This window comes from Lepidochelys olivacea (assembly GCF_965140295.1).
Source record: "Lepidochelys olivacea isolate rLepOli2 genome assembly, chromosome: 12".
Lineage (NCBI taxonomy): Eukaryota > Metazoa > Chordata > Testudines > Cheloniidae > Lepidochelys > Lepidochelys olivacea.
Window position 1 is genome coordinate 10,807,262 of NC_140422.1, and position 113,626 is coordinate 10,920,887.

Consider the following 113,626-nt stretch of genomic DNA (forward strand, 5'->3'; position numbering starts at 1 on the left):
ATTTTAAAGGTTTCAGAGTAACAGCCGTGTTAGTCTGTATTCGCAAAAAGAAAAGGAGTACTTGTGGCACCTTAGAGACTAACCAATTTATTTGAGCATGAGCTTTCATGAGCTACAGCTCACTTCATCCGAGCTCACGAAAGCTCATGCTCAAATAAATTGGTTAGTCTCTAAGGTGCCACAAGTACTCCTTTTCTTTTTGTTAATTTTAAAGTTCCTGTGGTGATTTGCATGGTCTGATTCAGCTACCTATCCACAAGATGGTCATGGCAGCTTCTTGTCCACACAGATGCACAGTGCTTTGCAACTGAGTACACCAGGGCTAATGCCATGGTGTTTGCAGCACCAAGGAAGTTGATCCCCCAGCTTGTTCTGACGAACTTGAAGAATGTTGGTATGAGTCTCTGATTTAGAGGCTTCTTTTTGAGTCATGAAAGTCAGTATGTGGTCAAGAATGATACCAGGATATGTTGGCTTTGGGTCATAATGTGAAATTACTCCAGAAAACTGTACAGTTAGAGTGTTTTCTGTGATTCTGTTGTCAAGGTGGAAAGTAGAGACTACCAATTTTGCCCAAATTTAATCTTAGTTGCTACTTTTGGAAGTACACCTCCATGATCTTAAGGTCAGATGTAAGGGACACTTCAAGTTCTTTAAAGCTACAGGCCTGAGATCATCAGCAGATCATCAGCATATGCAAACTTCTGTGCCATTGTTTCGGGCATATCACTAGTGTAGACACTGAAGAGTGTCGGAGCAAGTACAGAAGAAGTTGGTAGCCCACTTATTCAAAGGGTATGTGTTGATGGTTTGACCTCTGAGGTATATGCACATCCTTTGGCTGCTAAGCATGGTGTTCAGCAACCTGAGAATCTGAACACGGGGGATATATACTCCAGACTGGCCAGTTTCAGTACCACATCATCCTTCCAGACTGTGTCATATGCTGCTGACAGATCGACTAAAGCAATTCTGATCTTGAGTTTTCATTGGAATCCAGCCTCAGTGTATGTAGTGAGGGCCAGGACCTGGTCACTGCAACTTCTGTGGAGGCAAAAACCACCTTGCTCCTTGGGTATACTGGCATCCCCAGTAGGCCTGATTTGGTTCAGAATCATATGTTCCATCATCATGTTGGTGGTGCTCAAGAGGGAGACTGGCCTATAACTGGAATGGTGATCTGCAGGTTTTCCAGGCTTTAGAAGTGCAATGACCTTGGCTTCTCTCCACACACGGGGATTGCTCCAATCTCCAGCATGTTGGTGAAAAGCTACATCATCCATTTCCATGCCAGTGGACCAAGTTTATATAGGAACTCAGGATAGGCGAATACAGACTAACATGGCTGCTACTCTGAAACCTGTCAGGATAGATACTATCTCTTCCTGCTGCTTTTCCCATTTTCATGGCTGCAGTGATCTCATTAGCGGTGAATGGCCCAGACCACTGGGACAATGAAGCGCATGTGGATATCAGCTGTTGGAGGGATCTGCTGCTGGATTTGTCTGTGATACTGTTTGTCCATTTGCTGTTTTGATGTCTGTAAAAGTTTATCAGCGATGGCATCTCAGCGGGTTCCAGGCATGCCTTCTCAAGAGTGTGAAGGTTTTTATTTTTTTTATTTATTTTTTTTTACTTAAGAGCACTACTTGGGCCTACCTTGTAAATATTGAAAAATAAACCAGAGTGAAGCATTAAAAAACCTCTGGAGTAGGAGAGGGAGAAACACTGGGGCCAGTGAGGCAAAGGAGGTGCCTTGGCATAAGGCAAAGAGATTAGAGGGAAGTCTTAAATCTACAGCTTATTTTAATGGATAAAATCCCAAAATGTGCATCTAAGGCATTTGAAATATATGTATCCTATGCAATTTAGAGCTTTGTACTTGGCATAAATGTAGCATGTTTCATTATCCTGGGCCAATATTTCCAGCAGACATGCCTTCAACCACGCTAAATATATTTTGCTTTAACCAGATCCCTTGGGATATATACAGTACTGCTGACTGTCAGTGGCTGTAGGCTGTGTAGCTGCTGCAGTTCTGTATAATTGTATCCTTGTATATTTCAAATCAGTCAATGCAAATCTCATTTGAATCATGTACAAAGTTTTCTGTATTAATCAACATCTCATTGTTCTCATCAAAAAGCAGCCCAAACAGAATGTCAGAGCTAGCTCAGTTTGACAAATGTGCACTCTGTGAATCTTAAAATTCATTCCTCATAATATGAGCTCTCAGTAAAATGTCTCGACTTCCTGCTTCTAATGATAATCTTTGACACACCATCATTTAATTGTCCCTTCTATAAAAACTGAAACATGTATCTACAGCTGTGATTTTCCCCATTAAATTCTGTAGGGATGTAAAAGTAAAAAGCTATGGCCAAATCTACTCTCAGATACTGGGCATGCATAAGCCCAAACCTACAGTAATAATTTTTTATTGAAAGGAAAATAGGACCTGAGGTGCTGGCTGTTGTTCAACTGAGATTAACGTCAGAAGCTTAGTTGTGTGTTCATTGCAACACATTTAAACAAGTAAAATAGCCCCAGATACTACACAGATTCACTTGAAATCTGGTTTGTCTCAGGGGCTTGGCAAGGATGCTGATATTAACACCTTAGAAATGCCTATATATTAATAAAAAGAAAAGGAGGACTTGGGGCACCTTAGAGACTAACCAATTTATTTGAGCATAAGCTTTCGTGAGCTACAGCTCACTTCATCGGATGCATTCAGTGGAAAATCTATAAATTAATGATTGTCTTTCAATGACTGTATACAATTCTATCAGTTTGTAAGTAAAAATGTGTTTTATAACTGCCAGCAGGCTCTGTGCCACCCTCTCATGGTGGGCTCTGAATGTCATGCTAGCTTTTTTTGTTTGCATGTTATTACCCGTAATAAAGATTGTGCAGGATAAACTTTGCCATTGATTATACCTCTTTGTCTAAGCATTTAGACAGGGCTCATCAGAACATCTTACAACATTAATTTACTGAACTTTCCAAGAGGCTCTGTGGTGTTTGTGTAACCCATTGTTTTGAATTGAATCCCCCTTGCATGGGTGAAATTGAGGGAAAATATTGGCCCTGCAATAGGAAGTTCAGGCCCAAACTACTGCTCATCGAACCTAATGAGACACCCGGTGATGTAAAATGAGAGTTGGATCCATGCCCTTACTTATTCAGTTTGTAGATGATGCAGGAGCCAATGTAGAATCCTGCTCCTTCAGATCATGACTTCACAGAAGAAGCAGATCTGTGAAGGAGGAAGTGTGTACCTTTACAGTCACTCTTCTGACCATGTTTGTGCTTTAAATTTCAGTTTGGATAAGGGGAATGAGCAAAATTTCAGGCAAATTATTTGTCCCAATCAATTTTCCTGCAGAGCTGTGTGCTACTCACTGACTTCATGGGAGTTTTCTAACATGTAAAATCTGCAAGATCAGGTCGTTTAAGATCTGCTTCTGCTAATCTGACCTGCATGTGACTCCTGCTGTAATCAATGGGTATTGTGTGTTTGAGAACTGCAGACTTTTTCTCCTCCTTTGAAAAAACAGGAAAACAAAGGTGTCTGCAGGTCCTTTCCTTTGTTATCATTCCTGCTTTCTCTGTCCCATCAGTTCTCAGACCCATATAGATTAAAATAACATCAAGGCTGCTTCTCGCTGCTGGTAATGGGTCCTAAGATGAGTGGGCAGGTAACCTACAATTTTCTTGTTCACCCTTTTGGTGTGATGAGAGACAATGGGTGATGTTCTCTCAGGTAAATGGAATGACACCACTGTAGACAAACTGAGCATCTGGTCCCACAGATGGATCCTGCCCATTTCTGACAACCCTTTTTACTAGCTATGTAATTTCCACTTGTATCATTCATAAGTAAGGATTAGTATTTTCAGTGAAGAAAAGAAATTAAGATGAACAATAAATTGCATTAGCCAGTATAACAGTAAGTCCAGTTCCTTTCCTCTACGCTCAGTCTGTTATTAGATCCCTAATAGCCTGGTTTGAAATTCCAGTTCCCTTTCAATCTAGATACTGCAAAACAAAGTTGTTATGGACAAGTAAGCTCTTATCTTTACTTATGGACCAGCCTCTGACCAGTAAACAAAGCCATTGACTTTAGACAAAAGTAATATCTCACTCTCAAATTTGCAGTTTCCTAGAGGCAAATTCTCTCTTCAGAGATGCATGTGTAATTCCCCTTCAACAAGAAAATGGTAGTTGTGGGCTTAAGTGTGAAAGCAGAAGTTTTCCCTACCTGAATGAAGCAGTTGCACTGAAATTCTATGAATGGAAATCATGCAGTCTGGTTCTTCAAAGCCCTGCATTTTCTAAGGCAGCCCAGATGCCTCTGGTTGGTATCTGAAGAAGGGAAATAATTCCCAGCCAGGTTATGACCCAAGAACCTCTTAATGGCAACTGGCAAGAGAGTGCAGAGAGGTTACAGGGATCCTTTGGGTCTCATATTTTCATTTACCAAAGAATGCCATGTGAGATCTTACATGAAAGCTGGTGTCACACTGGTCATCAATATCATTATGAAATTAATGTACAGATACTATGTGACAAGTTACTTATAAAATATGTTCTTAAAAGTGTGCAGGCGGGGGGCGGGGCGGGGCAGGGCAGGGCTTGGTCACCAGCAAAGGTGAAAAACAGTTTTTCAGTCAAACGAGATGTTTATCCTTGCATCTGTTTACATGTAAATTGACTATTGCCTCATGCACAATGGGCTTTTTATCAGCAGTTTGAACTGAATGCAAAAGATTGCAAGAACTTTAGAAAGGTACTAACAGGAGAAATAAAGCAGGGAAAAGAACCTTATCTTGAGGTCTATATCAAAGATATGCTTGACTATATTTGGAGGGCAGAGAAGATACTCAGGTCCCCTTCACTGAGGAAGTAAAGAGACATCAACTAGGCTTCATGAAAAAGGGGTCTTAACCAGGTGTGGTTGAAAACATGGGAGGGAACTTTTGGGCAAGATAAACTTTAGATAAGAGGTTAACCTGGGAAAGCATTTTATGATTTTGTTGTTACATGTAATTTCCAATATTCTTACCCCTTACCACTTGAATCTCTCATCTTTAATAATAAACATATTCTTCTGTTTGCTGTAAATATATGTAAATGCCACCTTAAAGACTAACCAATTTATTTGAGCATAAGCTTTCCTGAGCTACAGCTCACTTCATCGGATGCATACTGTGGAAACTGCAGAAGACATTATATACACAGAGATCTTGAAACAATGCCTCCTCCCATCCCACTCTCCTGCTGGTAATAGCTTATCTAAAGTGATCACTCTCCTTACAATGTGTATGATAATCAAGTTGGGCCATTTCCAGCACAAATCCAGGTTTTCTCACCCTCCTTCCCCCCCCCCCCCCACAAACTCACTCTCCTGCTGGTAATAGCCCATCCAAAGTGACCACTCTCTTTACAATGTGTATGATAATCAAGGTGGGCCATTTCCAGCACAATCCAGGTTTTCTCACTCCTCCTTCCAAAAACCACACACACAAACTCACTCTCCTGCTGGTAATAGCTCATCCAAAGTGACCACTCTCCCTACAATGTGCATGATAATCAAGATGGGCCATTTTCTTTTGGCGAATACAGACTAACACGGCTGTTACTCTGAAACCTATATGTAAATGTTGTGTGTCAAGCAAAGTGGTGCTCTTGAGCCGAAGCGTACAAGGTGGTCTGTGTACTGTTCCTTTGGGAACAGCAGGCCTGATAATACTGTGAGTGTTCTGTGGATAAGGGGGCTGTACGATGCAGGGAATGCTCTGAGGGCTGGGTGGTGGGGTGTGCCTGTTGCTACCTGTACAGAGAGTGAGGCTTGCAGAGGCCTGGAAGGCAGTGCTTCTGCTGCCAGAGGAGAGGCTGTTAGTTGCAGAGACCACAGCAGGCACAGCCAGAACTACATCACACTAATGGCAGGGGGTGGGGTACTCCTGGGGAGCATTACACAGACCCAATTCCTCTGCAGAAGAAAGGGGAGAGGAGAAGGAAGCTCCTTGTCTGACTCTCCCTTCTGGCTACATGGGATGCCACAGATATTAAAGCTTGTCCTGCAATACCCCTCACTTTGTCACCAGGAGTCGAGTCACTACAATCCCTGTTGTTTTTTCTAGGACAGCACAGTTGTGTGGAACACCTCAAGCCTAATGATATTAAATGGAAGCCACACAATAGAAAAATGTGAACTTGAATAGAACAGTCACTTCTGATCATCTTCCTACTTTTCTGTAATATTCTGCTTTTGTGCCCTAGAGATTACCCTTTCTTCCTCCTTTCAAACTTCTGGGGCTAATCCAGCATCCAATGAAACATGATTATAGTTCTAATAACTACTTTAATTTTGTGTGAGACATGATTCAACCTCAAATTGAAGGGCTAGGGAAGAAAATTCTCCATTAGGCCAGGTATCCCATAATTGACAACTTTGGGATGCTTGCACTTTCGTGTGGAGCAGTTGATACCTGCCACTGTCATACACAGGATACTGGCTATATGGAACACTGTCACTGGCCTGATCTGAGGTGGTAATACCTGAGTTTCTAAAATCTACAGTAGGAGTGGATTTTCAGAAGTGCTCAGACTAACTGCTCCCAATGAAGTTGCTGGTAAAACTCCCATTGACTTCAACAGGGTCAATGAAAATCCCACTCTAAATATTCTAGATATTTTAAAATTATTGAGAAAATACATTTATCTGGCCAGAACTAGGGAAGTGAGAAGATGCTTCACAGCAAAACAAATGAAATGCCCCAAACCAAACACAGATACACTTCTGTTGTTTGTTAACACTGTGAAAAGATATAAATAAAATTTAGATGATAGAAAACTGTTTCCTTTCTCAGAAGCCTGTCTGATCACTGCTAGGGGGTGCAATTGTTCTGGCTTTCCCCAGAGGTGGCCCATCAATACATTTATTAAGTGAACTGAGAAACCTTCATCCCTCCTGGCAGCAGTCGCCATGGATCCTTAAACCCAGCTAATTAAAAGTAGAATAGTTATTCAGCTCTTGTGAACAAAGAGTTCTCCCTCTTGTTTGTCTCCCATTTCTGCTCACTACCAGTATCTTTTGACAAGCTGGACATTGCTCTGTTAATAATGTAAAATCCTGTTCCAGAAGGCAGGATGAGGTTAAAAAAACACCAAAAGGTTGGGTTCCTCTAAGATCAAGGCAGCAACGCTTTTACAGATCCAGACTAACATGGCTACCTCTCTGATCTAAGATCAGGAAATCTCTAAAATAGACCTTCTTCCGCTCTTCCTGCCCTAAGACTAGTGTTTCCCATGGGCTCCTGTGTAGCCTGAGAACTCTTTTGCTGTCTAATGGCAGGAACTAAAAAGTGCATTATTACAGAAAACTTAAATGGGCAATGAGTTTACAGAGTCAGATTCCTGACTGAGGAAGTCTTTTTAGCCCTAAATCTAAAATCAGGTTGGATTGAGCCAATAGAGAAAAGTCAACCATATAATCTCTTCCCCATTCTTTTCTGGTGACTTTATGAATTTTAAAGGATTTTAACCATTAATTTAACAACAATAAAAGAAGATCAAACCCTTATAAGGTCAAAGATAATTTCCCAAAAGAAGTGTGAATGCTTAAGTAGGGTGTTAATAGAGAGGCCTTATCATAGAATTTTCAATCTCGAAGCCATTAGAGGAACACTATCAGTTAAAAATAAAAGTTCTCTAATACTTAAGTGAAAGATTAGGAAAAAAGAAGTTTTCTCTGTTTTGTTTGTTTGCTGACAGCACTTCTGGCAGTCAGTTTCCCTGTTTCCCCCATATAGTGAGTTTCTCAATTCTCTATTTGCTTGTGTGGGTCTTTCAGACTGCAAAATGGGAGAGGAAATATAAAAACATGAATGTGAAACCACCACAAATGACAGAAAAATATGGGGACAGGTCTAGTACAAAAAAAACTTTTTAAAATTTAAAATACACCAGATTTTAAATCAACAGTGGTCCTTTAATTAGCTCACTGCTGATAATCTGATTGAAATTCGGGATTAGAAGCAGAGTTTGGGTACAGAACCACCACTGTTTTCCTATCAGACACAATTTTAGGATTGCAAACTCTTGCAATTTTATCACCAGTCTTGCAATATTTGGTATTTTCTAAAGCCATGAGTCATGCGATTACGTGAGAATCTCAGCTTTCCTTTTAAAAGAAGTTTTTATCCCCAGCTGCAAAACTTTGAAAGACTCAAGCCCAGAAGGCAAATACAAAGAATCCACAATTTTAAAAAAAACCCAACTCATTATTTGTAAGATAATCATCTCTGTTTGTGGCCTGACTCATAATTTTTGAACATTTGAATGTAGGCAATACTGCTGCACTGTTCAGATTCAGCCATATTTACCAGTTCAGCACTAAAAGTGTTCCTGATACAGAATTTGGAGGAAAGAATACTGAGCAGCTCCATGGCTGTCCAGCAACATCCTCCCCAGCTATTGCCAATAACCCTTGCAAATTAAGGACCCCCTTTCTCCCCCCAGTTAAAGTCCTGGGGAGTAGGACCAATGATACTCCCACTGGCTGTAGCACTCTCTGCCTCCCTGGAGCTCAGCTGGGTCTGTTTAGCTTTTGCCTCCTGCTGATAGGTTCCATTTGGGGAGGGTTGGGCCGCAGGCATGGTTTTATCACTGGTTTGGCCCTACAGTAGAGCTCCAGGGGGACACAACAGTAGTAGAGTCTGTTCTCCACAGCAAGAGGAGTTCTGTTCCCTATTTAGACAGGGAAGCTGTGAGACTTGCAAGCAAACCGGCTTAGCTTGCTTGTCTCCTGCTTTCCCCAAACCACCCCCCTTAGGTTCTAGGGCAATTACTCTACTGATCTGAAAAATCAGCCCAATAGAAGGGTTATTCTTGTCCTGTCTGTCCCAGGAGCCTCTATTTAGCAGAGAAGACTAATTCCTTTCCCTCTCTTTGACTGTCTCAGGTCTAGCTGCAGGAAAAGGAAAAATGTTAAGTTTCTGAGGTGCCTGGGCCTGCTGTAGGGGTGCCCCTTCTCCCCATTGGACTGCCAGGCCGAGGCTTCCCCTGGCTATAACCATACCCCTGGATGTCTTTTCTGCAGGAAACAGAGAGTCTGTAATGCAATATAGCAAGGCGGTGAACAGGTGCTCTTTGACCCTGTCAGTGGGCATTGGGGTGAAGGGGGTGCTCTGGCAGAGCAGAGGGGAAGACATTGCTTCTAAGTGTTCCCCTGCTTTAAGTGGTTTATCTGGCTTTGTTGTGCTTTGCTGGGGTAATGGGCCCCTTTGCCTCTCTCCTGAAAAGGGGATGGAGAAGGGAAAAGGCCCATCTTCATCAGTCCTGCCATAGTTGAGTCACTTTGCCTGCTGCCCTATGGCTTTGACTTCTCCTTGTCTCCCCACCTCTGCCCTGACCCCTTTTACTGCCCCTTCCCTTCTCCTGCCAAAACCCTGCTTGTCTCCCTTTAGACCCTTTTCTTTCCACTCTGCTCCCACTTTAGCATTGCTGAATGGCATCCCCACTCCCAACCTGGCATGGCTGCGTGGGGTCCCTCAAGTCCCTTCCCCTCTCCCTATTGCTCTCAATCTCTCTCTGCTTAGTGCAATTCCTCCCACAGCCCTCTTGCAGAATGGAGTCCCCCCCCAAATCCTCCACCCCCTATTACTGAGTGGAGGGCCCCCCTCCAAATTCCCCTTTCGCTTCCCTCTATTACTGGGTTGAGTCCTGTCCCAAAGTTCACTCCTCCTCCTCTTTCACCCACCTCGCAGAGTGGAATCCCCCCAAATCCCTGCTACCCCTCACAGTATGGAGCCCCCAAATCCCCTCCCCCTCCCAGTCACAGCGTGGAGCCCCCCAAATCCCCTCCTCCCCCTCACACAGTGGAGTCCCCCCTCACAGCAAGGAGCCCCCCCCAAATCCCCTCCTCCCCCTCACACAGTGGAGTCCCCCCTCACAGCAAGGAGCCCCCCCAATCCCCTCCTCCCCCTCACACAGTGGAGTCCCCCCTCACAGCAAGGAGCCCCCCCAATCCCCTCCTCCCCCTCACACAGTGGAGTCCCCCCTCACAGCAAGGAGCCCCCCCCAATCCCCTCCTCCCCCTCACACAGTGGAGTCCCCCCTCCCAGCATGGAGCCCCCCCAATCCCCGCCCCCTCGCCGTCGCAGAGTGGAGACCCCTGAAGCGGTGGCGGGCCCGGGCTGCCGAGAGGAAGTGACCGCACGGGGCTGGAATGCGCCGCTGGCTGGGGAGCGCGTCCCGCCCGGCTGGCAGCGACCCGCGGCGCCGGAGCTGCGAGCGGGGCCCCGGCGAGATGCCGCACTTCACCGTGGTGCCGGTGGCGGACCAGGCGCGCGGGGACTACGACAGCCTGGAAGGGCTGAGCTGGGTGGACTACAGCGAGCCGGGCGGGGCGCGGGGCCCCGCCGACCCCTACGACACCGCCAGCTCCGAGGGTGAGTGGGGCGAAGTTCCCCCAACTTCCCCGGCCGGCCGGCCTCGCTCCTCCCGGCGCAGCAAGGGACGGGGCGCGGGCTGGGGCGTCTCATAGAATATCAGGGTTGGAAGGGAGCTCAGGAGGTCATCTAGTCCCACCGCCTGCTCAAAGCGGGGCCAATCCCCAGGTTTTGCCCCAGACCCCTAAATGGCCCCCTCCAGGATTGAACTCACAACCCTGGGTTTAGCAGGCCACTGCTCAAACCACTGAGCTATCCCACTCCCCTGCGCTGTATCTGGATAGAGGTCCAGAGCTCCCCCCCTGCCAGTGCCAATATGAATGGAGGGGACTGTTGTCAGGATGAGCACCGTGTCCCGGGGACAGGCGATTCCTGTCCCCGGCAGACAGAGGGTGGTGTCGCCTTAGAGGAGAGGCTGTGCGCCTGCAAAGCCTAGCTGCTGGCCTGGGACCATGTCTAGTTACATCAGCTGACGCTGGACGCTCCAATTCTCCTGTCCTGGTATTGAGAGAGTGAAACAGTTAAAAACCCCAACCCCTCACGACTCACCTCCACTAGCCAGCGGGTGGCCTGTTAGCAGCTCTTTAAAATCTCGTTTCCTCTCTTTAAAAGAGAAGTGAATGGGACTGCTCCTGTTACAGTGTGTATGGTAACACCCATTGTTTCATGTTCTCTGCATATATAAAAACTCCCCACTGTATTTTCCACTACATGCATCCGGATGAAGTGAGCTGTAGCTCACGAAAGCTTATGCTCAAATAAATTGGTTAGTCTCTACGGTGCCACAAGTCCTCCTTTTCTTCCTGTGAGTAAAGTTACTCATTGCTTGAGTGTGGGCAGGATCATTGTCTGCTCTCTTTCAGTCTTCCTGCTGTGCCTATTATAATAGGACCCTGATTAGGCATTGGGCCTTTTGGCCACTATAGTAACACAAAATATTTTAAGGAAGCTAAGACAACAGTAAAAGAGTCATACAGTAATGGAAATGGTTCACAGATTTGTACATGCTTATTTATTGTTGCTAACTAAAAAGTTATGTGGATGGAATATTTGAATCTGGATTTTCAAATCTTTCCTTACCACTGTTGGCAAATCTGTCTGTAATAGTGAGGCTTGTGATGTTATACGACATTGTAAAGATTTACTGGGTGAAAACTCTTGCCTAGGAACAGTGACTAAACATTCTAGCCTTTTGTATGTAGCCTAAGGATGCAATAAAAAAAAACTAGGAGGAGTCTGGTGGCACCTTAAAGACTAGCAGATTTATTTGGACATAAGCTTTCGTGGGTAAAAACCCCACTTCTTCAGATGCATGGAGTCAATGCAATGTTAGTACAGAATGTGAAGATCAATTCAGATGTCACATTTTTGTCTTTAAACTGACTGGTGATGAAAGTTATTTTTGTTCTGTTTTCTTAGACATGACCTGATGTAATTGTGTAATGGGCTATTATCTAGAAGTGGTTTTTAAAATTAAATAATATGCTGTGGCTTACCACGAAATAGTAGTTATGGCTAGCCTGTCTGTGTTGCACTGACATTCAGCGAGAGAGAAGAAATAATTTTAGTTACAGTGGTTTTTCTCTGACGCAAAAAGACTGTATGGCCCTGCAATTAAAAAGCTAATCCGTCCTTCTGCTCCTGGCCCCATTCCTTCCCCCTCAAAACAACTTTTGCTCTCAGTCACTTGTTGTTACTTTTTGTTTTGAAAATTAAGTTTCTTAATGAGGGAGATTGTAGAATTTATTTTATGGCCTAATCCTGCACATGGAAGGATTTTTCATGATTTGTGATGGGAGTGTTAAAAGCTGACATGAGTAACTATTTAAGTGCTCTCAACTAAATAAACTCACGATAGAAACTATAGCTAAATAATCTAATCTCATGTTACTGTTAGCTTTTCCTATTGTGGTTATGTACTCTCATTCCTTTGGTCTGACAGCTATTTTTTAATGTAAAATCAGTGCTTAAATAATGTAGCAAATACTCTGTGCATTGTCTCTGGGCTACTTTTACAGTTGCTTCTGTTAGGCATGCTTCTGTTAGGCATAACTGCATCTTATTAACAGTTAATTTAGTTAAAGAAGGCCATCTCTTAAGGAGGAGGGGCCTACCCTGGGGGCTGATGGTGGGGAAATAGAATTTTAATTAGGCTACTGTTAACTGGTTGCTGATGTCACTGTTTAGCCTTTGTGGATGTTTCACTGTGACTTTTAAAAGGAAATGGAATTTAAAAGATCCAGGGTGCATGACCAAAGTGGCTACAACAACCCTGCAAGCAACAATGGAATTTTAGACAGGCAAAACAAATAATAATCTAGCTCTATAAGTGATCAAAACAGTGAGGCTCCAGATGCAAGTGACCTTTGCATTCCAGTGTGCCAGACCAGGGTGTGTTGTAATATCTGTGCACACTTCTGAGATGCTTAATTAGTGTGCCATTGTAAAATGCCTTCAGAAGTAAAAATTCTTTCACAAGTATAGCAGGGGGATCTCCATTCAAAAACTTGTTTCTCTTGTTGAACAGCTTGCTAGACAGGTGGGTCGGTGTCTGCTGGACTAGTTCTTAATCCTGAAAACCTTCACTACTAAAGGCCCTATGTGCTTTTTAGGGATTATCCTTCTCCCGCAAAAATATATTTAAGGAATTAACCCATAAAATGTATTAGTCCTTTAGGCCTTGTCTTCACTGGGCAAAAAAGTGTGTTCTTACCTCATGTTAATGTGTGGTAACTGACATGAGGTAAAATCCAAGTGAAGACCAGGCAGTTTGTAGTTTTAGCATGAGTTAGTCTATGGGGTAGTGGAGCCTTGCTTGTACCTTCTCCACAGGATGGAGCAATTGATCACTTCCTGCGTCCATGTTGGGGCTGAGTAGGAATAACCTCTAGGACTACTAGGAGTTACTACTCCATTTGGGTAGTGAAGGGAAGAGAGCCCAGGCTTTTGGCTGTGTCCATCTTGCTGCACTTAGCCACTGCTGACGTCCTGAAGGCAACTTCATTTCCCATTTGAAAAAAACCCCAGCTGTCTGTCCTGCATACTGGCAGGCTGATGCATTGTGGCCCTGGGTGTGTTGCTTTTTAGACTGTTACACAAAAATGTGCCAAAAGGGCTACAGCTGACTTACATATACTCTGAAGCTGACAAATGTCTGGCGAAGGTTCTGTGTTAATATGTGTTGTGCTTCAGCAATATTTTTTTGTTTTGTTTTTAGCTGTAACGTTTTCCATTTCTGTATCCCCCTTATAGTATTTATATGGGCTGGGTCACATCAGCAGGGCATAAAGATGATGAATGGCCTTGCTACCTCTACTGACATGCTAGCGCCTTTCCTCCGGACCCACAGCTTGGAGGCTTGAGGAAGGGGGAAAGGCTTCACTTCCCATCTCCCAGTGATCTCCAACCTTGTAGTTAGGGCCTGGGAAGTAAAGACCCACTTACTACTACTGTTTTCTGGGCCCAGCGAAGGGAAACTCCAGGTCTGGGGAGAAGTCACCTAGCCCTTTTTGCTCCTGCTGGGTTCCATCCTCTTGTGGTTGCGCAGAAGAGACAACAACTCCCTTTGTCTCTTCTCTGCTTCCAAGTGCCTCCCTCCAGCTTAATGTAGAGGTGTAGGGGAGCATCCAGTGGATGGGGAGTGCCAAGTAACAAGGCACATGCTGAGTGAGGGAAGCTCCCGTGAAAGGCTGGCAGTTCCAGCAGGAAACCTGTGAAAGGGAGCTGATTGGAACTGAGGGGAGAATTGGGCCCACAAGGAATGTTCCAGGGTGTTCCGTGGCAGTTGTGAGTATGGATTGTGAGTAGGATGCTAACAGTTGGTGGGAGCCGTGATGCCAGATAGGATGTTATACTTTTGTGTAACTGGAATGCGTCACTTTACAATTTTAGTTGGTGATTGTCCCCAAAGTGTGTGTGTTGTTATATGGGCAATCCATGAATATGTGGAGGGGTTGTCTGGCAATAAGTGTGCTGGCACGTTGTCCATTTCCTCTATGTGGCCCAGTGGAATGATCCCTGCCACCAGGGCTAGAGTGGTGAAAACTAAGTACAGTTATTTTTGTGAACCTCTTGCTTTGGCAGCTTGCTTGTAAGAGCCATATTTAAATGCTGCTCCAGGTAGCTCAGTTTGACTGATCACGTGGATGGCCTAAAATGCAAGTTATGGTATGACGTTATCAGGGTAATGCTGACTCTCAACTATAGTAATATTGAAATAACGGAGAAAAAACACTGGCTTTGGCTTTCAGAATATTCCTTGAACACCTGTCTCATGCTATAATACAGCTGTGAGACTTCGTGAGTCTGGGAGAACTTAATTTGATACCTTCCCTCCCTCAGTCCCTGTCTGTTTGCTTCATGGGGTTTTTTTGCTTTTGAATGTTTTATTTTGTTTTTTATGGGATGTGTTGCCATCTTATGGTGGTATAGCATTTCAACATTACAATTTCTTGGCAACACTAGTTATAAGCAAATAAACAAAGTGCAACACAAGTAATGCATTTTAACAAAAATATTTAACACGTGATTATTTAATCCTAACAATTGGTTAAATACTCACTTGTAAATAAAATAAATCCCTCTCACTGTTTGTGACTAACCATGACACCTTCCTTCATTTGGAGGAGGGATGTAAATGTGTGAGCCCTGCTTTGTGTGTCAGCAAGAGTAAGAATGCACACTTGGTATCCTTTCAACATTTGAGATAAAGCTGGTGGCTTGGTAGGGGGCTCATTTAAAAAGGGGCAAAGAAATGGTTTGAAAGATGATAAAACTTCTATTTTAAAGCTGATCTTTCATAAAGATTATTACTCTTCCCAGTCCTCAGAAGGCTGAGCTGTTCACCTCTGTGACGTGCTTGACTTCTGCCAACACAAGTCTGACAACTTCAGATATGTGCTCTGTAGGAAGCTGTTTATCTTTCAGTGATGTGTGTGGAATCAAGACTAATAAGCTTTGTGTCGCTGACCTAGTTTGGGCAGTGACCAACTCTGGTTTTGCCAATGCACTTTCATGCTTATTTGCCAGTTGTATTACAGCTTTTGTTGAATCCATGGAACTCAATGAAACAGTCCTGTAACCAGCCTGGAGCCCTCTCCTCCAGAGATGGCAGGCCAGTAGTAATCTTACATGTTGTATTAATGTGTGGGCTGGTTGGTTTTTTTGTAGTAATAGGTTATGGTGGCCTGATACAATACAAAGAACTTTGTTGCAAGCTGTTTTTTTTTTAATGGTTGGGGGAACGGGAGGGTGAAATGATGATACCAAGACCATATATTTTCACTTTTATCTTTCCCCCAAACAGGTATTTTTTAAATATCTGATGACAATATTTGCTTTTAAATATAGGTTAAATTATTGAAGTAACAGCTCTTAAAACTTGGAACGCAGCTCATGTAAAATGTGTATGAAATTCTTATAGTGTATGTAGCATTTTTTTCATTCCAGAAGATTCCAAAGACTTGACCCTTTGGCGAAGTCTGGAGACAGGGGAAAAATTGGCCTTTGTAATAAAACTAGACATCTTAACTAGTGTGTACCCACAGAGTCTTTCTTATATACATACATAAAAGAGCATGACTGAAATTCAGGTATTTTAGGGGCTGAGAGTAGCAGCCATATGGATAAACAGAGTCCAGTCCCCACACAAATGTGGTTTTTGGCTAAATGAAGAGGCAACCCTATTTTTACACACTTACTCTTGTCATTCTTCATGTTACTCGAAAAATATAGAATGAAGCCAAACAGGAGGGCGTTGGGGAAGATTCTAGGAAGCAGCTCTACAGGGAAGCAGAGTGAAATAACTTTGGAATGTGGAGCACAGTGTTACTTCTAGTAATGGTGGAGCTGACTCCTATGTGATTTCTTTACCACTGTCCAGAGATAAATGCTACTGGGCCTTTGTCTAAATTTACCTACTTTTCAGAGATAAAGGGCTGAATAACTCTGCCAAGGAAATCACTTCAACTCACTTTCTTGGTGTCTCCATTTGTTAAGTGGGGATAATGATGCCATGTAAGGTGCTTTAAAAGTCTCAGATGACAAATATAATGTGAGTTCTACGAAATGTTTATTATGTAAACCCTTGGATCAAAGAAGTTGAGATATTTCCAACCTGATGCTTTGATCTGGCTCACCTCCTCCAGCTACAAATACAATATGAATGTGATGCAGAGCCACGCTGTGTTTAGGTGCCAGAGTGATAAATACTGTAGAACCACCTTGTAAACATCCATCCAGGATATAAAATAACTTGTAATGGAAACTGAGAGTCTGAGACTAGATTGTATGCGGTTGAACTAAAAATCTCTCTGCTCTTTATGAAGTCAAGTGTATGGTCCGGCTTATGGGCAGATGGCAGTTACTATAGCAATGGTACCAAACTCAGGATGCAACATTCAGGTGCATAGGTCTACAGACTTATGCTGATAAAGATAGGATTGTGATATGTGGAAAATGGAAAGACTGGAGAAGGGCTTCAGGACTTACCCAAAAATTGAACACAACTGAATATAGTGGAGGAGAAGGCGTATTCGTTCTTCTTCTGGTTCAGACAATCTCAAATAAATTGGTTAGTCTCTAAGGTGCCACAAGTACTCCTTTTCTTTTTTCTGAACGCAAAGATACTGCCCTGAGATTCTCATGGGAACCCCATGTAGGGTTGCCCCAGAAGACTTGTCAGGTTTCTGAAGCTTTTCAGTAGTTTGCACTTTGTCATGCTTACTCTCTCTATATAGCTGCTTACTTTAAAAAAACCATGCCCTGTTTAGCCTGTTTTATACGCCTCTCACATATGGCTTCTGATTTCTGTGGCGCAGTAGCTGAGGCAGCTGCAGCTGTGGTACACTGAAGGACTCCCTTTGCCGGCTGCCAGCAGAATCCTTAGCTAAATTTAGAAGAACCTGTGCCTTTTTCTGGATTCTCTGGAATTTAAGTAATTTGGAAGTATCTAGGAAAGATTGTTCTGATGCGTCAACATTAGTTAAAAACAACCCTCTCATATGTCTGTCGGGGTGTGTGCAGTGTAAAACAAAAACTTCACTGCTCAATGTTTATAACTGTGATTAGAAAGCTTAGCAAGGATATGTAGAGAAATGGATTTTCTAGTTGATTTTTATCCACAAATGACGACTGTCAGTGATTTGCTGACTAATGAATGTTTCAAACAAGAGAGGTCAGACTCAGAGAGGTTCTTTAAATGCTGAAGCAGTGGGAAATTTACATCAAACAGAATACTTGTTCAGGGATCCTAACTCAGCTACTGGTATCCCCAACTTGTCTTTTCCCACTTAATCTCTGCTTCATATAAAACTTTATTCTGTCTTCCCTCTCTCCCCCAGCTTGCCAGTGTTTGGCTTCATTAAAAGTAAACAGTAGCATCCTTTCTCCTTTTCCCCACTCCAACAACTACGTTTCATGATTATGGTTTTATTGATCTTTTAAAACTTGGCTTTCACATGAAGCCCCATGCTAAGTGGAGATTAAGACACTTTGCAGCCCTATTGGCCAGCAAATGCAGCCAGGCATAAACACCATTCACTCAAGTTTTAAAAAAAAACCCTACTGCTCATTATTTTCTTTTTTAGTGTGTGTAACGGAATGGGGGACACTCAGTGTCACAGAGAGATAAAGACACTTTGTGGTAAGTTCTTTTTAAATATAAAACTCCAGGAACAAGCTAAAAACTTAAATTTATCTTGACAAAGTCATTCAATGTAGCTTTCCCAAATTTAATAAGCAGATTTTTTTTTGTAATGCAGTAAAGCAAATACCACTGTTTCTGTTAGTGCAACAGACTTATTTGATCAATGGGTTTTTTTTTTTTTGTATTTCTGTTTGATTTGGCTGGCAACATCTTTATTTCTTAATTGTTCCTCTTTAATAGTGAGCTGAACATGAATAGTGATGGATACAATTTGTTTGTTCTCTGTCTTCCTTATGACAGACTAGTGAAAGGTATCAATGCTATTGTTGTATTATAGTTTTCCCCTCTTGTTATTCCTCAGGAAACATGTATTTTGCCATGTATGTAGAGAACTGTGTACAATTAGTTCTGCCAGCTGTGGTAGACATTATTTGAGTGTTTATGGCATATTAAGAGAGACAGGATGGGTGAGGTAATATCCTTTATCGGACCAACTTCTGAGGGTGACAGTGACAAGCTTTTGAGCTATACAGAGCTCTTCTTTAGGTCTGCTTATGGTATATGCAGTCAAGTAAATTCTTCCAGAACTAATGCTTTTGAAGCAGGTAGCAAGACAGAATGCTGTATGTGAGTATTCTAAGTCTTGTAACTTAATTAATTTGTGAATGTCTTTTCTCCGTCCTCTTTTTAATGTGTAGTAGTTTTCTAATGTTCAATTAAAACACTATGGCTCAGTTTCAGACAAGAATGTATTTTAACCTTCTAGATTGCAGTGTCAAGTTTTCTCTATGAAATAACTTGCCTTTGCAAATATTTACAGTGTAGAGGTCTTGGTGTATGAGGCTTTTCTTTAGCTATCAGATTAACTGTAGGAAGCAAAAAAAAAATCCTCTCAATTGATGTCTTAATTTATAATTTCTAAATTCTACATCCCTAACTCCTTAAGAGTATGGACTTGTCCTCAGTATAAAAAAAAATTGGGGAAACTTTTTAAAGATATTCCCATGACTGTTACAACATCACCTGTAAATTGCCTATCATAATCTTATTTCTGTATGTTTTCTGGTTAATAAATTTTTTCATTATAATTTAAGCACTACTGGTAACTGTTGAGGACTAGATTCAATGACCCTGTTGAAGAGAATAAGGAATCTTCATAGTAGTCCAAACAGCCATATTTGCTTATTCTACAAATGCTTTATTGGCTGTATAGAGGAGTCCTCAAGTGATTTTTGTATGCAAAATAGCAGCAACACTACAAAGGCATCATGCTATGGGGAGGGGTTTGTTCTACAGAATATCATAAGTAAGGGAATCTCTTGCCAGGTGTGTGAAACTGCTTCCAGTCACTAGCCCATTTACATGAATCTATCAGACTACACTTTATAAATGTATGTAAAATATGTTAAATTGGGCATAAGATTTTTTTTTGGTATAGTTTTTATCTTGCATACTTCAGAATCTTTTATACGTGTGCTAATCTTTCTGCCTCACAATTAATCCCAGTTGTTATGGAACAAAATCACAAAAGACCAACAGCAGGAACAACAAAAGCTTCAGTTTCTTAGAGATGGGCTGCTCTTTAACATCCACGTTCCAAACTTTGCACTTTGCGGTAGTCGCTCAGATGGACTGTGGTTTTGGCTCCTTTCAAGCCAATTACCAAAAGAGAAGTCTACAGCATTTAGAGCTCGGATACACTAGAGAGTTTACAGCGGCGCAGCTGCACTGCTGCAAACTGTCTGATATAGCCGCTCTAAGAGAGCTCTCTCCACTCCAGCCCCTGTGAGCGGCAGAAGCTATGTTGGTGGGAGAAGCTCTCCCATCCACATAGCACTGTCTAAACTGGACTGATGATGTCATTCACCCCCCTGAGCAACATGATTTATGCCGATAAAAGCTGTTGTGTAGACATAGCCCTAGCTCTTTGCTGCAGTGTTGTTGCTAATGGTAGGTGTACCTTGGGGAAAAAATGTTGTTATATAATGCATTTCTCCTCCTCCATGCATGAAACGATGATTCTGTAGATCCTACAGAGTGAATATGTATTACTTTAAGTATTTCTGCTCCCAGTCTGTTCACAGACTTTGTTCTTTAGCAGGTTTGGTACATGTTAGTGGAGTTTGTGGATACTACTGTCACAGTTCAGGGCAACTGCACCTGTATTTCCCCTCATTGGTTCATCAAGGCCACTCGATTTCAGCTCCCCAGCTGTTGGCTTTCTTGGGTGGAGACCTCGTCTTACTCCCTTCTGACTGAGGTACTTCCTGGCTGCACAGTTCCCTGCCTTTACTGTGTTATTCTCTGCAGAGACAGGCTGCTTACTTTCTTTTCAGAGATGGTTAACAGGTGTAAGTGCTCCAGTTATAAGTTAGCACACAGTTCTTTCTGTGCAAACCTCTTTTATTCTTAAGATAAAAGCACTACAAAGCTACATGCATGTTAATCAGCTTACTAGACACCATCTCAGCATAGGCTCTGGAAGGAGCAATCCTTCAGCACCCTAGCTACAGGGTTTCCTTTGTAGTCAAAAGTTCATCACAGCTTCAGCTCAGAACTAGCACCCAGTCTATGGGGCCTCCGTAGACCCAGGCTTTCCAACCCTACTCTAAGGATTGGGGCGCTCCGTGGACCAGGGATAATGTCCATTGCTAGGTCAGGAAGAAGGAAATGAGCCAATTTAAAACCAGGCTATTTATCCAAAAATCCTTTTAGGCTCTTGGTCACTGGAGAATCCAGTTTGAACTGTCTTGCTCTCTGGAGGGGGGGTGTGTGTGTGTGTTCGTGCGTGCACACTGATAACAGAGGAACTATATTAGCATCCCCCTCCTCCTAGAGAAGGGACTTATAATTCCACAATAACACGTACAGTTTTAATACAACGGACCCCCTGATTCAATAAGGTTTAACTTTATTGAATTAAGTTCATTCAGGATGTTGCAGGAGACTGTTACACCTACTGCTTATCAATATAATTCTGTAAGCGGCAGAATGATAATCTGTTCTCTTGTGGACTTCAAGTTATCTACCTTGATCTCCTTACTGGAAGTTTGTCTTTATATTTTTTGTGTACTGATCTATATTTGTAGGGTTTTTTTTTAGTAACTGCCACCTAATTCAGTGGATTCTGGCCCCTGCTGTGTGGTAGTGGTTTAACTTTTGTAATCATGACCAGTGTGGGGCTTGGAAGTACCAACCGACCTTTTCCCTGCACCCCTGTTTGTCAGTATATGCCTTCCTTGAAGGACAGCTGCCTAGAACAGTGTGAGGAATCCATTTCCATGGAAATATATGGCACTACAAAATGTCATGATGAGTTTCAGATGATCTTTTAATCATTGTTCCGCTCTGTATGCCCACAGGCATATATTTGCTTGGCCGGCAGAGTGGAAAATTAAGTGGTAGCAGCCTTAAGAGCGAAAGGCTAAATTATTAGTTTTTGCATGGATGTATGGGAAAGGATTTTCTTTTTGATACCACTTGCAGGATTCTGAGGTCTTTGCTTGACTTAAAAGCTATTGCTACAGTTGCATTTGTCTCCAGCTTGTTCCAAAGTTGCTTTGATTGATAACCATGCTAAGTTGTACACACACCTCAAGGCTCATTACTGCATGATGTCTAAACCAGTGCTGAGCATTTGTCACCATTGTCACACTAATATACTATTATGTACTATTATAGGAATGAGGAGAAATAGTGTTGTAGGTATTTGACAAATGCTGAATTTTTACCAGTGATCGCTGTACTAAGATGGACATGACAAGAAGGATGGTCTGGTGATTAGGGCACTAATTTCAGACTCCAGAGTCCTTGCTCTACCACAGTTGTGCTGCGCTATGCAAGGTCCGTGCTACCACCAAAAGAGATGGTGGAGACCAAAAAGCAGTGTGTGGAATTTTAAAAAGGTGTGGAAATTATGGGATGTGGAAAGCATTATGGGATGGAGAAAGTGGAGTGGTGGGAACTTGATCATAGCTCTCAGAAATCCCTGGGCGAACCACTGGTATCTCACAAAGCACTGCAAAAATGTCCCACAAGGCATTGAGCCGGATGGCAGTGTGGTTCACACAGGGATACCTTCCCCTGATGCATTGCATTTTACGTCGATGCAAGCACTCATGGTGAGTAAGTGCAGTGTCGGTGCAAGCACCCAAGTATGCACATGCCGAAGTGATATACAAAGGTCAGCAGCTGAACACAGACGTAACTCGCATTGACAGAACTTTGTGTTGTTGACGTGGCCTCAGATGTTAACACAGCTTATCAACATGTGTTTAAAATATAACTTTTTTCCCAGTGAAGACAGGGCCCTTGGATTTCAGTGCCTCATCTCTGAAATGGGGATAATAGAGCTTTTCTAACACTTAAGAGGTATTGAAGATAAATCCGTTAGAAAAAGATAGAATCCAGATGTCTCAGTCTTATGGTTTCATACTGCTGCCCATCACCATAGTATCAGAGCAGCTTCAATGTAAATTCAGTAGTCACAGTGAAGTGGATTTTACGGCGTCTCCATCACTTCTGTTATTTTAAGGGGGGAAAGAAATCTCGGCTGGGGGTGGGGGCAGGCTTAGAGTTTGTATTTTGGGTCTTATTCCTTTTTTTCTTTTGGTGTGGGTTGATTGGGTAAGAGGGGGTGTCAGTGGTGAGTGCCCATTCTTATGGCGGAAAGGATTTTTTGAAGATGATAGTTTTGCAGTGTTTCCTAAACACTCTGGATTTGCCTGATCTCCTCTAGAAATTTGTTCTATAGTTGAGTCCCCTCCATCGAGAATGCTTTGTTCCCAGATCTCACATACTTTGTCCTGGTGATGTGCATTGTCCCAGAGGAGTGCAGCTGTTGTGTTGGTTCACAGATCAAAATTTGGTCTTCAGTATAACTGGGGCTCGATCCATTAATTGCTTTGAAAACTAGGACTGAAGTTGACTGGGAGAGATTCAATAGCAGTGCGGGCCATGTAAATACCTCTGATAAATAGATGAAGCAGATATGTGTTTAAATAATACAGTATATTCGTTCTACTGACGACTTTAGCTTCTCTTTTATCACAGATGAAAGAGGTCACACTTTCCCCCTACAAACCAGCTGCCACTCTCCATCTTTTTGAGATCCCTACTTACAGCCCAGTGCTTTTTCTTATTCATTTTTTATTAAGCAGTGTATGAGAAGTTACTCCTGTGTATGAGAAGTTACTTAGGGCATCAGATGTTGTCCGAAAAAATATATCTTTAGGGGAGTCAGACCATTGTAATTTTGCCTCTCATCTCCATTTCAAAGACAAAATGCCATTATTACATGCCATTTGAAGTAGTTTATTTTGCTGAGCTACGGTAACTTTCCGAGAAGGCAGACTTGTTGAGGCTTGCTATTGCATACTTTAAATTGCTGATTGCAGTAAGAAACAAATTTTATACCTAGGAGCCACACACTTTTATAACAGCCCCACCTTGTGCTGAGAGCCTGTCGGTGCTTCCAAGCTAAACAGCCTTGAACTTGGGCAGTGTATGCAAAGACCATCTCCACAGAAACTCAGGGTGTTGCCCAGGTAATCAGTGGATCATTATTAAACCAGACCTCAAGATATGCAGTCTACCTTTTGTCTTTCATAAGGCACTCCACAAGCCCTGTCAAATTCCAGTCTGGTAATTCTGTCTTTCAAATGCCTTCTTCGGCTTCTAGTCTATTAACTTTTTGGCCTAGATTGTCACTTATCTCATGCGGCGCCTCATGGTCTCGGACACCATTCGATGGTCCAGGGACATCTATATCGAGCACATCACCGGCCACCGACAGTACCAGGAGGAGTGAGCCGGTACGACACTGTGCACACACTGTGGGAAAGAGACTGAGAGGCCTTCCCCATCGGACCGTATGAACTGGAACCGTAAGCCCGCTGAACATTAAACCCCACCAAATGAGGGTAGACCCATCCCCACCCCCATATTCACTCACTATACCCAGCATACCGAACGTAGCTGTTGTGTGGATAACTTACCCCATATCTCGATGTCTGTACTCTGACCGGTTAAACTTTTCACCCAGTCGGGGAATTTGCAGATTATTATGTGATCCTTGCTCCACCAGCTCCTAAATCGAATTTTGCACCCCTTGATAATCTGTACCTTATCCCCTGACGACCAGAAACTCCTATGCTTGAACTCTGTACCGTTCCTTATTTCAACATTACCTCTAATAAAATTATTAAATCTGTTCTTATCAGTTTAATATCTGATACGTCCTCTATCTGAGGACTATATATTAAATGGATTTTTGAAACAGGGAGATGGAATAGGAGCTTGCTCCATCCACTCCACGCATCGACCTGGTATTGCAGTACCTCCAGGAACGGTGCACCTCCCCCCTGGGGAGACTATTGTGGTTGAAAAACAGACTCAGTTGAACTCTGCCCTTTAAACCCGTCTTCACAACAGTTTTATTCTCAAGCATTCAGTCTCTTGGCTTATTTATCAAAATTTCTGTTGTAATTTTGTGAGTCCAGAGAGGTGAGGTGTTACTAGAGAATTATTTAAATTGCTGTGTGCTAAATAGCTGCTGTTTAACTCCAGCTGTGGCCTTCATTTAAAATGGTGTGTGAAATCATCTCTGTATAGCTTGTATATAAGTTTAAATTTGAAAAGAACTTTGGGATGAATACTGCTCCCGTGACAAAAAGCCCAATTATAAAGTTATGCTACCCGAGCCACAAGCATCCATTGCCAAAGGGCTGCAGCTTTTTGTTGAGAACCAGGCGCTCCTCTGAAGATGGAAGAGCTGGCAAGGACCTAAAATGACCAGCCTGGTGGTAGAAACCTCAGCATTTAAACAGGTACTTTATGCAGAGAGAGAAAGCTAATAGTAATAAATCATGGGTGAGCATCAGTTGGAGCAGTATCCATTCCACTTGTCTTCTGTAAGGCTCATATATTTAGCAGTCAGTCTGGTAGCTTAATTAAAAAAAAAAAACTTCCCTTGATGGTCCTGGCTGGATGAATCTTATTCAAAACAAATTATTATTAATTTATCCTGTGGTGGGGATGCTTCCCTGGTGGTTTATGTGGAATGGTTTAGGATTAGAGCCACTATGTAAATGTGAACTGTTATTTGAGTGCTTAAGACTGCACAGAGAATTTATAATCTGAACTTGGTGAGCTGGACCTGCTTCCTGTAGTGCATATGAAATATGGTGTTCTTCCCTCAGAACATCTTTGCTAATTATGGAGTGCTCCCTGCAGTTTCCCGTTAGCTTGGCTGGCTACAGTGAACAATCTCTTCTAGATGTTAATTGGCACAAAATGTAACAAGGATTAGCTAAAACAATGTTTTCCGCTTTGGAGGAATAGTAGTGAGCAGCTACTCCATTGTCCAATTTATATAACTGGATTGCGAATCTGAGGTTACTGATGGGTTGTTTTTTTCTTTTGGTCATATAAAAGGGAAAATACAGACAGCTTGGGGAAAGACTGAAACAATTTTATTAAAAAAATTCCAATATCTCAGTCTACTATGATGGAAAATACATTTTTCTGATTGGAAATAATAGGACTGGAAGGGACCTCAAGAGGTCACCTAGTCCAGGCCCCTGCACTCATGGCAGGACTAATTATGTAGACCAGGGTGGACAAACTTTTTGGCCCGAGGGCCACATATGGGTGGAGAAATTGTATGCAGGGCCCTGAATGTAGGGCTGGGCAGCGGGTTGGGGTGCAGGAGGAAGTGTGAGGTGTGGGAGGGGGTATGGTATGCGGGAAGGGCTCAGGGCAAGGGGTTAGGGTGCAGGAGGGGGCTCAGGGCAGGGGGTTGTGGTGCAGGAGAGGGTGCAGGGTGCGGCAGGGGGCTCAGGGCAGGGGGTTGGGGTGCAGAAGGGGTGTGGCAGGGAGCTCAAGGCAGGGGGGTAAGGGCTCAGGGCAGGGGATTGGAGTGCAGGGTGCCGGAGAGGTTCTGCATCTGGGCTTCAGCCTGGCACTGCTTACCTCGAGCGGCTCCAGGGTGGCAGTGGCGCACAGCGGAGCTAAGGCAGGTTCCCTGCCTGCCCTGGCCCCGCGCTGCTCCTGGAAGTGGCCAGCATGTCTGGAAGTGGCTCCTGGGGGTGGGGTGGGGTGAGGGAGGCAGCTTTGCTGCGCACTGCCCTTGCCTGTGGGTACCACCCCCAAAGCTCCCATTGGCCGCGGTTCCCCGTTCGCGACAACTGGGAGCTGCGGGGGACGGTGCCTGCACATGAGGGCAGCGCATGGAGCTCTCTGCCTCCCCCTCCCTCAGGGGCTGCAGCGACGTGGTGCTGACCGCTTCTGGGAGCGGCGCGGGGCCAGGGCAGGCAGGGAGTCTGCCTTAGACCCACTATGCCATGGGGCTGGCAATCCCGTGGGCCGGGTTGAAAGCCCTGATGGGCCGGATCTGGCCCGCGGGCCATAGTTTGCCCTCCCTTGATTTAGACCACTTCTGATAGATGTTTGTGTAACCTGCTCTTAAAAATCTCCAGTGATGGAGATTCCACAACCCCAGTAGGCAATTTATTCCAGTGCTTAACCACCCTGACAGGAAATTTTTCCTAATATCCAACCTAAACCTCCTTTGCTGCAATTTAAGCCCATTGCTTCTTGTCCTATCCTCAGAGGTTAAAAAAAAACCAATTTTTCTTCCTCCTCCTTGTAACAACCTTTTACATACTTGAAAACTGTTATCATGTCCCCTCTCAGTCTTCTCTTTTCCAGACTAAACAAACCCAATTTTTTTCAATCTTCCCTCAGAGGTCATGTTTTCTGGACCTTTAATCATTTTTGTTTCCTTCATTCCCTATCTGTTAAATATTTCTACCTTCAGCTTCTAGGCACTGGATATTATAAACTACTCTGCTGAACCATCCCCGAAAAATAGGGGAATATAATACATTGGGGCATAACTGATAGTGCTAATGACTTCAGGGCCATCCATATTACAAGGTGCAAGGCTGGAGAGGAAAACCTGTGACTCAAGTGTGGGGAGGGATTTATGTGATGAAACAGAGCTGGTATTTAAAACTTACCTCTTCCTTATGCATACTGACTAAAGCTTGAATTATGCATAGGCACTGTTTCTCTCATTTAAGGCTTGAATTTTGTCTTGTCTTTAATGGTTCTCCACTAGGATTTCCCAGGAAAAGAGACTTCTCCAATATTTGTAAGGTCACGATGAACTCCAGAGTTCATTTTTGCCACAGGAAGATGGTAGGCAATGTGTCTTCTGACTATAAGTAGCTTGGAATTTTAGCAACAGCATTTTCAGTATGTTAGTGACATTTATATAGTTCGTCTCCGTTGAAAGGATTATAGTTTCAGGAATATATCAATGTCTGCTTAGTCTTCCTGTGAGAAAGCATATTGCTTTATGAACCAAATCAATTCTGTGCAGTGCAGCAGCCAGTGTGTCCCTGGAAATAGTGAACAGTTCCTTTGGAAGTACAGTATTACTTGTTTTAGTTGTTCTGGTCCTTCAGGGCTGCCTAAAAAAGCATGTGCTGACTAAATGTCATCTGAAGAATAGAGAAGAATGATCAACCAAATTACAGAAAATGGCAAAGAATTACTGCTAAGGGGTAAGTATAGCATGTGATATTAATACGATGAAGGGGTGCAGTGCTCTGAAGGCATCGGTGTGGCTTATTTATGAGGAGTAAAATAGAGAGACTTGTTGAATCACTAATCGCAAACATTTCAATGGCTAAATCACTTGAGTTGTGCAGTTCTCGTTGTTGCTATGGCTGTGAGGGTATTATCACAGTCTTTCAAAATACTGGGAAAGGTGGATTCTGTGATTTCATAGGGCTGGTGTTATACCTGCATGCTAAACAAACCGTAAAAAAAAAATCTTAAGGAATATTTAACTGGAAATTGCAGTTTATATATTTCAAAAGATATTAGTGGCTCATTTTTAAACAGTATTTCATTTGTAAATTTCTGGTTTGCTTGTACTAAATCCTTTTCAGATGCAAAAGCTGTGTTATTGGCCATAAATTATTCTTACATGTTTTATATGCAGTGTCATGTGCAATTGAGCTGTTCTTAATCAACCTTTCTTTTGCCGGGTAACATCCATTAAGTACAAAGTCTTGGTTATAGTGGTAACCCAGCACTGGGATGGATAACGTTATATTGTAGGCTAAAAGATGTGGTGAACAATTTTGTCTGTTTAAAATATCTATAAATGTTAATAGCTTGTTTTTCCTACTGGGCTTTAAGCTGTTGTGGTTCATGGAGACACATCTGTGATAATGATGTACAAGAGTAAATGTATCTGTAACCTCTGGAATTCAATTCTGTGTTTAAAGTACAATGTGATTCCTTTTGCATGCTTAAAAGCAGCCCAGGTAGAGATCAGAGATCCCAGGCCGAAGTCTACCCTATCCTATACCCTGTACAGCTGCCCTTGGTGCATGGGGTATAATCCAGGACAGATTTGGCTTTTCCCGGTGACCATGTCTTAAAATAGAGGATAAACCTGGAGTAGCAGTCAACAATTCCACAACCGCTCCTCCCTCAACCTTCTCCTTCAGTGAAATGGGTTCTGAAGTCCAGGATGGTGAGCTGTTGCTGAACTCAGAATGGCTTCTTTTCCCCCCTGCAGTCACTTCACTGTCAGTACTTATCTTAGTATGTATATCAAATAAAGTTGTATTCTATAAAATAAAGTCCCATTTTTATTTCCTGCTGTTCACAATTTGAGATGTGTTTAACGTAATGATTTTAAAAAATAAAGCATTAAACCGTTTATTCCCTTTAGTATGCTAGACTTCAACAGGAGTCTTTGATCTGTGGAGCCTACAGAGATGAATCACCAAAAGGTTGATTGCTTTAAGATGTAACAATTTATATTTTTCAATTCTGAAAAAATATAAACAGGTTAAAAATCTAATCGTATAGCCATGGTAACTGTTTTTACATTTTTAAAGAAAAATGCCTCTGACAATTTAATTATTGATCAAAATACAGTTGAAGCAAAAATAAATCAATATTCCTCATCAGATTTGTGATGTAAGCTGTTTATAGAGATAGTGTAAATGTGTTATAGACAGAAACTTGCATTATGTAAAACATTTTAATGCAAACACTATTCACTGTTGACTAGAGAGAACCAACCGTGTTTTTCTAATAGATTCTAAATTCTATTCTCTTATAGTTTAGTCACCTTGGAAGCTTATTTAAATAATTGGATTATGATTTCTTTTGCCTTTTAAAGCAGTTTAAAGCCAATAACTTCAAAAATAAATATAATGTGATTTTCAGTTGTGCAGTTTACATTTGGAAATCTCTGAAGAAAATAGAACAATTGCTAGTTGAATAGTTTGCCATGGAATTTTACCAAGGCTTTGGGAAATATCTTTATTCAGTAGAAGTCCTCATGCTATTCTCTGTAGTAATGGAACCAGAAGAAGTTTGGTAAACAAGAGCAAACAGTTAAAGGACAGTTCCAATTCCAGTTATACCTTACAGTACCACGATGTGTGACTATTGTAAGTATATTCTTCAAATAGAGTAGGTCATCACACTTTGAATCTGTGAATTACTGTGTTTCTTTACGTAGGCATGAGGTTAGCATAACATTGAGGTGCACTGGTATTTTTAAACAATAGGCTTGAATAGTTTTGTAGTGTCAAAATATTCCACAGTATGATGTCCAAGATTTTTGGCATACATACTGGCAAAGATTCAGGGTCAGATTCTGCTATCTTAATAGTATTAAGCAGTACTGTACTCATCAAGTAGCTCCTCTGAAATCAGTGAAGCTGTTTGTTGAGCACATACTACTTCCTGTGAGTATGGGAGCAGAATCTGGTCTGCGGATAAAGATTTTTGGGAGAGTGTCTGTATCTTCCTTCATGTCTGCAAAGTGCCTGATACAGGACTGAGGCTAAAATAATCATAAATACCAAGATCCTCTGGTAACTGGAGGGGGACAGAGAAGATGGAGATAATAAGTTCTATGCCTTTATCCTTTTACTTTTAAACCAAACTTGGAAAAAAATCAAGTAAAGATCAGCAATATTTTTTTGAGATGGGTAGGAGGAAACCATAACTGCCTGTTAAAGCTAACTTGCTGAACTCTGTTTGTGACTCTGAACACTGCTTTAATTTTTGCATCTGAACAATATCTAACTGGATTGCATTTGTTTGATCCCTATCTCTTTTATAAATGTGTATAGGAGGGTATAAGGTGGAGTCCAGTATCTTTTTCTGTATTTCTCAGACAAAATAGATTTTTAAAAATTCATTTACACACTATCACTTCAAACAAAGCTTTTGGAGAGTTTTGTAGTTTTCTCAAAAACAAATAGCAAGTTGGGAGTTTGCTACTAAGTTTCCACTTTGTATCAGAAAATACAGAATTCTGGAGATTAGATCACCCAACCAAAATTAACTCTTTTGCCAAGGGTTTGCTATTCCAATCTTAAATTTGCAGGCAATGTACTTGTACCTCTGCAGGCAGAATATTGAAACCACAAAGATTTGGTTTTATAATTGCTTTCACACATGTATATGTTTGAGTCTAAGTGATACTCCTGTCTAGGTTTGTATATGTAGACACTCCAGCTCTGTGTCTAATGACTAGTACAAGGGATCTCAAACTTCATTGCACTGTGACTCCCCTCTGACAAAAAAAATTACTACAGGACTACACAAGGGGAGACCGAAGCCTGGGCCCGCCCAAGCCCAGGCACCCTGGGTGGGGGGGCCAAACCAAAGCCTGAGCCCTGCTGCCCAAGGCAAGGACGCCAAGGCCAAAGCCCAAGGGCTTCAGCCCCAGGCAGGGGGCCTGTAACCTGAGCCCTTAACCCAGGGCTGGAGCCATTGGGCTTGGGCTTTGGCCCTGGGCGATGGGGCTCAAGCTTTGGCCTCAGACCCCGGCAAGTCTAACGCCAGCCCTGGCGACCCCATTAAAACGTGGTGGCGACCCACTTTGGGGTCCTGACCCACAGTTTGAGAGCCTCTGGACTAGTATAACTAGTATAACTCCGAACAGTAGAGCATGCTGGTCCCTGGTGTGCAGTCTGTCTTATGAAGGTGTCTTTCAGCAGACAGTGCATGTTTGTAATGGGGTACTCACAAGCAAAGCATGATCACAAATAAGGCATTTGGTTTTGTGTTTCTGGAGAGATAAATTTGTATTTGATGGATGGATAGACTACCACCGAATTTCTGACCGTCTAGTAAGTTGTCTCCTTGACAATCAGCAAGACCTAAATACAAAGATTGTTAAAACTTTATACAAGAGAGCCTCTTGTGTTGCAAAAATGTCATTATCTCCAAAACTCTTCAGTTTACTCCAAACTTTTAAAATTAATTCTACTCTGGACTAAGACAGGGTATGTGAAATTTGAGGTAGAATTGTTGGGCAGGAGAAGGTTAAAACAAGGACTAAAATTGGTGGAAGTTAGCTTCTAAATCGTCCCTTCTTACTGAAACTAGAGGTAGCTATTGCTGCTGGCTAGGACCAATGTGTCACATGCTCCTAGCTGACAGCTGTCAGTCACTAGTGCAGACATGAGTTCCCCATCTTGTGCCTGGAATCTACATATGCAGTCATCTCACATTGTAGACTGTAGGAAGTTGCCTTATCAGGTGAGTCTGGAAGGGACTCCCTGTAATTATGACATTAGAAGCTTTGCTGAGCTTGTCTTAGCCTGAGAAGCGTGTGTCTGGACATGTCTACACTACAGAGCCTTTGCTGGTATGTCTATGCCAGCAGAGGCCCTGAATGAAGATGCTGCAGAAGCTGACAGGAGTAGTTCTGCCAGCATAGGTACTCAACCTCCACAAATGACATTAGCTAAGATGACAGAAGTACTCTGTTGTGAGCACAGCTGTGTCTGCACCGGGGGTATGGCTGTGTCAGATAGGATACTCTCGTATAGGAGTTTGTGACACCCAGGGACCCCTTGATGCCAATTGGCAGAGAGCACAGGGAGTGTATAGAGTTTTACAGGGATCCCCTGGCTCACATATTTGCATAGTAGTTCACCAAAGGGTGAGGTCTGTACTGAGAGCCAGTAGCCCACTGGTTGTCATAATTGTGATGTGTATGTAAGGCTAATATTTAAGAAGCTATGTATATATACTGCAAACTCTGTTCTTAAGTAGGGCAGATCACCGGTGCCTTGGACTGATTCCTTTCAGGCAGGGGGTAACAGATGCTTATTTCCCTGTCTAGTCATTGTGTATTGTCAACTTCACAGTGGTGGTCTTATTTGCATATTGAGCCTGATGCTTATCAAAAGGTTGTGAAACTGACAAAAGAGGGAGGCCGGAGGGGGAAAAAAACAAAACAAAAACAATCAGCAACAGGTGTCCAGTTGGACAAAGGACTGTGCTGATATATCTGAGGGTACCAACAGACATCCTGCATCTTCCACTGACAGGGCGACTTGTCTCATGAACAGAAGATCACAGACAAGCCTGGCTTTAAAATGCTGAAAGGACTTTCGGTGAGCATTATTCTGTAAGATGGGGAAGCATCTAGTTAAGTAAGTCTAGGTTCTAGAATGCGTGTTATGATTTTATTTTATATGTAACCATTTATTTCCAGTATTTTTACTTGCATCCCTATACTTAGTGAAGATGAGTAAAAAATTATTTAACAATGAACATCTCTAAGCACTGTGTGTTAAATGAAATGGTGATCCGAGGTGTAACTGGTAAGCTGGCACATACTGCTCCTTTGGGATCAGCGGATCTGTGAATAACTGTGAGTGTTCAGTGGACCAGGAGCTGGACACTCCAGGGAGATGCTCGTGGGTAGGAGTGTGCTTATCGCTAACCTGTAGAAAGAGAGTGGGCCTGCTCAGGCCTAGAGGGGAGTATTTGTGTTGTCTGTGGACAGTGGAGTTGGGGAGCTGATCCCCTGGCAGGCACAGCAAGGCTTCCTCATGCTAAGGACAGGTGGCACTGAGGTGCCTCTCAGTCATGGGTACCCTGGGAAGCGTGATAGAGTGATTTCCCCCTCCCCCTTCTAACTGACATAGCTATGCTCGCAAAACTTTGTAGTTTGGAGAGAGCCTGACAATGTCGGTTCCTTTTGATGGGAATTGGGTGAGTGCCTGGGTCAGCTGGTCATGTCCAAATCATAGGACTTTTTAGGGACTTACACAGGCCGAAATTGGCAAACCTCTGCACAGAGCCTTCCATAACAAACTGTTATCACCTAATATATCTACCTAAGACTGAACACTTGCTCATACCCTTAGCAAAAAAAAAAAAAAAAGTACCATGTGGCGATGCCTGTCCTAATGCTAAGATATATTTCATGCTTCAGAATGTCAGCTGATCACATGTGGGGCTGAGAAAAGAATTTCTCCTAACCCCTTTCCTATCCCACATGTACAGAGGACTTTTTTTGTTTTTTTGTTTAATGTATTAGGTATTTCCCATTAACAGAGGCAAGGTAGTGGACTAATGCTCTATTCCGGTATGGCAAATACTGTGAAAATTACTTTGCATTGTACATTAGAAAATTACGCTACAAATGTGTTTGATTCTTGTTTTATAAAGGAAATGGGGTCAGTTTACATGGTCTTACTCAGGGCATTGGAAGCAAGCAAAAACCAGATAAAATGAGATCATTTTGGTGTTGTGGTTTAGAACACATCTAAAATGTGCAGATTGCTCAGGAAGAGTTGTTGTGCGGAAAGTGATTTTGGTCCACTGATGTATCTAATAGAGCAATTCAGTACTCCCAGTGAGAGTATAACAAATACATCAAACTGCCTCTCTGCAGCAGCCAAATCTAACTATTGATGGAGGTTAAAATAGGATGTCCTTGCAATGATCTTGACTGTAAACCTCTAAGCTTTTGGTTACTATTGGGGAAGTCTGCAGTATTTGAGAAGGGACAGAAGTGGGACCAAAAGTGTGGCTAACCATTGAACGAGTGGAAGAATACAGTTCAGAAGCCCATTTATAATTTACACGATCAGTAATTCGTGACTTCTGCATGCTCTTTCAAGCGGATGGAGCAAATGCTGTATACAAGAAGAAGAAAGTGATCCAGATGTGGTTTTGCTTTACCCTTATAATTTTGCAGAAGGTGGGCATCACGTGCTATTTCTGGCTGATTGTACTAGTTATTTCTGAAGATGTCGTAAGTGTAGCCACCCCTAAACGCTAATACTGCAATGAAACATAAATTTTCAGCCCATTAATGATACACTAATCATGTGAGCAGGGTCCAGGGAGAAGTAGGGGAATGGTTTTTCCACTTTTGTTTGGAGAAACCCTGGTTGGGGTAAGAGTGTTGGAAAAGTGATGAGAGGCCCGAAGGACTAAAGAGGGCAAAAGAGTTTGTCACTTGTTGGGTTCATACTTAATCTAATTTACATAAAAGCAAAAGGATCAATCACATGACTTTTATAGAGAAAAAGTGCACAGGCATTTCTACAGAAAGCATTAGAAATATTCCCAGAGATATTAAAAATGAACCCATATCCCATTCAGCAGATATTTCTGACAGTAGCATGTTGCAGCTACAAGAGAAACACAAAATCTAACTGTTTGTTGCAGAGGAGGGTTTCCTGAGGCTTCAAGCAGCAAAGGTACAGTTTAAGAAATGACCCACTAGCTCATTTTTAAAACTTCCAATCTACCAGAGCAACCCTAGAAGATAAATAATCAAGACAATTTAAGTACTGCATGAGACAAAGCTATAATAACTGTCTGAGAGAAAAATAGCCTCTTACAGCGTGGTCCAAAATTTTGAGGAACTAGGTGGGGCAGTATTTTTATTACAATTATCATTCACCACTGCAGACTGTCTGAAAACTGGTTTAAATAACAAGTGCAGTGAGTGGGTGGTTCTTTGAGTTTAGTCTCCAGTAGACACTTTCCTCTGTTTAAAAAGTCAAGAAACATCTCATGTCAGCTTCACACTCTGTTGCCAAACCGAGTGTTCTTATGGAATCTTGGGATATTTTGTCTTCTCGTAAAGCTAAGCTCCTGGAGAGGTGTGATTATGTGAGAATCTTTCACATTTTTAAAAAATGAACATTTCTAGTCCTCTAGGTGGTGGTAGAAATCTTGTAAATGTAGATCCTTGGAAGCTCAAAACCCAGAGGCAAATAAAACTGATTTTGAAGCCAGAGATTTTAAACAATCTCATACCATTTTTACAGGCATGATCCATGAGTTTTGAATGGTTGGGGTTTGCAATAATGTAGTCCGCTCAGGAGAGCCTAGTGAAAGGAGTCCAGAAGCTGTTACTGATTAAGATTTCAGTACATTGGCAGAACCATAAAAAGGAACATGCACAGCTCCTGGGCTTGCTTCAAAATCACTATAATTAAACTAGCCCATTTAAAAGATGATTTGGGGAACTTGTAATGCTAACAAATTACAGAAAACCTACCTGGCATTACCATCTCCATTTAGGAGAACTCTAAGATGACTTATTCAACCATTCTGACTTAAATTATTACATTCTCCCTGCTCCCTTCAGGTGGTAATTTACTTGTGGTTTTGATTATGTACATCTTAGAAATTAGGAGGCCCTGTTAAATGGGCTAGCTCCATTGACTATGCCAAGTTCTTGGGTTCTGAGAACCCTGGAGTCTCGAAACACAAGTTCCAATTTAATGAACTTCTGACAACTAATAGTTAAAGTACAGCTTTGAATTTATGCCTCTGGAGAACAGGCTATACTTCAGTTACGTCAGAACTAAATTATTTTACCTCCAGAAATCTGGGGGCTTCAGAGACCCTAGCCCTTTACCGTTTTTATCCAAAGCCTGTTTAAACTCATGCAGGCTCCATAGTCATCACAGTCTGAATCTTTTGCACTTTGGGTGGCAGCAAGCAGGGTGCTGCTCCTTCATGGATACCTACCAGTTAAAATGTTGCCATTCAAACCATTCTAAACAGAGAATACTTGCTTTGTTTTTAAAACACTTCAAATGATCGAGCCCTGTAGCCAAGTAACCATGTAAAACCACTGTGGTGTGGGGCCCTAAGTAAATAGTTCAATATAGAGGGATGGGAATCTAGTTTTGTAGCCTGCATTCTCCACCCCAAAATGAACTGCAACCTTTCAATGAAAAAAGAAAAGTTACTACCAGCAGGAGAAACTCACCTTACCTGATCACCCTGGTGACAGTCTGTACGGTAACACCCATTGTTTCATGCTCTCTGTGCGTATAAATCTCCCCACTGTATTTTCCACTGCATGCATCCGATGAAGTGAGCTGTAGCTCACGAAAGCTTACGCTCAAATAAATTGGTTAGTCTCTAAGGTGCCACAAGTCCTCCTGTTCTTTTTGCGGATACAGACTAACACGGCTGCTCCTCTGGAACCCACCTTTTCAGAAATGCTAGTTAATGATCTCTGCAGGACTTGGGATATAATGGTAATAGATGTGTTGTTAATGTAGGGTCTCTTTACTTGAAGAGTTCCAAAAAGTCTTATGTACTATGTGTGGATTGTAGACAGCTCTGGTAGTATTGCGTCTTAAAGTTGCTCAACACTTCTCATAAATCCCTGTGTTCAGTTGTTTATATCTCTGCCAAATTTCAACAATTTGGACTGAAATTTTCCAGGCTGAGTGACTGCCTCAGTTGGGATTTTTCTGAAAGTTTCAGACAAAACAGTTGAGCTGTTTGTGAGAATGAGGCTAGTGACAAAATGTTGTGCCCATATTAAAAAGTTCAGATGACATTTTCTTTGAAAAGCCTCTAGTGCCCCCAAAGCTTTAGAGCAGGGATTTGAACTTGGTGTGTGTGTGTGTGTGTGTGTGACTTTTGTGCCATGAATGTGTCTTGTGCTAGCTCCTTGAAAATCTGCCCAATTTTTTTTTTAAACCTTTAGAAAAATTTTTTTTTTTACACATGCTCAGATTTTACACCTGCACTTCTTAGATTTTTAGCAGCCGCATTCCCTGAAGATTCCGTCTGCACTGGGCATACCTTGAGCTAAACAGGACTTTCCCTGCAATTGAGCTGTTGCAGGCTCTGCTGGATCTGGGAACCTGAACTGACAGCAGAGAGGCTTTCTCCTGTGCTCTCAACCTGAATGCAAAGGAGACAAGTTAGATCGAAGGTGGGTGGGAGTAGATTGGAATGGAAACTGTGGCTGGAGGATGGTAGGTTAGGAGAGGGAATATTGGATGGGGAGTGGAGATGCGGGGACGTGGGAGGGAAGACAGCTCTGACTAGAAGTTGGGGTAGAAAGGGAGAACTGGGACTGGCTGGGTAAAGAGTGGGATAAGGAGCTGAGGATGACGGGAGATTAGGACTGGGAGCCAGTGTGGACATGTTTATGTTTCAACTGAAGGCCAGAGTTGTGGGGAGAGATGGATAGTATGAGGAGTTGGGAGTGATGGTGATGAAATTAGAAATAGCTGGGCAAGGGGACTGTGATAAGAAGCCACAGTACGGAAGAGATGGGACTGGGACAGGCACAGGTTGGAGGGCTCAAGGCAGAAGGTGGTCATGGAGGTGTGGAATGGGCAGAAGAATTTGTGTCTACTAGAGCACACTCCCCTCCAGATCCTGGAATGGAACTCAAGATTCCTGCGAGCAAATCTGTGAAACTAGCTGGCAAAGTTTATCAACTTTTAGTGCTGGTCCACATAGAGAATGGCAACATACTACTGCTACCAGTAACTCCATTAGTTCAAGTGGCAGAGGTCTGTGTGCTGGATCTGAAGGTTCAAGTCTTCCTGATGATATGTGTCTGTTGATGTGATGGCACCTGTTGAAGTCTAAACTTAATTCCAGCAGAAAAGGGCCACCCAATCCGTTGTTTTTGGTGGATAAAACAAACTGCTTTGCCTATATCTGAATATCTTTTTGCTAGTTGTTTAGCTTTTACTAACCAAAACAAGTGGACACACAATGTGTCTCTACTTTCCAGCAAACCAGCTGTGCTTTTTTCCAAACTCTTCCCCTGATGAGAATGGTGCTGAAATAACAAGATATGAACGGATTCTTTTCACTATAACAATTATCCAACTAAACATGTTGAATGTTTAAATACACTTGAAAGCATGTGATGCTGCACACAGATAGGAGCCTTCTGTTTAGCTTGCCAACTACTTATCCAATTGGGTGTAATTTTGTGAGACACGTCCAGGTTTCATAATATCAAAACAGATACCTTCACTTATGTAGTGCTAATTCAACAGAGGCTAACCCAGTTGATTTAAATTGGTTTAACCATAGTTGAATTAGTTGTAAGATGTAATTTTGAAGAAATGTTTTCAACTTCTCAATCTTCTGCTTTTTCTTACAAATTCAACATACAATTCCGTCTTTTAGCTTGTAGGGATATGTTCCTGTTAAGATGGTCTTTGATATTCTTTCACTTTCTTTGGTAATTTAGTTTTTTGAAATTAGTGACTACAATATCTTTTAGGTTATATTTGTTTTCTTTTTGGGATATGAACCTGTAAACACCTGTGCCTTGTGTATTGGACCTGGGAAACGCAGGGAATGCAATTCAGAGTGCTAAAGAAAAGATGTGAATTTAAGAAATGCTGGTCATCTACAGCTCCAATGGTAGTTGCAGATGCTGAGAATTTCTGAAAACCTGAACCATTGCTCAGTTGTGCAGAATATCACATCATTTTATGCTGCACTGCACTTAAGAAGTTTTAATACTGAAACTATTTTAAAACTTTCTTTAGGTCCTCTGTGCTATGCTAAATTTTCTTTCACATTGTACTGTATATAAAAACTATGAATTATTTGTTTGTACATTATCCAAATGTGCTAGATGCTAGTTTAGACTCTTAAGAAGAGTCTTTATCCCCCAAAGCCTGTAATTTTATATGAACAAAAACAACATGATGGGGAAGGGTTTAGTGCAGTGATGGGCAACCTGTGGCCCATCAGGGTAATCCACTAGTGGGCCGCGAGACAATTTGTTTACATTGACCATCTGCAGGCATGGCTGCCCGCAGCTCCTAGTGGTCGCGGTTCGCTGTTCCCAGCCAATGAGAGCTGTGGGAAGTGGCGGCCAGCATGTTTCTGCGGCCTGAGCCACTTCCCGCAGCTCCCATTGGCCAGGAACAGCGAACTGCGGCCACTGGGAGCTGCAGGTGGCTGTGCCTGTGGACAGTCAATGTAAACAAACTGTCCCACGGCCTGCTAGTGGATTACCCTGATGGGCCACAGGTTGCTCACCACTGGTTTAGTGCAACTGAGAAAGTGCATATTTACTTACAGAATTTAGAGTTTGCAATAAAATAGAAGGAAAATACTCTTTAGTTGATGTGGTATTATCTTAACTAGCCTGCAACAATTCTTACTAAATATTTTTTGAATCAGGCCGATTAGATCTATCTGATTTGTTTACTTATTGCTTAAAGAGAAAATTGTGTTACAAATCAGCAATAATCTCTAACTGTGAGTGATCTCAGGAACTGTCTTTTCTGACAGGTTTCAGAGTAACAGCCGTGTTAGTCTGTATTCGCAAAAAGAAAAGGAGTACTTGTGGCACCTTAGAGACTAACCAATTTATTTGAGCATAAGCTTTCGTGAGCTACAGCTCACTTCATCGGAAGCATCCGATGAAGTGAGCTGTAGCTCACGAAAGCTTATGCTCAAATAAATTGGTTAGTCTCTAAGGTGCCACAAGTACTCCTTTTCTTTTTGTCTTTTCTGATTAATCATAATACTCTACTAAAAAACGTAAAAAGGAAACTGTCAAGGTTATTAGGCCCAAGACATCATCTTGGCAGTAGTCCTACCTGTAAACTTCCCCTTGAGGCAGTTTTGTGTTACTCCTTGTCTTTTAAAAAAAAGATTACTTTCAACTCTGAAAGCAATATCAATGATGGTTTCAGTTTCTCTGTGTCATAGTAAATCAAACAACTAACACAGTTATGCCATTTTAAAATTATATGCTGAACAAAAACTGGGATTTTAAAAATTGAATAGAACAGCTGTTGTATAGAGCAATCTTCCTTGGGGAGTTGAGATGCTCCTCAGATTTTACCTCCATTCCAAACTTACCAAAAACTACTTCTTTATTCTCTCTGCAGGTCATGGCAACCATAAAGAAAACAGTCCTTTTCTCAACAGTTCTGAAGCTGGCAAGGGAAGCGATTATTATGATCGAAACTTGGCCTTGTTTGAGGTAAACTTTAATTTTGCTTTCCAGACCACTGGGCATGAGCATCCTTGACCTTGAGTTATGGAGAATAGGAGATGAGGTCTTTCTCTCTCTCCTGTGGAGGGAGGGGATGGAGTCTTCCAAAGCTACAACTGGCAGGTAGATGCCTAATTCCCATCTAAAGTCAAGCAGTCAGACACCTACATGCCATTCATACCTTTTAAAAATCTTTTTAAAGTGTTGAGTGGCCTTTGGTAGGTCAGGCCCGTTAACATACACTTATAATGCCACTGTCCCAGGCAGTGTCTGTGGGCGGTTGTTCGGCCGGTGATGTGTGGAGTAGAGAGCAGCTGGCATCCCAGGTACCATGCACTCACGTGTAACTGTCTCTATCTCAGCCTCTCAGCTGTCAGGACCTAGTGCCAGAAGGCTGAAGATTGGGAACATGGGTTCCAGAGATTGGGAACAAGGAATGACAGGAGCTACTGATTAGGGAAGGGTGGGAAAAAATAGCATGTTTGGGCTCTGATGCCCAGGAGGCTCTAAAGAGCCCAGAAGATCAGGTTCAATACAGCAGCACCACACTGACCCAGTCTACCAGCATCTGCCATTATTCGCTTTTGCCAGCTAGCTGGATGGTGGCTTCTCCGATGCCCAACTCCTTTTCTTGGCAGTGTATGATAGTGTGCCTCTTCACCCTTTAGCAAGTTTGACATGCTGAGAGTATGTTCTGAGGTTCACGCAGAATGGAGGAGGAGTAACTTCATACCAGTACCACTTTTTTGTCTGCAGATTAGTTGCTCTGGCTTGGTTTTTTTTGTTTTTGTTTTTGTTTTGCATGGCTGGGTTAGCAGGGCATTGATTTACATGGTGAAAGCCATATTTTTATAATGGAAAGCTCTATAAATGAAGGCCAAAATTAAGTGCCAAAAGTTGGTTATTTAGGAGTCCTAATTTTCAGTGGTCCTGAGTACCTCCAGTTCCTATCAACTCCAATTATAAGTGTGGCTGTTCAGTGCCTCTGAATCAGGCTACACAGGTGGCTAACTTTAGGCAGTCATCTTTGAGTGTGTGTGTGTATTTTGTTTAAAGAGGTAATTCCAGGGCCCTAATATAATTGTAAGAACCCATTAATCTTCCCATTTGCTTCCAGTTTTCTCCTGTCACTGCATGTTGTTTGTGCCACTCCCATAGAATCCAAAGAAGCAAGAACCCTCGACTTTTTCTTGAAGGGAGAATTCTCAGCCCTCCATCCAGATGCTTCAGTTCATGAGAAAGCATGTTCCAAGCTTTCTTAAGCACTCGCTTTCCCAACAGGCCATTTAGATTAGCTGCTGCTGAGCAGCTGCTCCATCAGGTCACAAAAGCTCCATTTTAGCACACCCTGTTTCCACAGTGACAACCCATCATGTAGAGGCTTGTGCTAAGGAAGTCTAGTGCCAGTAAGATAGAACCAGTCACAATGCCTGCCTCCAATTCCTGCCACTCTCGCTCTGAGCAGAACCTTCACTGAGACTTCATGCTAGTTCATGGACAGATAACAGATGTTTGCTTCTCTCAAAGGCATGTCTTCCAGGAAAGATATCATAATCTGCCTGAGGCTGGAGTTTTGCTTTTGAGCAGAATCAGGTGTGTTGTGGATGGCTGTGTTAGAACGAAGGGACTTGGTATATTTGCAGGGCCTGTGGGTCTATGTGGCTGGTAAATTATGATTGCTGAGATTGGTGTTGGTGAGAATGTTGGCTTCACTGGTGACTTCCCTAATTTTTAGTTATTGCGCTTGAGAAAGGGTAGGGTAGGCGCTTGAGAAAATTTAAACCTGACAGGCATGCTCTGCGTGTGGGGCAGGCACAAGGGAAGGCGCAGAACAGAAAGTTCAGAACAACAGAACTATTTTAAGGATCTTTAGGAGATAATGCAGGAAAGAATACGGAGCGAAGGCAGAGAAGAGAAGCTGTAAGAGTAATCAGAGCACTCTCTAAACACTTTGCAAAAGATCCCAGCTGGTATAAAAATGAGACAAGTGGCTCACTCCTGCCATACTGCTCCAGAAGACAGGATGAAGCTGCAATACGGGAATGTGCCTGCTTGCCGCTCCTCGAGCGCATTGGTGCAAAGTACCAACACATGGGCTTTCCCCACCCTCAAAGACAAGCACAGGGTAAGAGGGATCCTGCTGGATGTGGGGAATTTAGGGAGAGGGGATCGCGAGAACCTTCATACAGTCAAACAAAACATACCGATTTTGGGAGGCTTATCTAACCTCAAACCTCTCGGAGGCCCTGGATTAGGATATTGATATTAAATCTACCAGAATGTGCCCATAACACTGCAATAGCTGGGACTCTGGGTACCAGATCTCTGGTTTATTTGAAGAATTGTCCCTGAAAATGTTTTTTTAATGTTAACCCAAGATATGCATATTAGCCAACTGTAAATCATTCACTTTCCTGCAATCATGGAGTTCAGAGCTCTTTTTTTCTAAGACAGCTTTCAAAACCCAAATGTCCTCTAGCCAGATCAGACAAAATTAATATTTCATTTATTCTACTGCAGCCTCTTTCAGTGAGTTTATCACCAGCTCCAGCCCTGCCAAGAAGGTATATATCCACCCCTTCTTTCTGACTGCTTTGGCTTACATAAGTTGTTTTCCTCCACAGGAGGAACTGGATATACGACCAAAGGTATCTTCTCTACTTGGTAAGTTGGTCAACTACACAAATCTCACTCAGGGAGCCAAAGAACATGAGGAGGCAGAAAGTGCTGAAGGTTCAAAGAGGAAAGTTTCAAAAGTAAGTAGAACTTCTCTCAATGGCCAGCTTGTAACTGAGATTGCTTGTGTGTGCAGTTGGAGAGTTCTGAAATTCCTTGTGCTTCGTCACCATTTCTGAATACGGATCTAATCCTCTTCCCCCCACCCCTGCCATGGAAGCCATGACATGACATTGCTTCATTGGCAGCAGAACTGGGCCCCAAATGAACACAGTGAGTTGCTTGTAATTTCTTGTTTCTAGACTGAAGCTGTTTTCCTCAGAAAATCAGAGGTGAAGTAATGCTTAAGCAATCTAGCCACTCCAGTGCACTTGGATAGTCTTAGTATGTATTATTCTCAGGAAGTTTGATTAAGTAGGTCACAATGTCACAAAAATCATGCATTTAAGTCTTACAACCTGTTTCTGCCACGATTATTCACCTTAAATAGAAACATAGTCTGTGAGTTGTCACACTGATTTCAAAACCATTTTTAGAGGCAGAAGTGTGTGTGTTTAGGCTTCCTGTTTGAGCCCCATTTCTAATAACACTCTAGCAGGTGAGATTTAGTGGCCTGATCTGAGGGTGCTGTGCACCAGCAGCTCCCTTTATTTTTTGTAGGGGCTGCAGTTGTCCAGTGTCTCTGAAAATGAAGCCATATGCCTCAACAGGGTACTAAAAATCAACACATTAAGGCTAAACTTCCTATTTAAAGGTCTTGCTGCTTTGCTTGCTGGTTTTCAAGCAAAGGTTCAGCAAAAGGTTTTCAAGTAAACTGCTGTGAAACTTGAACAGTGCAGATTTATTGTCATCCTGTGTTGCCATATATACAGAAGTCTTGACCCACTGAAACAAGACAGAGGCAAAAAGAAAAGGAGTACTTGTGGCACCTTAGAGACTAAGCTTATGCTCAAATAAATTGGTTAGTCTCCAAGGTGCCACAAGTACTCCTTTTCTTTTTGCGAATACAGACTAACACGGCTGTTACTCTGAAAGACAAAGGCAGTAACACTGAAGATTGCCAATTCACTTTCAAAGGGAATGCACATTAATCCATGCCAAAAGTCTGATTCCAGCACCCTCACTCCACATGTAGTCCCTTCTGATTTCAACAGAGTCACCAAACCCAACAGGTGTTAAAAACATTAGTTTACTCTAATCTGGGACCACAGGTATTAAAATGTCTCAATTTTGTGGTTATTATGGTATCGCTAAAGGACAGAGTTAGGTTATTTCGGTGTCTGTGCATTTTAATACCTTAACATATATGGATTCCCTTTTAGGCATAACTTTAACTAATATATATATAAGTTAAGGTTATGCCTAAAAGGGAATATATATCAGTTTGTTTGTCTGGACATAATACTAAAATCAAGCATGAGCTGTTGTCTTTTCCTGTGAATTTATTGGATTGCCTAATTTCAACTGATTATTCAGTCTGTTCTTCCTAAAAAATTGGGAGAAATTACTCTAATAAAGAATGTAGGGAAATAGGGTAGGGTAAATCCTTAACTTTTTGAAATGACACCTTTTTTGGCCATTGTTAGTGTTATTTAAAGATGGTTTATGATTAAATGACACCTCACACTGGTATTCTACACTGGCCATCTGGAAGCTAGCCATTTATTTTCCCTTTGGAAAAGACTTCAGAGAATTTGGTAGCTGGTTCCAGCCTCAATGGGGAAGAGATTAGGCAATGATAGGAAGCCGAGAAGGTATTATTAGTCCCTAGCAGAGTAATTCATGGTGGTGTCAAATATTCTGTATTTAGATACTGCATATATAGTGTAACCCACTTAGGCTTGGTCTACACTACCACTTTATGTCAGTATAACTACGTCACTTGGGGTGTGGAAAATCCCCTGAAGGATGTAGTTATACTGACCTAACCGCTGGTGTAGACGGCACTATGTGACGGGAGGGCTTCTCCCGTTGATGTAGCTACCGCCTCTTAGTGAGGTGTAGTACCTATGCTGATGGGAGAAGGTCTTCTGTCCACACAGGTAGTGACTTTGCTAAGTGCTCCAGCGGCGCAGCTGCTGTGCAGTAAGTGTAGACAAGCCCTTAAAGTGAACTTGTGTATAGTGAAACTCCATCTGGGCGATAACAATAAGGGTATGGCTACACTGGAAACTTCAAAGCGCTCCCGCGGCAGCGCTTCAAAGTGCGAGTGTGCGAGCGCCGGGAGGGAAACTCTCCCAGCGCTCCTGGCAATCCACCTCCACGAGGGGATTAGCTCCCAGCGCTCGGAGCCTGTCTACACTAGCGCTTTAAAGTGCTCTGACTTGCTGAGCTCGGGGTGATTTTTCGTAAGTGTAGCCAAGCCCTAAGTCTCAGTTGTCCCATTTTAAGCTATACTGTTGTGGTTTGTGGTCCTGCCATGGTAGAATTTGACATGGTTAAAGCACATTTTGTTCTCATTGTATGGGTAGGAGTGAACTTTTTGAAAACAAACAAACAAAAAAAACCACTGTTCCTGCATTAGCCTCTGGCGCATCTGTTTTCACAGTGTTAAATTTTTGTATTGTAATCTCTGGGTAACTCAAATCTTTTGAAAACATTACCCTGAACTAGTGTTTCAGTACACGGTGTATGCTGGAACTCCAGTTAGTGAATTTCTGCCTAGAGTGTCTGTCTTTTGTGAAGGACACTACAGTAAAGGTCCCACTGTGTGTAATCTAAATTAATTGTAGTTGGCATGGGGGGAGGAATTCAAATAACATTAAAGCTGTGAGGATGTCAGATGTCATTTGGAATTTAAAACTAGGGAGTTGAATACAGACATGAAATTCTAATTCAAGTCACCAAAAAGGAATGCAAAATCATGGGCAGAGACAATGGAGGTCCCCTGCATTGAGAGAGCCTCCAGAAACTGTGGAAATGGGATTTTCCTACAGGCTTCCGGTTTTTATTTTAAAAAGTTTCTAGTTCTCCTTTTGAAGTGTAAATACTGACACAAGGAAACAGTAGCACCGAGGCATGAAATCCCCACTTATCTTGATTGGGAGTTAAATTTTGACACTCTGCTATTAAATATTAGCATTGTTAACTGATTTGTTGCTGGATGATACACCAGATACATCCAGCAAATGTACTTACCTAGTACGGCTGAAAGTAAGTTGCATGTGTTGACATGTCAGTCATTTGAATTATGCAATGTTGTAGCTATGTTAGTCCCAGGATATTAGAGAGAGAACTTATTTTTCCAATAAAAGATATTATCTCACCCACCCTGTCTCTTCAGTCATTTGAATTGACATTCCATAGGGAAATGCTGGAACAGGAATATGAGCTTTCTTTTGGTTTGGACTTTGTGAATCTCTGTTGCCTAGCTCCTTAAAATCTCAATATGTGTTGTTAGATGCATGTTGCAGGTGTGAATTTTTAATGGTCTGGCTTTTCCACCTCCTCATCTAATATGCCTAAATTGATCATTGGATGTGCCATGCCAAGCTGCATGAATAATGTAGTCTTTTCTGTAAATAAAAATTATATCTCCACAAACTGCCAACAGAGGACAAATCTCTCAGTGAATTCTGCTTCCTGCTATGCTTGTCGGTATCAACCGGTTTAACCAGAGCCATATTAGCACAGGCAGACTCTCCTTTCCAAAATCACTGCCACTTAAAATCAAAAAACCCACTTGTATGCAAATGCAAAGTATTAAAGACCTGTGAATGGCAGACATGGAAAGATAATCGTATGCTTAAGCTGCTAGATTATGTGGTGCTTTCGGCTTTGAAGACAATTTTGCGTCCTGCTGGTCTTACTGAAATTACAAGATTGAAGGAAACCTGAAAATTTTTCACAAACACTTGCAGTGTGGAAAATACAGTATATGGAATTTCTGTCCAGAAAAAAGAAAAGAAAATCCCCTATAGAAAACCTGCTCAGTTGTGAAAGTGTCAAGAACAGACAAACTTAAATGGAGTATGGCTCACTGTAACTATTTCACCTTGCTTCAGTATTGCCATAAGTTTTTCGTATTCAGTGTTACGTTGTTTTGTAGCTCCTCGCTTTGTGCGCTTGTCTACACTTACATTTTGTCGCGCTCTACCTTGCTGGCTCGGGGGTGTGAAAAAATCACCCTCCTGAGCACAGCAAGTCTGAGCGCTTTAAAGCGCTAGTGTAGACAGGCTCCGAGCTCTGGGAGCTGGCCTCCCAGCGCTCGGAGCTCATCCCCTCGTGGCAGTGCTTTGAAGTTTCCAGTGTAGACATACCCTGTGTTAAGATACATTATCAATTACCCTCTCTCTGTTTAAGAGGGCAGCAGGGGTTTTGTTTTGCTTTTTAGGTTAGTATGAATACTGTCTGTAGTAAAGTACTGACACAGTTATGACACAGTTATGGTGCTTCAAACACCAGGTTAGACAAACATCTGTCAGGGATGGTCTGGATAATACTTAGTCCTGCCGTGAGTGCAGGGGACTGGACTAGAAGACCCCTCGAGATCCCTTCCAGACCGATGATTCATGAATAATAAAACTCCTACTTCCCATATTGGAGATCAAATGAACTACTTCAGCTTCTACATTGTAACTGGGCAGTTCAGCTTTATGCAAATGTCTGTTATGGCTTTTGGGGCTGCTCTGTGGCATCATCAGTTACTTATATTGCGTGGCTGGTAATGGCAGTTGTCAATTTCTTTGGGCCCTGCAGCCAGTTGTTTGGAAAACCAATCAGGCTAGCACAAGGGGAGTGGTGTCCTTTAACTCAAATCAATAACTTGCGTCAGTTACGTGTTTGAAGCTGATCAAAGTGGATACCACACATGTGGAAGCATGGGCTGCCTGGCTGAAAACAGATAATTTTCATAGAAGATATGAGGGTTTTTTTTACCATTTGCCGATTGTCAGTATGTCTGCTTGAAATATCTTATTAGCTCCGTGCAAACTTTAGAGTAGTATTTCAATTTTCCCTTTTGGTACTGACAAGTCTGTTTTTGGTATAATATTGCCCTTGCTATTTCTGATTGCCTTCTATTGACTAGTTTCAGAGTAACAGCCGTGTTAGTCTGTATTCGCAAAAAGAAAAGGAGTACTTGTGGCACCTTAGAGACTAACCAATTTATTTGAGCATGAGCTTTCGTGAGCTACAGCTCACTTCATCGGATGCACATCCGATGAAGTGAGCTGTAGCTCACGAAAGCTCATGCTCAAATAAATTGGTTAGTCTCTAAGGTGCCACAAGTACTCCTTTTCTTTTTGCTTCTATTGACTAGTTTCATATAACCGTTTACAATAGTGGCATCTGCTGATATAAGAGGATGTAGAAAAGGGCTCAGTCACTGCAAATCACTGATAGAAATGTTTTGCTGGTGCAAGCTGTTCTCCTGCTTCATGTCTTTGTTTGCGGCATTTTTATTTGGGTACAGAAACCAACAACCCAGTGACGACTTATGTCTGAGGTGCACTTAGTAATGCTGTGATTTGGGCATCTCTTAAGCTGTACTGCTTTGCCATTCTCAAAGTATACAATAAATGCACAATGTTTTCCCTTTACGACTGAGATTGTAACTTGGTGTAGCAGAGGCTGCAGAGGGAGGGGGAAGAGGAACCAGAGCAAGAGAGTTGAGATGCCAATCAGAGAAGAGGAGGTGGAAGTAGGAAATTGCCAGTCAGGGGGAAAGGGGTGGCCCAAGCTACTGTAAAGCACACAAACAATGCGGGGTGAAGGTGTTGGGACCAGGGAGGAGTGCAGTACTGAGCCTCAATTTGATTGTGTTAGTGCTCTGAATGAATGGGGAGGGGGAGATAGTCAAGTAAACCAAAGGCAATTTTACTCACTGTTCTGTCATTGTGAAGTTTAATTTTCTAGCCAAAGGAGAGTAGACTGCGTTGCAGCTTTGAGCTCTGCAAATTTAATGGCAGCTGCTACAAGTTATCTTTTTTTATAGTATTGCAACCCCAAGCGTTGAAAAATTGTGACCCAGGCACTCCAGAACATGAGATTTTCTAAAACGATAATTTTTTGGTCGTTATTTGCTGGGCTACAAGAAAAACACCTCAAAGGCTGGGAGTTGACAACGCTGTTAGGGGTGATTTGGACTGAAAGCTTCAATATGGACTGAAAGCTTCAACATGCTCTGTTAAAACCTTGCAGTTGTAAACTTAGCTCCTGCTGCCACAGCCAGGCAGTCTAGTTTGCAAATCAATCCTTGAGTTATACACTACATTTCAAACATGTTCAAATGCAAATTATATGCACACAGATTTGGTTGAAGTTTTAAAAACCTTGAACAATATCAAGCACCTCATACCATCCTGGTTTCTGGAGGGGAAAAAGGAGTGAGTATTTAAAACAAAAGCCAGAATTAGCAGAGGAAATGATGCAGGCCTTGGGGCAAGTAAACAAAAGTAGTATGCTAGGGAATTAGTACAGTGAAAATTCTCGGAAAGTTAGATCTCTTGGTTTCATGTCAAAGACTAAATGTTTTGTGTAATTTACATACAGCATGACAACCTTTCTGGTCATTCTAATTAGATGCTTTCTAAGACATTTCTCTTGTTAGTGAGCGTAAGACCTTTAAAATAAAGTATCTGAATAGACATACATTTTTTTATCCAGATTGTCAGACTGAGTGGGGATACTAAAATGTGAGTGTAATGTACCAGATTGTGCTTCAGAGCATGCAAGGGCAGTTAATTTCAAATCAGAGACATTAGTATGGTATCTGGAAGTCTTTGGATCTTTGCACATTCAGTCCAATGAATAGAGACCACCTTACATAGCACCCTCCTAGATTTAATATCTACACAATTTAAGATAAAACAGTAAAGGAAGGAAGCGTCTAAGAATATTCTCATAATTTTTTTTCCGAGAGCCTTGTAACAAATAATTTGAACAGCTCTTCCAATGAGTGTTCAGCTTTTTTGAAATTTGAATTAGGGCACTTCTAATTAGGATGTCTGTACACAAGCACAGCTTCCATTAGCATCATGGGACAATGATCTCTTGCTTCTTCATACACACTAAGGAAAAGCCAAAACATATTTTCATAGTGGGCCACATTGATTCTGTTAGTGCTGTAGTACAATAACTATTTGCTACACAAATGATAGCTTTTTTGTCTGATGGACCTGGGTGCAGCAAAGTAACAGTTATTGACTGCATCATTAATCAGCCACATTCTGGCAGCCTAATAGAACAGAACAAGTAGCTACCCCTTCCCACTCCCTCCCACCCCCTGCTCCAAACAGTCCACACAAATTGCAATGGCTAAAAAATTACTTGGGTTGGCTTGAGTTACAGAAGGAGCTCAAAATAAACATCACAAAATCCAGTCTAAGACTCTTTAGACTTGGTCTCTCCCCCTCCTGCCTCCCAAATGTCTCCTTGAGAATTGCTCAGCCCATGCTCTAAGGCCTGGTCTTCGCTAGAAGTGTGGAGCTACCTCACATTAGCAACGTGATGCAAAATCCTATTGAAAACAAGGCAGTTGGTAGTTTCAGTGTTTGGGGAGGGGTGGGGGCAGCGTGCAGAGCTGCCTAGCCGCACCTCTGCCTAGGAGCAGCAGAGACATGTTGCCGCTTGCAGGAAGCTGCCTGAGGTGAGCAGCGCCCGGATCTGGCACCTTGAAACCCCCCCTGTGCCCCAGTTCCCTGCCCCAAGCCCTCTCCTACAGCCAAACTCCCTCCCGGAGCCCACGCCCCGCACTCGCTCCTGCACTCCGAATCCCTCATGGCCATTCCTCCGCCTAGGAGCAGTAGGAACATGTCACCACTTTTGGGGAGTCACGCGGAGCCAGGTAGGGAGCCTGCCGGCCCCGAGCCAACCGGACTATAAACTGGACTTTCAATGAAGATCAGAAATGGCGGTTTATAGAGCTTTCCGGTTGGTAAAGTGCTGGATAACACAGCTTTTACTGTACAAAGAGAAATTTAAAGATATGGAAAATGTATGGCACATTTCTCAAAGCTGTTTCCAAATCTTTTGGTAGTTGTAACTGGAAACACACTGAACTTGTTGGGATAAACCTGTTCTTTACTTAGATTGTAAGTTTCTTGGACAGGGGCTGGGTTCTTGTTCTGTGTTGTGGACAGCATCTAACGCAACAGAGTCCAGCACCTTGCTCGTAGGTACTACCTCAGTACTAATAATAAATAATATAAATATGTTCAGTTGGTAACTGCTGGAGAGGCGGGGCTGAAATGAAGAGTTAGCATCCTGGTCCAAATTTTTTTGCCAGTCAACCAATGGTTTTGGTTTAAACAATTCTCTTGAGGTTTTTTGGAAGCACAGCACTGTAACATTTGTGCATCTTTTTATTATAATCTGCCACAACATGATGTCATTTAAATAGCTGAAATCTATTTTCCTCTTCTGTGTTCTAAACCCTTATTTTGAGTTACTCAGCGAATGAAAGTTGATGTATGTGTTTATTTTCAGTCACCCAGCATGGGCACCCTGATGGGCGTGTACCTTCCATGTATGCAGAATATCTTTGGGGTTATTCTCTTCCTTCGCTTGACATGGATGGTAGGAACAGCAGGAGTTCTACAGTCCTTCCTGATAGTCTTAATCTGCTGCTGTTGTGTGAGTACATGATCAAATTAAGACACTTCTCATACCACGTGTGCACCTCTTGCAAAGCTTTTACTATGCCCGTCTAAGGGGGTTTACTATACATGTGTGTAGGATTAAGACCAGGACTACACCAGAAACATTTTGTAGCAAAGCAATGTCAATTAGGAGTGTGATATTTTTTGGGTGGGTGTGGGAGGGGATGGTAAACATTACTATAATGGTAAAAGTCCTAATGTAGATGCAGTTTTAATGGTGAACAAGTGTTTTTGCCAGTGTAGCTTAGGCTATGTCTACACTAGACTTCTGCTGGTATAGCTCTGTTGGTCAGGATGCGAAGAGGTCTGTGGCTGGCAGAATCTCCAGCTGTATCAGTGAGTCGGTGCTTTACAGATATGTTTATTTTGCTTGTGGGGGTGGGAGACTTACAAAGTGCAGCTTTGCTGGTATACCTGTGTCCACAGTAGGAACTCTTTGCCAGTATAGCATATTGGCACTCCTATGATGGTAAAGCACTTCAGATGCAGCCTTATTTCACTCAGGGAAATGGTGTAACCTCTATCAGCAAAAGTACTTTTTTGCTGGTATAAGCTGCGACTAAACTAGGAGGTTTGCTGGGATAGCTATGCCAGCAAACCTGTTCTTGTGTAGGCCAGGCCTAAGTTCGTTGGGTAGTGAAGAGTGGTGAAGGAAGCCCTGCCATGATCTATGGGAGAATCTACCCTGCAGTGCTAATATAAATTGTTCAGATTGCATGTGCAGTCTAAGCAGTTACGCAGCCATGCTCTTGCAGGAGGGGTTTGGAAATTCAGATCCCGCAATACCGTCCAAGTAAATGTGACAGTAAATGTGTGAAGTCTTACAGAGCTCTTCTCCTTGGCTGTTGTTCAGCTCTTTGGCACATCTGTTACGCTGTACGTGCAAGCCATGCTCATCTCCCACATGAAAGGCTGAAGAGTTGTGAAATCATTGAGTTTTCTGCATTGAGAAAATGACCTTTGGAGGGTGTGACATACCAGGGTACAATACACACTAATGAGCAGCTGTGTTCTGCAACCCTAGCCTGCAAACTTCGGTGCCTTACAATGCTTTGGTTGAAACAGTTCCCACCTGGGCCACTCACAAACAGCCGTTCAGCATGCAAGCCACACCCTGTGTGTCTGTGTGTAACTGCAGCTGGACAGCTACATTGGGTTACACGCCAGCTCTCACCAGCCTGGGTTATACTTCCGGGTGACCCCAACACACCCCCAGTCTTAGATTTCCCCCCCCCAGAATTGTATGTCCTGTACTTCCCAGCCCTGTTCTGGGCAGTACAAATTATATAGTGTGTGTTATTTCTTTAATAGAAAGAATATGCACACAACTTGCCACCCCAAATGGAGTTTCCCAGACACTTAAATTTAAACACACCGGATTAGGTAAAACAACAAAAGAGCCACAAAGAGAGAGATTTAAAGAACAAGTAGTGGGGCATAAAAGTCAGAAATGGTTATAAGAAAATAAAGTTAAAATGCTACTAGTGCCTAACTTGTCAAATTATATTAGAGTCAAGCAAAGTTTCTCACCATATGCTTTCAGCTCTCTTATTGACCAAATCCCCTAGGCCAGGACCGCTTCTCCCAGAATCCAGTGAATGCTTTCTTTGTTGCTTCAGGGTGTATGTGTGTGTGCGCGCACATGCATGTGCACGCTTGTACGTTGGGGTGTTTGTCCCTCCTTTTTATAGTTTCAGTCCCCCTCTTGAAAAACATTTCCAGCTGTGTACTAGGAGACAAAAAGTCTGTAGGAAAGGAGTTCCCTGCTGCTTTTCCCTCACTTATTTGAGCTTCCTTTGTTTCCCTTCCTGCTTGATGACTCTGTTTACTGCTTAAATGCAAATTAATCAGAGCATACATTCGTTTGTTTAAGATACACCTGTTTGCCAACCTCAGTTTGGTCCATCTGGTAATAACACCATACAATAGAATCTTATAACTTCAGTGTTGCCACACATATTTTATCAGAACAATACTGATCAACACATTGAGTTTTCAAATGATAACTTACAAGGCATACTTTGTACAAAGATTATTACAGTAGATACTCCTGGGGGAATTCTGCGCCACTGTGCGTGCGCAGAATTCATGTCGCCCGCAGATTTGTTTGCTTCCCTGCAGAAAAATGACTTTTTGACAGGGATGCAAAGGGAAGCTGCAAAAGCAGTTGCACACCACTGCCTAGCTGCACAGGTACATCGTTTCAGGCACCCAGAGCAGCCAGCGGAGAGGTAAATCACTGCAGGGCTGGGGACACCCCAGCCAGTGGCTCCTACTCTGCGCCGGGATCAGCTGCTAGTCCCGGCTAGGCTGGAGGAAGGGGAGGATGAGATTTCCTCTTCCTCTGCAAAGAGTGGCCCCAGAAACCTCCCCCAGCTCCAGGAAGCTCAGCATCCTCCCCTGCTTCCAGCCCCCATCACTCCTTAGCTGTGGGGGGAGGGGTCACTGTACGGGGAGCTGCTCCCCCATCCGTCCAACCCCCGTGCATCTGGACCTCCCATACCCAGACACCCCCACGAAGTCTCACCCCATATACCCGGAACCCCCCAGCCCTCCATACCAAACCCCACCCCACTGAACCTCAACCCCTGCATCTGGAGCCCCCCTGCCTCCGGACCCACACCACTGCACCCAGACCACCCCCCACTGAGCTCCCTGCACTCAAACCTCCACCCTGACGAGCCTCATCCCACTGTACCACCCTGATCCCCCATATCAAGACCCCCATGCCACGGATCCCCAAATAGCTGCACCCAGATCCCCACCTCACCAAGTCCCATTCCCCCAGCACCCAGACCTCCCTGCTGAGACCCCCACACCCAGACCCCTCCCCTGAGCCCCAACATCCTTCACCTGGAAGCCCCTGCAGAGTCCCATTGCCCTTGCACCTGGAATCTTCCTGCAACAAACCTCTGTGCATCTAGATCCACCCCACATAGACCCCCTACTGAGCTGCCTGCACCCAGATTGTCCCATACAGAATCCTCTCACCCCACACCTGGATCCCCCCACACAGAGCCCGTGTCCCAGATGATCTCCCACCTTCATAGAACCAGTGGCCTGTGCCGCCCATGCCATGCTGGAGTCTCTGAATTTATTAATTAAGAAATAAAACTTGCAGAATTTTAAAATGCACGCAGAATATTTAATTTTTTGGTGCAGAATGCCCTCAGGAGTAAGTAGTGTAAATGGTGTGAATACAGGGGTACGTTCTGTCTCTGTGGGGTAGAACAGAATGCTGTAAATTCATACTTAAGCATGACAACTTTTTCTGTTTTGCTTATTTTACTGTACAGGGAAAGAATTGTATTTTTGAGACTGTTACTTATGTAAATATATCCATTGTCTTGTTCTCCACAGACTATGCTGACAGCCATATCAATGAGTGCAATAGCAACAAATGGTGTTGTTCCAGGTAATTGTAATTAGCAAATTCCTCACTTCAGTCAGAATAGCGTATCTGTAATCCATTTTGACTCACATTTCCTGTCTGTAAGTACAACTGTAAACATGTGCAAATCTGTATGCTAACTAGAAGATTGTGGTTTAATAAATGTAGATTTTTTGTTGCTTTCCGTTGAAATTAGATGAGAAGGCAAACTAATATCCTGACATGTCAAGTGAAGAACTGTATGGTACCTTCTCCAGAATTGCCAACCCCAAGTGTTAAAATATCATGAGCCAGGTGCCTCCCCGAACCCATCAGATTGGCTTAAAAATCATGAGATTTTTTTTTTTTAAAAGTACCTGTTTTTTTTCTTTCTTACCGAAAAGGTATGGGTGGGTCACATTTTCAAACTTTGATCTGCTACCATAAGGGCTAATAACTATTTTAAACAAAAGCTGAGATTCTCCCCATATCACATGTCTCCCAGATTCAGGTTTTTGAGTAACACAGTGACTTGCTAAAATCATGAGTTGGCAACACAGCTTCTCACCTATTTGAGAAACATGTCCTGTACTAACCACGAGGAGTACTTGTGTACTCCAGAGCACTTCAACCTCCCTGGACACACAATAACAGACCTAAAAGTGGCAATTCTTCAACAAAAAAAACTTCAAAAACAACAAGAAACTGCAGAAATGGAATTAATTTGCAAACTGGACACCATCAAATTAGGCCTGAATAAAGACTGGGAGTGGATGGGTCACTACAAGAACTAAAAACTGATTTCCCCATGCTAATTTTCCCCCTACTGTTACTCACACCTTCTTGTTAACTGTTTGAAATGGGCCTGATTACCAAAACAAAAGTGATTTTTCCTCTTGCTGATAATAGCCCACTTTAATTGAATTGTCTTGTTAGAACTGGTAGGGCAACTCCCATCTTTTCATGTACTACGTATATATATCTTCCTACTATATTTTCCACTCCATGCATCTGATGAAGTTGGTCTTAGCCCACGAAAATTTATGCCCAAATAAATTTGTTAGTCTCTTAGGTGCCACAAGTGCTCCTCGTTGTTTTAGCTGATACAGACTAACATGGCTACAACTCTGAAACATGTTCTGTACTGACATATATATCATTGCTATGGTCTCACTGCTATTTTTCTAAGGTTTTTTTGCTTCAGATCCCATCAAGTTGAACTTCACAGCAGATTGAGGGACGATTATTATTTAATGAGGAAGAAAAGTAGTTTAGTGTATACAAAAGGTGAAATCCAGGAATTTAAAATGTAGCTCACTCTTCAGAATGGTGATACTAGCTAACCTTTCATTGGACACTAAACAGATTTGCACTATGTGTAACTTAGCTCATCTGTGTTGTAGCCCGTTGTTAGGGTTCCTTCCTCACTCTGAACTCTAGGGTACAGATGTGGGGACCTGCATGAAAACCTTCTAAGCTTACTTTTACCAGCTTAGGTTAAAACTTCCCCAAGGTACAGATTAATTTTACCCTTTGCCCTTGGATTTCCACTGCCACCACCAAACTTTATCTGGGTTCCTGAAAAAATGGAGTTTGGACACGTCTTTCCCCCCAAAATCCTCCCAACCCTTGCACCCCACTTCCTGGGGAAGGTATGGTAAAAAACCTCACCAATTTGCATAGGTGACCACAGACCCAAACCCTTGGATCTTAGAACAATGAAAAAGCATTCAGTTTCCTTACAAGAAGACTTTTAATAGAAGTAAAAAGAAAAGAATCACCTCTGTAAAATCAGGATGGTGAATACCTTACAGGGTAATTAGATTCAAAACATAGAGAATCCCTCTAGGCAAAACCTTAAGTTACAAAAAAGACACACAGACAGGAATATTCATTCTATTCAGCACAGCTATTTTCTCAGCCATTTAAAGAAATCATAATCTAACACATACCTAGCTAGATTACTTACTAAGTTCTAAGACTCCATTCCTGTTCTGTCTCTGGCAAAAGCATCAGACAGACAGACACAGACCCTTTGTTTTTCTCCCTCCTCCCAGCTTTTGAAAGTATCTTGTCTCCTCATTGGTCATTTTGGTCAGGTGCCAGCGAGGTTACCTTTAGCTTCTTAACCCTTTACAGGTGAGAGGATTTTTCCACTGGCCAGGAGGGATTTTAAAGGGGTTTACCCTTCCCTTTATATTTATGACACCCTTCATTTACCCAGTTTATCTGTCCATATGACTGTTTCTCTTATCTGAAGAGGGTGAAAATATTATTTGTTTTTGAGTCTAACAAATTTGAAAAGAATGGGAAATTGCAAAATAGAATAAGATTAAATACCATAAGCACGCTCAGGATTTCGGTCACTGCAAATTACTCGCACCCACCTGTGCAGTTGTCCCCAACTGTAAAAGATTTAAAACTTTAATCTCTTGAAGCGTTAGTTGACAGAAACTATTAAATACATTTCTGAGGAGGAAACCTGGATTGAGCCAAGATACAAGACTTGATTTAATATCCTGTATTTCTGCTGAATGCTGCCTAGGCAAATGAGAGCTATCTTTGTGTAGTTTGCTATTGTGTAAACAAAGTTATTTCTGGTAAAGATCTGAAAAAAGCTAGATATGCAATTTATTACTTTGTATGAGTGTTCTGGATTTTTTAAAATGTGAAGTTTGTGATAGAAAAATATTCTGGAAAATACCACCTCCCTTTCCTGTCTTGTAGCTGGTGGCTCCTATTTCATGATCTCAAGATCCTTAGGTCCAGAGTTTGGTGGAGCTGTGGGACTGTGCTTTTACTTGGGAACAACGTTTGCAGGAGCTATGTACATACTTGGTGCCATTGAGATTTTATTGGTGAGTAGTAATGCTTATGTGGCAATTCACATGTAGATACTACTGCAGAATTCCTGCCTTATAGGGATAGAGTTATTCTCATTTTGAAGGGGCATAGAGGATGATGGCTTACATTTTCAAAAGTGATTATTGGGTGCCACTTTTATTCTTTTCTAGGGGCCTGACTTTCAGAAAGTGCAGTGTCCATCCTCTGGAAGCCAGGGCCCTTGAAGGTGTCTCATTTTGGGTATCAAAAAACAGAGACTCCCCAAAATCACTATTCACTTTTGAAAATGTAGGTTGAAGTGTGACTCATTCCAAGCCACCCAGTGAGTCAGTGACATAGCTAAGGTTAGTTAATTGTATTATGGAAGTAAAACTACAAAACTGCCCATATCGATTGACTATTCTACAAAGTGAAGAATCCTAGCTCAATGTATTTTGCAAATAGAGAATTGATTTACATGGAAATAAATTTTCGGGGTATGTAATGCTTATTTAAAATTGAAACATGCAATAAGTGGAAGTATATTTGAAACTCTTGTTGTCTTACTGCAGCCTTTAGTTAACTTTTTGTTTTCTATTTCAGACATACATTGCACCACAAGCAGCAATTTTTCATTCCACTGGTGCCCATGATACATCAAGTGCTACGCTGAACAACATGAGAGTTTATGGAACCATATTCCTCACCTTTATGGCTGTGGTAGTTTTTGTAGGAGTGAAATATGTTAACAAATTTGCTTCTCTCTTCTTGGCCTGTGTAATAATATCCATATTGTCCATTTATGCTGGAGCTATCAAGTCCATCTTCGATCCCCCTGCATTTCCGTAAGTAATCTTGCTGGCTGGGTATGTCAACCTGCAAGTCAGAAATATCTTTGGTTGCCATTTGGAAGCCCTGATTCAATGGAAGTTATACTAAAGTTACCCAGCAAATATGGCAGCACTTATGTGCTATAAAAATTATTTACTTTAGGAATGATAAATTTTATGTTGCAGTGAGCATAGTTCGATAAACCCATGAAACAAAGCTCCTTAGCCTAAAATAAACACACCGTTAACCTTTACCATCTTCAGCCAGTTCCACTAGGATAGTGTCTTCTGCACAGGTAGAGGAAGATGGATGGATGTTGACACTTTTTAACCTGTTCCCCCACATACAGAAACAGAGAAGCAGATACTCAAGATACAACATAAACTTTCCTCACATGGCATCAGTTCATTTTATGTTGCAAAGTTGCTTTAGTTCTGAGCCAGAGTACAGTTGACTTAGTCTTTTGTGTTGTAAGTTCAATGCAGGCTTACACTGTACCAGGGAATGCACAGCACCGGCAATGGTAGCAGGGGATTATGCCGTGCAGTTAGGGTAGCTTAATCAGACAAATTTTTCACTTGACAAAAGTAGTGTCATGCTAAATGAGTAGCCACAACCCTCTACTGGCCCCCACTTTGCATGTAGAGCCCAGTCTGCACCATTGCAGTGAAGAGTGGGAGTTTTACCATTGACTTCAAAGGAAGTGGATAAAAAACAAAAAACAAACTCACATACAAATGATCAGGAATAAATTAAAAATACAGTGTTTCTCTCTCCCTGCGGCTTTCTCTTATTTAGCGAATGCTTCCCTCTGCTTGTCTACTCATGCTGGCACTTATGTGGGGCTGGAAAGGATCTTGAGTCAAGAGGCAGGACCATCCCCTGACAGATTTTTTCCAATCTATTATTAAATACCTTCAGTTAGGGGATACCACAATCTTCTTTAGAAGCCTCTTCCAGAACTAAACTATCTTTATAGTTAGAAAATTTCTCCTAACATTTACCTAAATCTTCCTTGTTGGAAACTATTACTTTTTGTCCTACTGTCAATGGACATGGAGAATAATTAATGAAAGTCCTCTTTATAACAGCCCATATCATATTTGAAGACTGTTATCAGGTATCCACCCAAGCCTTCTTTTCCCGAGATTAAACATGGCCATTTTAAAAATCCTTGTCTAATAGATCATGCTTTCTAAACCTTTTATCATTTTTGTTGCTCTTCTCTGGACTCTCTCCAATTTGTTCACATCTTTCCTAAAGTATGGCACCCAAAACTGGACACGGTACCTCAACTGAAATTTCACCGGTGCCAAGTAGAGTGGGACAGTTACCTCCGTGTCTTACATATGACACTCCTGTTAATATGCCCCAGAATTATATTAGCCTTTTTAGAAACTGTATTGGATTGTTGGTCATATTAAATTTGTGATCCACCAGTCCTTTTCAGCAGTACTATTGCCTAGCCAGTTATTCCCCCTTTTGTACTCGTGTATTTGATTTTTCTTTGCTAGGTATAGTACTTCACACTTCTCTTTATTGAATTTCAACTTGTTGATTTCAGACCAATTCTCCAGTTTGTTAAGGTCATTCTGAATTCTAGTCCTGTCCTCCAAAGTGCTTGCAACCCTTTCTAGCTTGGTGTCATCTGCAAATTTTATAAGCATACTTTCCACTCTGTTGTTCTAGTAATTAATGAATATATTGAATAGTACTTGATCCAGGACGAACCCCTGTGGGACCCTATTGTATACACACTCCCCATTTTTCCCCCCTGCCAGTTTGACAGTGAACCATTGGTAACTACTCTAAGTACGGTCTTTCAGTCACTCATGCATAAAAGTAGAGCAAAAATGTTGGCTAATATCTTTTTTATCATGGATTACAGCCACAATGAAACTTCCTGAATTTCTCTTCTCTCCACTCCCGACAAACCAGCTGGAGAAACGTAGTAGTGACCTGATATTCACACTGGTGATCTAGGCTTGGTCAGACTGTACCTCATATGGCCCCATTAGTTTAGTATCTGAGCACTTCACAGTCTTTCATGTATTTATCCTTTGAGCACCCCAGTGACATAGGGAAGTGCTATTGTCCCCATTTTATAGAGAACTGAGGGGGAGAGAGAGAGAGACTAAGAGACTTGCCCAAGGACACAAAGGAAGTCTGTGGCAGAGGAGGAAATTGACCCCCTGGTCTCACAAATCCAAGGCTTGTGCCTTATAATTCTTTCCCTCCATCTGTTCTGCATCCCCCTCATGGGGGAAGGGGCAGTAGGTGGCACATACCTTTCAGATGCTGCTGATCTTCAGAACTGCCAGCCCTACTTGTAGGCAAATATCCCGAGCTGCAGCCTGGAAGTGGGACACTGAGGGGCAATGGAGAGAGAAATAAATATATTTTCATTTTGAATATTAAAACAAAACAACATCAACATATACACTCCTGGTTCTGCTGCCCAGGAGAGTCTCAAATCTGGAACATGTTGTTGGGGAGGAGAACCACTTTAAAATCGCAGTGTATGGAAAGGAAAAAGCTACACTTTCCAAGTAACATCTGATGTGAGTAACCATCTTTGCTTAGTATGTGGTTCTAAATGACTCTCTCATTCCCCTTCCAGGATTTGCATGCTCGGCAACAGGACCCTGACGAGAGATCATTTTGATGTTTGTGCCAAAACAACAATTGTGGGCAATATGACTGTGGCCACCAAGCTCTGGGAACTCTTCTGCCATAGTTCTAACTTAACAACTGATAATTGTGATGAATATTTTCTGCTCAGCAATGTTACGGAGATAGCAGGTATTCCTGGAGCTGCAAGTGGCATTTTAAAAGGTATGATACAAAACACGGTTGGATCAAAGGATATCCTCTTGTTAAGAGGCATGTATAGCCGTTGAGGTGGATTGAGCTGTTCTATGCTTGTAGAGAAAAAGCACCAAAGAAATGTAATTACAGTTAAGAAAACCCTTTTGAAGAAAACTGTTAGAATACTGTAAAGAGTAGATGGTGTTAATCACTTTTCTAGATAAGAGGCTTACTTTCAGTTCTACTAAATTGACTGACTGAGACTGATATTTGCAATAGAAACTCAACAATAGTAATATTGTAGGGCGAATTAACCTGGGCATACTATATAACTCTTCAAAACCAGGCTAAAATGTCTGGGTTGGAGAGCAGTGGTAGGATATTACGTATTCAGATTTATAACATAGTAGATTCTAGCTGGAAGAAGCATAGAAGTGTGTGCATGAGCGTGATTTATGTGTCCTTGCTCTCTACAAACCTACTGCAAAGCTACAGTATATAATACTACAAAATGCTCACTCTAAACAAGAATTAAAGGGAAAGTTTGCTGTGTGCAGGTGATGTCTATATGTTCATAAAGTTCCTATTTAACAAGGAAAATTAGCAGACATACTCACTGCTTATTCCATGCATTGTCGAAGCATTAGTTAAATGCAAATCCATGCAGTGTCATAATACTTCCACTTCCTAAAAAATAAAATAACTTCCATCCAGATATCTGGTCCGGGTTACCTAGGTTTCTTCAGTTATGTACACTCTTTCATTTAATATGCCTAATTTATGGGACAATGCTAAACTTATGTTGCTTTGGTTAGAGCAAGTCTATTTAAGTGGTATGTTAGAATGATATGACATCAGTTTGTTAACTTTATAGAATCAAAAAATAAATGTTGCATAAACCTTTCTAGGCAGTTGGTTTGTGTGGTGATAATCCAAACATGTTCATTGCTCTTGTAAAAAGTTTGCATGAAAATTCGATGGAAACGTTTTCTGTTTTGGACGTTTTGTGTGTCTAGATTTGTAACTGTAGTAACCCACTATGTTTCACTCCAGCCTGTTATTGCTTTGAGTAGATAATTAAGAGTTCAGTAAGTTAGGTTTGGGTTAACCTGTATTTACTGCTCTCTTTTTGTGGTGGTAACTCCCCTTTCCTGCCCTCCTCCCGCCCCCCCCAGATAATCTGTGGAGCAATTATATGGAGAAAGGAGAGATACTGGAAAAAGCTGATCATCCATCAGTTGATGTACCAGGGCTGAAAAGCAACCTTCACCTTTATGTGTTTGCGGATATAGCCACTTCCTTCACAGTACTAGTTGGCATCTTCTTCCCTTCAGTGACTGGTGAATACTGGGAAAGGGTTTTGTGCGATTTTTAATTAACTTTCTTTGATCTCTTGTGGTGTTTCCAGAAACATTTTCTTAAACTGAAATCTATGTTTAGGTATCATGGCTGGTTCAAACAGATCAGGAGACCTCAAAGATGCACAAAAATCTATTCCTGTTGGAACAATTCTGGCGATTGTCACCACGTCACTCGTCTGTATCCTTTAAAAGTAGAATGGAATTCTAGCACATTGTGACTCAATTGAACTTTTATTATTATTTGTGTTCCTGGTTCATTGCACTGTTTTCAGTTGATTATAAATACTCCTATGATTATCATATGTCAGTGAAAGAACATAAACACTGGTTCAATTGAGAGCATGTAACTTCCTCCCCTTTCTATCTCTTTGCTTTCTAGCTGCTGTTATTTGCTCCTTTAATAAAGCTGACTAGCAGTCAGTGGTATCTTGGGCTGGCAGAATGCAGAGATCCATTACCATTGCCAGCTGGTAAGATGGGGAAGAACCTTAAATGCAGGAAATTCTAGATCACAGTACCTTTTTAAACAAATAGGTTTTTAATTTTGAGTAAAGGGAGGGCAATGTGTGCTGTCTAATAATTTGTAAGCAAATGTCTGTGTAAAAGGGCACATAAGGATCATCAAAGTAGCCAGAGATGGCAAGATATAGTAGCAAGGTTGTTGAATAAGAAATGGAATTGGGGTGGGGACGGAAAGTTGGAATAAAAGGAATCAGTGTAGACCAGACAACTCTAAAATTAGCTGCTGATATTCTGCTAATAAGCTCTTCTGAAAACTAAATGTGAACCAGGATGGCACATGAACTGTAGCTTGCAAGTGTCTTCTGGCACATCTGCCAAGCTGCAGATCAGGGGATTGTCAAAGGGACAATGTACTCCATGTCATACTCCTGCTGTCTTCCAGAGAGCTCCCATATGGCACTTCCGGAGTGGACCTTTTTGTTCCAGAAGTTGTTGTTTGTATGTTGATGTAACGGGACAGTCTGGTGACCGGCTGGCTTAGTGGTCAGGCAGTGGCCTTACAGTTTCTGGCGGCGTAGTCATTCAGAGGGCGTCCCGGCCAAATTGTATGCAGCAGGCCTCAATCCCTCCTTAGTTCTGTTTTTACAAGGGACCATGCAGGCATGGTAGGGCGACCCAGGCCCACTCCACCTGGTCCCCATCCAGGACCCTTGGGGTTTGTCAAAGTGTCTAGATCAGTAATTGATCTACTCCAAGTTACACTTTCGCTGGGTCACATCCTACCAGACTGGAGCTCTTCTGTTTGGGGCATGGTTGCTGGCTTACGCTTCCCTTGGTCTGTTAATGTCCTGTTCAAAGCAGTCTCCTTTAGGGCTTTCAGCTCCCACTGGGGAGTTTTGAAGTGGAAAACTGATTTTATTAAAAACATTAACCATGTCTCTTTAATCCAGTCTTTCTTAAATTTGAATTTTGGAACAACAATTTAATCATATTTGTCTCTTAACTATTAAAGATACATATGTACGTTGGGTGATATTAACAACTCACTGCCCCGCATACCTCAAGTGATCATGATATCTGACTATATAGAGGATACCACTGTATCATAATCATTTGCACAGGGGCAAACATAGAGCTTTAAGGATGTTCAATATAATTGCATTGATTTATCATGTCTAAATAAAATTACCTTCCTTAATGTACTCTGTACTCAAGATTTCAGCAGTGTATTACTATTTGGAGCCTGCATAGAGGGTGTTGTTCTTAGAGATAAGTAAGTAAGATGAAAATATTTTACCTATCACATGGTAGGGGAGGTTGCGCCCTGGCTTTGGCCAATGAATCTTTTAGTCTTTGCCTTCATCTTCACACCTGACTAGAGCTGTCTCTTAGGCATATCTGCATTCAAAATGTAAAGAATACTTTGGACGAATGGGTTCTGCACTTCCCTCTGCTTTGTGTGACTGCTCCCTCCAATCTCTAGCAGTGTAGGGTCTTCAGAAGAACATTTTACCCATTTTGCCTTGCATCACGTGTTGCCTTTTGAGTTCCAAGAGGTACTAGGTTCAAAGATCAATTTCTTGCCATTACAGTTGACTTCCTAGAAAATCAAAAACCCACTGATGTTATCTGAACACTGAACTTCATCTTTGCTCCCTTGTTCTCCCTCTCTGCCTCCTTACTAGACCTGGTGAAATTTTTCCTTGCAAATAAATTATCTGATGAATTCAGCCCTTTTTCCTCCTGAGAAACTAATTTTTGATTCCTCCAAATGTATTGACTATTTGTGAGAATTTGTCTAATAGTTAGGTTTCAGAGTAGCAGCCATGTTAATCTGTATCTGCGAAAAGAACAGGAGTACTTGTGGCACCTTAGAGACTAACAAATTTATTTGAGCATAAGCTTTCGTGGGCTACAGCCCACTTCATCAGATGCATAGAATGGAACATATAGTAAGACAATATATATACACACACATACAGAGAACATGGTGGCTGACCTTTGTGACTTTGTCTTCACCCACAACAATTTCACATTTGGGGACAATATATACCTTCAAGTCAGCGGCACTGCTATGGGTACCCGCATGGCCCCACAGTATGCCAACATTTTTATGGTTGACTTAGAACAACGGTTCCTTAGTTCTCATCCTCTAATGCCCCTACTCTACTTGCGCTACATTGATGACATCTTCATCATCTGGACCCATGGAAAAGAAGCCCTTGAAGAATTCCACCATGATTTCAACAATTTCCATCCCACCATCAACCTCAGCCTAGACCAATCCACACAAGCAGTCCATTTCCTGGAAACTACTGTGCTAATAAGCAACGGTCACATAAACACCACCCTCTACCGGAAACCTACTGACCACTATACCTACTTACATGCCTCCAGCTTCCATCCAGGACACACCACATGATTCATTGTCTACAGACAAGCTCTAAGATACAACTGCATTTGCTTCAACCCCTCAGACAGAGACAAACACCTATAAGATCTCTATCAAGCGTTCTTACAACTACAATACCCACCTGCTGAAGTGAAGAAACAGATTGACAGAGCCAGAAGAGTACCCAGAAGTCACCTACTACAGGATAGGCCCAACAAAGAAAATAACAGAACATCACTAGCTGTCACCTTCAGCCCCAAACTAAAACCTCTCCAGCGCATCATCAAAGATCTACAACCTATCTTGAAAAATGATCCCTCACTCTCACAGATGTTAGGAGACAGACCAGTCCTTGCTTACAGACAGACCCCCAACCTGAAGCAAATACTCTCCAGCAACCACACACCATACAACAAAAACACTAACCCAGGAACCTATCCTTGCAACAAAGCCCGTTGCCAACTGTGTCCACATATCTATTCAGGGGACACCATCATAGGACCTAATCACATTAGCCACGCCATCAGGGGCTCGTTCACCTGCACATCTACCAATGTGATATATGCCATCATGTGCCAGCAATACCCCTCTGCCATGTACATTGGCCAAACTGGACAGTCTCTATGCAAAAGAATAAATGGACACAAATCTGACATCAGGAATCATAACATTCAAAAACCAGTAGGAGAAAACTTCAACCTCTCTGGCCACTCAGTAACAGATTTAAAGGTGGCAGTTTTGCAACAGAAAAGCTTCAAAAACAGACTCCAACGAGAAACCGCTGAGCTTGAATTAATATACAAACTAGATACCATTACGTGGATCCATAACGTGGATTTGAATAGAGGTTGGGAGTGGCTGGGTCATTACACATATTGAATCTATTTCCCCACGTTAAGTATCCTCACACCTTCTTGCCAACTGTCCAAATGGGCCATCTTGATTATCACTACAAAAGTGTTTTTCTCCTGCTGATAATAGCTCATCTTAATTAATTAGCCTCTTACTCCACTTTTTCATGTTCTCTGTATATATAGATGTGTATACTTATTATATGTTCCATTCTATGCATCTGATGAAGTGGGCTGTAGCCCACGAAAGCTTATGCTCAAATAAATTTGTAAGTCTCTAAGGGGCCACAAGTACTCCTGTTCTTTCTAATAGTATAGACAATCTTGGGCCAATGTGATCTTAGCAGATAGTTGTTAAAATTAATAGTTTGCTCTCTGTTACTCGTGGGGAGTGTGGGCACAAGTTGGAGGATAATGTTTTTTATGCTTTGATTGAATGGCTGAAACTTTTTAATCCAGAATGACTGCTCATTAAGATAGTGCATGATCATGTCTGCTCATATGTGGTCTTGCTCACATACGGGTATTTATACGGCTGTTTCTCTTAAATGCTTGTGACCAAAATTCTGCTTGTGAATTAAGAATAAAAAGGGGACATGAACATGGTCAAATCCAAGCAGCCATTTATAATTAGGAAAATGTTGCCATGTTTGATGATTATGTTTCTTACCCTTAGGTTCTTAACCCTGTAAATCGAGTAATGATAGTTATCCTAATGCTGGAATCTGCACACAGCATTTCTGAAAGCTCCCACGAGGATCATCTGTCAGGGGACAAGCAGGGAACTGCTTGTTCATAAAGTTTGGCATGAGGCTATGATCTGGTTGGAAAGGTCTAACGTCACTGAAGCTTTTTGTATGAGTCTGATATTGGGGATTGTACAACCAGTGTCCGTACTTAATGGTGGTTATTGCATGCTAAAAGACTTAGGGCAGAAAAACGTAGGTGTCACTGGTTGTTTAAATAAACAGGAGAGCTCGGTTTCAATGTAATAAGGATGGCTTCTCAGCAGATGAACAGAAACGAGTGCTTGGTTAACAAGGCAGTAGAAGTGTTATCAATAACTTAAAGACAGAAGCGACTTTTCAGATTGTTGTCCTTGGAAAATGGGTGCAACCTTCTTTCCAGTAGTGGTTATCTTGTAGGGGATCGCTTGGGCTACTGATTCAGATTTTTTCCTATATTGCAGTTTTCTGTTCAAGAAGTTGCTGGAAATTTTTGTTAAATAAAATCTAACCTACTTCTTGTTGGCTTACATTTGGATAAGACAGACTCTGTCCAAGTGAAATATAGGACTGGCTAACCTTTCTTTATCCTACAGGTATGGTGATGCGGTGAACAAGAACTTAGTGGTGGGCACACTTTCTTGGCCCTCACCATGGGTCATTGTGATAGGCTCATTCTTCTCTACCTGCGGAGCAGGCTTACAGAGCCTCACTGGAGCCCCACGGCTACTGCAAGCTATAGCCAAGGACAACATTATTCCTTTCCTATGGGTTTGTAAATATTAAAGAACATTCATTGTGCTGTACGCAGCATACACGAACCCCATGACCTAGCCAGTGGGGTAAGGTTATTTTCCTTGAGACTGGCAGAAGGAAATTGGAATATGTAGATGTATTTGGCAGATATCAGAAACCTGATTGCCAAGTTGCAGGATGGTTATACAGAAATCAGGCCACTAAGCTTCAAGTTCCCAGTCCCTGTTCTCAAGCCTACCAGCCCCACTACTAACCCTGCCTACATTTTGATCTAGTGCTAGGAGGGGTGGGTCTGCTGAGAATCCTCCAGCCCCTCTCGCTATGAGATATTTGGACCTTGAGAGTCAGTGGTCATCTCTCACCCTTCTTCAGTGTTGCTCCTAGAGTAGGGCCTCAGTCAGGTTTCATGCATTGGAGCAGGAGCCATATCTTCACTTCTTAGTTGCTGTCTACTGGTTGCAGACCACTATTGCCTCTTCTCTGACTAGCTTCTTGCTTAATCTTGTTAAAAGCAGGGGAAGGTTCTTCCTAGAAAGGGGAAGAAAGGGAGATCGGACAAGGATTCCCCACTCTAAAACTAGATTTTTCGCACACTGCCCCTTTTCAAAGTGAGGGTCTGTGCTTAAAATAAAAAAAAGGCAGGTGTGCGTTGAAGGGAGGATTTAGATGAGTATTTTTTGTATCATTAAGGAGTCTGACATCAAACTCAATGGAGTAGGGATTGGGTTTAGCGGCTAGCTGGACTTCTGTCCTTGTCCTTCAGTGAAAGATATGAAAATCCCCCGCTGCATGCTATCTTTGAAGTGGGAAATAGATTCTGTTTTAGACTGTTACTGAACATATTTGTAAGCAGTGTCAAGTTAAGCTATGAGTCAAGTGTGATAGTACAAATAAATAATGTTCCTTTTCTTTTTTTTTGTTTAGGTTTTCGGTCATGGGAAAGCAAATGGTGAACCAACATGGGCGCTTCTGCTAACAGCATTAATTGCTGAACTCGGAATTCTTATAGCTTCCCTTGACATGGTGGCTCCAATTCTCTCTATGTAAGGAACAGAGTCACTGTTACAAGATTAACAGAAGTCACTGTGAATTCTGTTAATGTGATTACCTTTTAGAACCTCAATTTTAGATAAATACAATAGGTACTGGAACAGAAGTTCCATTTATTTAAGGACTACAAATGACCTGACATCCATCTTAATTAACATGTCAATTGTCATGCCTCTGAAATATATCATGAGTGAACATTTTTTCTGACAAAGCTGGATTGGGCCTCCCTTTAGAAAACCGTATCATGTTTGGTGCTCAGCAACTGGACAGAAGGAATGTGATTAGATTCATTCGTAAAGAGTCTCTAACCTTTACACCTAATTAGTATTAACAGTTTAGGCCTGTCTTTAGTAACAAATTGGAGGTATAGCCTCTTGTGGCAAAACAGATATTGGTTTTGGTGTTATGTGAGTGACATTCAGACCTTTCCATTTTTACAGTTTGTGTCAAAAACTAACGTGTGCTAAATTGTTCCTTCTCTACAGGTTTTTCTTGATGTGTTACCTCTTTGTCAATCTGGCATGTGCAGTACAAACACTTTTAAGAACTCCAAATTGGCGGCCCCGATTTAAATACTATCATTGGTAAGCAAATGACTCAGTGTAGACTTTGGTCTACTCTAGTCCGTATTCTGTGGTCTACTGAAGGGATTTGGAAGACTGTTGTTAACCCTTCATATGAGGTGAAGAGCTTCCTAATAGAGGGGATGTTAGTATGTGTTTCTGCTGCTGATCACGGGCATGGAGTGTTTCTGTAGGTGGCTTTTGCAGCTAGTCTTGAAGGCACCTCGTTACTGAAATTGTGTCTTGGGCCACCTTTGGGTGGCTGAGAAGATGGAAAGATTCTGCAGTGCCCTGGGGCTGTCAGGAGGGACTTGGTTAAGGCTGCTGGATTTCTTCTATCCATCTGGTAGTAGTCAGGGATGCAGGAAGAAACTCCTCTGTTTAGTGTGGACCAGAATTGTGGTGATTAATGTAGTAATAGCATCATCCCCACAATACAGTATATTACAGCAGTGGTGATGGGAGTTATTGGTTGCTTTTTATTGCCATCTCTTCAGGAGAGAGGATACAGAAGGTGAAAAACTTTAAGGGGGAAAGCAATTAAAATAACCAGTGGGTTTGTAGCAGATACTTCAAGATTTTAGCTCTTTTTCCCCAGGTACTTGCTAATACCTATTTTTTCCCCTCCCAGGGCTTTATCATTTTTAGGCATGAGTATTTGTCTTGCGTTGATGTTCATTTCATCCTGGTATTATGCTCTGGTGGCTATGCTCATTGCAGGCATGATTTACAAGTACATTGAATATCAAGGGTAAGTATTTTCAGAAAGAGCAGGGTAAGAGGAGACTTGGACTTACTTACCCTTTATTGGTTCGGCACATGAATGGGTATTGCCTTGTGTCTATGGTATTCATTTTCTACATGGGAGTATTTTTCCAACTGCTTTGCGGTGATGATTCCAAAAAGAATTTATTAGATCAGGATGTAAGCATCTTGGGTAAGCATCTGCAAGATGTTTCTTGAAATCTGTGTGATAGCGGGAACTGGAGGTCTATTTTGGGCATCTAGTTCCCTGCTCCACTTTACCCTCTTTGACCTTTGACTACTTCTAGCCAAGGAGACCTGAATGCAGCCCTCTCTAGAGCCATTCCACGTGGCTCATAAATTGGTCACGTGGTAAAGGTTTTTAGAGAGTCTTGGGGAGATAACCAGCACCCAAACTCAGCCTTGCTTGGGATGCATTAGATTACTATTCTCAGTCTCTTAGACTGGTAGTTTGGCCGCATAACTTCATCTTCACAAATCAGATGGTGAAGCACATGGTGTGGTTCATGCATGATGATGTTCCAAGGAAATCTCAACCACAGACAGGAGTGATTTATAATTTGCAAAGTACTCCATTTAGGAAAGAGCAATCAGTTTCACACATACAAAATGGGAAACGACTGCCTAGGAAGGAGTACTGTGGAAAGGGATCTGGGGGACATAATGGATCACAAGCTAAATGAGAGTCAACAGGGTAACGCTGTTGCAAAAAAAGCAAACATCATTCTGGGAGGTATTAGCAGTATTGTAAGCAAGACACGAGAAGTAATTCTTCCGCTCTACTCCGTGCTGATTAGGCCTCAACTGGAGTATTGTGTCCAGTTCTGGGCGCCACATTTCAGGAAAGATGTGGACAAATTGGAGAAAGTCCAGAGAAGAGCAACAAAAATGATTAAAGGTCTAGAAAACATGACCTATGAGGGAAGATTGAAAAAATTGCTTTTGTTTAGTCTGAAGAAGAGAAGACTGAGAGGGGACATGATAACAGTTTTCAAGTACATAAAAAGTTGTTACAAGGAGGAGGGAGAAAAATTGTTCTTCTTAACCTTTGAGGATAGGACAAGAAGCAATAGGCTTAAATTGCAGCAAGGGCGGTTTAGGTTGGACATTAGGAAAAACTTCCTGTCAGAGTGGTTAACCACTGGAATAAATTGCCTAGGGAGGTTGTGGAATGAATCTCCATCATTGAGGATTTTTAAGAGCAGGTTGGACAAACACCTATCAGGGATGGTCTAGATAATACTTAGTCCTGCCTTAAGTGCAGGGGACTGGACTAGATGACCTCTTGAAGTCCCTTCCAGTTCTATGATTCTCTACCTGATGTGTTTGCTTGAAATACATCTTGCAGTTCATCCCTGTGAGTACATTAGGTTGTGAAGCACATCCGTAAATTTGTTGTAAAGTAATTATGACTTCCATGCAAGAGCAAGGAAGATAAACACTGCTGAAATAATACTACCTAGCTCATATATACCGCTTTTCATCAGCAGATCTCAAATCATGTATTCACTAAAATATGTGATTTCTTTGCAGTGCAGAGAAGGAATGGGGCGATGGTATTCGGGGTCTGTCACTCAGTGCTGCCAGATATGCCTTGCTAAGACTGGAAGAAGGTCCTCCCCACACCAAGAACTGGAGGTAGGCATTTTGGATGTGCAAAATGCAGATTTTGCTGAGCTTCAGGTTGCATGTGCAGGGTTCAAAACAATGCCCACAATTTACATGTAAGTAATCTAGCTTGACACTGGACAGGAGCTTTGCTATCTTAAAATACAAAAGAAGTTTAAGAACTCAGTCTTTTAATGGGAATCAAAGCACGTGAGTAAGTCCCGCACACTTAGTGTGAAATGCATGCAGCCCATGTAAGATATTCCATGCTACATTAACTACACTGGGGGTGCCCGGCAGAGACAGAGCAGCAGCCTGTCTTGTCTGGGATGTGGATGGTGTCTCGATTCAGGCCCAGTGTAGGCTAGTTCAGAAAGTGGAGTTGGGGAATGACACACAAGACGTGCGATTCCAGGGATGCAGTGGCCTAATATCCTGCAGTAGTGGCACAGAGGTTGCTGATGTGGCTCCATCTTTAAAACTGGAATAGTGGCCAAGGATTTCTCCCTCTAGCCTCTGCACTTCTGCTGCATGAAGCCAGATTACATGGGCAACATGCATTTTGCTCTGAGAGAGCTGAGTTCTACGTGCAGCTGCTGGAAAATAGTAAGGCTTAGGGGGCTGAGAAATCCTCATTAACTGAAAGGTAAGCTTGTACTGTTCCATGACTTTCACCTCTGAAGTGCATAGCTCAATCTAGCTTCTGTTATGTTGCTAACTAGCACTGCTGTATAGGGATATTGAGCACTCCTCCAGCTATTGAGAGGAGTAGAAGTCTACCTTAAATAATACAAACAAAATCCTATACATCATGATATTCCGTTACTCATAGCTGAATGTTGGGAAAGAAAATCCAAATGTTGATGGGTTTCAGAGTAGCAGCCGTATTAGTCTGTATTCGCAAAAAGAAAAGGAGTACTTGTAGCACCTTAGAGACTAACCAATTTATTTGAGCACAAGCTTTCTTTATGCATCAGATGAAGCGAGCTGTAGCTCACGAAAGCTTATGCTCAAATAAATTGGTTAGTCTCTAAGGTGCCACAAGTACTCCTTTTCTTTTTGCAAATGTTGATGATGTCAGACTGAAGTTGCATGTATCTCACATGTCAGAAGAAAGTAAAATTCATTTGTCTATTTGGAATGTAATCTTAATCCCACGTGTTTGGTACATAATATCCATATAGACCTAGAAGGTAGCGTTATTGCATAAATGAAGTATGCAATATATTTTGTGTTGGGCAGATTCTTGAAAATCAGTTTCTGTAAGTAAAATGCTAATGCAGACCACTCAGACTAGTAAAATTCTTTCTTCAAAACCACATGGAAGAAGACTCTCCAGACAGTATTCCAAATTTGCTTTGTCTAAAGAAATAAAATATCAAGTAGTGCACTTCTGGGCATATGGTACAGAGACAGTACTTCACTGTTGTGGGTATCAGTGTTAATGATAAAGCATAATTAAGATAATTAGTGAGGCAAACATTTTTTAAAAAGTTTTATAAGAATAACCCAGACTGCTTTTTCTTTTCCTCTAGGCCTCAATTGCTGGTGCTTCTGAAATTAGATGAAGATTTGCACGTGAAGTATCCGAGGCTGTTAACATTTGCTTCTCAGCTGAAAGCTGGCAAAGGTTTGACTATCATAGGGACAGTGATCCAAGGGAATTTCCTGGAGAGTTATGGAGAGGCCCAAGCTGCTGAACAGGTGCGTGCTTTAAATATTGACATATAATAATGATTTTACACAATTGTAGTGAATTTTTATTAAATTTTGTGGAAACTAAAGCAGGCCCCAGTAAAACAAAGCTCTTAAACACAAGCGTACTGTATGCCTGTTGCCCAAAGTGCTTAAAGACATGCCTAAGTGCAGTCATGGCTGCTGCATTATGTTCTAGATCTTATGTGTATACATCTCTAACTCATTTAACAGGACACATTGTCACCAAACTGAGAGAACTAATGTTTCATGATGTTGACTGATTCACGTAAAGGATGATGTGTTCTGTAATTTTCTGAACATCACAGTAGCTATTCTGAACCCATCACATTTGCTGTATTTTGCTTATTCGATGTAGTGGTAGAAGACTTATAAAGTCCTTTTCACCCTTCCTAATGCTTAATCATTTACATCTGCGTAGAAACAGCATACCGTGACATTCCCAGCACCCCTGCCCCCCCAGCAGCTCTTGAAGAGGTGGGAGACAGTACTTTAAAAATGGAAAGCTAATTCATATATCTCTGGGATAATATCTTTGCTAAGGATGAAATTATTGTTCTCTTTATATCTTGCAGCCTTGTTATAATGGCTTATAGCATATGAAGCCTTATACTACATATGATTCTCCTGTCCTTCATTACTCAAAATAGGGTAGTAAACTTTTGCCCCTGATGAGTATATGTAGATTACAGTATGAACATGCATAAGAAGTATAATCAGTTGATATAGAGGACCTGAGTTCATTTTAATGGAGAACTTTTTTCCCTTGCCTATCTTCCAGACTATTAAGAACATGATTGAAATTGAGAAAGTGAAAGGATTTTGTCAAGTAGTTGTAGCCACCAAGGTTCGAGAAGGAATTGCCCACTTGATACAGTCCTGTGGACTAGGTGGCATGAAACACAACACTGTGGTTTTGGGATGGCCGTATGGCTGGAGACAAAGTGAAGATGCAAGAGCCTGGAAAACATTTATTGGTTAGTTGTGATATGTCATGTGGTTAGACACACAGAACCAAGTTCTGTGTACTACTCTACACACACTATACTTTTGATTGAACAGATTTATTCTGCAAGTTCCGCATCACTTTCCCACTATTTGCATGAATATTAACAAAAAAAGTAAAATGTAAAATAATGGCACTCATTGACAGGTATATGTGTCTATAGGCCATTTCAAATGGTTTTTAATAAACACTATAATTTTTTCAATTAAAAAGCCTTTACAGTTGCACAGTTACACAAAAGGAGTAAATACATATATTTAATGTGAGCAGCGATTTTATAGGTAAGTGGCACTTGCTCACTGAATAGCCTTTTCCACTATCATTTTCTCTTACAGTACCATAGAAAAGTGACTGTTTGCTTTCTTCCCCTTCCCCACAGACACTGTGCGTTGTACAACTGCTGCCCATCTGGCTCTGTTGGTGCCCAAAAACGTGTCTTTCTATCCCAGCAACCATGAGCGTTACAACGAAGGCAACATTGATGTGTGGTGGATTGTGCATGATGGAGGCATGTTGATGTTGCTTCCTTTTCTACTGAAACAGCATAAAGTAAGGATGAAAAGAGCTAGAGAACAAATTTGTCTGCCAACTGCTTTGTATGCATCAGTGTATGGTGTGGAACAGTGAGCCAAGAATAAGTGAAGATCCTCATACTGTTCTCTCAATAAGTTTTTTCTTGTATTATATATTTATAAAAAATGTTTTTTGACTCACATGTACATTCTGCTCATGTACAATGCATTCTTGTATTAGCAGAATGTATATTTCCTATGTGATCATAGCAGGAATGGTCATACAAACACACAAATCTTTACCTTTAAAAAAAATGAAAGGTACTACATTGAAAAGGCAGAGTTCCTGGAGCTGTGTTTGAGACTTGCTCAGTCTTCTGTTGATAGCTATGTAAATTTAATAAGATGTGTATCATAAAGGACTCAGCAGACTGCTTATGGATACCATGTTCACAAGGGGGTTGGACTAGATGACCTTCTGGGGTCCCTTCCAACCCTGATATTCTAAGGGCTATAGGACCTAACGAGTGTCTTAATTTTAGACATTAGATGTATTTCATTGCAATATAATTGGATTATATGCATGCAAAAGAGGAACACTGTCAAGTTATGAAGCAAGTGTTAATTCGGAAGATGGTGTACTATTTAAGCAAAGAAAGAATTCATTTGTATTAAGTGGGTGTAGTACCAGAAATTAAACTGAATTTAACAAAGTCAATATGATCATGAAGATGAGGGACCACAGTAGTGTTGGTAGTACAGCTGGTTGAGAAATGACCCCAAATTATGAAAACTATAGTCTTCTTCATCAAATTTGATTATTTTGAGAAATTTTGAGCACTCAGAGTGTGGTGGTTATTAAAGACAAAGAGGAGGAACCTAGGTCTCCTTAAGTGAAAGGAGTCCACTAACCTCTCTGTCATGAGGAGAGACGGTTAAAATAAGGAGATTGAAAAGGTCTTTAAATAGTACAGTATCTTTTAAAAATAAGACAGTATTTATGCGCATTGTGTCCAAAATGTTGTGATTTTAAAATACACTGACCTTGGTTTTTTTGGTGACTTTTTCCCAGTTTGTCCTCTGCAGGTAACTTGCTGGCTCCTACATTATGGCTTTAGGCTGGATGGGAAGATATTAGGCCTGCTGGAGCCACTTCAGCTTTGGCCAGTGGGGTCACTTGATGTGGCCAGGACACTTATCAGCCAATGTAATGGCTATGATTGGTTTTGTCGTGACAAGAATACAAGAAAAAAATTAATCTCACAACCCTTGGCATATAATATATCAGTGTTAAGTTTAGTTTCTTTTAAAGTTTAAAAGAATATAAAGATCATAAAACACCCCGGAAGAATGAAATATTTCAAGATTTTGTGGCAGTCTCACCAGCAGCAGACCAGAGTGAATGAATAATGTTTTATTGAGGTAGCCCCTCCCCCCTCAAAAAAACAAACAAAAAAACAGGTCATGGGTTTTGTCAAGGGAAACATAGCAGTGAAAAACCTACCTGGGATTTTTCTTATGTTGTAGTTCATAGGACCATTGGGCTGGCCTCATATGGCTTTTCTTTGTTATCTTTAAGCCAAAAGAGAGGCTGGATACAAATTTAGGGCCTGCCTTGCATTAATGGCTCATTAACCCTGTTTGTTAAAGTCATGCTTGATAATCATCTCAGTTTGTCAACACAATGCATCAGCAGTGCTCCTAAACTATGCTTGATTGCTCTGATGGGAAAGTCAATAGTATGGATGTGTTTAAAAAAAAAATCCACAGAGCCCAGTACAGTAACTCTGCTGAAAAACAAGGATGCTATATTTATTACAGTTCTGTTTTGTGTAGAAAAGAAGTTGCTGGTTCACATGTTTTGAGAACTTGTATTTTCCCCCATAGGTCTGGAGAAAGTGTAAAATGAGAATTTTCACAGTAGCTCAGATGGATGACAACAGCATTCAGATGAAGAAGGACCTGGCTACTTTCCTTTATCACCTACGAATAGAGGCAGAGGTGGAAGTTGTAGAAATGGTAAGGGATTGATTCTATTTCTCCTTAAGGTTTGAATGCTAGTAAATTATTTGATTACAAAGAAGAATATTTTTCTTATTTCTGCAGCAAAACAGTGATATTTCAGCTTATACCTATGAGCGGACCCTAATGATGGAGCAGAGATCTCAGATGCTGAGGCAAATGAGACTGACCAAAACAGAAAGGGAAAGGGAGGTATGTCATTCACTATAGAAAAAGCTAAGGTGGATGAATCCAAGCGCTGTTCCTAGCACCATTTCATATCCTTCATATAGCATAGTAAAACTTCCATGAATTAATACAGACATCTCCCACATCTTGAAGAAAACGAACATTCAGTGTAGCCTTTTCAGTTGCTATGTCTGAAAACTAGGTTTATTCCTATTGGTTAACATCTTGCCATGGAGCCATGCTAGAAATGCTTTGTCCTAGGAAAGAATGCATGGCGGTCACGTAACCTGTAAAAAGCCTTTTGTGCATTTCCCTGTATGATTATGTGGTGTCCAGTTAGTTCAGAATGTAAGTCTCAGGAGGTTTCTTGAAAGTCTCAAGAGTTTCCGGTACATGCGATATCCTGGGTTTGTCCCATTTCATGACACGTCCTGTTTTGCTAGTGTGGGTTTATGTCGTGTCTTGGATTCTGGTAGAACTAGGCAACTAGTTCACTTGGCCACCAAAGCTGTTCAATTTGTATCATCCTGTTCCATCTGAGCAGAACAGTTTTCATCAGCTTGGGGTCAGTCTGGGCTGCCAGGTTCCATACTACCTTACGATGTCAAGTTCTCTCTTTCTCTGTATAGAGACACCCCAACTGGTCCAAATTTTGGTTGACTCATATTCACCATAACCCTCTTTGCTCTTTGTGTTAGTGAACTGCTCTGGCTCCTCTCCTGAACACAGGTGAAGAGTACAATGAAATGAGAGCTATTTAATTGGTGAAAGGGATCCAGAAAAGATAAAATTAACCTGTGAAAGTAGAACTCAGCTTGCCATTTAAACACTTCTCAGGCCCAGCTGGTAAAGGACAGACACTCTATAATACGGCTGGAAAGCCTGTACTCGGATGAAGAAGATGAGGGGGAGACAGTACCTGATAAAATTCAGATGACATGGACAAAAGAGAAATGTGACTCTGAAAAACGGAACCGGAACACTGCAGTGGAAAACTTCAGAGAACTGATCAGTATTAAACCGTGAGTCTCATTGGGGCCGATATCTCAGACCACTTTGGGTTAAAGTCCGGTTGTGCTGCTGTCCACTGTATGCCATCCCTAATGACAAAACAACTTGACTTCCTTTTAAAACAAAAATGATTTAGTACTGCTCAGGTCTCTCTTGCATTTAAACATTAGAGACTTTAATAGTGGAAAGTCAGCAGAGTTAGTCACCCTAAGATTAAAGGTGGGATGTGGCTATGAATACTAAAAAGTATCCCCAAAGTTTTAGAATTGGCCCTTAAGTTGTGGCTTCTTATAATACGGAAGAATTGTCTGTAATCCCTTCTGTAATATGTGTGTATCTGAACCATCCAGAACTAGTTTATTGGCAGATGATCATATCACTTACTGCTAAGTAACTCAGTGAGAATTCCTGAGTGTTTGAAATTCCTATTCATTGGTATAGGTAATTCTAGTATATTTTACTGTTAAAAAGCCATAGAAATTCTGTGTTTGTGTTTAAATTTAAACTGATGTACTCTTACCTCCCTTTCATGCTTTCAGAGAGTGGGAAAACCTGTAAGTTTTTTTGCTAATTGTTTAAAAATGCTTTTCTGTGGATGGGAATGAGAAGATCAAGAATTCTCCCTAGATGAAAAGGAATGACATTATTAGCCTACATGTGATGCTGTACAATGGGCCTGATCCCGCATGCTTGAAGTTGAGGGGAAACTTGCCATTGTCTTTAAAGGGTGCAAGATTGGGTCCTTAATTCTTAGGGCGATAGGTATCTTAGAAATAGCATAAAGCAAAGTCTGCAAGAGTTACTCTGTCTAACCAGGACTGACTCAGGGAAAAACAACTTCAGGTTTGAGCATTTAATTGTGTTTTCAAGAATGGCATACCGCCGTGTGGGTGATCAAAGGGTGTGTGTTATTGTTGGGACACAATATCAGATGGTGGGAAATCCAAAGTTCAGCCTGTCGTACAGGACAGAAATTCAGGACAGTGCTGACTTGAACTTCTCTAGCTCTTTGTAGTTTTGTCACAAGCTTAAATATGATATGCAAAAGACACGGTCAAAGTGCTTTTACCATCGTTTGAATGTTTTTACTCTCCATTGTTTGCAATAGCTTGCATAGCAGCTTGAAATGAGATTCTTTTCAAGTCCAGTTCTGTCTACACGTGCCCCCAATCCTGTCCCCAAAGGAACATCAGGTCCACCAGGGCTTCCTGCACAACGGGGCACAAATGGGGATTGTAGCAGGCTGTGCTGGTCTGGAAGAACTGCAGCTCATTGGATCCTCCAGTCCTTTATACCCCAACTGCTGAGAGGACACGAAGGTCATAGGCTGCAGCAGCAGGCTCTGGGCTGGCTCAGTAACTTGTGGGAGTGGTGCGATTCCTCTTTCTTGCCTTTCCCCTCCCAACCTCTCACAGATTGTTAGTGCCCAGCTGGGGAGAGTAGTTGTCCCTAAGGGTACATCAACACAGGAGTAAAAGCCCTGCGGCATGGCTGTGACTGGACTGGGTCAGCTGACTTGGGCTTGCAGGGGTTGGGCTGCGGGGCTAAAAATTGCTCTATAGATGTTCGGGCTTGGGCTGGAGCCCAAGCTCTGGGTCCCTCCACCCTTGCAGGGTCCCAGAACTAGGGCTCCAACCCCAGCCCAAATGTCTACACATCAATTAGAGGGAAAGGTGTCAACACAATCAGAAGCTGTACATCCTCAGACCAAACTCTCATTGGCTGCTCATATAACAGAGGAATCACACTGTTCATTGTCTCTCCTGGAGGCTGGGTGAACCATTCCTTATATGCCTACACCACAATTAATGGCATTTTCTCAGCTCTCTGGATAGATGCCAGTTTTAAGGGTCACCTTGAAATTTTATTTTTGTCTCTTTGGATCTCTTCCAAATACAAAAATAACAATTCCTTCGTCATCTCCCATTGTTGTAGTACAATGATGTCCTACCTCCCTTGTCGGTGACGTTTCTGTTTCTGACATGGAAGAGGCAGAGGCTGTGCTCACTTTTTCAATAAAACCTGCGCCCATAGCATGACATCACAAGGAAAGTATTCCAAATGGGGCAAGTTGAACCCTGTTGTAAATCTTGCCCCTAAATAGTTCTCTGCAGCAGCACTGTCTCTTGGTAAGGTGGTGTAAATGAGTCATCTCAGTGTATCTGCCACTTCCTGAATGTTTTGGGAAGTTTATTCCTTTACGAAATGTCAATGAACATGCAGCCCCATAAATCATCACAAGACAAAAGCTAAAATTAAACTGACTTCAAAAACAAAAAAGCCTCCAGAAAAGAAATGAGTTCAGTAAGGCCTGTTACCATAATTTGTAGCATGTAAAATGGGTTCTTATCTAACCCCTTTCCCTAAAATATCTGGTTTTGACTGAAAAGCATCAATAGTAATAAAGAAATCATTATCCAAGTTGCAAAGGATAATTGATTTTTCCTTTAGGTCTGCATCTGTCTGTCTGTCTTTTGTTTTGTTCTCCCTTTTTAGCCCTTATTAACCACAGTAGTAGTTAATTTCGTATTGGAAGGAGACATCTTCTGCCTAAAAATGACTCCCTGACTCTCCAGTTCTTATTCAGCATGGATTGGTTTGATGTGATCATATTTTCAGTGTAATAAAGCCTGGACGCTTTTTGTGAGGATATGAGTGTTTTGCAGCTCAAAAAACACAGGTGCACTTCTTAGAAATGTGGGCTGGTGTTGCTGTCACCCTATTCTGGAGTTATCTGTGAGACATGGAAGTCTCAGAGTTGAGGATTTTTTCTGTACTTTAGTGTGTTGAGTGGGGGATTTTTGGTCAGCGTGATCTGGGCTATTGTTTTGCAATGTGCCCTGAGAAAGAGGCCGCATGTAGTTATGCTACCCAAGGACCAGAAGTAAACTCTGCCAGGCTTACACTCAGCACAATGTACCACACCTGCGCTGCTGGCTTTGCTGATTGGCGCATTGGCAGGAGCAGAGACATCTGTGCAAGGGAGCAGTAATGGCTCTGTAGAGCCTGCTTTCCTTTCTGCACTGATACTCAAGTCATGGGTGGCCCATGCAAGTGAGGAAGGGGGCGGTGCCTTATTCCCCTTGGGCGGATGCATAGGGCTAGTGATTTATCCCTTGCTGTAGGAGCATAAGGCCCTGCTTGAAAGCCCTGCTGGTTTGGTGGAATGCTCCTTACGTTGTTACAAGTCGTTGACTGTGACACTCACTTCAAGAATTCTAGCTCAACTCTAATCTGAGGTCACAGTGGATGACCGTGGTATTTTCCACTTTTAATAGTCAATAACCATCCACTCCAGCCCATGTCTTACTCAGTTTGGGCCTGATCCCAAGCCCCTTGAAGTCAATGAGACTCCTACCATTGCCATCAATGAGTAAGTAGATGAGGCCCTCAGTGCAATAGAGTTTATATTTGTATTGGTGATCTTAAGGTGAATTTCTTATCTCATGCAATCTGGCAATAGCTGCTTAGGAGAGACCAAGGACAGCAGTGGAATGGGAAATAAGTTAAATGATGCCTTCAGAACACAGATCACAAAAACTAGTGGAATAGTATTAACTCCAAACATGTAGAGGTACAAATAACTCTGTACCTTTAAAATAAAATCTGGAAAAAATGTGCATGTTTGATTAGGTGACATTTTAAATAGCATTTTGTAGATATGATCATTATAAGGTATTTTTCTAGTGATTTTTTTTCCAGTTCAGTTTTACAGTTTTTTTCTAATAGTAAACATGTGATTCTTCAACAGGAACCAGTCAAATGTCAGAAGAATGCACACTGCAGTGAAGTTAAATGAAGTAATTGTAAATAGATCTCATGATGCCAGACTTGTTCTTCTCAACATGCCTGGCCCTCCAAAGAACATAGATGGTGATGAAAACTGTATCCTTTGAAGGAAAGCCAAGGCGATACTCAAAATATGCATCTCTCTATCTAACCAGGTTTTATACTTTGCCTATCAAAGATATTTATTTAAACCGAAATAAGTGTAACTTAGTGTTCTATTTGTGTATGAAAGTAGTAAATCATGGTTGTTGAGATACAGTAAATACTTTTAAGGGAAAGTCACGTCTGCTCTTGCCACTCTCCTGTTTTGTACCCAGGATGCTTTGCTAACGTCACCTGTCATAGGGCCTGACCTGTCTTGTCTACACTCCTTTATTAGTTTCATTTTCTCTGATGGGCTTGCCTTCATAAGCTTTGTCAACGGTAAGGAAATTCAGTAGCAGGAGTTTTGCCTCCTGCAGAATAAGGCTAAACAATCTGACATTACTTCACGTGGAAATGATGTTTTGCTCTTTCAAGGAATAGTAGCTACCTTTTTCTTATTGTACGCTGAAGCAGTTACTAAGAATGAATTCCTTTACACAAAAATCAAGAAGGAGAGTGGGGGAAAAGGGTTAACGCTTCCTGAATGGATTCTAAAGAGGCATTTAGTATAATTAAACTAACAAATGATCTACTTCTGACATGGTAACTTCAAATCTATCATCTGTTTGGCCCTAGGTTTGTAATTTCATAACAACTGAAATCTAGCCAGTCTGTGAATCTGTAGGGGTGAGTAAAAGTATGTCTTCACTAGCAATGTTAAAGCGTTGCTTTAACGTGTCTGTGTAGTTGAGGCACCAGCATTGGGAGAGAGCTCTATAAAAACCCTACCCCCACCAGGGGAGTAGCTACCGGCAGTAGGAGCGCAGCTCCCAGCACTGGTGCACTGTCTACACTACCACTTTACAGTGCTGAAACTTGCAGTGCTCAGGGGGTGTTTTTTCACACCCCTGAGTGAGAAAGTTGCAGTGCTGTAAAGTGGCAGTGAAGACAAGGCGTAAGATGCACTTCCAGGGAGGTTCACATTTTCAGAGAGGTTGAGAGCGTGTTCCTAGGAGCCAGTATGGACATCCTCCCTAGGAAGTGGCTTGGGTAATATATGACGTTTTGTGGCTTCAGGTATGTTGCTAAAGCAGGGAAAATGTTGAGTTTTTGTGAGACACTAAAATAGCTTCCTATTGCTCACAGCTTAAGGAATAGATGCAGCTTGGTAGAAATTTCTCGGTAGTATACTGTCTGTGAATCAGCTGTCCCTCTGCTTTCCCTAGCTCCCCCTACAGTTTGGCTTAGATTAAAATCTCATGGTGGACAACTGTCCACTCCTGCCCTGTTATAGACCCAGTTTGAAGGGAGCAGTGTTTGAAAAACATTTAGAATGTGGATGAAACATGACTCAAAATATGGCTGAGGCATCCCATACATCTTGTGCTTGATGCTATATTGGTCCACAAAGACAACGCAGATCTGTCAGATTCAGTCAAATTGCAATAAATTAATTTACTGCTAAAATGTAATTTGGCCTTTCATTTGGTTTCAAAGCATAAACATTTACAAAGTATATTGAGCCATGAATATGGAATGTTTATATCAATATAAGAAACTTAAACTCTACAACTCTACTAGTTCTTTAAAAAGTTTGCCCATACTATTGAGAAGAACTCAATCTCCCAAGGTTGCAGCTGACATACAAATAAATTTATTTTTAAGAAATCTAGGAGGATTGTTTGAAGAAATTGCTCAAGATTTTTAGTTGCACTCAATGTATTAGGCTTATTGCTATTGTATTACTGTTCAGTAAAAAGGACACTAGTGACTCAGTGTCTACATTTAAGTTATAAAATATCTTTTGTCCTTGACTTCACTGATACAGATATGGAATTCCTGGAAGTTTTGACAGAGGGCTTGGAGAGAGTATTACTTGTTAGAGGAGGTGGTCGTGAAGTCATCACCATTTACTCTTGATTTAATATGGCTTTCTGCCCCATCGCACATTTACCTTCTTGATGACAAAGGACATTCCAGTTGTAAATGGAGAAGAAAATAGGTTCTCTCTCTCCTCCTTCCCTCAAACAAACACAGACTTTCCATCATCCACCCAGTCTCCTGAATGACTACTAGACTTTTCTCACCAACCTTTACACTATGCCGTAGATCTTAGTACTGATTCCATTGGTTTTCTGTCAAGTGACACTCCAGTTGCTACATACATATCTTTTGTATTGCAGTACTACACCATCCAACTGGCAACACAAGTGAATCATGAATCTACAATATTATTCGGCTTCTGCTTTGATACTCTGGCATTTGTGAATGTAGTTTTAACACTAAACCTATTTTTAGAAAACAGTGCTAACATGCAGTGTTTTTAGAAACTGTGTATAAAGTTAGGGCTCGAAAGTCAGTTACTGTAACAAGATTTTAAAAGCTTTTATATTTGTTTATGGGGATAGGACTACATTATATAGCAGCTAGTTTCTTTTGAAGTTCAGCTATAATGCATTTTCTAAACAAAACACGAAGTTGTAAGAACTGACTGACAAAGCTACAGTTTTGTGGGTTCGTTTCCAGAACTACAGTTCGAGTATTGGATAAGAATTTATACTTTAATACATTTATAGATTTAAATAAATTATGTTGATATAGTTGATTATGTATGTAGATTGCTACAAACAGTGTGTAGCTTCTGAGACTTCTGGAGGAGGCAGGTCCCTATTTATTTTTATATTTATTTGTTAGAAACATTGGAAACACAGATGCAAATAGTCTAGGAGTTTCACAGAGAGGTTTCTTAAATCAATTTCAAACCATCAGCGGATTGAAGAGAAGTCCTGTGCAGTTCTTCTCCATTTTAAATTCCTCCGGCCCATCATTGTATGATTCTGAGTATACTGAGAATCCAGTACATGGAAATAGAGGTGCTGCATTGCACACAGCGATGGATTGCACCTGCACAAGGGCAGGAGCTGCTTTTTTGTAGGCTTGTCTTTTACCAAGCCCATTAAATTATACTTACTGTACAGAAGGATCATATTTTTTCAATAAAATGTTGCATACACTTAATTATTAAACAATGTGGAGTTCTATATGCTGTATGCACACCCCACTCTCTCTATTGTATGGAATTGGGATTGTTCAACTACAGCTGTATAGACTGCTAACTGTTAAAGGAACATAAGAACTGACACCCCAGCCAAAGTCTTGTCTGACATTGCCTGGTATATATTACCCCATAATAGATAACTGTGCGCTAACATATTTATGGGAGGAACAGGAGGGACTTTCTCTTCACCTTAACTGTTAGTGGTTGGCATATACTGAAGCATTAGGGTTGATACACTTGATACATTTTTTAATTCTGTCTAGGATAGCAGTTGATATAATCATATAAATGTTTTGATTTCTAGTAGCAGTGAGTTCCACAGACTGATGATACATTGTATTAAACACTTACTAGTTTCCAAATGTGTGACCCTCTAACTTCTTTCCTTCCCCTCTTCTTCTGTTGTAGAAAGATAATGTGCCACTTCACATTATGCAAATATTTCTTTGACTTGGTCATAATGACACCGAGGTGTTTTTACTGGATGGTTACAATTAATGCTGTACAAAAGTATCCTTTAGTGAAATAGCAGGGGCTGTGATTTTTTTTTTTAATTAGGAGATGCTGATCTCTATCCCTGTGTATATTGGGGTTGCCATGGTGTGGAGCACAGTGAGAATTGTATAACCTGGGGTGGATAGAGATGTCTTACCCAGTGTGGGCACAGAGGTATCCTTATGGAATTATATCAAATATTCTGGTTGTCTGATCTCCTCTTCCTGTTGCAAGCACTCCTGCTCTTTCCACTTCTGTCAGTGTATCCCGGATGTAATCGGTGTGTGTATGCCAGAACTCTGGCAAAACAATCCAGCATGTCAAGTCACTGACGGGTGGGTACTACATTGAACCGCTCTTCACATTTCCATGTTTGTTCTCTCCCCCTTCTCAACCCTCCAAGGAGCAATGTCCACTAAGACAATTCACACCCTAGTCTAAGGAAGTGCTCCCTTTCAGGAAAAGGACACGGGTCCCTCCCAGTGAAATATGTCTGGGGTGGGATGGAGTTTTGAAGAGTACTGGCACAATTAAGGACGCTGGGGCTTGCTCTGTACTGGAGAACTGATTTTTTGCTTAAACGGCTAACTCTACTGGAGCCCAGGCTCTGGCAGCATGAATCATTTTTACTCTTTGTTTTAGAACAAGTTGAAAAGGTAGAGCATGTGAAGTGCACAGTAACGTTTGTAAAGCAATCCTCCCATGAATGATGTTGTGGAAGAGCAAAGCATCCCCCCCCCCCAAAAAAAAAGAAAAAAAAGAAAAAAGACTTCTAAGGAATATACAGACAGCAAACACAAAATTGGGTCTGGTCATTGCTATTTAGTAAATGTTATGGATAATTGAGAACCATTACTATAGGGGGTTCAAAAGTGTTTACTCTAATTTTTTTTAGTCCCGCCTCCCCAAATCTCTCAGCCTCTCCTATTGGATGTAAGGGGGGGGGGGGCAGAAGTCCAGTGCAAACTTGTGGGAGAGATGGAGTGGAACAGGCAGAACAGGAAAACATTCAAAGCAAAAAGGTATAATCTAGTTGAATCATCTTTGCTGCTGCTTGTTGAGGAACTGAATGGGTATTTCCATTCCCTTCCTAAGCTACCCAGATTTCTCTTTCAAGCAGAAAGCTTGCACTTATTCATGTTTCTCCTGTGTGTTGTGTTTTAACTTTAATGTAATGGGTTCACATCAGATCATGTTTACAAGACCATCAGTAATGGGGGAGATGCACAAAACTTGTTCACACTGGCAATGATCCAGTTTATAACAAGCTGACAAACATTTAGCATAAGTCTGGGGCTAAGACTAAGCTCACAGGTGAAATTTCTTCTTTGGGCAAACTATTGTTTATCAAAAATGTAAATATTATAGGCCGAGATGGCATTTTAAATTGCAAATGGCAATCTTTACTGTCACTTGAAAGAAAAGATACCAATATTTGCACGTCCTCCCCCTGCCTGGGACAAGAGAGATGTTAATGCACTACAAGCATCAGAATCTCTGCTGTCACTCGTAGACACCATTTTTTACGAAACTCACAATGGAGCAGTATTTTCCTTGAAGACCACTGTGGGACTCTGCTATTGAAACTTAGCTTTTATAGTGGGAGAGATGCTGCAAAACTGTTGAAGTTTAGACACTCAAATCCACAAGAGGGAACTAGAGTGCCAGTCATTTGGGAGTTTTGTTCACTTGAAGAAACAGGCAGTTTTTCAGATTGTTTATAAACCACTGCTGAGGCTCCATTCTTATTGAATTTTTCATGTTATTTACTGTAGGTACCTGGCATGTAATTAATTAGATAAAGAAACAAAACTCCCACTCATTCAGACAAAAATAAATCAAGTTCCCCATTTCCCCATGCATCATCCTAACAATATTTGTTTGTTTAGGAGTGCCTTGTGGTGTGCTCTGAAGGTCGACAGATTAAAATTACTCTGGAGCAATTATACCCTCATCATTTAGCCACTGTTTTATTGGAAGATACTGCCAAGGCTAAGATGCTTGGTTAAATTCAGAGCTGTACTTTCAAACCAGGGGAGTGGTTGGTTTTCTGTATTCAACAAGCACAGCTCTTGCTGAAGGCATAACAATCTCCAAGACAATCCTCTTGTAAAAACTGGGCACAAACTTACAGCAGGCCTAGGAAGTAGCTAAGAAGATGTCATTCAAAGCTCAGTAATTTTAGAGGAAACAATGCCGGCTGCCTTACTCCAAATACCAGGTGCCCCCCTACAGTGAGTTTTGGTCATGGCAGGCCCCAGCAGTTGTTACAACACAACATGGCAGGTGACAGGCCTGAAGACAATCTCTCCCTATAGCCTCTCACATCGCAGGCTCCAGCCTCTAACAGAGGGGTGGGCAAACTTTTCAGCCTGAGGGCCACATCAGGGTTCCAAAACTGTATGGAGGGCCGGGTAGGGAAGGCTGTGCCGCTCCAAACCCTAACCCTATCCACCCTGTCACACTTCCTGCCCCTTGATTGCCCCCCCTCAGAACTCCCGACCCCCCCACTCCTTGTCCCCTGATCGCCCCCTCCTGGGACCCCAGCTCCCTGACTGCCCTGACCCCATCCACACCCAGGCCCCCCGGGCTCCCAACCCTATCCATCCCCCCCACCCCCCAGCCCCTTTTGGAATGCGGCCCTGCAACATGGGCAGAGGACGCAGGAGGAGCAGGGGCAGGCGGAGAGAAACGACGGTTTCCCCTTCAAAGTGCCGCTTCTCTCCGGCCGGTTGTGTGGCCGCCCAGTGCTCCTCCTGAGCCCCCTGCCCGCGTTTGCCGCGCTCCCACCACCGGCACCGCCCATCTGCTCCCCTGGGGCTGCAGGCAAGCCTCCCTCCCTGCTCTCCCCTGCCCCCGCCGTGCAGCCCCCTCCCTCACTGGTGGCGCGGCAAGCTGAGGCTGCGGGGAAGGGTGGACAGAGGGGGCGGGACGGGGACTAGCCTCCTGGCCAGGAGCTCAAGGGCTGGGCAGGACAGTCCCACGGGCCGGATGTGGCCCATGGGCCGTAGTTTGCCCACCTCTGCTCCAACAACTGGGGTGTTGTGTTCCATTTGCTCAACACAAAGTGCAAAGAGAGCTGGCCCATTTACTTTTGGGGTTAGGCTGTTCTCTGACATCATCCATTTCGTGCCTCCCTTTTTTTGTAGGACAGATGGAAGTCAAAGTCTGGCACACCCTGGAAGCAATGGGTCAGAGGGTAGCAGCCAAGGGTGGGTCCCACCGTTATCATTAATCTGGCGGTATTGCAACAAATGGTATTGCATAGTCATATTAGTGCTGCAAGCTGTCCATCCCATTGCCGGTGGAATGATGGCATGTTAACAACTTGGTCAAGTATGTGGCTTAAATATAGTTAGGAGGGCATGTTGAGCAAGTACGCTAGGGAGCCCCTGACATTTTATATGGTAGAGATTTGATTAATTGGAATAGGATGGGCAAACTGATGCTCTGGGAGCTTAGATCAATTCCTTCATGTTGCAGAGTCTAGAGGCTTAGATAAAAATCCAGACTTCATGCAGGAAATCTCACAAAACCATGCCCCCTCATAACATTTCTTGCTTTTCAGCTGGGCCAACTGGGCTTCAGGAATGGGCTCTCTCAGTATCCACCTTTAGGTATTTCTTTTCAGTGTCAGCCACCAGCAGACACTACACCCAGGAGTGTGGAAATGAAAAACTTTAAATAAATAAAGGTTTGAACACCCAAAAGTAGCTTTGCATGAGGATGTCTTGATGTGTATATTCTCAGCTGGTTTGCCTACTTATAAGTTATTTTTGTATGACTGAGAACAGAAATGGGCCATCATCTGGCAGGACTTCAAAATGCTGTTGGATGACTGCCTTAAGGCAGGCTACAGATCAACTTTTCCCTGAAGGTTTGACAGACAGCATCAGAATATACTGCTCGGTCGCAAGAACTATTGGGCCTGGAAACAGTTATACAAACGTTAATTTAAAGACTTAATGAGAATAATAAGTGACTTAAATGTAGCACTTTGCAAAAATGACACAGCCCTCTTTATGTAACTGAATACGCAGGGTATCTGTCAAATGTCTCCTTATTTGAAACAATTTTCTGAATTTATAACAAAAGCATGCTCTGCTTTCAGTTTCATATTTTACTAGTTAAACCCTCAATTTGGTTCTCAGATGGAAAACAGCAGTTACCAGAGCTCAAAAAAAGGGGGGGGGGGGAAAGGGCAGAGAAACATTAAAGAGCTAAATAAAATATGTAACTACACTGCCTCATAATAAGCTGGCAATATTCAAGGCTGAATGTATTTTTCCATGGGTCCCTTTCATCTGCTTTCACCTGAGAATCCACATAAGCATTTCCCATAATAAAATGCTTTGTGGGCCAGGCTGCTTTTCTCTTTCAAGGACAAGCACAATGTACTTCCTCAGAGGCCAGATGTACCAGGGGTAAAGCATGGCCCTGTTTATTGTCTGGAGACTTTAAACCAGCACAACTCTTGTCTTGCCAGAATGGCTTAACCACTACCTTTCATAAAAGGTGTGTTAGGTGCTGTTCCATTCATTACCATTCTTGACAACTTGTCTGCATTAATGTAGGTCATTTCCCAACGTAAAGGAGTGGACAGCTGAGCTAGCAAACCAAAATGAATATTTAAAATACAAATCAAATGAGCACTTTCTTCTACCCTTCCTTTGTCCTATTCCCTATGGTATGTTGCTGCAATTCGATCTTCATATTTACCTTAATTGTTAGCTCAACTTTCAGAAAGTTTATGAAGTGTCACAATAACCTGTAACGGTAAATGTTGATGGGAAAAGGTGCAAAGGAGAGACTGACTGAATTAGTCTAAATAGAAAAGCCTACTGATGTAATTCAAGGAATGTGTCATGCCTGGTAAACAAGAGGGAGTGTGGGACTGGAAATCAATGCATCAAAATCGATGTATCAGAAATTAGGCTTAATTAGTGGATAAAATAATGAGAGGATGGACTGTTCTGCCCATCTCTTCCTTTGGGGGTCCTTAAAATACTTGAAAATCAGGGGGAGAAGCATGAGTGCAACAATTACTGAGTGAAAGAAGCTGGGATCCATTGTAACACTGCTGGATCTTTGTCATCGGATCCTGAGAGCTGTTCTAGCCGGGCCAGAAAGAGGGACCCAGATGATATTGTCACCTCCACTGGCTCTGGCTGACTCGTGGGACCACCTGGGACGTGAGACCTACTCCCCCCTTATTTCTCCTCTTTCCCATCTCTCTCTTTTTTTCCTTCTGTGTCTGGCTTAGCTGACCAAAACTATATATTTTTACAACATTGCTGTAAAACAGTTGTAAAATACCATCTAAAAGACTGTCAAACAAGGGATTTTGCCTTATAAACCCCCTCACCCACTAGCTGGAGAGAAAGGGAATAAAGGGTGTTGATAAAATAAAAGACTTATTTAATACTTTACATTTCAAATGCTTGAACCGTTTTTCCTTCTTTTCTGCATCTTTAGTAAAAGGTTTTGCAGACATTTGCCATGGTACTAAGCAGGCTGAAGTCTCTGTATAACCAAACCCGAACCTGGTTGAAAACTATTTAATGTTGGACAGTGACTGGCTTATGTTAACACCTTTGACTCTCTGAGCCCATATATTCCACCTAAATTAATACAATAGGCAGATTTAGCTGTGTAACTCCCATGCATTTGTTCTTCTCTATGCTGAGGTCCTCAAAGGTATTCAGGCTCCTAACTTCCATTAATACAGGATTTTAATTGAAGTTAGGAACCTAAATTCCCCCTGGGCCCGAGTCTTTCAATCTGTAAGGACACTGCTATGGCTACAGCTCAAGAGTTCTCAGTTGCGCATGGCCACCTATCCATTCTGGTTTTGTCCATCTAAAATGCAATATTAGATTTTAAAGGCTGTGTGTTTCTCCTTGTGCCTAGTATTCCCTTTACCCAGGTTTTCTTCCTGCAGGCCTATAGTCAGTATTTGCATGGAAGGAAGTAGGTCTAAAACAGCCATAACTGGGTAAAACCGTAAGTCTGACTTTCAGACCGTGCTGAGAAACTCCAGCTGCCTTTGCCGGCAATAGGAGCTACATGCGCTCAGCATCTCTGAAACTCAGGCCATAGATCTTTAGGAGGCATAATAGAAATGTGAAAACTGCCTTGGGGCTGTATGAATAGTCCATTTACAGTGTCTGTACCTTCTGCTATGTAACACACATTAGTTATTGGGTCATCACAAAAAGACTGTAAGGTTTGGCACAATGATTGTATGGAATAAAGGCCTTGCAGGGAGTTAATTGTGGGGCAGTGGGTTTATCCTCTTTCTAATATCTTAGTTCTACATAGTATCTTTCATCTGCAAGGGTCCCTAACAGTAACACGACAGAGATTCAGCTATAGCCACAGAATACTTCATCCATCTGCATCTGCTTGGGTGACACAGGACAATTGTTTAAGGGTTAGGAGCAATCATAACAATTTATGCTGCTCAAACTGCAGAGGACAGATAACGTTACTACCAAAATCTGGCCAGGACAGTCAGAGTTAGTGCCTCTGCTCTGGGAAGGGGCCGAGGGGCAGTGCCATGTGGTCAGAAAAGATGACATGTCCTCAGAGCCAGGGTACAACGTGTTCAGAGCACCGTTCTTGTTTGTTTCCCGACCACTCTGCTTTTGCATGGGGCTGGAAGCAAAAGTGCTGCCATAGTGAGAGAGAGGCTCTTTACCTGTTACCTCTGGGCTAAACAAGAGCAGAAAGTCACAGAAATCTCAGAAATAAGCTTATGTTGAAAATACTCATTTCTTTACCCACTCACCGCTACAGCAGAGGTCTAAAGCCAGAGAACACAATCCAGTTGGACTTGAGAGTGCTTGTTTAATTGGACAATTCTGAGAACACCAAGAATTGGGCAATTATGAGTTTATTCTAATTGTATTGGGAGGAGGAGACACAATCCAGCAGCCTCAGCTGCTCTTTTGATATTGCAAGTCAGTACAGTTACTTCCCTAAAATTAAAAATGATTGGTGATTCTGTACTTTAGAAAACAGCATAATGTACCCAAACTTTAGCTACATCTGTTTGTAGTTACACTGTATTTAAAGAGGAGCTTGAGGTGGCCTATAGTGCAGAAATACTGCAGGAGTGGTGGTGAAGTGTCATTCCCATAATCCCTTTAAAACCTAACAAGATCAGAGGACTGACCCTGCCCATACCAGTCTGAAGTATCAAAATCTAATTAGTCTCATTACTAACTGTGTTTCCACAATGGAATCTTGCCTAATACATCTTGCTTGACCTCGTATTTGAGGGAAATTCAATAGTGTCTCCAAACTGGGGGACCTGTGAAAGTTTCCTAAAACAAAAAACATGTGGCAATGACAGTCCTGCCAACATAATGGATAGATGGAGGGGAAAGGAAAAACAAGAAATTTGCACACTTGACAGATTGAAGCCTCTAAAATATTCTTTTATAAGTTTGAAATCCCCTTATGTGTTAAGATAAAGAGATTGTCACAGTATCAGGATGATGAAACTGGCAAAGGAAATGTGTTTTTTGAACTTTGTAACTGATCCTTTGGGCTTTCTTTAGTCCCTGGTACAAGCCTATTCAGTTGACTGATTTATTGGCACCACCAAAGAGACCTGAATAAAATAGTTTTAATAAGATTCCAAACCCGCTAAAGCAGTGCTTGTGGCTTCAAGTTTCTTTACAGCCTTGAGATTTAGCGAGGATCTCGCAGACTGGTGGCACTTTCAGCAAACCTGAGCTGTGTGTCAAGCAAATTGTGGGGGGGGGGGCAGGAGGGGAGTCCTAATGGCTGAAATGTGGACCTGGATGCATGTTACAGTGTGTAAGACCAGCTCTACAGGTAACTCAGGGAGTACAAATAGAGATGACATGAAACCAGAAAAAAGGGGAGTACAAATCCATTTGAGCAGCTTTCCTGCATCATTACTGCTAAAGAAGCTGCTGTGTCCAACCCCCCCCCCCCCCGCTCCCAGAATTACACATTGATATTTGAAACCTCAGTGCAGTGGTACAAATTCCTGGTTCTTCATGTTTCCTGGTTTACTGTAGAGAAGCAAACACATGATGACAATAGAAATGTCCAGCTCCTGTTTCAGTTAGTAGCAATGTGTCAGACATGGTTGTGCTAATGTTCCCATAGTCCTTATGCTCCAAAGGACAGAGGGACCCTGCCAGGTTTAATTGAGTTATTGCTGCTTTAGCAGAAACACAGGATAGAAAACATCTCCAGTTCTGCCCCATAGACATGGTCTACCCTAGTAAAAAGCTGGTATTCCTATCAGTGGCACTTAAAAAAAGGCAACTCCCTTACAACCCAGCATAAATGCTGCAATCGTCACCCCCAGTGCTTGAATAAAATGGTGGGGGAAAAGCACAACCACATTGTAATAAAAGGAGAAAACCCTTTTCTATGGCAGAGTTCAGCAATGAGAAGAACCAGACACAAGCCTCATCCAGCACTCTATAAAGATAAACTTTGCAGGACCAAATTCAGTATGGGTATGAATGGGCACAATGTCCATTAACAGCACTGGGAATTGTGCCTGCTTGTAGGCCAGTGCTGCGTTTTGCCCCTGTAGCCTTTAATGGGACTGTTACATGAGTAAGGAGCGTTGAATAGGTCCCAAAAAGACTACATCTGAAAGCAGCATAGTAAAGGGTTCTGAAAAATGGGTCTTCAAATTGTCGCACAAGAAGCAGCTCCAGATACAGGAATGGAGTGCCCCTGTGAGAGATCTAAGACAGGAGCCAGTGATATTCAGTTGAGCACCATCTGAGGTGCTGTCCCTTAATGCTTCTCTCTGGAAAAAACTGCTTCGGCAATAAAAAGACCAAAGGATCTTGCAGCCCATATTTTAGGTGATGCAGCAGCTAATAATTGACTAATCTTTGTGTTCATTGCTTATATTCTAGACAATGGAGTGGAGATAAAAGAATCCAGAAACAAAATGGCTGAGACATCTCAGTCACAAGCAGAATATAGAAAAGCTGAGTACTGCTGTGTAAACATGATCACAGATTAATAGCTAGCGCTTTGCTCTTCTCTAGCATATATTCGCTATAGCTCCCAAAGTGCTTTACAAACAATAATTATTTCTCTAACCTCCACTCTCCAGGAGATAAGATAGAAATTGTACTGAGTGTTAGCAGAGGCAGAAAGAGATGAAGTGATGTGTCCAATAAGCACTGAAATGTCAGTATTAGATTTTTCAAACCATGCAATGATGGACACCATATAGTTGAGATTATATATTTGTAACCAGTAGGTCAAATAAAGTGAGCTTCAACTTTGCCTTCAACTTCTCCCATGGACTATGCATTCTGCCCTAACTCTTGCAATATTTCAAGGTTACCAAGGTGAGGAAAACAGAAAGGAAGCCATAGAACACTGCTGAAATAACCAAAGTCATATAATCCAGCCCCCCTATTTAAGACACTCATCTGGCTTCTATTACTGTCGTATCTGAGCACTTCACAATGTTTTAATCCTCAGAACACCCCACACCTACCCTGGCAAGAAAGTACATTATCCCCATTTTACAGAAGGCACAGGAAGACTAAATGACTTACCTATGGATGCCTATAGGAGAGCAGGGAATTGAACCCAGGTCTTTGAGGTCCCAAGTTAATACCCTACCCAGGGGGTGATTCTTCCTTATTTGCTAAACAGCTTCTGAAAGGGCCAAGGTCTTTTGCATAGCTAACAGGAATTAAAACCTGTTCTGCATTAGGTTGCATGGGTGCCTGTAAAATTTGACCCCCGACAATCTCTCTTCCAGCATGAGAGAAGTGTACAGCAATACAAAATGCTTAGATTACACTTAACAGGGGGAAATAAGCTGCTGCCTTTTATTGGACCCAAAATAGGTTCTACTCAGAGTTCTGGGTGGAATAAGGGGGTTAACTCTGCAGTTTTCTGTTTCTTTAAAGAAAAAGGCATGAGCCAATCAACTCTGTAACTTTTGACGCTGGCAGCTGGTACATGCCCTAAAGCATGAAGGGCCATCTCCCCCATTTAACCATGTTTTATCTGATCTAAAGAAACTGCACGTTCTCAGTCATATACATATTTAATATCTTATAAAAATCCTTTTAAGCTTTTGCCCTCAATCCTGTATCTTCCAGCAGTGAGATCCACAGGATATATATGTACTGTGCCTAGAAGCATTTCCTTTCATCCATTCTAAATCTCTTTCATTTTATTGGATATCTCATTGTTCTCTTCTAATGATGAAAGAGCACCGAATTTAAAGTCTCCATACCTTCTTTATTTTATGTCTCACTCAGGTCCCCTCTTTTTTTCATCTCTTCTCCAGACTAAATAGTTTCAATATGTCTTCAGATGACAGGGCCTCCGTGTCTTTAATAACATTTTCATCGGTTGTCTGAGAGCCTTCTGAATACTGGAAGAAAATGACCAGGGTTTCCCAGGTGTAATACGTTAGAGAAACACTGACCTAGGGACACTTTGGGAAGGGGTAAGAAATAAAGCCTTCCATTTGCCACCTTCTCTGTATCCGAAGGGTTTGTAGGAAACTGAATTAATTTGGTGAATACTCCTAATTTTCATCTAATAACAAACTGTCAATCTCCCCCATTGCTCCAGGGGTAATGTGGCAACAAGGATGGTCCTACTGCTGAGTCATGCCCTCACCTGTGGATACTGTGTTAGGATCCAGCCCTCAAAGGTGACTGGTGCAGTAGGGAAGAAGGACATTTCTATTGGACAGCAGCAGCTGTTAATCACACCCACTCCCTGCTCTGGACAGCATTAATACCATCTGTGAAGAAGAACATTTCTGGTATTTTACTGGGCTCTGTTCTTAGTAGTGTTTAGTATCCCTAGAAATTTCTTGAGATCCTTTCTAGCTAAATCTTCCAGATAGAAGAATGGAGTCCCAGGTGCGCCAGAACTTCCATCCTGAATGTGAAGCTGCTGTCAACCGCATGGTAAACCTGGAGCTGTATGCTGGCTACGTTTACTTGTCCCTGGTGAGTGTAGTACAAGAGCTGTGCTGTTAGGCTTTTTCAAATCCATTTGTTTTCTCTCATATGAGAGCTAGCTTGTCTGCTACTATATGTTTTTTTTGTAAAGTACTCTAGCTGTATGCTGTACCTCTTATCCTGTACAAGTGGACAATACAGGAGAGCAGTGAGGGGATAAGACTATTTCTGACACTTGTGGTTTTGTGACTTGTTAGTGGAGAAGCCTCTGAGTCTGACTCTTACAAGCCATTTCTGAGGCTTCTTTGTGGGAAAACTTGTTCATATGAGCGGATATGTTCCTTGTTAAGTTTAAGGATTGATTATATGCTGTTGTCAGCTTGAGGCTGTAGTACCTTCACTAAACTCCTGGATTCTTCCTCAGTCCTACTACTTTGACCGTGATGATGTGGCCCTGAAGCATGTGGCCCAGTTCCTGAAGGAGCAGTCCCATGAGGAGCGGGAGCATGCAGAGAAGTTCCTGAAATACCAGAACAAGCGAGGGGGCTGCATTGTCCTACAGGACATCAAGGTATGTAACAAAACAATGTGCCTCCCTGGGAGGGTGGGGGAGTGGACGCTACACTGAGGTTAATCACCATGTGTGGGGGTAGAGGTAGAACTTGCTTTTTCTAAGGGGAAAGCAATGGGCCTTCCTTGGGAGACCTCTGATTATCCCAAATGGAGTTATTCCTGTGGTAAATTAGAGCTGCATGTCTCAAAAACATCAGCCTTTGACCCTCTAGTAAAGGGTATCTGAAGGCATGGGTGGGCCTCTGATAAGCCTAAAAGCACAGACTAGGTTTGCTTAGCTGTGACCAGGCCATCTGCTCCATCACTTCATAAGCAATGGCTTTAGTTCATAATTATAGAACCTTAAATACAAGGATGAATAGTGCTGTTTTTGGTGGGGGTGGAAAGCTATTTTGGATGCAAAACTACAATTTGGTAACCAGGAGAGTGATGTCTGGTTCTCCTCCGTGGCCACTCCTTTACAGAAGCCAGAGCGGGATGAGTGGGGGAACAGCCTGGAGGCCTTGCAGTGCGCCCTGCAGCTGGAGAAGACTCTGAACCAGGCACTACTGGACCTGCACAAGCTGGCTATGGAGAGGAATGACCCCCATGTGAGTTAATTGTTTTATGTGGGTTGATGGTGTCAGAAGAGTAGGTTTGTCTGGACCAGCATTTTAGAAGATAGATCATAGAATATCAGGGTTGGAAGGGGTCTCAGGAGGTCATCTAGTCTAACCCCCTGCTCAAAGCAGGACCTGTCCCCAATTTTTGCCCCAGATTCCTAAATAACCCCCTCAAGGATTGAACTCACAGACCTCTGCTCAAACCACTGAACTATCCCTCCCCCCTAATTGCAGACTGAAAAATCCTAATGTGGGAGGGCAGGAGAGGGTAAAGATATGAGAGCTGCAAAATAATCTCTTGCATTTCCTAACTCTTCTACAGCTGTCTGGTTAGCCACCTCTTCCCTGGGAGCAATCCCTGTGTTGGCACCAGAACAGGCTGCTCCCACATGGGAACTATGGTGTGTGGCCACTGACCAGGGTGTATCAGTAGGCTAAGTTGCCCCTGCAAAAGTTTTGCTTTTAGTTAGATTGCTGTCGGGGAGGGGAAGAGACCTACCCTGAGGCTTCAGACCTGGCCATGGATGAGTGTGCAGGGGTGGGTAAGAAGGAACTTGCACAAATGCTCATTCTGACCGTTCAGGTATACATACCTGACACATGGAATATTTTTACCCTTCTGCTGGACTCGACGTGCCCCTTTTGAGTCTTATAGAGTTGGAGCTGCTACAAGAGCTGGCCCTAATACTTTCTTCTGATGTAGAAGTCTGCTTGCTCAGTGACTGAGCCACTGAGCATCCTCAAAAGTCAAATTGGTGAAATAGAAACTTATGAAATGAGGGCCAGTTAACCAATGGGTGAAGTCTTGAGTTAAACACATGACTAGTATAGGCAGGCCTGAGAACCACTAGAAGACTGTTGTAGCTTCTAAGTTTGGCAGCTGTGCCTATAGGAGCAGGAGTGAGTCCCTTTCCTTTTGCAGTTATGTGACTTCTTGGAGTCTGACTACCTGGAGGAGCAGGTGAAGGCCATCAAGCAGCTGGGAGACCATGTCACCAACCTGAAGCGCCTGGGAGCACCCCAGAATGGCATGGGAGAGTACCTGTTTGACAAGCACACCCTGGGGGAGAGCAGCTGAGCTCCCTACTAGGGACCTGACCCATAGTGTAGATCATGATGTCATAGCTGCATTACTCTGGATATAGATCAGAAAATAGATGCCTTGTCTTACCTAAATACCAAGAATAAAATCTCTGCTTTCTGGTGTAACCTGGTTCATGTGATATTACTCAAAGTGGGGATGCAGGCTGGTTTCTCCACACACGCTGTAGTGGATGAATGCTAATGTGTAGTGACTTGCTAAGAAGAGCAGGCATCTTGTGAGGTGGGGGGGGGGAAATGACTGAGGCATGTTCCTGGGTAGTGGGGTGTCTTGTCTTTTGAGACTAAAGAACTGGTGGTAGAAGAGCTATGATGGGTCAGTGTCTCCATGGGGCAATGGTGCAGGGAACTGTCTGCCAGGAAGTGACTTTGGGATGGTGGTGTGAAATCACAGCATGAGTTCCCCTTAGCTCAATGATTCTAAGAGCTCTGGGTGGCTGGGGCTCATGCAGAGGGGCTGCACACGCCTGGGAAGTAGGGATAAAGGGGACAGCCAGAGCCCTGCCACCTGGGCTATGGCTCTTCCACCCCAATCACTTACCAGTAGGTGGCAAGACTTGGGGTGGCAGAAGTAAGGGTGGCAATAGGGTGCTAAGCCTGCTGTGAAAGAGTGCCTCCCTTACTCCTGGGCTGGCTCAGCACTGCCTTCAGAGCTGGGTGGCCATAAGGTATGGTTTCTGGAGGGGGGGGGGGGGGAATGTAAGTTTGAGAATCACTGCCTTGGATGTGTTTGCAGCTAGAAGCAAGGTTATGCAGTTAAAGTTCCCTACTGTTATCTGTGCTGTGTAAGGGAACTCCTAGTTCCACTGGGATGGATCAAAGAGGGAGGAGTCTTGTGAGCCTCTAGCATTGTGTGATGACACCTCTGACTTCCCAGCAGGGGGGTGGGTGTGTGAGAGAGACCCTGATATTGGGAAGGGAGGGGGAAACAAATGGACAAAAGGAAGACACATGTTGCTTTCTGGGGAGACTGGGTCCATTCTCAATCTGCTACTAACATAGAGGTTTGCAGTGTGGAGGATCTGATCTTCCCTCCCACCCCACACACTTCTATTTCTAGAGCTGAAGTTCCAGTGTTTTTTCTGGCCCCGGTTATACATGGGCTGCAGTTTTCACCTGTTATGTGGTTCTCTCAACCCTCACTGCAGTGGCCCAGGTTCTACTCTCCATCTAGAAGCCCAGGTCCCTTTGAGATGTAGCAACCTACTTACGAAGCAACTCCTGTACCAGTTGTCTCCATTTTTTGCATGGACTTGGGTCAAGGGTGCCTGAGCAGTAGGCTATCAGCTGTTCATCACTTCCAGTGGCTTTTTTCATTAGTCCTCAAACTAGCTAGTGCAGCCAGACCTTGAGGCAGAACCAACCTTGGCATTTTATCTTCTGTAGTAACAAGGTGGCAAAATATTGACCTGGTCTAATCATGACTGTGAAGTGCAAAAGGGCTGGACTGGGTTTCTTCTTTTACTGCAGCTGTGACTCTAAGAGTCCCACTAATGGAGGAGCAAGTGAAGGCTACCAAGCAGCTGGGAGACCACCTCACCAATCTGGGAGTGCCCCAGAATGGTACAGGAGAGTCCCGGTTTGACAAGTACAGCCTGGACGGGAGCAGCTGCATGCTGGTCCTGAAGACTAGCACCCATAGCGGAGCTGAAATCTGTTGCTTGACTTTTTTTGTCTGAGAATAAAATCTGGGGGGTGTGGGTATTTTTATTTTTTTTTCTCGCTCTACTGTAGCTATGCTGTCTTCTATCTGGGGCTCAAGCTGAGTAGCTGAAGGGAAGAAATAGGTTCAAAAAATCAGCTGGGGGAAGACTAGTAGGTGAGGGAAATAGTTTCACTGGCACAACTGCTGCAATTTGTCTGCAAAATCTTCTCTCTGTGTGTGATCTTGTACTACAGTGAGAGGGAAGCTATGAGGCCCTTCCTATCTTTAGGACATATGGATAATCTCTAAAACCAGGCCCCTGGGTAAGGACCACAAAGCTGCTTTAAACTAGCAGGTAAATATGCTGCAGTAGTTTCTACAGCACAGAAATATCTGTCAAACTTAATGCAAAACTCTCACTAACCCGATGGTAGTAAATTTATCGGTCTCTGGTTAACCTTATGAAGTGAGGTTCCCTAGTGCAGGGGTTCTTGGAACTATTTTTTTGGTGGCCTCAGTGTGGCCAATAACACTCACTAGTGGCTGCTCTGAATCTTTTTCTAAACCTGACCCCCTGTTGTCATGGCCTGAAACCACTAAGCACACACGCTGGCCCTGTGTGTCTGGAGAGGTGCTGCCTCGAGTCCCCCCCAGAGACAATGTGATGCAGGCTGCTGGGCCCCTGCTGGAGGTGCCAACAAACAGCAAGGCAGTCAGGAGCAACAGCTGGGTGCTGCAGGGAGGGGCTGCTGCTTTGCCCATGCTCATCTCCACCTGGGGGCTGTTGTGGCTGCAGAAAAATTCCCTGGTGGCTGCATTTGGGAAACAGTACTCATCAGTGGCAGACAGGATGTTGGACTACATAATTATAAGGCTCTACTCTGCCCTTAATCAGTTAACCTTACTCATCACTTGGTCCTCTCAGTAGTCTAATAGCTGCTTAATCAGACAATGAATGTGAAATTGAGCTGAATAAAGCACACTACATTACTGATGTCCATTTCCTCAGATTATAGGGCTAAACATTGGCAGAGTAATTTGTCTGTTTTCTGCTAAGTATGAGGCCTTAAAAAGGCCTGACTTTCAAAAGGTAGGTGCTCACGCTTTCTCAAAATCAGACCTCTTTGCAGTGATCAAAGTATGTTGGATAGCGGAAACACTGAGATGCTTACCATCACTGTTAAAAAAGATCCCTTCATGGGCTGTTAGAGGAACTCCCAACTCACCTGTAACAATAAATGCAGCTGCTGTGGGAATGACAAAAGCCCACATTTAGAATTGGTGAGTGAAACCTATTTTTGAGCTATCTTTCCTTACCTCTTGCAACGCAACGCTTGCTTTCTAAAATGTACAACATCTCGCTGTCGCTGCTTCACGAACCTGTCTCATTTTTGTGGCACTCACTCTAGGTGATGGCCAAAACATGAATTAGAAGCTTTAGTGTAAATATCATGTGAGCAGGCTCTGCCGTACATAGGCTTCTCCCATTGTTCCTTGGCTGGCTAGACAACAGCCCTCTGCTTAGCACGCATGCTAGAGTCCACTTGCCCATATCTGACAAGGGATCCATCCTTGTGTTCCAAACTTCTTCTCAAGCCAGATTAAAGACAAGACACATCTTCTAGCTTTTCATTTCTATCCACTTCCGGGAGGGTTTAATCCACCCTCAGGAAAAGAGGACTTCCTTATTACCAACCCATTCAAAGATGCTAACAATACTGTACAGCTTGGGCAAACTGTAGAACTGCCTTCCAGCCAAGCAGAGTTTCCACCACGCTGAGACTCAAAAACGCCTCATGGTGAAACCGGATATAGTGATATGCATGCAGCCTGCTGCCCTGTAAGCAGTACTGCACTGAAAACCTCAACCCAGGTGGTTAATACAAAGTGTTTGTTCTCTGTTTTCTTAATTGATGTGTGTGTGTGTGTGTGTGTGTATAGATATAAAAAAACCCCCAGACCAAACAATGGTAAAGATTTAAATCTGCTTGTCACAATATAAACTTATTTTCTCCAAGCAGTTGGTCTGTGTGTGCTGCCTTTCACATGAAGGCCAAATGCAGTAGGATGTAAAGCCATCCTAGTGCTGCCTTTGTGATAAATGGACAAAAAGTTGCCTTGTTGCTATGCAGAAAAACACATAACTATGCTGACTGTGGACTGCAGGATGTTAACTATAATGTTGCTTTACTGTAGTTATGGTAAAGAAATTTGAAACTCCGTATCGTAAAGCAAATAGACGGCCAGTTCTGTTGTGCCATTTGAGTGTTTCCAAAACATTCATGCATACATCACTCAAAAGGAGATGAGATTGCTTGAAGCGAGGTCAGTCCAACCTCAAGATGTACATCTGGGCAGTGGGTCCTGCTCTTGGACTGTTAGTGCCAACATGGACCTGTAAGGAACCCTACAGGATGTGCTGACATGAGCCAAATGCCCCAAACCACATCCCTCTCTACATATTGGTCCCATCCTGCCTTCATGATGTTATCATTTTCCAGGACATGCTTCTTGTGTCTGTATCTTGTGATTCCCTTTTGTATTCCCCTGGTCTCTGCAAATCTTTTTTTCTTTCGCTCAGATGCCCCTTTTCTGTCCTTGCAGCAGTATTTACTATGCCACGACTTTGGGATATGGGGACAGATCATGATGCCACGGCGGGAATTCCAGAGCTCTTGATATAACAAGCCATAGCAACCCGTACTTCCTGAGCTCAAGGAGCTTCTGTATAGGCCCTGATATACCTAAGAAAATATTGCACATAACGTTAAGCTAGGTGGATCGGAGGTATTAGTCTCTCAAGTTCTCCATTCTGTACCATCTTCCCATTTAGGGCAAAATGGGCATTGTTGAGTCCTATAAAAGTGATAGTGAGCCACATTTTTCTCAATTAAGAAACGGGTCAATTGGGCTGTTCTCGGAGTGTATCCATTGCTCCCTGCTTTTCAAGGGTTTCATAACAACTGTTGAGGTGTGTCTTATGGCTAATAACCTCTTTCACCTGTAGAAATTCAGCAATAGTCCCACCCACAATGCTGATTGGGTCCTTGGTGAGAAAGGAAATTCCCATTGGATGGCAGCAGCTTGTCAGTCATACTTTTGTCTTTCTCAGAACAGTATTAATACCAGGTGCTCTGAGACAGGCTTTTATATCCTTGTGTGGTTGAGCTCTTGCTTCAATAGTGGTTGTGTAGAGGATCTTTCTGTTGGTATTTTACACCTTAGAGGTAGGGAAATGGAGTCCCAGGTGTGTCAGAACTTCCATGCTGACTGTGAGACTGCTGTGAACCGCATGGTGAATATGGAGCTGTATGCTAGCTATGTCTACCTGTCTATGGTGAGTAGCTTTGTCTTAAAATCATATAAAATTTTGTCTTGAATAGGGCTCTAATCTTGTAGCTGTAATTTATTGGAGAAGTGTGTTTCTAATGTGCTGGTGGTTTCAAAAGAGGGTATATTTCCCCATGTGATTCCTTCAAACTTAATAGCAATTTAAATGTTAAGGTTACTAACTTCTGATTGCCGAAGGGAGCAAAAAATAGCAAGGTATTTATCTTATTGCAAGCAACCTTACTCTTTCATGAGTGGTGAGGGCTCCAATTGTCCCTCTTCTAGAATTCTGGGCAGCTACTTCCTTTTTAGATAACTCTAGAATGCTGAAATCAACAGTAAAGACACCTTGGTGGAGGTGGGAATGGGACAACTCCATTGATGCTGTAAACCATCTCAATAACAAACATTTTTGTTGTCACCTGAGCATGTTGCAGAATTTTTCACTCAGAGTGAAGTGCTGTATGAGAAGTGTATCATGTGCAGGTGTTACACCACCTTTCATGTAGCGTAACTCTTAAAATTCAAAGACCTAACCTCTTTCTATAGGTTGTGGGGGTGATTGATTGCTATTACAGACTGATTTGGAATCCTGTAACTCTTTCTGGGGCAGAAGGTGGTGATATGGGATGCACACAAGATTCCTCCCCTTTATAACTACTCACAAGGAGTTGAGATACTGCAAGGAAAATATCCTCTGCATTACTTTCTCCCTAGTCCTACTACTTTGACCGTGATGATGTAGCCCTTAGGCACATAGCAAAGTTCCTGAAGGAGCAGTCCTATGAGGAGAGGGAGCATGCAGAGAAGTTCCTGACCTACCAGAACAAGCGAGGGGGACAAGTTATCTTTCAGGATATCAAGGTGAATAAATATTTCAGTGAGTACCCAGAAAGCAGCTGATGACAAACTCTAGAGGTGGGGGTTATTCTGCATGTTACTAGTGGCAAATGGATTTGTAGTCTATTTGCTCCTCTAAAAGACGACTAACCTTTATTTGTGCAATTATGTTTCTTCAAAAACATCTGAGTGGAGCTGCATTCTAAGGCCTCTTGAGGCTCCCACTCTCCTGCAGTGCACACTCTGGTGATGAAGGTAGAGGTAGGGAATGTCGTAAGTAGTACAGTTGGGGAGGTGGTGGATCAGGAGTAAGCAGCTCTGGCAGAGCATCCTACAGTAGGCTTAACTGGCCCTGAGTTTGGCTTACTTTCCCCCTACATGACCTGCTAAGTAATGGAGTAACTCATAGAAATAAAAAGCTCAACATAGCTTGAGTTTCTTCTTCAGAAATGGTGCAGTGTATTGTAAAAGGAGCCTGCTATCTGTGAGTCAGAAATGAGACCAGTGGGATGTCTTGTCTTCTATGGCTGGTTGCCTTGACAGAAACCAGAGCGGGATGAGTGGGGAAACAGCCTGGAGGCCCTGCAATGTGCCCTGCAGCTGGAGAAGACTGTGAACCAGGCGCTACTGGACCTGCACAAGCTGGCTACTGAGAAGAGTGACCCCCATGTGAGTACTAGGTTAACTGTAAATTAAGAGACCATCAGAGCCTCTAGGGAGGTGGTGGAATCTCCTTCCTTAGAAGTTTTTAAGGACAGGCTTGACAAAGCCCTGGCTGGGATGATTTAATTGGGGAGGGTCCTGCTTTGAGCAGGGGGTTGGACTAGATGACCTCCTGAGGTCCCTTCCAACCCTGATATCCTATGATTCTATGAGAGCAGACTCTTTGTACAGTGGGCATCTGCTCCCTGGTTGGTGTCCTTCAGTGTTGCCACAATAGAAATAAAGCACAAGGAAATGCAGGTGTATGGCTCAGAGGAGACTGATTTGAACTACCAGCTCTTCTCTCTCCCTCTTACCTTGATGTTTGGGTGGGAAAGGCTTGTGCAGTCTCATGCCATGTGCATGAGACAACTTTACAGTATCTTTCCTACCTTGCAGTACTGATAGGAATTTCTTTACTAATCACAGAACTGGAAGGTACCTTGAGAGGTCATCTCGTCCAGTCCCATGCACTCAAGGCAAGACTAAGTATCTAGACCATCCTTGACAGGTTTGTCCAACCTGATCTTAATCTCCAATGATGGAGATTCCACAACCTCCCTAGGGCCATTTATTCCAGTGCTTAATCACCCTGACCATTAGGAAGTTTTTCCTCATGTTCATCCTAAATCTCCTTTGCTTCAATTTAAGCCCATTGCTTCTTGTCTTGTCTTCAGAGGTTAAGAAGAACAATTCTTCTCCCGCCTCCTCGTAACAGCAGTTTTCAAGTACATAAAGCTGTTGCCCCTCTTGGTGGTCTCTTACCCAGACTGAAAAAACTGGGTTTGTTTAATTTTCCCTCAGATCACATTTTCTAGACCTTTAATCATTTTTGTTGCTCTCTTCTGGACTTTCTCCAACTTATCCACATTTCTGGAAATGTGGTGGCCAGAACTGGACACAATACACCAGTTGAGGCCTAATAACTGCAGAGTAGAGCAGAGGAATTGTTCCTTGCCTTGCTTACAATACTCTTCCATGTTAACTTTTAGTAGCATAAAGCTTGTTAAAACTCTGGTGTGGCTCCCTCATTTTTGGTGCTTGACCATTGCAGATCAGGTGCAGCTGAGTAAGCTAATTTCACATTCTTCTACACTCTCCACTATGGTGGGAATGGATTTCTTTTGCCCATACTTTAGTGACTTCCTCAAAGCTGAGGTTGGCAATGGGGGCTCCATGCTGTCTTCCTTTCCAGGCCCCCAGTGGACTATGGAGTCTCTCAATATTGACTTGTTGAGATGAATGTGTTATCTCCATTTTTATAGTGGAGGTGGATTGTTCCAACCCTTTTGTCTTTTTCCCCTAGCTCTGTGACTTCCTGGAGTCTGAGTACCTGGAGGAGCAGGTGAAGGCCATCAAGCAGCTGGGAGACCATGTCACCAACCTGAAGCGCCTGGGAGTGCCCCAGAATGGCATGGGAGAGTACCTGTTTGACAAGCTCACCCTGGGGGAGAGCAGCTGAATGCAGTGCAGGTTCTTGTGTTTAGAAGGAATATGTATTACCTGAGCTCAAAATAAAGAGGAATAACAGCTGTTTTGGCTGTAACATGGCATTCACTGGCATATATAGGATGCTCTAAATTGTATTGGAACAAAGCAAGGGAGGGCATAAGGTGACAACAATGAGGGACCAAGAAATTCAACTAACATTCTATACAGCAACAGACGTGACCCTGTGAGGCATTTATTCATGCAGTCTACCTCCACAGATAGATTTTTAGCAAGTGTGTGTGTACCTCCCTCTTTCAGAAGATCAGGAGGAATCCCTGTGAATGAAGTATTAATTGGATCAGCCAGCAATAGAAATGTAAATCCCAGGAGTGGGACTGGCTATGGGTAGTGGTGGCAGCAGAAAATGGGGTGGAGACTTAATGCTCCTAAGTGGGTTTGAATGATGGTGCTCAGATTACAAATGGCAACATTCATTTGGGAGAGCAGTGTTGAAGAGGAAGAGTTTCCCTAGGAACTAGTACAAAGCAAACTAATTCCAGGAAATGACCTAAAATACAGGGTTTGTCCCTTATGATACACTCTTTAAGGTACCAGGAAAAAACCCAACCTAAATGGGGGATGATGGAGGGAAGATTCCACATTCCTTGCAGAGTCTTGTAGCACTTTAGCTAGTGTCCTCCATATAAAACCAGAATTTGGCAGGTCACTCAGTGTTTGAGAGGCCTTGTATCAGGGCTGCATTGGAATAGCACAGCTGGTTATATACCAAGAAGGGACACCTGCCCCTTCTGATTTTTAGATGGAACAAATCAACAGCTTCCAGTTTTCTGACCAGGGTAGGCTGGTGGAAACCTATGTTCCCTGCCCTAACTATGCATTAAAAGGGTGTATTCTGGTGTAGGACCACCTCCCCTCCTGGGCACCTGTTGCAGAGTGAAGCCACTTGTGGCTGTTACTCAGGTCCACTCCTACCCTAAAAGACAAATGCAGGAAGGGGTGGGTGCTGGCACAATACCTCTAGAAGGCACAGCAATGGCTGAAAGTTAAAGCTACAACAAATTCAAACAGGAAATAAGGTGTACACTTTTAATGGTGACCATAATTAATCCTTGAACAACTTAAAGGTTGTGGTAGGTTCTCCATCACTGACAACTTCTAGAAGATATTGGGTCTTGATTTGAAAAAGAGAGATGCACCAGGAATTTGGGGAAGTTCTTGGGCTTGTCTTCTACAGAAGACCACAGTAGATGATCACAATGGTTCCTTTATAGTCTTGGAATCTGACTCAGTGAAGGGGTGGGCTGAGACTCATTGCCTCCAAAGGAGTTCTAACCCCCCCCCCCCCAACCTCCTCAGAAGGAAACCTGACAGGCATAGCAGCAAAGGGAGGTGCTGAGCCTCATCAGATATTTGTTCTGGAACCCACAGCAGGATGGGGCCTTATCTTGTTGAAGTCCAGCACTGGCTGGAGCTCATCTTCACTGAGAGACTGTCTTCCCCAAGAGATGGGAGAGACTCTCATCTAACTGCAGCATAGACTTGTGGTAGTAGGAACTACAATTCTTGCCCTGGGGCAGTCTGTCTCTCTCCTGCTCCTGGGCTCTACCCCCTCACTTTCCTTCCACACTAGGCCATCATCCTTTAAATGCACTCCTGGGTTGGATGAGACCTATTTCCACTCATCTAAATGAACCATACTTTCTTTTTTTTAATAAAAGTTTGTTAATTAACAGTAACACACATGAGGCCTATCTTCTGCTGTGCACTGAGGATCAGATCAGGAGCCTTTCTGAAAGAACAACTTCCTCTGGTTTCTGTAGGTTAAGGGGTGAGGTCATTTGCTTTCATGAAATAAAGCAAGTGTGGTGTGTGTGGGTTTTTTTTTTTTTTTTTTTGGCAGTGAGAATGTTCTACAGGGTATAGCTACAAGAAGGGCCTTCTTGCCCAGTATAACCCTGGGGAAGTCAATAGCTGCATGGATTGTCCTTGGGACCGTGCTTTTGGTGGGCATGTAGTATCCCTACTGTAGTTTCATTCTCTCAAACCTGGTTCATTGTTACTACTTTCTTGTTTCCCCACTCAGTGTGCTGTAGTGCAATTATTGCAATAAGTGGAAATAGACTTCTTAGTGGTAGAAGTGAATCCATTTTTTGTAGTTCCCTTTTACAAGGCGAATAGGGTGGAGTGGATAAGGGACATGGATTGAAGAAGCTGGAAGATAATCCATAAGTCCCCATTCCACTTAAAATCACTATTGGGGTAATTTAACAAATAAACTTAACTGGGCTGTAAAACTATACTAGCTGTTCATACTCCCTTCACTTATATATAGAATTTCTATCCTATCCCTTATGGACTTTTATAGAATGCTGTCTTCTATTTCTTAAAGTGTTTGATCTCTTGATAATATGATTTATTGCTATTAACCTTTAGATCACACTTTGTGGCTGTTCTGGTTTCATTTACTTTGTTCAGTTAATATTCTGTCTCTTCAAAAGAAATCTTCAAAGTAGAACTTCAATCAAATCCCACTTGTGTGTGTTGTCTTCCTGGGTCAAATGTATACCCACAGCCAGCACAATGCTGGCTATGGTGACAGAAGGTTGTTTAAACTGTTTCAAGAGGATATGTGTGCACAGTGAAAAATTCTTCTTGGGTTCATGAGTATCTATAAAACATGGGGGTGTAATTTTCAATTGTACATGGCTCATGTCTTGATGCCAAAGAGAGTTGTAGATGGCCAGTACTCCGGAATATCAGGCAACTTATGTATTTAAGTTCCCACTCCTGCATTGGTGAATCCTTTTACCCATGTAGAACACCATGGAGGTCCATGAGGTTGTGTGTGGAAATAGGGGAGCTTGTTGCAAGATTGAGGCCAAAGTACAGATTTAGGCACCGAAGTCTGAAAGTTGGGTCTCTTTTAACATTTTGTGTATAATTTTAAATTTTTATTCCATGTCCCATAATACAAAGGAAAATGGGCATTTTCCTTGAACTCCCCACTCTTCTTCCCTCCATGAAAATGGAAACTCACTTTTTGGGCTAAGACTAAAGATGGAGACTTTCAGTTCCAAAGCACAGATTTTTTTTTTCCCCCCAGTGAGTTATGATGAAGGCCCCAGTCTGCAAACACGTACGTACGTGCTTAACTTTACTACCAGGAGTACTTCTATTGCTTTCACTGTCACTTAGTAAAGTTCAATGTGTTTGCTGCTCTGGGACCTTACAGAGAACAAGGTGCTAGAGTGCCAAACCTTGCCTAGTGTATATGCTAATATCAAACTGTACTGTTCTCTGCTATGCTAAATTCTATATATTGTAGCTTTCTGTCTTTTTAGTTCTTCAGGTTACTCACTTCATGAAAGCAGATACTTATTTCAGAAATGGTTAAAAAAATACAGCCAATATATGTAAATAATTCCCACTAGCTCCTGGCTAGTCTACTATCCTGTGCCTGCCTAACCTCATACTCTACAGAATCAGTAAACCAACAGAAACCAAGACACATTACAAATGGATGGAACCAGGAAAACATTCTCAAAAGGTTTTTGCTCAAGTGATTGACACAGACTGGAGTAAATGCATCTTGTTGCTTGTGCTCTGTTAGGGGGATCTGAACTTTCAGATTTGGAAATACCAGGCCCGTTCCTCCCACACTGTCTTTGGGCGCTAGTACCAGCAAAACCCTGCTATCCCAGATGGGTGGTATCTATTAAAACTATATATAAATGTTTCTGTCGTGGCTATTAATATGACACCTTTCTCTCATCTCCTACTTACCTTAAATACTCATATGGTCCATCCCCAATGTCACATCTAACATCACAGCCATATCAGATGTCCCTCTCCTGCAAGTAGTAGGGTAAGATTAAACCCACTTGCTAACTGTCTCCTCCCCCATCATCCTAGTTACTAGAGAATTTAAGGAGTCTTGCCAGCACTTATCTCTGCTCTAGTTTTCTGGCATGCTAGCTGCCAACTGTCCCTTTTGTCATCAGGTTGTGGACCGTCCATGACCCCAGGGTATGAGTGTGTAAGGGGCCTTACTGTAGGGAGAGCTAAATTAACAGTGAAGACCCTCCAGAGCTTCCACTGCAACAGGGAAGCAAAGTTTCAGAGAACTACCAACCATATAGAGGAACTGTATGGATGCCTCGGAAATATCACAAAAAACGCCATGCACACTCCCACGCTCTACATTTTAGTTATCTCATTGCAGCCCACTGTGGGCAGATACATTTATTAGGCGACTTGTAATCATTACCTGCATAATGCATTAAAAAAGAACCAAGAAACCAGAGAACATTCTGTTTGATATGGTCCTTCTCTCCTCAGCCGTGTCATTGTAACAAGCTAACTATACAGTGGAGTCCTTTTTTCCTCAATGGAAATCCTGTCATAGCCCCACCCACAATGCTGAGTGGCATTGATGAAGAAGGATATTTCCATTGGGTGGCAGTAGCTGCCAGTCACACTCCCACCTTGTTGGGGATGGTATTAGTACCAGCTGTGCTAGGGTAGAGGCATCTACATTTGTTCTGGGGATGTGTTCTTCATTCAGTAGTGTTAGAACAGGTTCTAAGTTTGTATTTTATACCTATATTTTTTTTAGACAGAGATATGGACTCCCAGGTGTGTCAGAACTTTCACTCTGAGTGTGAGGCTGTTGTTAATCACATAGTGAACCTAGAGCTATATGCTAGCTATATCTACTTGTCAGTGGTAAGGCCTTATTTCTTTTAGTATTCTAAAATAGAGAGTACAATGCATTGTAGACATGTGACAAAAAGAAAATTCTTGTAAAGATGTTTGGTTGAGGATAACAAGTTTTGTTAGGGCTAGTACTCTTTGATTAGTAGCTCTTAATGGTGTAAGCATGTAAGTGAATACAGGTGTGCTCTCCTTAGTAAGGACATGGAGGTTGTTGGGTTAGATCTTTCAGGATACAAAACAAACTCAGCTCATTTTCAATCGCTATTTAAGGACACTGTTGAGGAGAACTACACTGACTAAAAAACTCCTCTGCTAATGGCTTGTATCAAAATCATACATCAACAAACACAGAATTACAGTAACTTGTACATCCAGGTCTCTTAATAGAAAGACAAGTACTATTAACTCCGTATGGGAGAATTCCTTACATGATGGAATTCTGGGAAATCCATGATTAACTCCAGGGACGTGGAAGTTCTGAGGCTCTGATGGCATAAACTCAAGGTTTATGTAATCATACAACCCCAAAGCATATGTAAGAGTTGGGGGAGAAATGAGGGTTGGGTAGGCAGCTGAGTTTTTCCACCCAGCTGTTTACTTCACACGGTCTATAACCTATTTAAATAGAAGTCTGAATTGTATTGTTTAAGTGAGTTCTGTAGAGTTTGTTCCTGAAAACTAGGCCTGGACTTATTGGGTGAACGGATGTTTCCTGAGAAAGGAAATCAAATAGTGGGGAGCTGAGGAAATTACAGTGCAGAATGAATCCAATGGCACCATGTGCCCGGTGAACAATTTCTCCAGCATATGCATAATACACATAAATAAAAATGTTTTTATAAATGAAATGAGGGTTCCTTGAGTTGGTGCCTTTTTTGCAAAAATATATTGGAGTGTGTTTTCTCCAATAGATCCATTAGCTCCATTTTCTGGTGTTCTTAGAAAATTGGCCATGGATGTTTCTGTTTCTGCAGCGACCATCAGAAAATCCAAAAAGAGAGCGTACCCTCTGAAGAACTCATCTGTAATATCAAGAACTACAAACACAGCCATGTAACCCCCAGGTGAGCGTGTGTTACAGGTCTGCACAGTGTCCCTTTCATAGAGGATGTGAGTCTGTTACAGCCGCACTGAGAAAGCTTTAGCTTTTAAACTCAAACTGTAGTCGCTCAATTTTTAAGTTCTGGAGGTTCTCCAATTCAATCCCCAGTGTGTGAACCATTGTGGCCACTACACTTCTACTTACTTAAACTACTGATATTTACAAATGCATTAGCACATGTCACATCATGGCACGTTCTTCTTATTCCCACTTCAGTTTGATTTTTTCCCCTGTCCTTCTGTGTCTTGACTGTTCTTACTCCTCTGTGTTCTGAAGATGCTCCTGTCAGCTACATCAGATTCTTACTAGTGTTTCAGCAGTTCCTGATTGTTTCTGCCACTTCCTCTTGTTTTTGCTGCTTTCCTTTGTCCCTTCCACAGATTTCACATCACTACTCTCTGATATCCCTGCTATCACTGCTCTGTGTTCTGTGACAGACATCAGCTGATCTGAACCTACAGAAACTAGAGGTGGGTCTGAACCAAAACCCCACATCCAAAAATACCTGAACTCTGAGGATGTTCAGATCTGGGTCTGGATGTTGCAGCTGGCTCCACTCTAGAATGGGTCAATCCAAAATTCCAGATCTAGACCCCTGAACTAAGTGGTTCAGGGGAAGTAGGACTTCAGAGCTTTCTATATAATAGGCAGATTATCAAACAGCTTTTCTGGTAGGTAAGTAACCTTGACACCATTCAAAAGATAGTATTGGAAACAATAAGACATTTCATTACAGGCATAATTCCTTCAAACTTCTCATGCTAGCACTTCTTCCTTGGGAAATTGGGTGTAATTACTAACTCCCTTTCTTTGGACTCAGTGCAAGAAAACCAGAGATTTTCCTTTAGTGACTTTGCTGTTCTAAGAAAGTATCAGTAAACCCCTAAAGTTACAGGACAACAGGT

The 113,626-nt window shown here is 42.3% G+C and overlaps 3 protein-coding genes across 3 annotated transcripts; all 3 read left to right on the forward strand.

Moving 5' to 3' along the window:
- Positions 1-10,208: 10,208 nt before the first annotated feature.
- SLC12A4 (solute carrier family 12 member 4) lies at positions 10,209-85,576 on the forward strand. The gene is made up of 24 exons (XM_084644822.1): positions 10,209-10,460; positions 40,101-40,195; positions 42,832-42,963; positions 51,311-51,457; positions 54,844-54,898; positions 57,581-57,711; positions 58,280-58,521; positions 61,128-61,342; positions 62,491-62,655; positions 62,756-62,854; positions 64,354-64,411; positions 67,703-67,877; positions 68,787-68,905; positions 69,398-69,496; positions 70,107-70,226; positions 71,774-71,878; positions 73,384-73,552; positions 74,346-74,541; positions 74,950-75,119; positions 76,970-77,101; positions 77,189-77,296; positions 78,110-78,294; positions 82,035-82,168; positions 83,985-85,576. The coding sequence occupies exons 1-24, from the start codon at positions 10,238-10,240 to the stop codon at positions 84,074-84,076; spliced, it is 3,366 nt and encodes a 1,121-aa protein (XP_084500948.1). The 5' UTR covers positions 10,209-10,237; the 3' UTR covers positions 84,077-85,576.
- A 10,737-nt stretch (positions 85,577-96,313) lies between these two features.
- Positions 96,314-98,967, forward strand: LOC311529246 (ferritin heavy chain A-like). Its single transcript, XM_084645072.1, has 4 exons — positions 96,314-96,706; positions 97,083-97,229; positions 97,696-97,821; positions 98,756-98,967. The coding sequence occupies exons 1-4, from the start codon at positions 96,605-96,607 to the stop codon at positions 98,909-98,911; spliced, it is 531 nt and encodes a 176-aa protein (XP_084501198.1). The 5' UTR covers positions 96,314-96,604; the 3' UTR covers positions 98,912-98,967.
- A 4,847-nt stretch (positions 98,968-103,814) lies between these two features.
- Positions 103,815-106,913, forward strand: LOC311529247 (ferritin heavy chain A; the record flags this gene model as incomplete). The annotated part of the gene is made up of 4 exons (XM_084645073.1): positions 103,815-103,916; positions 104,627-104,773; positions 105,293-105,418; positions 106,758-106,913. 4 exons carry the CDS (start codon positions 103,815-103,817, stop codon positions 106,911-106,913), a joined length of 531 nt encoding a protein of 176 aa, XP_084501199.1.
- Positions 106,914-113,626: the final 6,713 nt, after the last annotated feature.

Bases quoted from the DNA above. Each gene is read 5' to 3' on its own strand.
- SLC12A4 (XM_084644822.1), top strand. From the start codon at position 10,238: ATGCGCCGCTGGCTGGGGAGCGCGTCCCGCCCGGCTGGCAGCGACCCG. The intron at 69,497-70,106 runs GTAAGCAAATGA...TTCCCCTCCCAG, and splicing joins CGATTTAAATACTATCATTG to GGCTTTATCATTTTTAGGCA. The intron at 71,879-73,383 runs GTAGGCATTTTG...CTTTTCCTCTAG, and splicing joins CCCCACACCAAGAACTGGAG to GCCTCAATTGCTGGTGCTTC.
- LOC311529246 (XM_084645072.1), top strand. From the start codon at position 96,605: ATGGAGTCCCAGGTGCGCCAGAACTTCCATCCTGAATGTGAAGCTGCT. The intron at 96,707-97,082 runs GTGAGTGTAGTA...ATTCTTCCTCAG, and splicing joins GCTACGTTTACTTGTCCCTG to TCCTACTACTTTGACCGTGA. The intron at 97,230-97,695 runs GTATGTAACAAA...ACTCCTTTACAG, and splicing joins TTGTCCTACAGGACATCAAG to AAGCCAGAGCGGGATGAGTG.